The sequence below is a fragment of the Salmo salar genome, chromosome 14, assembly GCF_965601325.2.
Source record: "Salmo salar chromosome 14, fSalSal1, whole genome shotgun sequence".
Lineage (NCBI taxonomy): Eukaryota > Metazoa > Chordata > Actinopteri > Salmoniformes > Salmonidae > Salmo > Salmo salar.
The window spans coordinates 108,807,606-108,951,784 of record NC_138304.1 but is presented as its reverse complement, the minus strand read 5'-3'; the positions used below and the strand labels follow the sequence as shown (position 1 = coordinate 108,951,784).

At 47.0% G+C, this 144,179-nt stretch overlaps 2 protein-coding genes and 1 non-coding gene across 43 annotated transcripts; all 3 read left to right on the top strand.

The window, feature by feature from the left end:
• The first annotated feature begins 30,119 nt into the window (after positions 1-30,119).
• On the top strand, positions 30,120-48,493 carry LOC123732574 (polyadenylate-binding protein 1A). Its single transcript, XM_045711839.2, has 15 exons — positions 30,120-30,618; positions 31,399-31,592; positions 31,748-31,863; positions 32,149-32,297; positions 36,693-36,787; positions 36,907-37,044; positions 37,318-37,413; positions 37,871-38,143; positions 38,334-38,424; positions 38,549-38,659; positions 38,826-38,968; positions 39,230-39,302; positions 47,748-47,878; positions 48,070-48,168; positions 48,282-48,493. Exons 1-14 carry the CDS (start codon positions 30,426-30,428, stop codon positions 48,160-48,162), a joined length of 1,896 nt encoding a protein of 631 aa, XP_045567795.2. The 5' UTR covers positions 30,120-30,425; the 3' UTR covers positions 48,163-48,168; positions 48,282-48,493.
• On the top strand, positions 37,088-37,220 carry LOC123726948 (small nucleolar RNA SNORA5). The gene has a single exon (XR_006759055.1). It is a non-coding gene; the product is annotated as a small nucleolar RNA SNORA5 (small nucleolar RNA).
• A 42,011-nt stretch (positions 48,494-90,504) lies between the features above and the next one.
• Positions 90,505-139,400, top strand: rnf19a (ring finger protein 19A, RBR E3 ubiquitin protein ligase). 41 transcript variants are annotated; one of them, XR_014380492.1, is made up of 12 exons: positions 90,548-90,853; positions 109,490-110,294; positions 110,633-110,841; positions 111,417-111,561; positions 114,485-114,647; positions 121,621-121,735; positions 121,924-122,085; positions 124,391-124,604; positions 133,445-133,579; positions 133,854-135,120; positions 135,189-135,235; positions 135,320-139,400. XR_014380492.1 is itself a non-coding variant. In XM_082961385.1 (10 exons), exons 2-10 carry the CDS (start codon positions 109,702-109,704, stop codon positions 134,605-134,607), a joined length of 2,490 nt encoding a protein of 829 aa, XP_082817511.1. In that variant the 5' UTR covers positions 90,505-90,704; positions 109,490-109,701; the 3' UTR covers positions 134,608-139,400. The 41 variants fall into 41 exon arrangements, 2 of the variants coding, with proteins under 2 accessions (XP_082817511.1, XP_082817510.1); XR_014380507.1 differs by having other exon boundaries at positions 133,854-135,306; positions 135,511-135,573; positions 135,633-139,400; XR_014380505.1 differs by having other exon boundaries at positions 133,854-135,387; positions 135,549-135,607; positions 135,658-139,400.
• Positions 139,401-144,179: the final 4,779 nt, after the last annotated feature.

The window sequence follows — 144,179 nt, the reverse complement described above, 5'->3', positions numbered from 1 at the left end:
TACCCCTGAGCCTCCCTGACCGCCGCCCTGTATATAGCCTCCACATTGACTCTGTACCGGTACCCCCTGTATATAGCCTCCACATTGACTCTGTACCGGTACCCCCTGTATATAGCCTCCACATTGACTCTGTACCGTAATACCCTGTATATAGCCTCCACATTGACTCTGTACTGGTACCCCCTGTATATAGCCTCCACATTGACTCTGTACCGTAATACCCTGTATATAGCCTCCACATTGACTCTGTACCGGTACCCCCTGTATATAGCCTCAAATCAAATCAAATTTCAAATTTACATTGACTCGGTACTGGTAGCCCCTGTATATAGCCTCCACATTGACTCTGTACCAGTACCCGCTAGCCTCCACATTGACTCTGTACCGGTACCCCCTGTATATAGCCTCCACATTGACTCTGTACCGTAATACCCTGTATATAGCCTCCACATTGACTCTGTACCGGTACCCCCTGTATATAGCCTCCCATTGTTACTTCTGTACATGCTCCCTGCTCTGTAAGTATTTGCCTCCACTTCTTGTCTCTTTGTCTACTCTGTACCTTCCCTGTAAAGCCCCACTTGCTCTGTATCGTAACGCCCTGTAAGCTAAGCTCTTCCACTGTTAAGCTCTGACCGACCGGTCCCTGTATATAGCCTCCCTTGACTCTGTACGGTCGTAATACCCCTGTCTGTATTACCCCGATTTCACTGCTGACGTATACGTACACCTGTTGTATTCAGCGATTATGACTGTGATTCTACTAAAGCATGTTGGTAAGGGCTGTCAGAGCATTTCACTGTGAGGTCTACACCTGTTGTATTCAGCATTTCACTGTAAGGTCTACTACACCTGTTGTATTCAGCATTTCACTGTGAGGTCTACTACACCTGTTGTATTCAGCATTTCACTGTAAGGTCTACTACACCTGTTGTATTCAGCATTTCACTGTAAGGTCTACTACACCTGTTGTATTCAGCATTTCACTGTGAGGTCTACTACACCTGTTGTATTCAGCATTTCACTGTGAGGTCTACTACACCTGTTGTATTCAGCATTTCACTGTAAGGTCTACTACACCTGTTGTATTCAGCATTTCACTGTAAGGTCTACTACACCTGTTGTATTCAGCATTTCACTGTGAGGTCTACTACACCTGTTGTATTCAGCATTTCACTGTAAGGTCTACTACACCTGTTGTATTCAGCATTTCACTGTGAGGTCTACTACACCTGTTGTATTCAGCATTTCACTGTAAGGTCTACTACACCTGTTGTATTCAGCATTTCACTGTGAGGTCTACTACACCTGTTGTATTCAGCATTTCACTGTGAGGTCTACTACACCTGTTGTATTCAGCATTTCACTGTGAGGTCTACTACACCTGTTGTATTCAGCATTTCACTGTAAGGTCTACTACACCTGTTGTATTCAGCATTTCACTGTGAGGTCTACTACACCTGTTGTATTCAGCATTTCACTGTAAGGTCTACTACACCTGTTGTATTCAGCATTTCACTGTGAGGTCTACTACACCTGTTGTATTCAGCATTTCACTGTGAGGTCTACTACACCTGTTGTATTCAGCATTTCACTGTAAGGTCTACTACACCTGTTGTATTCAGCATTTCACTGTGAGGTCTACCTACACCTGTTGTATTCGGTGCGTGTGACAAAAAGACATTTATTTGATATGTCGTGTGATCGTCCCACTATGACTCGTCAGGAAAGCATGTCGTGTATTAGGCTACAGATGAAATAACTTGTGATGAACTTAACAGGGTGCTGAACGCGCCCGGTGATCTTAATCGTTCAATTAATATCGAGGGTCTTATTCTGATGACAGGATGATCAATGATTGGCTGCCGTTTGAGAAATAAAAAATATTCTGTCTCTTATCCATAATAATGTCATCATGTAGACTAGCCTTCACACACACTATCTGAGAGCTGCTGGCTAGAGCACACGTGCCAAGACCAGAGTAGTGCTATTTAACGCAGACAGTTTCAGTACATGAAAACTTCATCGAAAAAGTATATTTCGTGTGCGCTATGCTCATCACGCTCAGATTTGTATCCGAAAAAAAACTAAATTTGGTGGGAAGATTTGCATACCTTCTTCATGCAGATTCTAGAGTATTCGCATAAAAATCAAATTGGATTGAAAACCAAAATCAATTGGATTGAAAACCTAGCTAGCGATAACATTTATCTCATGAAAGGGCACAACACTTCAATGACCACTAAATACGCTTTTTAAAAATAGTTATGGGAGTAAAAGTGGAAAAAGAATCATGTACCTTTGTACCTATGATTCTGACTATAGAGGTTTACTGTCACGCCCTGGCCTTAGAGAGCCTTTTTAATTCTCTAGTTGGTTAGGTCAGGGTGTGATTTGGGTGGGCATTCTAGTTTTTCTATTTCTTTGTTTGCCAGCTATGGTTCCCAATCAGAGGCAGCTGTCTATCGTTGTCTCTGATTGGGGATCATACTTAGGCAGCCTTTTTCCCACCTTTAGTTTGTGGGATCTTGATTTTGTTGCTGTGTAGCCCTGCAGAACTTTACGTCCGTTTTTTTTGTGTATTTTGTTGTTTTGTCAGGTGTTCATTTTAATAAAAGTAAAATGTTTGCCTACCACGTTGCACCTTGGTCCGATCTTTACGACGAGCGTAACATTCACATCATTCACCAGTTATTCCAGAGAAACTAGAACTCAGAGAACTGGTTGAATGAGCTGTTTGTTTGAACCTTATACCACATCATACACAACTAATAACAACTACTAAACAAGTCACAACCAGACTGCTATTCTGGTGTGTCAGAGAGGGTGTGTGTTGAGAGTGAGGATCAGGTCCTTGGGCTGTAGATATATTAGCTCAGAAGAGGTGTGGCCCTGTGGAGAAAGAGGGCAAAGTCTTTTTGAAATATTATATTGTGTTATCAACTACTTTGAAATGGGATGTAAATCTGTTATTTACTTTGTAACATGAAATGCTGATAAAGAAGAGATACATGTGCTCTGCTGTGATTGTTATACAACCTCGTTCTTTAGAAACACATCTAGATATGCTACATCTAGATATGCTACATCTAGATATGCTACATCTAGATATGCTACATCTAGATATGCTACATCTAGATATGCTACATCTTCTGAACAAATACAGCTATGTATTTGGTATTTTATTACAATCCCCATAAACTGTTGCAAAAGCAGCAGCTACTCTTCCTGCGGTCCACACGAAACATGACATAATACAGAACATTAACAGACAAGACAAGCTCAAGGACAGAACTACAACCATAAGCATACACAGCCTACACAGCGATACACAGCCTACACAGCGATACATGCACACACAGCGATACATGCACACACAGCGATACATGCACACACACAAACTACATATCAATACATGCACACACACAAACTACACATCGATACACACACAGCCTACATATCAACACACACCCAGCCTACATATCAATACTACTACCACAGCCTACATCAGCAGACATACATCCCAGCCTACATATCAACACACACCCAGCCTACATATCAACACACACCCAGCCTACATATCAACTACACACCCAGCCTACATATCAACACTACACCCAGCCTACATATCAATACACACCCAGCCTACATATCAACACACACCCAGCCTACATATCAACACACACCCAGCCTACATATCAACACACACCCAGCCTACATATCAACACACACCCAGCCTACATATCAACACACACCCAGCCTACATATCAACACACACCCAGCCTACATATCAACACACACCCAGCCTACATATCAACACACACCCAGCCTACATATCAACACACACCCAGCCTACATATCAACACACACCCAGCCTACATATCAACACACACCCAGCCTACATATCAACACACACCCAGCCTACATATCAACACACACCCAGCCTACATATCAATACACACCCAGCCTACATATCAACACACACCCAGCCTACATATCAACACACACCCAGCCTACATATCAACACACACCCAGCCTACATATCAACACACACCCAGCCTACATATCAACACACACCCAGCCTACATATCAACACACACCCAGCCTACATATCAACACACACCCAGCCTACATATCAACACACACCCAGCCTACATATCAACACACACCCAGCCTACATATCAACACACACCCAGCCTACATATCAACACACACCCAGCCTACATATCAATACACACCCAGCCTACATATCAACACACACCCAGCCTACATATCAACACACACCCAGCCTACATATCAATACACACCCAGCCTACATATCAACACACACCCAGCCTACATATCAATACACACCCAACCTACAGTATCAATACACACCCAGCCTACATATCAACACACACCCAGCCTACATATCAACACACACCCAGCCTACATATCAATACACACCCAGCCTACATATCAACACACACCCAGCCTACATATCAACACACACCCAGCCTACATATCAATACACACCCAGCCTACATATCAACACACACCCAGCCTACATATCAATACACACCCAACCTACATATCAATACACACCCAACCTACATATCAATACACACCCAGCCTACATATCAACACACACCCAGCCTACATATCAACACACACCCAGCCTACATATCAACACACACCCAGCCTACATATCAACACACACCCAACCTACATATCAATACACACCCAGCCTACATATCAACACACACCCAGCCTACAGTATCTAGGTCAAATAGGGGAGAGGCGTTGTTTTATATGTTTTTTTTAAATCAGATTTGCGGTTCATTTGAGCAATATGAGATGGAACGGAGTTCCATGCAATAAGGGCTCTATATAATACTGTACGCTTTCTTGAATTTGTTCTGGATTTGGGGACTGTGAAAAGACCCCTGGTGGCATGTCTGGTGGGATAAGTGTGTGTGTCAGAGCTGTGTGTAAATTGACTATGCAAACAATTTGGGATTTTCAACACAATGTTTCTTATAAAAAGAAAAAGTGATACTTATTTTCCACCGTAATTTGCAAATAAATTCATAAAAAATCCTACAATGTGATTTTCTGGAAAAATTCTCAATTTGTCTGTCATAGTTGAAGTGTACCTCTGATGAAAATTACAGGCCTCTCTCATCTTTTTAATTGGGAGAACTTGCACAATTGGTGGCTGACTAAATACTTTTTTGCCCCACTGTATATCAGCCCTCTGATTACAATGAAGAGCAAGACGTGCCACTCTGTTCTGGGCCAGCTGCAGCTTTACTAGGTCTTTCCTTGCAGCACTCGACCACACGACTGGACAATAATCAAGATAAGACAAATCTAGAGCCTGCAGGACTTGCTTGGTGGCGTGTGGTGTCAAAAAAGCAGAGCATCTCTTTATTACGGCCAGACCTCTCCCCATCTTTACAACCATTCAATCTATATGTTTGACAAGTTTACAATCTAAGGTAACAACAAGTATTTTAGTCTCCTCAACTTGTTCAACAGCCACACCGTTCATTACCAGACTCAGCTGAGGTCTAGAACTTAGGGAATGATTTGTACCAAATACAATGCTCTTAGTTTTAGAGATGTTCAGGACCAGTTTATTACTGGCCACCCATTCCAAAACAGACTGTAACTCTTTGTTAAGGGTTTCAGTGACTTCGTTAGCTGTGGTTGCTGATGTATTTATGGTTGAATCATCAGCATACATGGACACACATGCTTTGTTTAATGCCAGTGGCAGGTCATTGGTAAAAAATAAAAAAGAGTAGAGGGCCCAGAGAGAACTCTGGTGGTATGTCTTGTGGGGTGTCCGAGCTGTGTGCTAGTAGTTTATTTAAAAAATATATATATACTTTTACCCATTTTCATGATATCCAATTGGTAGTTACAGTCTTGTCCCATTGCTGCAATTCCCCTATAGACTCGGGAGAGGTGAAGGTCGAGAGCCATACGTCCTCTGAAACATGACCCTGCCAAGCTGCACTGCTTCTTGACACACTGCTCGCTTAACCTTTTACTAAATTACTCACGATAAACGTTCACAAAAAGCATAACAATTATTTTAAGAATTATAGATACAGACCTCCTCTATGCACTCGATATGTCCGATTTTAAAATAGCTTTTTGGTGAAAGCACATTTTGCAATATTCTAAGTATATAGCCCAGGCATCACGGGCTCGCTATTTAGACACCCGGCAAGTTTAGCACTCACCATAATCATATTTACTATTATAAAAATGTCATTACCTTTTGTTGTCTTCGTCAGAATGCACACCCAGGACGTCTACTTCAATAACAAATGTTGGTTTGGTCCAAAATAATCCATCGTTATATCCGAATAGCGGCGTTTTGTTCGTGCGTTCCAGACACTATCCGAAATAGTAAAGAAGTGTCGCGCGCTTGGCGCAATTCCTGACAATAAAATTCAAAGTATTCAATTGCCGTACGTCGAAGCATGTCAACCGCTGTTTAAAATCAATTTTTACGTCATTTTTCTCGTAGAAAAGCGGTAAACGGAAGCCAGCCTCACCAATGTGTCAGAGGAAACATCTTCCAGCTGGCGACTGAAGTCAGCTTGCAGGCACCCGACCCGCTAGAATGCGACGGGATAAGGAAATCCCAGCCAACCAAACCCTCCCCTAACCCGGACGATGCTGGGCCAATTGTGCGCCGCCTCAGGGGTCTCCCGGGAACGGCCGACTGTGACACAGCTTGGGATCAAACCCAGGTCTGTAGTGATACCTCAAGCACTGCGATGCAGTGCCTTAGACCGATGTGCCACTCGGGAAGCCTGTGTGCTAGTAGTTTAAACAAACAGCTCGGTCGATTCAGCCGGTCAACACTTCTTACAAAATAAGTTGTGATGAAGTCAATCTCTCTTCCACTTTGAGCCATGAGAGATTGACATGCATATTATTAATGTTAGCTCCCCGTGTACTTTTAAGGTCCAGCCGTGCTGCCCTGTTCTGAGGCAAATGTAATTTACCGAGGTCCCTCTGTGGCATCTGACCACACGACTGAACAGGTTCCACAAAGAGGGACTTAGGGAAATTACTGTTGTATCAATATGTTTTGACCATGACAGTTTACAATCCAGGGTTACTCCAAGTAGTTTAAATCACCTCAACTTGCTCAATTTCCACATTATTCATTACAAGATTTAGTTGAGGTTTAAGGTTTAGTGAATGATTTGTCCCAAATACAATGCTTTTAGTTGTAGAAATATTTAGGACTGACTTATTCCTTGCCACCCATTCTGAAACTAACTGCAGCTCTCTGTTAAGTGTTTCAGTCATTTCAGTCACTGTGGTAGCTGATGTGTTTAGTGTTGAGTCATCCGCATACATAGACACTCTGGCTTTACTCAAAGCCAGTGGCATGTCGTTAGTAAAGATTGAAACAAGTCAGGGGCCTGAAAAAAGCAAGGTGCCTAGACAGCTGCCCTGGGGAATTCCTAATTCTACATGGATTATGTTGGAGAGGCTTCTATTAAAGAACACCCTCTGTGTTCTGTTAGACAGGTAACTCTTATCCACATTATAGCAGGGCGTGTTAAGCCATATCACATACGTTTTTTCCAGCAGCAGAGTATGATCAATAATGTCAAAAGCCGCACTGAAGTTTAACAAAACAGCCCCCACAATCTTTTTATCATCAACTTCTCTCAGCCACTCAGTCATTTGTGTAACTGCTCTGCTTGCTGAATGTCCTTCCCTATAAAGCGTGCTGAAAGTCTGTTGTCAATTTGTTTACTGTAAAACAGTACTGGATCTGGTCAAACACAATTTTATCCAAAAGAGTTGGTACAGTAACAGGCTGATTGGTCAGCTATTTGAGCCAGCATTACAGGGATATTGCTCTGAATATATACAGTAACACCTCCCCCATAAGCATTCCTGTCTCTTCTATAGATGTTACATCCTTGTATTGTTATGGCTAACATTCATATATTATCTGATGTTAACAAGTTATTGATTTCATGAACCTTATTTCTAAGTCCTGAGTAGCTTATGAGAGGTAGATATAATACTGAAAAGAGCAAACAAAACAAGAGGAGAAAATATACATTCACTGTGTGTGTGTGTGTGTGTGTGTGGTGTGTGTGTGTGTGTGTGTGTGTGTGTGTGTGTGTGTGTGTGTGTGTGTGTGTGTGTGTGTGTGTGTGTGTGTGTGCTGCAGGGTTGAAGCTACGAACCGATAGGCTTGGCTCTCTCATCCCTTCCAGGCTTCTGGGAGGGAGGGTGGAAAATGAGTCTGTTATAGTGGATGTAAGAAATGTCCCCACGCGCTCTGGCAGCTTTCATGGCTGGGATAAGTTCCTTCCTCTTCTGGCGCACAGCTTCAGGATATCAAGTTCTTGGCTCTTTCCAGAACAGCTACCTTGTCCTTAAATCTCAGGAACTTGACCACTATCGGCCTGAGCCTGTCACCTGGGCTGGCGGTGGGTTTTTTGCTCACTTTGTCCTCAGACTCAGGTGCAGGTTTCATGTGGAGATTCTGCAATTCCGTCCACAACCATGTTGTTCCACCTTGATTTCTCCGTCATTGTCATCATGGATTCACATACAGAACTGATGTCCTCTCTCAATGACTTACAGATTGTAGTCATCTTGCCGTTCTCCTATTTAAACTCATCAAGCTGACCCTGGGATATGAGGGATTCCTTCAAAATGTTCTTCAGGTCCTGTGCCTCTCTGGTCAGGTCAGCCATTCTTTTATTAGTTGACTCCACCATTATTTGGGACAAAACACTTGAAGCTATTTTGTTATTGTAGTAAGAACTATATTTGTTCGTTTAAAAAAAAATCCTTCACCTGTGATAGAGAGACGCCACTGTCCTCAACGCTACTCCCACTGGCTTTGGTCGTTGTCATGGCAGCAACGTAGGCTACGCTGTTACTCCTCGCAGTTCCAGACAGGGCAGGTCACAGGGAAAGATTGAAAACAACAAACAGCAGGGATCTAGACAGCCACAAGCCTGGGACAATCTGCGGTCCCAGCCACAATGGCTAACCGCATTACGGGCTGCACTCAAGCCCTCAAGAACAACCCTGCTAGCTTGATAGGCAGCTAGCTAGCAGCTAGGCTAGCTGCTACTGTCACGAACCGGCTCAAAGTTTGTAACAAATAGGGAGACAACGTGGAGACAAGGAATAACAAAATAGATTTATTAACTGAAGTAAACTAAATACAATTAACAATGGTGCGTGTAGTCAGTAATCAAATCAAAGTTTGTCACGTGCGCCGAATACAACAGGTGTAGTAGACCTCACAGTGAAATGCTGAATACAACAGGTGTAGTAGACCTCACAGTGAAATGCTGAATACAACAGGTGTAGTAGAACTCACAGTGAAATGCTGAATACAACAGGTGCAGACATTAGAGTGAAATGCTGAATACAACAGGTGTAGTAGACCTCACAGTGAAATGCTGAATACAACAGGTGTAGTAGACCTCACAGTGAAATGCTGAATACAACAGGTGTAGTAGACCTTACAGTGAAATGTTGAATACAACAGGTGTAGTAGACCTCACAGTGAAATGCTGAATACAACAGGTGCAGACATTACAGTGAAATGCTGAATACAACAGGTGCAGACCTTACAGTTACTTACAGGCTCTAACCAATAGTGCAAAAAAAGGTATTAGGTGAACAATTGGTAGATAAAGAAATCCAAACAACAGTAAAAAGACAGGCTATATACAGTAGCGAGGCTATAAAAGTAGCAAGGCTACATACAGACACCAGTTTAGTCAGTGTCACATCTTGACCATTGAGTGCTCTTATTTTCTATGGTAGAGTAGGTCAGGGCGTGACTGGGGGGGTTTATCTAGTTTCTTTTTTCTATGTCAGGGTTTTTGTAGGATTCCCAATTAGAGGCAGCTGGTAATCGTTGTCTCTAATTGGGGATCATATTTAAGTCGTTGTTTTTCCCACCTGTGTTTGTGGGAGATTATTTTGAGTTAGTGCATGTAGCACCTCTGTCGTCACGGTTTGTGTTTTGTTTATAGTTGATTGTTTGTCTGGTTTCACAATATAATAAAGATGTGGAACGATACTCACGCTGCGTCTTGCTCCGTTACCTACACTCGTGACAGAATCTCCCACCTCAACTGGACCAAGCAGCGTGCCCGGGAGGAGATGGCATCCTGGTCTTTGGAGGAGGTTGAGGAGAGAATAGACTTGACTTGGAAGGAAGTATTGGAGAGATACGAAAGCCTGCCGGGGAAGCAGGTGGAGGCAGCGAGAGAGGAACGGCGACGAGACCGGTAGTCACGGCAACGACGGAAGCCCGAGAGGCAGCTCAAAAAAGAAAAATGTTTTGGGGGGGGTGGGGCACACGGGGAGATTGGTAGAGTCAGGGTTTAGACCTGAGCCAACTCCCCGTGCTTACCGTGGGGAGCGTGTGACCAGTCAGGCACCGTGTTATGCGGTGATGCGTACGGTGCGCATTCACAGCCCGGTGCGCTCGTTGCCGGCTCCCTGCATTTGCCGGGCTAAAGTGAGCATTCAGCCAGGACGGGTTGTGCCGGCTCAGTGCTCCTGGTCTCCAGTACGCCTCCTCAGTCCAGGATATCCTGCACCAGCTCTACGCACTGTGTCGCCAGTGCGCCTTCAGGACGGGTTGTGCCAGCCTTACGCTCCAGAACTCCAGTGCACCTCCACGGCCCAGTGAGACCTGTTCCGGCTCCACGTACGAAGCCTCCAGTGATGATCCATGGCCCGGAGCCTGTAGTGATGATCCATGGCCTGGAGCCTGTAGGGATAATCCATGGCCCGGAGCCTCCAGTGATGATCCATGGCGCAGAGCCTCCAGTGATGATCCATGGCACGGAGCCTGTAGTGATGATCCATGGCGTGAAGCCTCCAGTGAAGATCCATGGCACGGAGCCTGTGCAGATAGCCCGGTTAGCCAATGTGCGGGAGCACTGGTTGGTCGGCCCAATTGAGGTAGTATGTACATGAATGTATAGTTAAAGTGACTATGCATATATGATAAATAGAGAGTAGCAGCAGCAGCATAAAAGAGGGGTTGGGGGGGCACACAATGTAAGTAGTCCAGGTAGCCATTTCATTACCTGTTCAGGAGTCTTATGGCTTGGGGGTAAAAACTGTTGAGAAGCCTTTTTGTCCTAGACTTGGCACTCCGGTACCGCTTGCCATGCGGTAGTAGAGAGAACAGTCTATGACTGGGGTGGCTGGGATCTTTGACAATTTTTGGGGCCTTCCTCTGACACCGCCTGGTGTAGAGGTCCTGGATGGCAGGCAGCTTGGCCCCAGTGATGTACTGGGCCGTACGCACTACCCTCTGTAGTGCCTTGCGGTCAGAGCCCAAGCAGTTGCCATACCAGGCAGTGATGCAACCAGTCAGGATGCTCTCAATGTAATCATTAGTGTAAGTGAGTGTTTGCGTGCAGAAATGTGATAATGAGAGATGTTGAAAAGTGCCAACGCAAACAAATAACGGCTATAAAAATGCCACAACCAAAATCTATAAGTGTGTCTGCATGGAGAGAGTCTCCTCAATGAATGTGGAAGAGGTGCATTTATCCCGGACACACCCGGGCCCAGGTGTGTCCCATGTCGCTGACAACCCTCCCAACTCCGCCCGCCGACATCCTAATAAGGAAAACAAGAGCAAAGAGAGAGAATCCGGCAGACCGAGTGGGAGGGTCGCCACACTACGCCAAATAGCTCCTCAGACCCGGCCTTGGTCGGCAGGATCACTGGACAGAGACAAGCAGCCCCAGCAACTGATGCAGACTGCGTCGTGGGATCCAAAAAAGTTAGCTAGATAAAAATACACTCAATACACTTTCAAAACAACAAAGCTCTCCCTATGATTGTTATGCAACCTCATTCCATAGAAACAGAGATATGTTATATCTTCTGAACAAATAGAGCAGTATGTATTGAAGACTGACAGAATAACAGACTGATAGAATGACAGGTGGAAGTGTGGGTAGCTGGACAGGTAGGATGACTGACAGTGAAGGTGAACAGGTGGTCACGGGTCAGGTGACAGAGGAATGGATGAGACTGAGGCAGGAATTCCTTTAAACATAAAGTGGTATATTAACTGGGTAGTATGTGCTGCATAACAAAGGAAACTGAATAACATGTATCCAAGCAAATCCATAAATCACAAAGATCAAATCATAACAATCATTCATTATTAACATAATTAGGTAATTCAGCAATTCAGTTCAATAAGAAGTCAAAAGGAATCATCCTTTAGGCTCGTAACTATTCATCATAATCATGAGAAGAATAATACAAAATAATTCAATCAGTGATCGGTTATTCAATCTATAATCCCCATCAGTTTGATATCAGTATTGATCAGTTCAGCAAACACTGACGTTTCATATTTCACCCTTTCAAGTTTGTCTTCATATGTACATGTAATTGCATGACATATTAACCATATGGCGATGGCATAATTGGCCTGTGGTGATCCGTAGGGCCGTGATCATTGGCCATTTACATTACACAATAGGTCTGAACCATGCGCTCCAAGCCGCAATTCTTTTTTTATTTTTTTATTTCACCTTTATTTAACCAGGTAGGCTAGTTGAGAACAAGTCCTTTATTTAACCAGGTAGGCTAGTTGAGAACAAGTCCTTTATTTAACCAGGTAGGCTAGTTGAGAACAAGTCCTTTATTTAACCAGGTAGGCTAGTTGAGAACAAGTCCTTTATTTAACCAGGTAGGCTAGTTGAGAACAAGTCCTTTATTTAACCAGGTAGGCCAGTTGAGAACAAGTTCTCATTTACAACTGCGACCTGGCCAAGATAAAGCAAAGCAGTTCGACACATACAACAACACAGAGTTACACATGGAATAAACAACCATACAGTCAATAATACAGTAGAACAAAAGAAAACAAAAAGTCTATATACAGGGAGTGCAAATGAGGTAAGATAAGGGAGGTAAGGCAATAAATAGGCCATGGTGGCGAAGTAATTACAATATAGCAATTAAACACTGGAATGGTAGGATGTGCAGAAGACGAATGTGCAAGTAGAGATACTGAGGTGCAAAGGAGCAAGATAAATACATAAATACAGTATGGGGATGAGGTAGTTGGATGGGCTGTTTACAGATGGGCTATGTACAGGTGCAGTGATCTGTGAGCTGCTCTGACAGCTGGTGCTTAAAGCTAGTGAGGGAGTTAACTATAATAACTATAAACATTAACTAATGGCCAGCAGATAGTTCAGATGAAAGGTAACAGATTCGGTGGATTTATGTGGATTCATGGACACACAGAACGTCTGGAATAGACGGAGTTAAGGAAGAGGAAGCAGCGTGATCGGGCGATGGAGAGTTCCTCCTTTTAATGAGTGGAGATCTGTCGGACATTTCCACCTGACCGAATTAAAGCGCCCCTTGCCCAGCTGAGTAAGTGGCAATGAATTAAAGGATTCTTCCACCGACTCCATGGGCCTTTTCGACAACACCTCTGACTGTAGAATTAAAGACAGACAGAATGACAGGTCTGACTGTGGAATTAAAGACAGATAGAATGACAGGTCTGACTGTAGAATAAAAGTGAGCTTGTATTCTGTTGGAAAGACTGAGTAATCAGTCTATCTACGATAACTGGGGTGGGTCTGCCAGACTGAGTAATCAGTCTATGATAACTGGGGTGGATCTGCCAGACTGAGTAATCAGTCTACGATAACTGGGGTGGATCTGCCAGACTGAGTAATCAGTCTATCTACGATAACTGGGGTGGATCTGCCAGACTGAGTAATCAGTCTATGATAACTGGGGTGGATCTGCCAGTCTGAGTAATCAGTCTATGATAACTGGGGTGGATCTGCCAGTCTGAGTAATCAGTCTATGATAACTGGGGTGGATCTGCCAGACTGAGTAATCAGTCTACGATAACTGGGGTGGATCTGCCAGACTGAGTAATCAGTCTATGATAACTGGGGTGTGTCTGCCAGACTGGTGTGGATCTGCCAGACTGAGTAATCAGTCTATGATAACTGGGGTGGATCTGCCAGTCTGAGTAATCAGTCTATCTACGATAACTGGGGTGGATCTGCCAGACTGAAATGGACATTAGATTAATTTGCATACTCATTGGATGTAGTCAAATATGAGGAGGGATTACTGCTGTAGGTATGAAGACCAAATACACAGCTCTACTATAGGAACAGGCTGGGAGTGGTCTAATATGTTGAGGTATGCTGTGGTGTTGGATAAGGGAGGCGGATAACTCATCCACATTTACAGTTCAGAGGGTTTTCAAGTCAAGTTCAAGTTTTCTATATACTGTGAGTTGGTTATAGGCCTTATCCCTTCCATACCTGCCTAGCCTACCTACCTCAAGAACCTTCCAGATGATTGTGGTTACCCTGCCCCCTAGTGGTTAGTTAGTGGTAAATACAGTTTGTAACAGCATTCAGGTGTTAGACTGTAGAACACTGAACAAAAATATAAACGCAACATGCAACAAGTTCAAAGATTTTACTGAGTTACAGTTCATATGAGGAAATCAGTCAGTGGAAATAAATTCATTAGGCCCTAATCTATGGATTTCACGTGACTGGGAATACAGATATGAATCTGTTGGTCACAGATACATTAAAAGAAGGTAGGTAGGTAATTCATTAGGCCCTAATCTTGAGCTCCCGAGTGCTGCAGTGGTCTACAGCTCTTCATCTCATTCCCACTGGCACAGCCAGAAGAGGACTGGCCACCCCTCAGAGCCTGGTTCCTCCTCTACCCCCAGTACAGCCAGAAGAGGACTGGCCACCCCCTCAGAGCCTGGTTCCTCTCTAACCATTACAGCCAGTAGAGGACTGGTCACCCCTCAGAGCCTGGTTCCTCTCTAACCAGTACAGCCAGTAGAGGACTGGTCACCCCTCAGAGCCTGGTTCCTCTCTAACCAGTACAGCCAGAAGAGGACTGGTCACCCCTCAGAGCCTGGTTCCTCTCTACCCAGTACAGCCAGTAGAGGACTGGTCACCCCTCAGAGCCTGGTTCCTCTCTACCCAGTACAGCCAGAAGTCCTGGGAGTGCATTCTGACGAAGACGAAGACAGCAAAGGTAATAACATTTTTCTTATAGTAAATCTGACTTTGGTGAGTGCTAAACTTGCTGGGTGTCTAAATAGCTAGCCCTGTGATGCCGGGCTATCTACTGAGAATATTGCAAAATGTGCTTTCACCGAAAAGCTATTTTAAAATCGGACATATCGAGTGCATAGAGGAGTTCTTTATCTATAATTCTTAAAATAATTGTTATGCTTTTTGTGAACGTTTATCGTGAGTAATTTAGTAAATTCACCGGCAGTGTTCGGTGGGAATGCTAGTCACATGCTAGTCACATGCTAATGTAAAAAGCTGTTTTTTGATATAAATATGAACTTTATTGAACAAAACATGCATGTATTGTATAACATAATGTCCTAGGGTTGTCATCTGATGAAGATCATCAAAGGTGAGTGCTGCATTTAGCTGTCTTCTGGGTTTATGTGACATTATATGCTAGCTTGAAAAATGGGTGTCTGATTATTTCTGGCTGGGTACTCTGCTGACATAATCTAATGTTTTGCTTTCGTTGTAAAGCCTTTTTGAAATCGGACAGTGTGGTTAGATTAACGAGAGTCTTGTCTTTAAAATGCTGTAAAATAGTCATATGTTTGAAAAATTGAAGTTTTTTGCATTTTTGAGGTATTTGAATAACGCGCCACGGGATTACACTGGCAAGCGTCCCACCTAGCCCATAGAGGTTAAAAAGGCCCTAAAGATTGATGCTATACATCGTTTGACATGTTTCTACGAACGTAAATAGAACTTTTTTGGACTTTTCGTCGTGAAATTTTCGGCGTGCTTCCTACATTTGGAGTAGCTTATTGAACGCGCTAACAAAGAGGACATAAATGATGGACTTTATCGTACAAAACAACATTTATTGTGGACCTGGGATTCCTAGGAGTGCATTCTGATGAAGATCATCAAAGGTAAGTGAATATTTATAATGCTATTTATGATTTTAGATGACTCCAAAATGGCGGGTATCTGTATTGCCTGCTGTTGTTTTCTGAGCGCCGTACTCAGATTATTGCAAAGTATGCTTTTCCCGTGAAGCTTATTTTAAATCTGTCACAGCGGTTGCATTAAGGAGATGTTTATCTTTAATTCTTTGAATAAACAGTTTAATATTTTATCAACGTTTATGATGAGTATTTCTATAAATTGATGTGCTCATTCACCGGAAGTTTTCGGAGGCAAAACATTTCTGAACATTACAGGCCAATGTAAAATGGGGTTTTTGGATATAAATATGAACTTTATCGAGCAAAACATAAATGTCTTGTGTAACATGAAGTCCTATGAGTGCCATCTGATGAAGATCATCAAAGGTTAGTGCTTAATTTTAGCTGTATTTTTGGTTTCCTCTACACTCTAACCACTAGGCTACCTGCCGCCCCTACACTCTAACCACTAGGCTACCTGCCTCCTCTACACTCTAACCACTAGGCTACCTGCCTCCTCTACACTCTAACCACTAGGCTACCTGCCACCTCTACACTCTAACCACTAGGCTACCTGCCTCCTCTACACTCTAACCACTAGGCTACCTGCCTCCTCTACGCTCTAACCACTAGGCTACCTGCCTCCTCTACGCTCTAACCACTAGGCTACCTGCCTCCTCTACGCTCTAACCACTAGGCTACCTGCCTCCTCTACACTCTAACCACTAGGCTACCTGCCTCCTCTACACTCTAACCACTAGGCTACCTGCCTCCTCTACACTCTAACCACTAGGCTACCTGCCGCCCCTATACTCTAACCACTAGGCTACCTGCCTCCTCTACACTCTAACCACTAGGCTACCTGCCTCCTCTACACTCTAACCACTAGGCTACCTGCCGCCCCTATACTCTAACCACTAGGCTACCTGCCTCCTCTACACTCTAACCACTAGGCTACCTGCCTCCTCTACACTCTAACCACTAGGCTACCTACCTCCTCTACACTCTAACCACTAGGCTACCTGCCTCCTCTACACTCTAACCACTAGGCTACCTGCCTCCTCTACACTCTAACCACTAGGCTACCTGCCTCCTCTACACTCTAACCACTAGGCTACCTGCCTCCTCTACACTCTAACCACTAGGCTACCTGCCTCCTCTACACTCTAACCACTAGGCTACCTGCCTCCTCTACACTCTAACCACTAGGCTACCTGCCTCCTCTACACTCTAACCACTAGGCTACCTGCCTCCTCTACACTCTAACCACTAGGCTACCTGCCTCCTCTACACTCTAACCACTAGGCTACCTGCCTCCTCTACACTCTAACCACTAGGCTACCTGCCTCCTCTACACTCTAACCACTAGGCTACCTGCCTCCTCTACACTCTAACCACTAGGCTACCTGCCTCCTCTACACTCTAACCACTAGGCTACCTGCCTCCCCTACACTCTAACCACTAGGCTACCTGCCTCCTCTACACTCTAACCACTAGGCTACCTGCCTCCTCTACACTCTAACCACTAGGCTACCTGCTGCCTCTACACTCTAACCACTAGGCTACCTGCCACCTCTACACTCTAACCACTAGGCTACCTACCTCCCCTACACTCTAACCACTACCCTGTCCACTACCACAAAACCCTGTCCACTGCCACACTACCCTGTCCACTACCACACAACCCTACCCTGTCCACTACCACACTACCCTGTCCACTACCACACTACCCTGTCCACTACCACACTACCCTCCCCTGTCCACTACCACACTACCCCACTACCCTGTCCACTACCACACTACCCTGTCCACTACCACACTACCCTGTCCACTACCACACTACCCTCCCCTGTCCACTACCACAATACCCTACCACACTACCCTCCCCTGTCCACTACCACACTACCCTGTCCACTAACACACTACCCTGTCCACTACCACACTACCCTGTCCACTACCACACTACCACACTACCCTCCCCTGTCCACTACCACACTACCCTGTCCACTACCACACTACCCTGTCCACTACCACACTACCCTGACCACTACCACACCACCCTACCCTGTCCACTACCACACTACCCTCCCCTGTCCACTACCGCACTACCCTGTCCACTACCACACTACCCTGTCCACTACCCACTACCCTGTCCACTACCACACTCCCCTGTCCACTACCACACTACCCTGTCCACTGCCACACTACCCTGTCCACTACCACACAACCCTACCCTGTCCACTACCACACTACCCTGTCCACTACCAAACTACCCTGTCCACTACCACACTACCCTCCCCTGTCCACTACCACACTACCCTGTCCACTACCACACTACCCCACTACCCTGTCCACTACCACACAACCCTCCCCTGTCCACTACCACACTACCCTCCCCTGTCCACTACCACACTACCCTGTCCACTACCACACTACCACACTACCCTCCCCTGTCCACTACCACACTACCCTGTCCACTACCACACTACCCTGTCCACTACCACACTACCCTGTCCACTACCACACTACCACACTACCCTCCCCTGTCCACTACCACACTACCCTGTCCACTACCACACTACCCTGTCCACTACCACACTACCCTGTCCACTACCACACTACCCTGACCACTACCACACTACCCTACCCTGTCCACTACCACACTACCCTGTCCACTACCGCACTACCCTGTCCACTACCGCACTACCCTGTCCACTACCGCACTACCCTGTCCACTACCCAACTACCCTGTCCACTACCCACTACCCTGTCCACTACCACACTCCCCTGTCCACTACCACAATACCCTGTCCACTACCACACTACCCTCCCCTGTCCACTACCACACTACTCTGTCCACTACCACACTACCCTGTCCACTACCACACTACCCTGTCCACTACCACACTACCCTCCCCGTCCACTACCACACTACCCTCCCCGTCCACTACCACACTACCCTGTCCACTACCCTCCCCTGTCCACTACCACACTACCCTGACCACTACCACACTCCCCTGTCCACTACCACACTACCCTGTCCACTACCACACTACCCTGTCCACTACCACACTACCCTCCCCTGTCCACTACCACAGTACCCTGTCCACTACCACACTACCCTGTCCACTACCACACTACCCTACCCTGTCCACTACCTCACTACCCTGTCCACTACCACACTACCCTCCCCTGCCCACTACCACACTACCCTGTCCACTACCACACTACCCTCCCCTGTCCACTACCACACTACTCTGTCCACTACCACACTACCCTGTCCACTACCACACTACCCTGTCCACTACCACACTACCCTCCCCGTCCACTACCACACTACCCTCCCCGTCCACTACCACACTACCCTGTCCACTACCACACTACCCTCCCCGTCCACTACCACACTACCCTCCCCTGTCCACTACCACACTACCCTCCCCTGTCCACTACCACTCCCCCTGTCCACTACCACACTACCCTCCCCTGTCCACTACCACACTACCCTGTCCACTACCACACTACCCTGTCCACTACCACACTACCCTGTCCACTACCACACTACCCTCTCCTGTCCACTACCACACTACCCTGTCCACTACCACACTCCCCTCCCCTGTCCACTACCAAAACTACCCTGTCCACTACCACACTCCCCTGTCCACTACCACACTACCCTCCCCTGTCCACTACCACACTACCCTCCCCTGTCCACTACCACACTACCCTGTCCACTACCACACTACCCTGTCCACTACCACACTACCACACTACCCTCCCCTGTCCACTACCACACTACCCTGTCCACTACCACACTACCCTGTCCACTACCATACTACCCTGTCCACTACCACACTACCCTCCCCTGTCCACTACCACACTACCCTACCACACTACCCTCCCCTGTCCACTACCACACTACCCTGTCCACTACCACACTACCCTGTCCACTACCACACTACCCTGTCCACTACCACACTACCCTGTCCACTACCACACTACCCTCTCCTGTCCACTACCACACTACCCTGTCCACTACCACACTCCCCTCCCCTGTCCACTACCAAAACTACCCTGTCCACTACCACACTCCCCTGTCCACTACCACACTACCCTCCCCTGTCCACTACCACACTACCCTCCCCTGTCCACTACCACACTACCCTGTCCACTACCACACTACCCTGTCCACTACCACACTACCACACTACCCTCCCCTGTCCACTACCACCCTCCCCTGTCCACTACTACACTACCCTCCCCTGTCCACTACCACACTACCACACTACCCTCCCCTGTCCACTACCACACTACCCTGTCCACTACCACACTACCCTGTCCACTACCATACTACCCTGTCCACTACCACACTACCCTCCCCTGTCCACTACCACACTACCCTACCACACTACCCTCCCCTGTCCACTACCACACTACCCTGTCCACTACCACACTACCCTGTCCACTACCACACTACCCTGTCCACTACCACACTACCCTGACAACTACCACACTACCCTACCCTTTCCACTACCACACTACCCTGTCCACTACCGCACTACCCTCTCCACTACCGCACTACCCTGTCCACTACCACACTACCCTGTTCACTACCCACTACCCTGTCCACTACCACACTCCCCTGTCCACTACCACACTACCCTGTCCACTACCACACTACCCTCCCCTGTCCACTACCACACTACCCTGTCCACTACCACACTACCCCACTACCCTGTCCACTACCACACTACCCTCCCCTGTCCACTACCACACTACCCCACTACCCTGTCCACTACCACACTACCCTCCCCTGTCCACTACCACACTACCCTGTCCACTACCACACTACCCTGTCCACTACCACACTACCCTCCCCTGTCCACTACCACACTACCCTGTCCACTACCACACTACCCTGTCCACTACCACACTACCCTCCCCTGTCCACTACCACACTACCCCACTACCCTGTCCACTACCACACTACCCTGTCCACTTTCACACTACCCTGTCCACTACCACACTACCCTCCCCTGTCCACTACCACACTACCCTGTCCACTACCACACTACCACACTACCCTCCCCTGTCCACTACCACACTACCCTGTCCACTACCACACTACCCTGTCCACTACCACATTACCCTGTCCACTACCACACTACCCTCCCCTGTCCACTACCACACTACCCTGTCCACTACCACACTACCCTGTCCACTACCACACTACCCTGTCCACTACCACACTACCACACTACCCTCCCCTGTCCACTACTACCCTCCCCTGTCCACCACCACACTACCCTGTCCACTACCACCCTCCCCTGTCCACTACCACACTACCCTCCCCTGTCCACTACCACACTACCCTGTCCACTACCACACTACCCTACCCTGTCCACTACCTCACTACCCTGTCCACTACCACACTACCCTGCCCCTGCCCACTACCACACTACCCTGTCCACTACCACACTACCCTCCCCTGTCCACTACCACACTACTCCTGTCCACTACCACACTACCCTGTCCACTACCACACTACCCTGTCCACTACCACACTACCCTCCCCGTCCACTACCACACTACCCTCCCCGTCCACTACCACACTACCCTGTCCACTACCACACTACCCTCCCCGTCCACTACCACACTACCCTCCCCTGTCCACTACCACACTACCCTCCCCTGTCCACTACCACTCCCCCTGTCCACTACCACACTACCCTCCCCTGTCCACTACCACACTACCCTGTCCACTACCACACTACCCTGTCCACTACCACACTACCCTGTCCACTACCACACTACCCTCTCCTGTCCACTACCACACTACCCTGTCCACTACCACACTCCCCTCCCCTGTCCACTACCAAACCCACTACCCCTGTCCACTACCACACTCCCCCTGTCCACTACCACACTACCCGCCCTCCCCTCCCGTCCACTACCACACTACCCTCCCCTGTCCACTACCACACTACCCCCTGTCCACTACCACACTACCCTGTCCACTACCACACTACCCGCCACACCCCTACCCTCCCCTGTCCACTACCACACTACCCTGTCCACTACCACACTACCCTGTCCACTACCATACTACCCTGTCCACTACCACACTACCCTCCCCTGTCCACTACCACACTACCCTACCACACTACCCTCCCCTGTCCACTACCACACTACCCTGTCCACTACCACACTACCCTGTCCACTACCACACTACCCTGTCCACTACCACACTACCCTGTCCACTACCACACTACCCTCTCCTGTCCACTACCACACTACCCTGTCCACTACCACACTCCCCTCCCCTGTCCACTACCAAAACTACCCTGTCCACTACCACACTCCCCTGTCCACTACCACACTACCCTCCCCTGTCCACTACCACACTACCCTCCCCTGTCCACTACCACACTACCCTGTCCACTACCACACTACCCTGTCCACTACCACACTACCACACTACCCTCCCCTGTCCACTACCACACTACCCTGTCCACTACCACACTACCCTGTCCACTACCATACTACCCTGTCCACTACCACACTACCCTCCCCTGTCCACTACCACACTACCCTGTCCACTACCACCCTCCCCTGTCCACTACCACACTACCCTGTCCACTACCACACTACCCTCCCCTGTCCACTACCACACTACCCTACCACACTACCCTCCCCTGTCCACTACCACACTACCCTGACCACTACCACACTACCCTACCCTTTCCACTACCACACTACCCTGTCCACTACCGCACTACCCTCTCCACTACCGCACTACCCTGTCCACTACCACACTACCCTGTTCACTACCCACTACCCTGTCCACTACCACACTCCCCTGTCCACTACCACACTACCCTGTCCACTACCACACTACCCTCCCCTGTCCACTACCACACTACCCTGTCCACTACCACACTACCCCACTACCCTGTCCACTACCACACTACCCTCCCCTGTCCACTACCACACTACCCCACTACCCTGTCCACTACCACACTACCCTCCCCTGTCCACTACCACACTACCCTGTCCACTACCACACTACCCTGTCCACTACCACACTACCCTCCCCTGTCCACTACCACACTACCCTGTCCACTACCACACTACCCTGTCCACTACCACACTACCCTCCCCTGTCCACTACCACACTACCCCACTACCCTGTCCACTACCACACTACCCTGTCCACTTTCACACTACCCTGTCCACTACCACACTACCCTCCCCTGTCCACTACCACACTACCCTGTCCACTACCACACTACCACACTACCCTCCCCTGTCCACTACCACACTACCCTGTCCACTACCACACTACCCTGTCCACTACCACATTACCCTGTCCACTACCACACTACCCTCCCCTGTCCACTACCACACTACCCTGTCCACTACCACACTACCCTGTCCACTACCACACTACCCTGTCCACTACCACACTACCACACTACCCTCCCCTGTCCACTACTACCCTCCCCTGTCCACCACCACACTACCCTGTCCACTACCCCCCTCCCCTGTCCACTACCACACTACCCTCCCCTGTCCACTACCACACTACCCTGTCCACTACCTCACTACCCTGTCCACTACCACACTACCCTCCCCTGTCCACTACCACACTACCCTGTCCACTACCACACTACCACACTACCCTCCCCTGTCCACTACCACACTACCCTGTCCACTACCACACTACCCTCCCCTGTCCACTACCACACTACCCTGTCCACTACCACACTACCCTGTCCACTACCACACTACCCTACCCTGTCCACTACCTCACTACCCTGTCCACTACCACACTACCCTCCCCTGCCCACTACCACACTACCCTGTCCACTACCACACTACCCTCCCCTGTCCACTACCACACTACTCTGTCCACTACCACACTACCCTGTCCACTACCACACTACCCTGTCCACTACCACACTACCCTCCCCGTCCACTACCACACTACCCTCCCCGTCCACTACCACACTACCCTGTCCACTACCCTCCCCTGTCCACTACCACCCCCCCTGTCCACTACCACACTACCCTCCCCTGTCCACTACCACACTACCCTGTCCACTACCACACTGCCCTGTCCACTACCACACTACCCTGTCCACTACCACACTACCCTCCCCTGTCCACTACCACACTACCCTGTCCACTACCACACTCCCCTCCCCTGTCCACTACCACACTACCCTGTCCACTACCACACTCCCCTGTCCACTACCACACTACCCTGTCCACTACCACACTACCCTCCCCTGTCCACTACCACACTCCCCTCCCCTGTCCACTACCACACTACCCTGTCCACTACCACACTCCCCTGTCCACTACCACACTACCCTGTCCACTACCACACTACCCTCCCCTGTCCACTACCACCCTCCCCTGTCCACTACCACACTACCCTCCCCTGTCCACTACCACACTACCCTGTCCACTACCACACTACCCTCCCCTGTCCACTACCACACTACCCTGTCCACTACCACACTACCCTGTCCACTACCACACTACCCTCCCCTGTCCACTACCACACTACCCTGTCCACTACCACACTACCCTGTCCACTACCACACTACCCTCCCCTGTCCACTACCACACTACCACACTACCCTCCCCTGTCCACTACCACACTACCCTGTCCACTACCACACTACCCTGTCCACTACCACACTACCCTGTCCACTACCACACTACCACACTACCCTCCCCTGTCCACTACCACACTACCCTGTCCACTACCACACTACCCTGTCCACTACCACACTACCCTGACCACTACCACACTACCCTGACCACTACCACACTACCCTACCCTGTCCACTACCACACTACCCTGTCCACTACCGCACTACCCTCTCCACTACCACACAACCCTACCCTGTCCACTACCACACTACCCTGTCCACTACCACACTACCCTCCCCTGTCCACTACCACACTACCCTGTCCACTACCGCACTACCCTGTCCACTACCACACTACCCTGTTCACTACCCACTACCCTGTCCACTACCACACTCCCCTGTCCACTACCACACTACCCTGTCCACTGCCACACTACCCTGTCCACTACCACACAACCCTACCCTGCCCACTACCACACTACCCTGTCCACTACCACACTACCCTGTCCACTACCACACTACCCTGTCCACTACCACACTACCCTGACCACTACCACACTACCCTCCCCTGTCCACTACCACACTACCCCACTACCCTGTCCACTACCACACTACCCTGTCCACTTTCACACTACCCTGTCCACTACCACACTACCCTCCCCTGTCCACTACCACACTACCCTGTCCACTACCACACTACCCTGTCCACTTTCACACTACCCTGTCCACTACCACACTACCCTCCCCTGTCCACTACCACACTACCCTGTCCACTACCACACTACCACACTACCCTCCCCTGTCCACTACCACACTACCCTGTCCACTACCACACTACCCTGTCCACTACCACACTACCCTGTCCACTACCACACTACCCTCCCCGTCCACTACCACACTACCCTCCCCGTCCACTACCACACTACCCTGTCCACTACCACACTACCCTGTCCACTACCACACTACCCTCCCCGTCCACTACCACACTACCCTCCCCGTCCACTACCACACTACCCTCCCCGTCCACTACCCTCCCCTGTCCACTACCACCCCCCCTGTCCACTACCACACTACCCTGTCCACTACCACACTACCCTGTCCACTACCACACTACCCTGTCCACTACCACACTACCCTCTCCTGTCCACTACCACACTACCCTGTCCACTACCACACTACCCTCCCCTGTCCACTACCAAACTACCCTGTCCACTACCACACTCCCCTGTCCACTACCACACTACCCTCCCCTGTCCACTACCACACTACCCTCCCCTGTCCACTACCACACTACCCTGTCCACTACCACACTACCCTGTCCACTACCACCCTCCCCTGTCCACTACTACACTACCCTCCCCTGTCCACTACCACACTACCACACTACCCTCCCCTGTCCACTACCACACTACCCTGTCCACTACCACACTACCCTGTCCACTACCATACTACCCTGTCCACTACCACACTACCCTCCCCTGTCCACTACCACACTACCCTACCACACTACCCTCCCCTGTCCACTACCACACTACCCTGTCCACTACCACACTACCCTGTCCACTACCACACTACCCTGTCCACTACCGCACTACCCTGACCACTACCACACTACCCTCCCCTGTCCACTACCACACTCCCCTGTCCACTACCACACTCCCCTGTCCACTACCACACTCCCCTGTCCACTACCACACTACCCTGTCCACTACCACACTACCCTGTCCACTACCACACTACCCTGTCCACTACCACACTACCCTGTCCACTACCACACAACCCTACCACACTACCACACTACCCTCCCCTGTCCACTACCACACTACCCTGTCCACTACCACCCTCCCCTGTCCACTACCACACTACCCTCCCCTGTCCACTACCACACTACCCTGTCCACTACCACACTACCCTGTCCACTACCACACTACCCTGTCCACTACCACACTACCCTCCCCTGTCCACTACCACACTACCCTGTCCACTACCACACTACCACACTACCCTCCCCTGTCCACTACCACACTACCCTGTCCACTACCACACTACCCTGTCCACTACCACACTACCCTGTCCACTACCACACTACCACACTACCCTCCCCTGTCCACTACCACACTACCCTGTCCACTACCACACTACCCTGTCCACTACCACACTACCCTGTCCACTACCACACTACCCTGACCACTACCACACCACCCTACCCTGTCCACTACCACACTACCCTGTCCACTACCGCACTACCCTCTCCACTACCGCACTACCCTGTCCACTACCACACTACCCTGTTCACTACCCACTACCCTGTCCACTACCACACTCCCCTGTCCACTACCACACTACCCTGTCCACTGCCACACTACCCTGTCCACTACCACACAACCCTACCCTGCCCACTACCACACTACCCTGTCCACTACCACACTACCCTGTCCACTACCACACAACCCTGTCCACTTTCACACTACCCTGTCCACTACCACACTACCCTCCCCTGTCCACTACCACACTACCCTGTCCACTACCACACTACCACACTACCCTCCCCTGTCCACTACCACACTACCCTGTCCACTACCACACTACCCTGTCCACTACCACACTACCCTGTCCACTACCACACTACCCTCTCCTGTCCACTACCACACTACTCTGTCCACTACCACACTACCCTGTCAACTACCACACTACCCTGTCCACTACCACACTACCCTCCCCGTCCACTACCACACTACCCTCCCTGTCCACTACCACATAACATAGTCACTTAACATACTGTAACAGAACGTTCATTCAGCCTGCAGGCTCTGACTGGAAGCCCATCTATTACAATGACAATACTGCCCTCTGCTGTTACAGTTGGGATATAACATTGACCCAGTCATATCAAATTCATAAACACTAGTGGTTTTCATTTAAGAGGCATTATGAGGTGTTTCGTAGTATGTTAATGGAATCTAATTTACAATTGACCCATTGGTTTAGTTTTGGTAGACTGTTAATCAGTCAGTGAATAAATCTGACCAACTGCTTGTGTCATACAGGATAGGTCGGAAAGTCTTAGGTTATTCTAATCTGGGGAATAATATTAATTCTAATAAATAATAATAAACTAATCGAATATATTATAATTATAATACAATTTCTTCTCTTGTTAGTAATGCCATGATACCCTACTGGGTTATATTGGACAAATAAATTGACCTTGAGAAAATATTTCATTAGAAACCAGATAAGTAGGATAGCCTAGTGGTTAGAGCGTTGGCTTAGTAATCGAAAGGTTGCAAGATAGAATCCCCGAGCTGACAAGGTACAAATCTGTCGTTCTGCCCCTGAACAAGGCAGTTTAACCCACTGTTCCCCAGTAGGCCGTCATTGAAAATAACAACTTGTTCTTAACTGACTTTCCTAGTTAAATAAGTAGAAGATACTAATGTCAACACTGCTTAGATACTTCTCTAAATTAGAGGATTAACCCCTGTCTGCATTATTATATGAACGGCTACAGTACATTATTTATCATAGAACATTCCTCAACATGGAAGACAGAGCATGGAAGTATACTGTCTACCTGCCACCCAATCAAATCAAGACAGGGCTCTAGTGAGGGGATTGTAATAGATACAAGGACAACCATGGACACACGGCAGCAGGTAGCCATGCAGACACGGCAGCAGGTAGCCATGCACACACGGCAGCAGGTAGCCACTACCACACGGCAGCAGGTAGCCACTACCACACGGCAGCAGGTAGCCATGCACACACGGCAGCAGGTAGCCACTACCACACGGCAGCAGGTAGCCTAGTTGAGAACAAGTCCTTTATTTAACCAGGTAGGCTAGTTGAGAACAAGTCCTTTATTTAACCAGGTAGGCAAGTTGAGAACAAGTTCTCATTTACAACTGCGACCTGGCCAAGATGAAGCAAAGCAGTTCGACACAAACAACAACACAGAGTTACACATGGATTAAACAACCATACAGTCAATAATACAATAGAAAAATTAGTCTATATACACAATGTGAGTTATGTGGCTTATTTTTCTACTGTATTATTGACTGTATGTTTGTTTTACTCCATGTGTAACTCTGTGTTGTTGTATGTGTCAAACTGCTTTGCTTTATCTTGGCCAGGTCGCAATTGTAAATGAGAACTTGTTCTCCACTAGCCTACCCGGTTAAATAAAGGTGAAATAAAAAATGTAAAAAAAATTAAATAAAGGCCATGGTGGAAAAGTAAATACAATATAGCAAGTAAAACACTGGAATGGTCGATTTGCAGTGGAAGAAAGTGCAAAGTAGAAATAGAAATAATGGGGTGCAAAGGAGCTAAATAAATAAATAAATACAGTAGGGGAAGAGGTAGTTGTTTGGGCTAAATTATAGATGGGCTATGTACAGGTGCAGTAATCTGTGAGCTGCTCTGACAGCTGGTGCTTAAAGCTAGTGAGGGAGATAAGTGTTTCCAGTTTCAGAGATTTTTGTAGTTCGTTCCAGTCATTGGCAGCAGAGAACTGGAAGGAGAGACGACCAAAGGAGGAGTTGGCTTTAGGGGTGACCAGAGAGATATACCTGCTGGAGCGCGTGCTACAGGTGGGTGCTGCTATGGTGACCAGCGAGCGGAGATAAGGGGGGACTTTACCTAGCAGGGTCTTGTAGATGACCTGGAGCCAGTGGGTTTGGCGACGAGTATGAAGCGAGGGCCAGCCAATGAGAGCGTACAGGTCACAGTGGTGGGTAGTATATGGGGCTTTGGTGACAAAACGGATGGCACTGTGATAGATTGCATCCAATTTGTTGAGTAGAGTGTTGGAGGCTATTTTGTAAATGACATCGCCGAAGTCAAGGATCGGTAGGATGGTCAGTTTTACGAGGGTATGTTTGGCAGCATGAGTGAAGGATGCATTGTTGCGAAATAGGAAGCCAATTCTAGATTTAACTTTGGATTGGAGATGTTTGATGTGAGTCTGGAAGGAGAGTTTACATTGGGCCGAAAGATTGCTGGATCGAATCCCCGAGCTGACAAGGTAGTCTGTCGTTCTACCTCTGAACGAGTAATAAGTAAATGGTAAATGCTAAATAAGAATTTGTTCTTAACTGACTGGCCAAGTTTAAAAAAATAAAAATAAAAAGCATGAAAATATTTTGATCAACCATGATTCATCGCTTTCACATTCTATTGGTTGATCATGAAAGACTAAAAGTTTTTCAACCAATCAGCATCATAGTTGTTGAGCTGTTTATCTGAACCACGTGTGACGTGTGTGAGGGTATAAAAACCACCATATTTCCCTTCACAAACCCCAGGCTGATACTGCCAGCACCTCCTCACCACACATTCCTGTAAAATAACATCTCAAATCTAAAAATAAAACATAGCTCAAAACTTTAAAGACTTTAAAAACATGTATATTTTTGGACTAAGTATTGAATCAGGAGTTTCTATTCCAACGATAAGAATGTTCCCCTCCGTTTCTCTGGTTACTGTTACCATCTGCAACGGGGAAAGCCAGCTAGGACGTGTTGATTTCATGCTCTACTTTCTCAATTATATACACATATTAAACCTTTCATAATATTTATCTAGTAAATCTGAACTTCATTAGTACTTGTCAAGCTTGCTTAAAGTTTCCTAGCCAGCTGGTATAGATTCAACCATCGACTTAGCGTAACCAGACCCTTTTTAAATTAAGAACAATTTCGTCTGAAAGGTAAACATTTTTTTGTCGGATTTCGTTAAGGAAAATGAACCCCAGTGCTCCTACTTACCCCGTGGCATCCCTGTATGTCGGGGATCTTCATCAAGATGTGACCGAAGCCTTGCTATATGAGAAATTCAGCCCCGCCGGGACCATCCTTTCAATTCGGGTCTGCAGGGATATGATTACCCGCCGGTCCCTCGGGTACGCCTATGTCAACTTCCAACAGCCAGCTGATGGTATGTAGCGAACTGTCATGTAAATATCTATTTCTTTTAAAGGTTGTCAAAAGCCTGGAAAGATGAGACGACTGGTCTGTTTCTCCTCGACGTGACAGTGAGACAGACATTGTAAACGTCCATCAGCATCGCTGTCTAGTCACAAACACCTCGGTACAAACACACGTCTGTATGACTGATTCCTCATACACTTATCATGAATCATTTAATTATAGTAGAGATGAATGGCTGGGATCCTATGGACAGGATAACAGTTAGCTTGTCCTGTTTGTTTTGGGTGGGGCATCTTGTGTAAACCACTGGGTGGATTTAATATCTGACCAAATTACCTGGCTGTAGTGTAAACCACTAGGTGGATTTAATATCTGACCAAATTAACTGGCTGTAGTCTAAACCATATCACTGGATGGATTTAATATCTGACCAAATTAACTGGCTGTAGTGTAAACCAGATCACTGGATGGCTTTTAATATAATTTTCAGCTAATTTGGTCAGATCTAAGCCAGTTATTTGAAGAAATAGGGAAGTAGCATGGGGGTCGAAATGTAGTTTTCACTGGAGTGGGGGGGCTATCCCTGGAGTGGGGGGGGCTATCCCTGGAGTAGGGGGGGCTATCACTGGAGTGGAGTGGGGGGGCTATCACTGGAGTGGAGTGGGGGGGGCTATCCCTGGAGTAGGGGGGGCTATCACTGGAGTGGAGTGGGGGGGGCTATCACTGGAGTGGAGTGGGGGGGGCTGTCACTGGAGGCGTAATGTGTTAATATAATTCCTCTTCTCAGCTGAGAGGGCTCTAGACACCATGAACTTTGACGTGATCAAGGGCCGTCCCGTCCGCATCATGTGGTCTCAGCGTGACCCATCCCTGAGGAAGAGCGGGGTGGGCAACATCTTCATCAAGAACCTAGACAAGTCTATTGACAACAAGGCCCTCTACGACACCTTCTCTGCCTTCGGCAACATCCTGTCCTGCAAGGTAATAACTCGCACAACCTTTCAGCCCCAAGGAGGCTGTTCGAACAGTGCTGTTGTATTGGTTAGAAATGTTGCATGATGGGATAGTTTTTATCTTCAAGTTGACCTTAATTGTATTGCATGTCTAAAGCTTATGCCAACCCTCCTTTCTCCAAGGTGGTTTGTGATGAGAATGGCTCAAAGGGGTATGGCTTTGTGCACTTTGAGACCCAGGAGGCTGCGGAAAGAGCCATTGAGAAAATGAACGGCATGCTGCTCAATGACAGGAAAGTGTAAGTGTGATCAGTAAAAGTTTATAGGACAGAGTTTGGGGGAGGGGGGGTAGGACAGAGTTTGGGAGGGGGGGTAGGACAGAGTTTGGGAGGGGGGGTAGGACAGAGTTTGGGAAAGGGGGGACTAGGACAGAGTTTGGGAAAGGGGGGACTAGGACAGAGTTTGGGAAAGGGGGGACTAGGACAGAGTTTGGGAAAGCCTTGTGTAGTAGGCTAAGGGGAGCAAGTCAGGACATTTTAGGAGGGTTTTGTCTGCCAGCCCCAACTCTAGTTTTTCTGTCGCAGGTTTGTGGGGCGATTCAAATCTCACAAAGAACGTGAGGCTGAGCTTGGTGCCCGGGCCAAAGAGTTCACCAACGTTTACATCAAGAACTTTGGTGAAGATATGGATGATGAGAAACTGAGGGAGGTCTTCAGCAAGTATGCTGAGTATGGTATGTCATGGTTTTATCACTCAGAAACCAAGTCACATAGCTGTACTCTGGGTAGTATGGTATGTCATGGTTTTATCACTCAGACACCAAGTCACATAGCTGTACTCTGGGTAGTATGGTATGTTATGGTTTTATCACTCAGACACCAAGTCACATAGCTGTACTCTGGGTAGTATGGTATGTTATGGTTTTATCACTCAGACACCAAGTCACATAGCTGTACTCTGGGTAGTATGGTATGTTATGGTTTTATCACTCAGACACCAAGTCACATAGCTGTACTCTGGGTAGTATGGTATGTTATGGTTTTATCACTCAGACACCAAGTCACATAGCTGTACTCTGGGTAGTATGGTATGTTATGGTTTTATCACTCAGACACCAAGTCACATAGCTGTACTCTGGGTAGTATGGTATGTCATGGTTTTATCACTCAGACACCAAGTCACATAGCTGTACTCTGGGTAGTATGGTATGTCATGGTTTTATCACTCAGACACCAAGTCACATAGCTGTACTCTGGGTAGTATGGTATGTTATGGTTTTATCACTCAGACACCAAGTCACATAGCTGTACTCTGGGTAGTATGGTATGTCATGGTTTTATCACTCAGACACCAAGTCACATAGCTGTACTCTGGGTAGTATGGTATGTTATGGTTTTATCACTCAGACACCAAGTCACATAGCTGTACTCTGGGTAGTATGGTATGTTATGGTTTTATCACTCAGACACCAAGTCACATAGCTGTACACTGGGTAGTATGGTATGTCATGGTTTTATCACTCAGACACCAAGTCACATAGCTGTACTCTGGGTAGTATGGTATGTCATGGTTTTATTACTTTACGCCCACTCAGACACCAAGTCACATAGCTGTACACTGGTTACTGAGTCATGTCTCCTGTAACATCTAGGCAGGTCCATGAGTATCTGAACTGTCTCCTTAACATCTAGGCAGGTCCATGAGTATCTGGACTGACTCCTCTAACATCTAGGCAGGTCCATGAGTATCTGAACTGTCTCCTTAACATCTAGGCAGGTCCATGAGTATCTAAACTGTCTCCTCTATCATCTAGGCAGGTCCATGAGTATCTGAACTGTCTCCTCTATCATCTAGGCAGGTCCATGAGTATTTGAACTGTCTCCTTAACATCTAGGCAGGTCCATGAGTATCTGAACTGTCTCCTTAACATCTAGGCAGGTCCATGAGTATCTGAACTGTCTCCTTAACATCTAGGCAGGTCCATGAGTATCTGAACTGTCTCCTTAACATCTAGGCAGGTCCATGAGTATCTGAACTGACTCCTCTATCATCTAGGCAGGTCCATGAGTATCTGAACTGTCTCCTGTAACATCTAGGCAGGTCCATGAGTATGTGAACTGTCTCCTTAACATCTAGGCAGGTCCATGAGTATCTGAACTGTCTCCTTAACATCTAGGCAGGTCCATGAGTATCTGAACTGTCTCCTTAACATCTAGGCAGGTCCATGAGTATCTGAACTGTCTCCTTAACATCTAGGCAGGTCCATGAGTATCTGAACTGTCTCCTTAACATCTAGGCAGGTCCATGAGTATCTGAACTGTATCCTCTATCATCTAGGCAGGTCCATGAGTATCTGAACTGCCTTCTCTAACATCTAGGCAGGTCCATGAGTATTTGAACTGACTCCTTAACATCTAGGCAGGTCCATGAGTATCTGAACTGTCTCCTTAACATCTAGGCAGGTCCATGAGTATCTGAACTGTCTCCTTAACATCTAGGCAGGTCCATGAGTATCTGAACTGTCTCGTTAACATCTAGGCAGGTCCATGAGTATCTGAACTGTCTCCTTAACATCTAGGCAGGTCCATGAGTATCTGAACTGTCTCGTTAACATCTAGGCAGGTCCATGAGTATCTGAACTGTCTCCTTAACATCTAGGCAGGTCCATGAGTATCTGAACTGTCTCCTTAACATCTAGGCAGGTCCATGAGTATCTGAACTGACTCCTCTAACATCTAAGCAGGTCCATGAGTATCTGAACTGTCTCCTTAACATCTAGGCAGGTCCATGAGTATCTGAACTGTCTCCTCTATCATCTAGGCAGGTCCATGAGTATCTGAACTGTCTCCTTAACATCTAGGCAGGTCCATGAGTATCTGAACTGTCTCCTTAACATATAGGCAGGTCCATGAGTATCTGAACTGCCTCCTTAACATATAGGCAGGTCCATGAGTATCTGAACTGTCTCCTTAACATCTAGGCAGGTCCATGAGTATCTGAACTGTGTCCTTAACATCTAGGCAGGTCCATGAGTATCTGAACTGTCTCCTTAACATCTAGGCAGGTCCATGAGTATCTGAACTGTCTCCTCTAACATCTAGGCAGGTCCATGAGTATGTGAACTGTCTCCTTAACATCTAGGCAGGTCCATGAGTATCTGAACTGTCTCCTTAACATCTAGGCAGGTCCATGAGTATCTGAACTGTCTCCTTAACATCTAGGCAGGTCCATGAGTATCTGAACTGTCTCCTCTATCATCTAGGCAGGTCCATGAGTATCTGAACTGTCTCCTTAACATCTAGGCAGGTCCATGAGTATCTGAACTGTATCCTTTATCATTTAGGCAGGTCCATGAGTATCTGAACTATCTTCTCTAACATCTAGGCAGGTCCATGAGTATGTGAACTGTCTTCTCTAACATCTAGGCAGGTCCATGAGTATCTGAACTGTCTCCTTAACATATAGGCAGGTCCATGAGTATCTGAACTGTCTCCTCTAACATCTAGGCAGGTCCATGAGTATCTGAACTGTCTCCTTAACATATAGGCAGGTCCATGAGTATCTGAACTGTCTCCTCTAACATCTAGGCAGGTCCATGAGTATCTGAACTGTCTCCTTAACATCTAGGCAGGTCCATGAGTATCTGAACTGTCTCCTCTAACATCTAGGCAGGTCCATGAGTATGTGAACTGTCTCCTTAACATCTAGGCAGGTCCATGAGTATCTGAACTGTCTCCTTAACATCTAGGCAGGTCCATGAGTATCTGAACTGTCTCCTTAACATCTAGGCAGGTCCATGAGTATCTGAACTGTCTCCTCTATCATCTAGGCAGGTCCATGAGTATCTGAACTGTCTCCTTAACATCTAGGCAGGTCCATGAGTATCTGAACTGTATCCTTTATCATTTAGGCAGGTCCATGAGTATCTGAACTATCTTCTCTAACATCTAGGCAGGTCCATGAGTATGTGAACTGTCTTCTCTAACATCTAGGCAGGTCCATGAGTATCTGAACTGTCTCCTTAACATATAGGCAGGTCCATGAGTATCTGAACTGTCTCCTCTAACATCTAAGCAGGTCCATGAGTATCTGAACTGTCTCCTTAACATATAGGCAGGTCCATGAGTATCTGAACTGTCTCCTCTAACATCTAGGCAGGTCCATGAGTATCTGAACTGTCTCCTTAACATCTAGGCAGGTCCATGAGTATCTGAACTGTCTCCTTAACATATAGGCAGGTCCATGAGTATCTGAACTGTCTCCTCTAACATCTAGGCAGGTCCATGAGTATCTGAACTGTCTCCTTAACATATAGGCAGGTCCATGAGTATCTGAACTGTCTCCTCTAACATCTAGGCAGGTCCATGAGTATCTGAACTGTCTCCTTAACATCTAGGCAGGTCCATGAGTATCTGAACTGTCTCCTCTAACATCTAGGCAGGTCCATGAGTATGTGAACTGTCTCCTTAACATCTAGGCAGGTCCATGAGTATCTGAACTGTCTCCTTAACATCTAGGCAGGTCCATGAGTATCTGAACTGTCTCCTTAACATCTAGGCAGGTCCATGAGTATCTGAACTGTCTCCTCTATCATCTAGGCAGGTCCATGAGTATCTGAACTGTCTCCTTAACATCTAGGCAGGTCCATGAGTATCTGAACTGTATCCTTTATCATTTAGGCAGGTCCATGAGTATCTGAACTATCTTCTCTAACATCTAGGCAGGTCCATGAGTATGTGAACTGTCTTCTCTAACATCTAGGCAGGTCCATGAGTATCTGAACTGTCTCCTTAACATATAGGCAGGTCCATGAGTATCTGAACTGTCTCCTCTAACATCTAGGCAGGTCCATGAGTATCTGAACTGTCTCCTTTATCATTTAGGCAGGTCCATGAGTATCTGAACTATCTTCTCTAACATCTAGGCAGGTCCATGAGTATGTGAACTGTCTTCTCTAACATCTAGGCAGGTCCATGAGTATCTGAACTGTCTCCTTAACATCTAGGCAGGTCCATGAGTATCTGAACTGTCTCCTCTAACATCTAGGCAGGTCCATGAGTATCTGAACTGTCTCCTCTAACATCTAGGCAGGTCCATGAGTATCTGAACTGTCTCCTCTAACATCTAGGCAGGTCCATGAGTATCCGCGTCATGACTGATGACAGTGGCAAATCCAGAGGCTTTGGCTTTGTGAGCTTCGAGAGGCACGAGGACGCCCAAAAGGTGAGCATAATGTTAATGTGTTTGAAATGGCCGCTTGGTTGGTGGTGTTTGATACGGAGGGTCTCAATCGAGGACGGGAAGGCCGATGGTCATATTGTAAAAGAGGATGTCTGTTCCAGGCTGTTGTTGAGATGAATGGGAAGGAGCTGAATGGAAAGCTCATCTACGTAGGCCGCGCCCAGAAGAAGGTGGAGCGCCAGACTGAGCTGAAACGGAAGTTTGAACAGATGAAACAGGACCGCGTGATGCGCTACCAGGTCACAGTGAATCGGCACTTTGTGATGTTGTTGCAGTTATTGTTGCAGCCATGTCAAATTCTGTGTTTTCTCTACAATGGACTGTACTGGTCAAAATGGCTGCCACAGTGAGTAGTTCATGAGCACCACATCCCTCTGGCATGGTTGCTGGGGATAAATATGTACTACAGGCAATTAATAGTTCATCGAAGGTTAATATGTTGTCTGTCAACGCAAGGTCAGAATCTAAAGGAATGTTGAGTAGTTTTATAAAAGTTTGTTCTGTGTCTCCAGGGTGTCAATCTCTACGTGAAGAACCTTGACGATGGAATTGATGACGAGCGCCTGCGTAAAGAGTTTTCCCCATTCGGCACCATCACCAGCGCCAAGGTAGGAACCAACCTCCTGGCTGCACCATCACCAAGGTAGGAACCAACCTCCTGGCTGCACCATCACCAAGGTAGGAACCAACCTCCTGGCTGCACCATCACCAGCACCAAGGTAGGAACCAACCTCCTGGCTGCACCATCACCAAGGTAGGATCCAACCTCCTGGCTGCACCATCACCAAGGTAGGAACCAACGTCCTGGCTGCACCATCACCAAGGTAGGATCCAACCTCCTGGCTGCACCATCACCAAGGTAGGAACCAACCTCCTGGCTGTTGACACGTGTTAAAGAGAACTGCTTTGTTCTGTTCAGCTGTTCTGTTCAGCTGTTCTGTTCAGCTGTTCTGTTCAGCTGTTCTGTTCAGCTGTTCTGTTCAGCTGTTCTGTTCAGCTGTTCTGTTCAGCTGTTCTGTTCAGCTGTGTACTAAGCAAACCGTTTCCTCCCCCCTCCTCCATTAGGTGATGATGGAGGGCGGTCGCAGCAAGGGCTTCGGCTTCGTGTGCTTCTCCTCGCCAGAGGAGGCCACCAAGGCCATGACGGAGATGAACGGCCGCATCGTGGCCACCAAGCCGCTGTACGTGGCGCTGGCTCAGAGGAAAGAGGAGCGTCAGGCTCACCTCACCAACCAGTACATGCAGAGGATGGCCACCGTCCGGCCCGTACCCAACCCAGTCCTCAACCCCTACCAGCCTGCCCCTCCCTCTGGGTACTTCATGGCTGCCATCCCACAGGTCACCACTTGGTCAATTCAATTCATGTCAATCAATCAAACAATCACATTAATGTCAATTAATCGATCTAGCCCTTGACATTCATGGTGTTCACAGCATCACAGTTGAGTCCATGGACGAAGTGGAAGTGTGTCAGACTGGTTGCTGTTGGATGTAGATACTACCTGCACTGTGTTCTCCATCCCTATAGGCTCATAACGGAGCTGCTTACTACCCTGCCAACCAGATAGCCCAGCTGAGACCCAGCCCTCGCTGGGCCACCCAGGGTGTGAGACCTCAACGTGAGTAGTACGCCCTCGTAACCTCTTACTGCTTTACGACATGACCTCTGACCTCTACAATCATAGAGTTTAGTGTTTAAAAGTATTCCTAAATGACACTCCCTGGTGCTGTTTGGGACTTCAGACTTCCAGAACATACCAGGCTCCATGCGTCCTTCCGCACCCAGACAGCCCAGCTTCAGCCCTATGAGGCCAACCAATCAGGTGCCTCGCATGATGTCCACGCGAGGTGTGGGTGAGTCACCTCGAGAGATACTCATTTGTGCCCCAGTCTTTGTAATATGTAGTAGAGTGCTTATGCATTATGTACATGCTAATGCAGGATTTATATTAGATTTAGGTGCTTTATGAAGTTACGTTTTGAAATAACGTCAAAATGATCTCTTCTTGCCCCTCTGCAGGCCCCCAGACCATGGGGCCCCGCGCCCCTTCGGCCCCAGTGAGTGGACCCCCGGTGCGTGGCGTACCTCAGTATAAGTACGCCGCAGGAGTCCGCAACCCTCAGCACCACATGAACTCACAGCCCCAAGTCACTATGCAGCAGGTATACCCCCCTCTCTCCTATCAAATAGAAAATAATAGATCATGTGCCATTTATCAGACACTTTTATCCAAAGTTACTTAGTCATACCTGCATACATTTAGCGTATGGGTGTTCCCGGGAATCGAACCCACTGCAATCACCATGCTCTACCAACTCCGTTAGGGCTCTGCGCGGCGTTACAGGGGACCACAAAAAATATTATCTACAGTGTCAATATTACACTGGTGTGTTCTCTCTAACCGTGTGTCCGTGTGTCCGTAGCCTGCTGTCCATGTGCAGGGCCAGGACCCTCTGACTGCCACTGCACCTCCTCAGGAACAGAAGCAGATGTTGGGTGAGTCTAAACTCAACAAGACAATCTTTCAGCGGACTGAAGACCAGGCGTTCAGATCAATACGACTGTTTCCACGGTAATGGTGCTTCTACAATGACGTGATGAAACACTTGATGTAGCAAGGTGTTGTAACAAACCAGTTTCATGAAACGTTTCTTGTTTTTGTTTAACTAGGCAAGTCCTATTAAGAACAAATTCTTATTTACAATGTCGGCCTTACCCGGGGAACAATGGGTTACCTGCCTTGTTCAGGGGCAGAACAATTTTTACCTTGTCAGGTCAAGGATTCGATCCAGCAACCTGTCGGTTACGGCCCCAACGCTCTAACCACTAGGATACCTGCCTCCTCTACACTCTAACCACTAGGATACCTGCCTCCTCTACACTCTAACCACTAGGCTACCTGCCTCCTCTACACTCTAACCACTAGGCTACCTGCCTCCTCTACACTCTAACCACTAGGCTACCTACCTCCTCTACACTCTAACCACTAGGCTACCTGCCTCCTCTACACTCTAACCACTAGGCTACCTGCCTCCTCTACACTCTAACCACTAGGCTACCTGCCTCCTCTACACTCTAACCACTAGGCTACCTGCCTCCTCTACACTCTAACCACTAGGCTACCTGCCTCCTCTACACTCTAACCACTAGGCTACCTGCCTCCTCTACACTCTAACCACTAGGCTACCTGCCTCCTCTACACTCTAACCACTAGGCTACCTGCCTCCTCTACACTCTAACCACTAGGCTACCTGCCTCCTCTACACTCTAACCACTAGGATACCTGCCTCCTCTACACTCTAACCACTAGGATACCTGCCTCCTCTACACTCTAACCACTAGGATACCTGCCTCCTCTACACTCTAACCACTAGGCTACCTGCCGCCCCTACACTCTAACCACTAGGCTACCTGCCTCCTCTACACTCTAACCACTAGGCTACCTGCCTCCTCTACACTCTAACCACTAGGCTACCTGCCTCCTCTACGCTCTAACCACTAGGCTACCTGCCTCCTCTACACTCTAACCACTAGGCTACCTGCCTCCTCTACACTCTAACCACTAGGCTACCTGCCTCCTCTACACTCTAACCACTAGGCTACCTGCCTCCTCTACACTCTAACCACTAGGCTACCTGCCTCCTCTACACTCTAACCACTAGACTACCTGCCACCTCTACACTCTAACCACTAGGCTACCTGCCTCCTCTACACTCTAACCACTAGGCTACCTGCCTCCTCTACACTCTAACCACTAGGCTACCTGCCTCCTCTACACTCTAACCACTAGGCTACCTGCCTCCTCTACACTCTAACCACTAGGCTACCTGCCTCCTCTACACTCTAACCACTAGGCTACCTGCCTCCTCTACACTCTAACCACTAGGATACCTGCCTCCTCTACACTCTAACCACTAGGATACCTGCCTCCTCTACACTCTAACCACTAGGATACCTGCCTCCTCTACACTCTAACCACTAGGCTACCTGCCTCCTCTACACTCTAACCACTAGGCTACCTACCTCCTCTACACTCTAACCACTAGGCTACCTGCCTCCTCTACACTCTAACCACTAGGCTACCTGCCTCCTCTACACTCTAACCACTAGGCTACCTGCCGCCCCTACACTCTAACCACTAGGCTACCTGCCTCCTCTACACTCTAACCACTAGGCTACCTGCCTCCTCTACACTCTAACCACTAGGCTACCTGCCTCCTCTACACTCTAACCACTAGGCTACCTGCCTCCTCTACACTCTAACCACTAGGCTACCTGCCACCCCTACACTCTAACCACTAGGCTACCTACCTCCTCTACACTCTAACCACTAGGCTACCTGCCGCCCCTACACTCTAACCACTAGGCTACCTGCCTCCTCTACACTCTAACCACTAGGCTACCTGCCTCCTCTACACTCTAACCACTAGGCTACCTGCCTCCTCTACACTCTAACCACTAGGATACCTGCCTCCTCTACACTCTAACCACTAGGATACCTGCCTCCTCTACACTCTAACCACTAGGCTACCTGCCCCCCCCATCTAACCACTAGGCTACCTGCCGCCCCTACACTCTAACCACTAGGCTACCTGCCTCCTCTACACTCTAACCACTAGGCTACCTGCCTCCTCTACACTCTAACCACTAGGCTACCTACCTCCTCTACACTCTAACCACTAGGCTACCTACCTCCTCTACACTCTAACCACTAGGCTACCTGTCTCCTCTACCCTCTAACCACTAGGCCACCTGCCTCCTCTACACTCTAACCACTAGACTACCTGCCTCCTCTACACTCTAACCACTAGGCTACCTGCCTCCTCTACACTCTAACCACTAGGCTACCTGCCTCCTCTACACTCTAACCACTAGGATACCTGCCTCCTCTACACTCTAACCACTAGTCTACCTGCCTCCTCTACACTCTAACCACTAGGCTACCTGCCTCCTCTACACTCTAACCACTAGGCTACCTGCCTCCTCTACACTCTAACCACTAGGCTACCTACCCCCCCCTACACTCTAACCACTAGGCTACCTGCCTCCTCTACACTCTAACCACTAGGCTACCTACCTCCTCTACACTCTAACCACTAGGCTACCTACCTCCTCTACACTCTAACCACTAGGCTACCTGCCTCCTCTACACTCTAACCACTAGGCTACCTGCCTCCTCTACACTCTAACCACTAGGCTACCTGCCACCCCTACACTCTAACCACTAGGCTACCTGCCTCCTCTACACTCTAACCACTAGGCTACCTACCCCCCCCTACACTCTAACCACTAGGCTACCTGCCTCCTCTACACTCTAACCACTAGGCTACCTACCCCCCCCTACACTCTAACCACTAGGATACCTGCCTCCTCTACACTCTAACCACTAGGCTACCTGCCTCCTCTACACTCTAACCACTAGGCTACCTGCCCCCCCCATCTAACCACTAGGCTACCTGCCTCCTCTACACTCTAACCACTAGGCTACCTGCCTCCCCCCTCTAACCACTAGGCTACCTGCCTCCTCTACACTCTAACCACTAGGCTACCTGCCTCCTCTACACTCTAACCACTAGGCTACCTGCCACCCCCTCTAACCACTAGGCTACCTGCCTCCTCTACACTCTAACCACTAGGCCACCTGCCTCCTCTACACTCTAACCACTAGGCTACCTACCTCCTCTACACTCTAACCACTAGGCTACCTGCCTCCTCTACACTCTAACCACTAGGCTACCTGCCGCCCCTACACTCTAACCACTAGGCTACCTACCTCCTCTACACTCTAACCACTAGGCTACCTGCCTCCTCTACACTCTAACCACTAGGCTACCTACCTCCTCTACACTCTAACCACTAGGCTACCTGCCACCACTACACTCTAACCACTAGGCTACCTACCTCCTCTACACTCTAACCACTAGGCTACCTGCCTCCTCTACACTCTAACCACTAGGCTACCTGCCTCCTCTACACTCTAACCACTAGGCTACCTGCCGCCCCTACACTCTAACCACTAGGCTACCTGCCACCCCTACACTCTAACCACTAGGCTACCTACCTCCTCTACACTCTAACCATTTGGCTACCTGCCTCGTCTACACTCTAACCACTAGGCTACCTGCCGCCCCTACACTCTAACCACTAGGCTACCTACCTCCTCTACACTCTAACCACTAGGCTACCTGCCTCCTCTACACTCTAACCACTAGGCTACCTACCTCCTCTACACTCTAACCACTAGGCTACCTGCCTCCCCTACACTCTAACCACTAGGTTACCTGCCTCCTCTACACTCTAACCACTAGGCTACCTGCCTCCTCTACACTCTAACCACTAGGCTACCTGCCTCCTCTACACTCTAACCACTAGGCCACCTGCCTCCTCTACACTCTAACCACTAGGCCACCTGCCTCCTCTACACTCTAACCACTAGGCTACCTACCTCCTCTACACTCTAACCACTAGGCTACCTGCCTCCTCTACACTCTAACCACTAGGCTACCTGTCTCCCCCCTCTAACCACTATGCTACCTGCCTCCTCTACACTCTAACCACTAGGCTACCTGCCTCCTCTACACTCTAACCACTAGGCTACCTGCCTCCTCTACGCTCTAACCACTAGGCTACCTACCTCCTCTACACTCTAACCACTAGGCTACCTGCCTCCTCTACACTCTAACCACTAGGCTACCTGCCTCCTCTACACTCTAACCACTAGACTACCTGCCTCCTCTACACTCTAACCACTAGGCTACCTGCCTCCTCTACACTCTAACCACTATGCTACCTGCCTCCTCTACACTCTAACCACTAGGCTACCTGCCCCTCTACACTCTAACCACTAGACTACCTGCCTCCTCTACACTCTAACCACTAGGCTACCTGCCTCCTCTACGCTCTAACCACTAGGCTACCTGCCTCCTCTACACTCTAACCACTAGTCTACCTGCCTCCTCTACACTCTAACCACTAGGCTACCTGCCTCCTCTACACTCTAACCACTAGGCTACCTGCCTCCTCTACACTCTAACCACTAGGCTACCTGCCTCCTCTACACTCTAACCACTAGGCCACCTGCCTCCTCTACACTCTAACCACTAGGCTACCTGCCTCCTCTACACTCTAACCACTAGGCTACTTGCCTCCTCTACACTCTAACCACTAGGCTACCTGCCTCCTCTACACTCTAACTACTAGGCTACCTGCCTCCTCTACACTCTAACCACTAGGCTACCTGCCTCCTCTACACTCTAACCACTAGGCTACCTGCCTCCTCTACACTCTAACCACTAGGCTACCTACCTCCTCTACACTCTTACCACTAGGTTACCTGCCTCCTCTACACTCTAACTACTAGGCTACCTGCCTCCTCTACACTCTAACCACTAGGCTACCTGCCTCCTCTACACTCTAACCACTAGGCTACCTGCCTCCTCTACACTCTAACCACTAGGCTACCTGCCTCCTCTACACTCTAACTACTAGGCTACCTGCCTCCTCTACGCTCTAACCACTAGGCTACCTGCCTCCTCTACTCTCTAACCACTAGGCTACCTGCCTCCTCTACACTCTAACCACTAGGCTACCTGCCTCCTCTACACTCTAACCACTAGGCCACCTGCCTCCTCTACGCTCTAACCACTAGGCTACCTGCCTCCTCTACGCTCTAACCACTAGGCTACCTGCCTCCTCTACGCTCTAACCACTAGGCTACCTGCCTCCTCTACGCTCTAACCACTAGGCTACCTGCCGCCCCTACACTCTAACCACTAGGCTACCTGCCTCCTCTACACTCTAACCACTAGGCCACCTGCCTCCTCTACACTCTAACCACTAGGCTACCTGCCTCCTCTACACTCTAACCACTAGGCTACCTGCCTCCTCTACACTCTAACCACTAGGCTACCTGCCTCCTCTACACTCTAACCACTAGGATACCTGCCTCCTCTACACTCTAACCACTAGGCCACCTGCCTCCTCTACGCTCTAACCACTAGGCTACCTGCCTCCTCTACGCTCTAACCACTAGGCTACCTGCCTCCTCTACGCTCTAACCACTAGGCTACCTGCCTCCTCTACGCTCTAACCACTAGGCTACCTGCCTCCTCTACACTCTAACCACTAGGCTACCTGCCTCCTCTACACTCTAACCACTAGGCTACCTGCCTCCTCTACACTCTAACCACTAGGCTACCTGCCGCCCCTACACTCTAACCACTAGGCTACCTGCCTCCTCTACACTCTAACCACTAGGCTACCTGCCTCCTCTACACTCTAACCACTAGGCTACCTGCCGCCCCTACACTCTAACCACTAGGCTACCTGCCTCCTCTACACTCTAACCACTAGGCTACCTGCCTCCTCTACACTCTAGCCACTAGGCTACCTGCCTCCTCTACACTCTAACCACTAGGCTACCTGCCTCCCCTACACTCTAACCACTAGGCTACCTGCCTCCTCTACACTCTAACCACTAGGCTACCTGCCTCCTCTACACTCTAACCACTAGGCCACCTGCCTCCTCTACACTCTAACCACTAGGCTACCTGCCTCCTCTACACTCTAACCACTAGGCTACCTGCCTCCTCTACACTCTAACCACTAGGCTACCTGCCTCCTCTACACTCTAACCACTAGGCTACCAGCCTCCTCTACACTCTAACCACTAGGCTACCTGCCTCCTCTACACTCTAACCACTAGGCCACCTGCCTCCTCTACACTCTAACCACTAGGCTACCTGCCTCCTCTACACTCTAACCACTAGGCTACTTGCCTCCTCTACACTCTAACCACTAGTCTACCTGCCTCCTCTACACTCTAACTACTAGGCTACCTGCCTCCTCTACACTCTAACCACTAGGCTACCTGCCTCCTCTACACTCTAACCACTAGACTACCTGCCACCTCTACACTCTAACCACTAGGCTACCTGCCTCCTCTACACTCTAGCCACTAGGCTACCTGCCGCCCCTACACTCTAACCACTAGGCTACCTGCCACCCCTACACTCTAACCACTAGGCTACCTGCCTCCTCTACACTCTAACCACTAGGCTACCTGCCACCTCTACACTCTAACCACTAGGCTACCTGCCTCCCTACACTCTAACCACTAGGCTACCTGCCTCCTCTACACTCTAGCCACTAGGCTACCTGCCGCCCCTACACTCTAACCACTAGGCTACCTGCCACCCCTACACTCTAACCACTAGGCTACCTGCCTCCTCTACACTCTAACCACTAGGCTACCTGCCACCTCTACACTCTAACCACTAGGCTACCTGCCTCCCTACACTCTAACCACTAGGCTACCTGCCTCCCTACACTCTAACCACTAGGCTACCTGCCTCCCCTACACTCTAACCACTAGGCCACCTGCCTCCTCTACACTCTAACCACTAGGCTACCTGCCACCTCTACACTCTAACCACTAGGCTACCTGCCACCTCTACACTCTAACCACTAGGCTACCTGCCTCCTCTACACTCTAACCACTAGGCTACCTGCCGCCCTACACTCTAACCACTAGACTACCTGCCTCCTCTACACTCTAACCACTAGGCTACCTGCCACCTCTACATGCACCAGAAACAGGCTAGCTATTTCTCAGTGGTGGAAAAAGTACCCAATTGTCATACTTGAATTAAAGTAAAGATACCTTAATACAAAATGACTCAAGGAAAAATGATTTACCCAGGAAAATCCGACTTCAGTAAAAGAATATAAATTAAATGTAATTGCTCAAATATACTTAAGTATCAAAGTAAAAGTATAAATCATTTCAAATTCCTTATATTAACCTTTTTAGGTATGGGGGCAGTATTTTCATTTTCGGATGAAAAGCGTGCCCAGAGTAAACTGCCTAATACTCGGGCCCAGAGTCAAATATTTGCATATTATTAGTAGATTTGGATAGAAAACACTTGGAAGTTTCTAAAACTGTTTGAATGATGTCTGTGAGTATAGCAGAACTCATATGGCAGGCAAAAACCTGAGAAAAATCCAACCAGGAAGTGGGAAATCTGAGAATTGTAGTTCTTCTTTTGAATCCTTATCGAAACTACAGTGTCTGTGGGGTCACGTTGCACTTCCTAAGGCTTCCATTGGCTGTCAAAAGCCTTCAGAAAGTTTTTTGATCATTCTCCTGTTACCGGGCAGAGAATAGTAGCTCAGTCAATCAGTGGACTGCCTGAGGACAAAGGGCTTGGTGATGCGCGAGCCCAACAGCGCGCCCCTCCTTTTTCTTCTTGAATGAATACGCGATTGTCCGGTTGGAATATTATCAACGTTTTATGTTAAAAATACCCTAAGGATTGATTGTAAATAACGTTTGACATGTTTTTACGAACGGTAATGGAACTATTTGACTTTTCGTCTCGGGTACTGCGCTCGCGCATTATGCCTTTGGATAGTGATCTGAACGCACGAACAAAACGGAGGTATTTGGACATAAATATGGAGTATTTCGAACAAAAATAAAATTTCTTGTGGAAGTAGGAGTCCTCGGAGTGCATTCTGACGAAGATCAGCAGATCTAAAAAAAACAGTTTTAGAAACTTCCGAGTGTTTTCTATCCAAATCTACTAATAATATGGAAATATTTGACTCTGGGCCCGAGTATTAGGCAGTTTACTCTGGACACGCTTTTCATTACCTTGACAGGTTAATGACTTTACACCGCTGCTATTACTGCAGCAAAACAGCTAGCGAGCTGTCTGCTTGGCTAAACTCGTCAGCGCACTGTTCTCTTATTGGCTAAAGGAATCCGTCTCGTCGCAAGTCTTTCACTAAGATTTGACATGCAGACGACATTTTAAAACTGTTCAGATCAAGCAAACTGCATAAAATTGGGCTTCACATCCACTCAACCCACCACACTACACTGTTAATCTCCCTCCTGTTTCTGAGCCAGGACACTAAAACCCGGTTTGTCCCCAGGTGAGCGCCTGTTCCCATGCATCCAGAACATGCACCCCAGTCTGGCTGGGAAGATCACTGGCATGCTGCTGGAGATAGACAACTCTGAACTGCTTCACATGCTGGAGTCTCCCGAGTCTCTCCGCTCGAAGGTCAGTTCTGCTCCCTGACAAGAATGTGTCACCAGGAGAAATTCCTTGAAGCCCAGTGAACCCAAAGTAGTCATAGCATTTGAGGAAACTGTGTATCCCTCTGATGGGTTTTAAATGGTGTCGTGTACAGATGAGTTTGTAGCTGTGGTAATAGGTGATGCTGTTATTAACCTGGTTGATGTTGCTGGTAGGTGGATGAGGCTGTGGCTGTGCTGCAGGCCCACCAGGCCAAGGAATTAGTCCAGAAGACTGTCACCAACTCTGCTGGTGGGCCGAGTGTCTAAGCCAAGGTAGGCCTGTTTCAGGTCGAGCATTACACTCAGCATAATACATTGGTCATCTGATGTTCAGACACTTGTTATATACCTACGATCATGACTGGATGCTTTCTCTGTCTTCACAGGGATGGGGAACCTTGGAACTTCATCTATTTAAAGAATGATAATAATTCTGATGAAACGTTGGAAAACGTTAACACAGAAACAATGCAAAAAGGAAAGTCCTCTTTCAGTCAGGCCTAGAGAAGAGCACCCTGGCTTTGGCAAAAGGTTCAAAATAAACATGTAAAGTGTTTTAAAAGAGAATTCCATATGATGGAATGAAAGCTTCCTGAAAGCGTTCCCTTCTGGTGTTTTATTCCTTCCTGAAAGCGTTCCCTTCTGGTGTTTTATTCCTTCCTGAAAGCGTTCCCTTCTGGTGTTTTATTCCTTCCTGAAAGCGTTCCCTTCTGGTGTTTTATTCCTTCCTGAAAGCGTTCCCTTCTGGTGTTTTATTCCTTCCTGAAAGCGTTCCCTTCTGGTGTTTTATTCCTTCCTGAAAGCGTTCCCTTCTGGTGTTTTATTCCTTCCTGAAAGCGTTCCCTTCTGGTGTTTTATTCCTTCCTGAAAGCGTTCCCTTCTGGTGTTTTATTCCTTCCTGAAAGCGTTCCCTTCTGGTGTTTTATGGGATGTACGTGGCCAGGATGTTGAATAACCCAACCTTGACCTTTGCTTGCTTGAATTAAACTCCTAAAAAGATTGGTGGATGTTGTCATATTGGTGGAAGTTATAAACTATCAAAATAGTCGCACACTCCATGTGTAACCTCCCAGCAATTTAATGGGTATTTACCACCCTGAGGAAGGGCACTCTGAGGAAGGGCACTCTGAGGAAGGGCACTCTGAGGAAGGGCACTCTGAGGAAGGGCACTCTGAGGAAGGGCACTCTGAGGAAGGGCACTCTGAGGAAGGGCACTCTGAGGAAGGGCACTCTGAGGAAGGGCACTCTGAGGAAGGGCACTCTGAGGAAGGGCACTCTGAGGAAGGGCACTCTGAGGAAGGGCACTCTGAGGAAGGGCACTCTGAGGAAGGGCTCTCTGAGGAAGGGCACTCTGAGGAAGGGCACTCTGAGGAAGGGCACTCTGAGGAAGGGCACTCTGAGGAAGGGCACTCTGAGGAAGGGCACTCTGAGGAAGGGCACTCTGAGGAAGGGCACTCTGAGGAAGGGCACTCTGAGGAAGGGCACTCTGAGGAAGGGCACTCTGAGGAAGGGCACTCTGAGGAAGGCGGAAGGCACCCTGAGGCCGAAACGTTGGTAAATACCCATTAAATTGCTGGGAGGTTATTTACATTTACATTTACATTTAAGTCATTTAGCAGACGCTCTTATCCAGAGCGACTTACAAAATGGTTATACATGGAGTGTGCGACTATTTTGATAGTTTATTGCCGTTAGTCAGCACCTCCACACATACTATTATTCTGGGTGTGCGCCTGCTCATGTTTTACCTAATATTGGGATGTACGTGGCCAACATTTGGAGAGCATCAGCTGGGGAGTTTGAGTCGTTCAGTCAGTGTCCTCTTCATCGCTAGCTATAGCATACATTCTTCGTTTAACAGTGTTTTCTGGCGAAGGTATTGATGTGAGTTTCTGTCCCTCTGCCTCCCCACACATGGTTTTCACCATATCATTTGCGGCTGGTAATATCGAAGTCTCTGCAATAGTGTGGTTTCATAGCGTAGTGGGCTTAGTCATTCACCATGGGAATGATTCAATAGTGTAGCTAGTCATTCACCATGGGAATGTTTCAATAGTGTAGCTAGTCATTCACCATGGGAATGATTCAATAGTGTAGCTAGTCATTCACCATGGGAATGATTCAATAGTGTAGCTAGTCATTCACCATGGGAATGATTCAATAGTGTAGCTAGTCATTCACCATGGGAATGATTCAATAGTGTAGCTAGTCATTCACCATGGGAATGATTCAATAGTGTAGCTAGTCATTCACCATGGGAATGATTCAATAGTGTAGCTGGTCATTCACCATGGGAATGATTCAATAGTGTAGCTAGTCATTCACCATGGGAATGATTCAATAGTGTAGCTGGTCATTCACCATGGGAATGATTCAATAGTGTAGCTAGTCATTCACCATGGGAATGATTCAATAGTGTAGCTGGTCATTCACCATGGGAATGATTCAATAGTGTAGCTAGTCATTCACCATGGGAATGATTCAATAGTGTAGCTAGTCATTCACCATGGGAATGATTCAATAGTGTAGCTAGTCATTCACCATGGGAATGATTCAATAGTGTAGCTAGTCATTCACCATGGGAATGATTCAATAGTGTAGCTAGTCATTCACCATGGGAATGATTCAATAGTGTAGCTAGTCATTCACCATGGGAATGATTCAATAGTGTAGCTAGTCATTCACCATGGGAATGATTCAATAGTGTAGCTAGTCATTCACCATGGGAATGATTCAATAGTGTAGCTAGTCATTCACCATGGGAATGATTCAATAGTGTAGCTAGTCATTCACCATGGGAATGATTCAATAGTGTAGCTAGTCATTCACCATGGGAATGATTCAATAGTGTAGCTAGTCATTCACCATGGGAATGATTCAATAGTGTAGCTAGTCATTCACCATGGGAATGATTCAATAGTGTAGCTAGTCATTCACCATGGGAATGATTCAATAGTGTAGCTAGTCATTCACCATGGGAATGATTCAATAGTGTAGCTAGTCATTCACCATGGGAATGATTCAATAGTGTAGCTAGTCATTCACCATGGGAATGATTCAATAGTGTAGCTAGTCATTCACCATGGGAATGATTCAATAGTGTAGCTAGTCATTCACCATGGGAATGATTCAATAGTGTAGCTAGTCATTCACCATGGGAATGATTCAATAGTGTAGCTAGTCATTCACCATGGGAATGATTCAATAGTGTAGCTAGTCATTCACCATGGGAATGATTCAATAGTGTAGCTAGTCATTCACCATGGGAATGATTCAATAGTGTAGCTAGTCATTCACCATGGGAATGATTCAATAGTGTAGCTAGTCATTCACCATGGGAATGATTCAATAGTGTAGCTAGTCATTCACCATGGGAATGATTCAATAGTGTAGCTAGTCATTCACCATGGGAATGATTCAATAGTGTAGCTAGTCATTCACCATGGGAATGATTCAATAGTGTAGCTAGTCATTCACCATGGGAATGATTCAATAGTGTAGCTAGTCATTCACCATGGGAATGATTCAATAGTGTAGTTTCATAGTGTATCATGTCTAGCCATTCAATGGTTCAAGTGCAGCCTTTTCCTATGATGTCAGAGAGCTCATATTTTGGAAATTCTCCCGCGACTCCATTTTCATATTAGGCAATGCCACATGGGGCCGCGCCCCTATCTGCAACAAACCCTCAAACTGGACCGTTTTATCTCCATCTCTTCATTCAAAGACTCAATCATGGACGCTCTTACTGACAGCTGTGGCTGCTTCTGGTGATGTATTGTTGTCTCTACCTTCTTGCCCTTTGTGCTGTTGTCTGTGCCCAATAATGTTTAACATGTGCTGCTGCCATGTTGTGTTGCTACCATGTTGTTGTTGTGCTGCTACCATGCTGTGTTGTTGTGTTGCTACGATGGTGTGTTGTTGTGTTGCTACCATGCTGTGTTGTTGTGTTGCTACCATGCTGTGTTGTTGTGTTTCTACCATGCTGTGTTGTTGTGTTGCTACCATGCTGTGTTGTTGTGTTGCTACCATGCTGTGTTGTTGTGTTGCTACCATGCTGTGTTGTTGTGTTGCTACCATCCTGTGTTGTTGTGTTGCTACCATGCTGTGTTGTTGTGTTGCTACCATGCTGTGTTGTTGTGTTGCTACCATGCTGTGTTGTTGTGTTGCTACCATGCTGTGTTGTTGTGTTGCTACCATGCTGTGTTGTTGTGTTGCTACCATGCTGTGTTGTTGTGTTGCTACCATGCTGTGTTGTTGTGTTGCTACCATGCTGTTGTGTTGCTACCATGCTGTGTTGTTGTGTTGCTACCATGCTGTGTTGTTGTGTTGCTACCATGTTGTGTTGTCTTAGATCTCTCTTTTATGCAGTGTTGTGTCTTGTCGTGATGTGTGTGTGTGTGTGTGTGTGTGTGTGTGTGTGTGTGTGTGTGTGTGTGTGGTGTGTGTGTGTGTGTGTGTGTGTGTGTGTGTGTGTGTGTGTGTGTGTGTGTGTGTGTGTGTGTGTGTCCTATATTTGTATTGTATTTTATTTTTAATCCCAGGCCCCCCGTCTCCACAGGAGGTCTTTTGGTTGGCCGTCATTATAAATAAGAATTTGATCTTCACTGAGTTGCCTAGTTAAACAATGAATGTGGTGATTTAGCCAGGACTTGGTGAAACATCAGATATTAGTCTTCATGTCCCGCTGGGAGGATATACGGCATAGTAGTTTGTCTATTTTATTTTCCATTGATTGTATGTTGACTAATAGGACCGATGGTAAAGGGAGATTTACCCACGGGGATTCCATGACTACCTGCTTGGATCATGGGAGATTTACCCACGGGGTTTCCATGACAACCTGCTTGGATCATGGGAGATTTACCCACGGGGTTTCCATGACAACCTGCTTGGATCATGGGAGATTTACCCACGGGGATTCCATGACTACCTGCTTGCATCATGGGAGATTTACCCACGGGGATTCCATGACTACCTGCTTGGATCATGGGAGATTTACCCACGGGGATTCCATGACAACCTGCTTGGATCATGGGAGATTTACCCACGGGGATTCCATGACTACCTGCTTGGATCATGGGAGATTTACCCACGGGGATTCCATGACTACCTGCTTGGATCATGGGAGATTTACCCACGGGGATTCCATGACTACCTGCTTGGATCATGGGAGGTTTACCCACGGGGTTTCCATGACTACCTGCTTGGATCATGGGAGATTTACCCACGGGGATTCCATGACTACCTGCTTGGATCATGGGAGATTTACCCACGGGGTTTCCATGACTACCTGCTTGGATCATGGGAGATTTACCCACGGGGATTCTATGACTACCTGCTTGGATCATGGGAGATTTACCCACGGGGTTTCCATGACTACCTGCTTGGATCATGGGAGATTTACCCACGGGGATTCCATGACTACCTGCTTGGATCATGGGAGATTTACCCACGGGGATTCCATGACTACCTGCTTGGATCATGGGAGATTTACCCACGGGGTTTCCATGACTACCTGCTTGGATCATGGGAGATTTACCCACGGGGTTTCCATGACTACCTGCTTGGATCATGGGAGATTTACCCACGGGGTTTCCATGACTACCTGCTTGGATCATGGGAGATTTACCCACGGGGATTCCATGACTACCTGCTTGGATCATGGGAGATTTACCCACGGGGTTTCCATGACAACCTGCTTGGATCATGGGAGATTTACCCACGGGGTTTCCATGACAACCTGCTTGGATCATGGGAGATTTTATTTTGTTAATCTGATGCTTCTCGTGTTTGTTGTTGTTGAATTGCATTAATGCTGACATGGGGAAATGTGTGTAAATTCCCGGGTTTCTTTTTTGGGGGGAAATGTGAAGTGTTCCCAAGATGCTGGTTACCCATGTTAAACCCTCTCCCACACCGAGCACAACACGGACATTGGGAGTTTAGCCCAAAGCCAGTAGGGGGGTCCGCGTGCATTCTCCACTGGCAAAAAAAATATATTTAATTCGCAAAATGTAGGAATTTGGAGCACTTTGAGATGAACATTGAGAGATTAGATAATTTTCAGGTAACTTGCACCTTCCCACCTGTCACAGAAAACAGCACTCACTGTCAGATCCAGCAGCAGATATCCTATTCTTCTGTCTTCTCTGGCTTGTCTCTTTAGTATTTCAATCCAAAACGGTCAAGGGGATACCCGGGGTAGCTTGCGCCTGTCTGGGTCACCTAAGTTCATCCTACCAGTTGGTTCTGGTTGCTGCTGTCATCGGTTCTCTTCATTCAGACAGGATTAGTTTTACTGGGGAAGGTCGGGTAATGTAATTATGTGCACAAGCACAAAACACATCTGTAATTTTAGTCCCGTCCGAATCTGCCGTGTCAGTAGTTTTTACATGAAGAGTAACACGACTGTTTTTCTTGGCCAACTCCAAGGTCCTCTGATAATACTGGACCTGTGCAAATCCACATCCATGTGTTTTGAGAGGAATGTCTGTGTTTGACAGGTGTTGAAGCAAGAATACAATAACTGATCCCGTACGAATCGTCCTCTGGAATAACAGACATTCTGGAGTAATAATTACATAACAATACCAGTCCTGTGCATGTAGCAAAGTAGAGGTGCAGTGTGTCGTCAGTTAGTTTTAAAGGGCGACTGCACTTCCTGATTTTGGAATGCTAGTGACCATGACTGAATATCGGTGTGGTTTGATGTGGGTGTCTCGTGTATTTGCAGGTGGGAAGAGTTGGCCAAATTATTTAGCCAATTAGCTTCAGCCTGGCTGGTGTGTGTGACCTGACTTTGAACCCTATCTCAGGGGCTAGTTAGGGACTGTCAATAAATTACACAATGTAAATGTGACAATATTTTCATGTTGCACACCTTTTTAGTTCTCATTAAATGTTTTCAATATCTGTATATTCATTTTGGTTTGTTTGAGGTTTTTATGTCATTGTAATTTGGAGCTATTGGATTTTTAACATATTGTCCCATATACATTGTGTAATTTACAGATGGTCCCTAAATCACTCCATAGGGATATCCAAAGTCAACCCAAATTATCAGTAAATTATCAGGTCATATGCAGTTGCACCGAATTGATGAATATTGTGCTGCCAGCTGTGGCCATGTGGGTAGAATTGATGAATATTGTGCTGCCAGCTGTGGCCATGTGGGCAGAATTGATGAATATTGTGCTGCCAGCTGTGGCCATGTGGGTAGAATTGATGAATATTGTGCTGCCAGCTGTGGCCATGTGGGTAGAATTGATGAATATTGTGCTGCCAGCTGTGGCCATGTGGGCAGAATTGATGAATATTGTGCTGCCAGCTGTGGCCATGTGGGCAGAATTGATGAATATTGTGCTGCCAGCTGTGGCCATGTGGGTAGAATTGATGAATATTGTGCTGCCAGCTGTGGCCATGTGGGTAGAATTGATGAATATTGTGCTGCCAGCTGTGGCCATGTGGGCAGAATTGATGAATATTGTGCTGCCAGCTGTGGCCATGTGGGCAGAATTGATGAATATTGTGCTGCCAGCTGTGGCCATGTGGGTAGAATTGTAACAAACCCAACCTTCATTTACGTTGTGATGCAGTAATGATGCAGTCAAGATCACACGTTCTGGATGAGACTGACTTTATCACCAAAATGATCCTATTTCCACTTTGTAGTGAGTTTTGACAGTATAATAAATGTTTCTGGTTCATATCGATGCCACATGGTCCTTTTTCAAAATGAGAAGTTGATTTTTAGGGGCAGTTGTTCCTTAAAGTTACTGTTTACTGACACGAACAGGGCAACTCAACTGTAAAGAAAAATCCAAATGTCCTCATAACAGAGCAACACAACTCCAAACATGACCGATAGGAAGCCACAGGGCCCCTCGTCTATGTGAATATAAAGACAGCCCAATAAAAGTTACCTGTAGAATGTGATGATTCATTTCATCAGTTCTACCAGCTATGAGAGTTTTACATTACATAACATTTGAGGACAACATTACTTATGATTTTTCTAAGTTTTGTTCACTTCCAATCTAAGCACAAAGCTGACCCTTTTCCACAGTCTTTCTGGCTGCCCTGTCCCTTCTAAGTTGAAGTTTGTTTGTCATATACACATGAAGTAGATAGATAGATAGATTAATAAAAAGAGGAATAAATTAAAGCTCATTAAATAATTGCAGCAATTTAATAATAGGCTTTTTTTTTTTTAACAAATCGTTACATTGCCTATATGGAAATAACAGACATGAGCCAAACATATTGACCTGTAGAATGGAATAGGTTATGACCTTTATAATTAATTTAATGTTGTCAGTTCTACCACCTCAACACTGTTAATTTGAAACAGGGTTAAATAGAATGTTGTAGTGAAGTTCAGTCCCAGTCCACAGGGGGGCGCTGTGGCGCTGTCAGAAAAACTTCTCTCTTTTGGTGTCAGCTAGCTAGCCAGCCAGTAGCTACCTACAGAAACGAATCCCATCAAATACACTCGCTAGAAGTAAACACTTTACCTAATATCAACATCCTTAGCTTGCCAATTCACTAAATATATTGTTAAATAAATCTGACACCCAATAGCTTAAGGATGCTGAGCGCTAAAGCTAGTTTATTCGCATTAGCCATCCCTTATGTTGAGGCAGACTAGCTAAAGTAGTTCTGCCCTCCACCAAATTCACTGCTGCCTCAACCAGCTTGCATTTTTTTTTTTTGCCTTTCTTTTGTAAGAAGTTGTATAAGAAATATGTATATTTGCTCTGTGCTTTACTGCAGACTGAGTCACGGGCGTTTTACTGAGTGAGGACATTGACGTCTAAACGGCGGGAAGGGGACAACGGGCCACTCCAACGCTGCTTAGCCCACCGCGGCTTAACCCACGCCAGTCCAACGCATATATATATATATATGATGGTAACAACTTTGAATTAAAAAAATATAATGTAACAGGCAGCTGATCCAAAAGAGTGGACTATATCAGGAGAAGTGAGGGCTGACCATGGGGCCCGATGTTGGCAGCCAACCTGAGCCCAATATTTCAGCCCACATGGTGCCAGTGTGGACATGTTTACTGAAGATTCACACTGATGTCATGCTTCTGAGCTTTGATTAATGAAATAGAATCAGCAGTAGATGAGGATGCTATCATAATAATATCATAATAGTTCTAATTGAGAACATACTGCATTACAGTAGTGGCCTACCGTTCCTTAGCAGGAATCATGTGACTCGTCTTGTGTCATACTGCATAATTAAATAAACATTTCCTGTGTGCTTTGATAAAGTAGATAGCTGACAAGCATTATAGTGATGTGCCATTGCATGCCTGTCATGGACTACTTCAAAACAATCGATGACTGAAATGTGCTAGCTGCACTCCTACAAGCCCGGACACACTTCCCTGGAAGAGGAAATCAGTCAAGGTTAGTCGATATTTCTTAATAGCATAAATAGGAAAAGGTCAATTTGTTTTGAACCATAAAGATAAGTTAGTTAAACAACACAGAACAGTCCAGATTGTACTCAGCAGCTAGCATAAATGAGCTTTTATTGCTTTCCACATGAGGGCCAAAATATTTGAGGCAAAACTGGTCCTGCCAAGGCTAGGATGGGTCTGACATCTTGTAAATGTATTGGCTTAAAAATAAATCTTGGTTAAACGAAAGTCCCTTGTGAATTCCAGGTCAAACCAGGGGGTCAATCGAGGATAGTTAAGACACGGCCTGTGTGGAACTCGATACATGCGGAGAATCTCAATTGTATACTCCTCGCGTTCTCTCGCCTATCCTTCTCAAAACACATTGGATGAGAAGGCCAGAGGTTCATCCCCTCTGACCTTCTCCTCCAATGGGTTTTGAGAAGGAGAGAGGATGCGAGAAGTATACAATTGAGATTCTCCCAAATTACAACCTATTCCCGTTATAGTGCACTCCAGTGTTTTCAGAAAGTGTTCACACCTCTCCACATTTTGTTGTTACAAAGTGGAATTAAAATGGATTGAATTGTCATTTCTTTGTCAACAATCTACACAAATACTCTGTCAAAGTAGGAGGACAGTTGTAACATTTGTATAAAAATATAACAGGAATATATCTTGATTAGACAAGTTTTCAACTCCGTGACTCAATACATGTTAGAAACACCTTTGCTATTCACCTGTTATTCACCTGCTATTCACCTGCTATTCACCTGCTATTCACCTGCTATTCACCTGGTATTCACCTGGTATTCACCTGGTATTCACCTGGTATTCACCTGGTATTCACCTGGTATTCACCTGGTATTCACCTGGTATTCACCTGCTATTCACCTGGTATTCACCTGGTATTCACCTGCTATTCACCTGCTATTCACCTGGTATTCACCTGGTATTCACCTGCTATTCACCTGCTATTCACCTGTTATTCGTTGGGGGTGGAGATCTAATAAATGGCGTGTCTACAGATACACTGTATTATTATATATATTTTTTTAATTTCACCTTTATTTAACCAGGTAGGCTAGTAGAGAACAAGTTCTCATTTACAATTGCGACCTGGCCAAGATAAAGCAAAGCAGTTCGACAACATACAACAACACAGAGTTACACATGGAGTAAAACAACATACAATCAATGGTACAGTAGAAAAATAAGACTATATACAATGTGAGCAAATGAGGTGAGATAAGGGAGGTAAAGGCAAAAAAGGCCATGGTGGCGAAGTAAATACAATATAGCAAGTAAACACTGGAATGGTAGATTTGTTATTTGAAGAAAGTTCAAAGTTAAAATATAAATAATATGGTGCAAAGGAGCAAAATAAATAAATACAGTAGGGAAGAGGTAGTTGTTTGTGCTAAATTATAGATGGGCTATGTACAGGTGCAGTGATCTGTGAGCTGCTCTGACAGCTGGTGCTTAAAGTTAGTGAGGGAGATAAGTGTTTCCAGCTTCAGAGATATTTGTAGTTCGTTCCAGTCATTGGCAGCAGAGAACTGGAAGGAGAGACGACCAAAGGAGGAGTTGGCTTTAGGGGTGACCAGAGAGATATACCTGCTGGAGCGCGTGCTACAGGTGGGTGCTGCTATGGTGACCAGTGAGCGGAGATAAGGGGGGACTTTACCTAGCAGGGTCTTGTAGATGACCTGGAGCCAATGTGTTTGGCGACGATTATGAAGCGAAGGCCAGCCAACGAGAGCGTACAAGTCGCAGTGGTGGGTAGTATATGGGGCTTTGGTGACAAAACGGATGGCACTGTGATAGACTGCATCCAGCTTGTTGAGTAGGGTATTGGAGGCTATTTTGTAAATGACATCGCCGGTCGAGGATCGGTAGGATGGTCAGTTTTACGAGGGAATGTTTGGCAGCATGAGTGAAGGATGCTTTGTTGCGAAATAGGAAGCCGATTCTAGATTTAATTTTGGATTGGAGATGTTTTATGTGAGTCTGGAAGGAGAGTTTACAGTCTAACGAGACACCCAGGTATTTGTAGTTGTCCACAAATTCTAAGACAGAACCGTCCAGAGAAGTGATGCTGGACAGGCGGGCAGGTGCAGGCAGCGATCGTTTGAAGAGCATGCATTTAGTTTTACTTGTATTTAGGAGCAGTTGGAGGCCACGGAAGGAGAGTTGTATGGCATTGAAGCTCCTCTGGAGGGTTGTTAACACAGTGTCCAAAGAAGGGCCAGAAGTATACAGAATGGTGTCGTCTGCGTAGAGGTGGATCAGAGATTCACCAGCAGCAAGAACGACATCATTGATGTATACAGAGAAAAGAGTTGGCCCAAGAATTTAACCCTGTGGTACCCCCATAGAGACTGCCAGAGGTCCGGACAGCAGGCCCTCCGATTTGACACACTGAACTCTATCAGAGAAGTAGTTGGTGAACCAGGCGACGCAATTGATTGAGAAACCAAGGCTACTGAGTCTGCCGATGAGGATGTGGTGATTAACAGAGTCAAAAGCTTTGGCCAGGTCGATGAATACGGCTGCACAGTACTGTCTTTTATCGATGCGGTTATGATATCATTTAGTACCTTGAGCGTGGCTGAGGTGCACCCATGACCAGCTCTGAAACCAGATTGCATAGCGGAGAGGGTGCGGTGGGATTCGAAATGGTCGGTAATTTGTTTGTTGACTTGGCTTTCGAAGACCTTAGAAAGGCAGGGTAGGATGGATATAGGTCTGTAGCAATTTGGGTCTAGAGTGTCTCCCTCTTTGAAGAGGGGGATGACCGCGGCAGCTTTTCAATCTATGGGAATCTCAGACGACACGAAAGAGAGGTTGAACAGGCTAGTAATAGGGGTTGCAATAATTAAGCCAGATAATTTTAGAAAGAGAGGGTCCAGATTGTCAAGCCCAGCTGATTTGTAGGGGTCCGATTTTGCAGCTCTTTCAGAACATCAGCTGAATGGATTTGGGAGAAGGAGAAATGGGGGAGGCTTGGGCGAGTAGCTGTGGGGGGTGCAGGGCTGTTGACCTGGGTAGGGGTAGCCAGGTGGAAAGCGTGGCCAGCCGTAGAAAAATGCTTATTGAAATTCTCAATTATAGTGGGCTTATCGGTGGTGACAGAGTTTCCTATCCACAGTGCAGTGGGCAGTTGGGAGGAGGTGTTCTTATTCTCCATGGACTTTACAATGTCCCAGAACTTTTTAGAGTTTGAGTTGCAGGAAGCGAATTTCTGTTTGAAAAAGCTAGCCTTGGCGTTTCTAACTGCCTGTGTGTATTGGTTTCTAACTTCCCTGAAAAGTTGCATATCGCGGGGGCAGTTCGATGCTAATGCAGAACGCCACAGGATATTTTTGTGTTGGTCAAGGGCAGTCAGGTCTGGGGAGAACCAAGGGCTATATCTGTTCCTGGTTCTACATTTCTTGAAAGGGGCATGCTTATTTAAGATGGTGAGGAAGGCATTTTTTTTAAATAACCAGGCATCCTCTACTGACGGGATGAGGTCAATATCCTTCCAGGATACCAGGGCCAGGTCGATTAGAATGGCCTGCTCGCTGAAATGTTTCAGGGAGCGTTTGACAGTGATGAGTGGAGGTCGTTTGACCGCTGACCCATTACGGATGCAGGCAATGAGGCAGTGATCGCTGAGATCTTGGTTGAAAACAGCAGAGGTGTTTGGTTAGGATGATATCGATGAGGGTGCCAGTGTTTGCGGCTTTGGGGTTGTACCTGGTGGGTTCATTAATAATTTGTGTGAGATTGAGGGCATCAAGCTTGGATTGTAGGATGGCTGGGGTGTTAAGCATGTCCCAGTTTAGGTCACCTAGTAGCACGAGCTCTAAAGATAGATGGGGGGCAATCAGTTCACATATGCTGTCCAGAGCACAGCTAGGGGCCGAGGGTGGTCTATAGCAGGCGGCTACGGTGAGAGACTTGTTTTTAGAGAGGTGGATTTTTAAAAGTAGAAGTTCAAATTGTTTGGGTACAGACCTGAATAGCAGGACAGAACTCTGCAGGCTATCTCTGCAGTAGATTGCAACACCGCCCCCTTTGGTCGTTCTGTCTTGTCTGAAAACGTTGTAGTTAGGGATGAAGATTTCAGAGTTTTTGGTGGACTTCCTAAGCCAGGATTCAGACACAGCTAGGACATCCGGGTTGGTAGAGTGTGCTAAAGCAGTGAATAAAACAAACTTAGGGAGGAGGCTTCTAATGTTAACATGCATGAAACCAAGGCTATTACGGTTACAGAAGTCATCAAAAGAGAGCGCCTGGGGAGTAGGAGTGGAGTCAGGCACTGCAGGGCCTGGATTCACCTCTACATCCCCAGAGGAGCAGAGAAGGATGAGTATGAGGGTACGGCTAAAAGCTATAAGAATTGGTCGTCTGTGACGTCCAGAATAGAGAGAAAATGGAGCAGGTTTGGTGGGATGTGAATACAGTGGAGGTAAACCTAGGCATTTAGTGATTATGAGAGAGATATTGTCTCTAGAAACATCATTGAAACCAGAAGATGTCATAGCATGTGTGGGTGGAGGAACTGAGAGGTTGGATAAGGTATAATGAGCAGGGCTAGAGACTCTACAGTGAAATAAGCCAATAAACACTAACCAGAACAGCAACGGACAAGGCATATTGACATTAAGGAGAGGCATGCTTAGCCGAGTGATCAAAGGGTCCAGTGAGATTCAGACAGCTAGCCGGGCCATAGGTAGCAGCTAGCTGGTGGAAGATGGAGGGAGGTCTGTTTTTAGCCACCTCGTGCGTTTCCGTCTGTAGATTAGTGGGGTTCCGTGTGGAAGGGTGGACCTGTCCAAGTTGGCAAAATAGTTAGTTACAGTGGCCCAAGAAAAGTGTCCGATAGACCTATTCAGATCGCAGCCGATAAGACAGCTAACGATTAGCAGGCCGCAGATGGGCGATCAGGTTACGTCGCGACGGAGGGGCCAGTTGGATAACTCCCTCGGGCAGATAACGTCGGCGGTCCAGTCGTGAAGGCCCGATGGGGCTCCGCATCGGCAGTAAAACGGGTCAGGATAGGCGACCGTAGCCCAGGAGACACTTCAGCTGGCTAGCTCAGGAATGGCCCAGGAGTGGCTGACGGAACTCCTCAGCTGGCTAACTCCGGAACAATGTGTGTTAACTCCGGGACCGACGTTGCCAATAGTCACTCAGGTAGCAGCTAGCTAGCTGCAAGATCCAGGTGAAAATGTCCAGAGCCTGCGGTAGAAATCCGGGGAAAGGAGAGAGAATAGGTCCGGTATGCTCTGGTCCGAGTCGCGCTGCACAAAGACTGGCGATAGCCTTTCGAGCTAATGGATATCTGAGGACCGCTAACCGTGGCTAACCGTGGCTAGCTGAACTCCAACGTTAGCCAGTGAAAATGGCTAACCTCTGGCTAGCTTCTGTTGTGGATTTCAGATTTGAGGTAAATAATACTTTATTTTTTAAATTGGTGAGGCGGGTTGCAGGAGAGTATTTTGAGGTTGAGTTTTTAGTAGAAAAAATGTAAAAAGATATGCGAAGAAAATAATGTAAATATATATATACACGGGACACGACAAGAGGAGGGTAAAGGACGTCTGAACTGCTACGCCATCTTGGAAAAAAAGTTAATGGAGGCGTGTCTACAGATACACTGTATTAATGGAGGCGTGTCTACAGATACACTGTATTAATGGAGGCGTGGCTACAGATACACTGTATTAATGGAGGCGTGGCTACAGATACACTGTATTAATGGAGGCGTGGTGGAGGTGTGTCTACAGATAAGCCTTGTTCTCTTGCACTGCCCACCTGGACAAAAGGAACATCTATGTGAGAATGCTATTCATTGACTACAGCTCAGCGTTCAACACCATAGTGCCCTCAAAGCTCATCACTAAGCTAAGGACCCTGGGACTAAACACCTCCCTCTGCAACTGGATCCTGGACTTCCTGACGGGCTGCCCCCAGGTGGTGAGGGTAGGCAACAACACATCTGCCACGCTGATCCTCAACATGGGGGCCCCTCGGGGTGCGTGCTCAGTCCCCTCCTGTACTCCCTGTTCTACCACGACTGCGTGGCCAAGCACGACTCCAACACCATCATTAAGTTTGCAGACAACACAACGGTGGTAGGCCTGATCACCAACAAGAATGGCACAGCCTATAGGAAGGAGGGCAGAGACAACCTCTCCCTCAACGTGATCAAGACAAAGGAGAGGATCGTGGACTGCAGGAAAAGGAGGGCCAAACACGCCCACATTCTCATTGATGGGGCTGTAGTGGAGCAGGTTGAGAGCTTCAAGTTCCTTGGTGTCCACATCACCAACAAACTAGAATGGTCAAAACACACCAAGACCGTCATGAAGAGGGCACGACAGCACCCTTTCCCCCTCAGGAGACTGAAAAGATTTGGCATGTGTCCTCAGATCCTCAAAAGGTTCTACAGCTGCACCATCGAGAGCATCCTGACTGGTTGCATCACTGCCCGGTATGGCAACTGCTCGGCCTCCGACCGTAAGGCACGACAGAGGGTAGTGGGTACGGCCCAGTACATCACTGGGGCCAAGCTTCCTGCCATCCAGGTCCTCTATACCAGGCGGTGTCAGAGGAAGGCCCTACTAATTGTCAGACTCCAGCCACCCTAGTCATAGACTGTTCTCCCTGCTACCACACAGCAAGCGGTACCGGAGCACCAAGATTAGGTCCAAGAGGCTTCTAAACAGCTTCTACCCCCCAAGCCATCAGACTCCTGAACAGCTTCTACCCCCAAGCCATCAGACTGCTGAACAGCTTCTACCCCCAAGCCATCAGACTCCTGAACAGCTTCTACCCCCAAGCCATCAGACTGCTGAACAGCTTCTACCCCCAAGCCACCAGACTGCTGAACAGCTTCTACCCCCAAGCCATCAGACTGCTGAACAGCTTCTACCCACAAGCCAGCAGACTCCTGAACAGCTTCTACCCCCAAGCCATCAGACTGCTGAACAGCTTCTACCCCCAAGCCATCAGACTGCTGAACAGCTTCTACCCCCAAGCCATCAGACTGCTGAACAGCTTCTACCCCCAAGCCATCAGACTGCTGAACAGCTTCTACCCCCAAGCCATCAGACTGCTGAACAGCTTCTATCCCCAAGCCATCAGACTGCTGAACAGCTTCTACCCCCAAGCCATCAGACTGCTGAACAGCTTCTACCCCCAAGCCATCAGACTGCTGAACAGCTTCTACCCCCAAGCCATCAGACTGCTGAACAGCTTCTACCCCCAAGCCATCAGACTGCTGAACAGCTTCTACCCCCAAGCCATCAGACTGCTGAACAGCTTCTACCTCCAAGCCATCAGACTGCTGAACAGCTTCTACCCCCAAGCCATCAGACTGCTGAACAGCTTCTACCCCCAAGCCATCAGACTGCTGAACAGCTAATCAGATGGCTACCCGGGATATTTGCATTGACCCCCCCCCCCCTTTTTCTTACGCTGATGCTACTCTCGCTGTTAATTATCTATGCATTGTCACCTCATCCCTACCTACATGTACAAATTACATCAACTAACCTGTACCTCCACACATTGACTCAGTACCGGTACCCCCTGTGTCTAGCTAGGAGACCCCTGTGTCTAGCCAGGAGACCCCTGTGTCTAGCCAGGAGGCCCCTGTGTCTAGCCAGGAGGCCCCTGTGTCTAGCCAGGAGGCCCCTGTGTCTAGCCAGGAGACCCCTGTGTCTAGCCAGGAGACCCCTGTGTCTAGCCAGGAGGCCCCTGTGTGTCTAGCCTGGAGGCCCCTGTGTCTAGCCAGGAGGCCCCTGTGTCTAGCTAGGAGACCCCTGTGAAGCCAGGAGACCCCTGTGTCTAGCCAGGAGACCCCTGTGTCTAGCCAGGAGGCCCCTGTGTCTAGCCAGGAGGCCCCTGTGTCTAGCCAGGAGACCCCTGTGTCTATCCAGGAGGCCCCTGTGTCTAGCCAGGAGACCCCTGTGTCTAGCCAGGAGACCCCTGTGTCTAGCCAGGAGACCCCTGTGTCTAGCCTGGAGGCCCCTGTGTCTAGCCAGGAGGCCCCTGTGTCTAGCCAGGAGACCCCTGTGTCTAGCCAGGAGGCCCCTGTGTCTAGCCAGGAGGCCCCTGTGTCTAGCCAGGAGGCCCCTGTGTCTAGCCAGGAGGCCCCTGTGTCTAGCCAGGAGGCCCCTGTGTCTAGCCAGGAGGCCCCTGTGTCTAGCCAGGAGACCCCTGTGTCTAGCCAGGAGGCCCCTGTGTCTAGCCAGGAGGCCCCTGTGTCTAGCCAGGAGACCCCTGTGTCTAGCCAGGAGGCCCCTGTGTCTAGCCAGGAGACCCCTGTGTCTAGCCAGGAGACCCCTGTGTGTCTATCCATGAGACCACTGTGTGTCTATCCAGGAGACCCCTGTGTGTCTATCCAGGAGGCCCCTGTGTCTAGCCAGGAGACCCCTGTGTCTAGCCAGGAGGCCCCTGTGTGTCTATCCAGGAGACCCCTGTGTGTCTATCCAGGAGGCCCCTGTGTCTAGCCAGGAGACCCCTGTGTCTAGCCAGGAGACCCCTGTGTGTCTAGCCAGGAGAACCCTGTGTGTCTAGCCAGGAGGCCCCTGTGTCTAGCCAGGAGGCCCCTGTGTCTAGCCAGGAGACCCCTGTGTGTCTAGCCAGGAGACCCCTGTGTGTCTAGCCAGGAGGCCCCTGTGTCTAGCCAGGAGGCCCCTGTGTCTAGCCAGGAGGCCCCTGTGTCTAGCCAGGAGGCCCCTGTGTCTAGCCAGGAGGCCCCTGTGTCTAGCCAGGAGACCCCTGTGTCTAGCCAGGAGGCCCCTGTGTAGCCAGGAGACCCCTGTGTCTAGCCAGGAGGCCCCTGTGTCTAGCCAGGAGGCCCCTGTGTTTAGCCAGGAGGCCCCTGTGTCTAGCCAGGAGGCCCCTGTGTCTAGCCAGGAGACCCCTGTGTCTAGCCAGGAGGCCCCTGTGTCTAGCCAGGAGGCCCCTGTGTCTAGCCAGGAGGCCCCTGTGTCTAGCCAGGAGACCCCTGTGTTTAGCCAGGAGGCCCCTGTGTCTAGCCAGGAGACCCCTGTGTCTAGCCAGGAGGCCCCTGTGTCTAGCCAGGAGGCCCCTGTGTCTAGCCAGGAGGCCCCTGTGTTTAGCCAGGAGACCCCTGTGTCTAGCCAGGAGGCCCCTGTGTCTAGCCAGGAGGCCCCTGTGTCTAGCCAGGAGACCCCTGTGTCTAGCCTGGAGGCCCCTGTGTCTAGCCAGGAGGCCCCTGTGTCTAGCCAGGAGGCCCCTGTGTCTAGCCAGGAGGCCCCTGTGTCTAGCCAGGAGGCCCCTGTGTCTAGCCAGGAGGCCCCTGTGTCTAGCCAGGAGGCCCCTGTGTCTAGCCAGGAGGCCCCTGTGTCTAGCCAGGAGGCCCCTGTGTCTAGCCAGGAGACCCCTGTGTCTAGCCAGGAGGCCCCTGTGTCTAGCCAGGAGGCCCCTGTGTCTAGCCAGGAGGCCCCTGTGTCTAGCCAGGAGACCCCTGTGTCTAGCCAGGAGGCCCCTGTGTGTCTAGCCAGGAGGCCCCTGTGTCTAGCCAGGAGACCCCTGTGTCTAGCCAGGAGGCCCCTGTGTGTCTAGCCAGGAGGCCCCTGTGTCTAGCCAGGAGGCCCCTGTGTCTAGCCAGGAGGCCCCTGTGTTTCTAGCCAGGAGACCCCTGTGTCTAGCCAGGAGGCCCCTGTGTTTCTAGCCAGGAGACCCCTGTGTCTAGCCAGGAGGCCCCTGTGTCTAGCCAGGAGACCCCTGTGTCTAGCCAGGAGGCCCCTGTGTCTAGCCAGGAGGCCCCTGTGTCTAGCCAGGAGACCCCTGTGTCTAGCCAGGAGACCCCTGTGTCTAGCCAGGAGGCCCCTGTGTCTAGCCAGGAGGCCCCTGTGTCTAGCCAGGAGACCCCTGTGTCTAGCCAGGAGACCCCTGTGTCTAGCCAGGAGACCCCTGTGTCTAGCCAGGAGGCCCCTGTGTCTAGCCAGGAGGCGCCTGTGTCTAGCCAGGAGGCCCCTGTGTCTAGCCAGGAGGCCCCTGTGTCTAGCCAGGAGGCCCCTGTGTCTAGCCAGGAGGCCCCTGTGTCTAGCCAGGAGGCCCCTGTGTCTAGCCAGGAGACCCCTGTGTCTAGCCAGGAGACCCCTGTGTCTAGCCAGGCGGCCCCTGTGTCTAGCCAGGAGACCCCTGTGTCTAGCCAGGAGGCCCCTGTGTCTAGCCAGGAGGCCCCTGTGTCTAGCCAGGAGGCCCCTGTGTCTAGCCAGGAGGCCCCTGTGTCTAGCCAGGAGGCCCCTGTGTCTAGCCAGGAGGCCCCTGTTTCCAGCCTCGTTATTTTATTGTTCCTCTTTTATTTTTTACTTTAGTTTATTTAGTGAATATTTTCTTAGCTGTTATTTTTCTTAACTGCACTGTTGTTTAAGGCTTGTAAGTAAGCATTTCACTGTGAGGTCTACTACACCTGTTGTATTCAGCATGTCACTGTGAGGTCTACTACACCTGTTGTATTCAGCATTTCACTGTGAGGTCTACTACACCTGTTGTATTCAGCATTTCACTGTGAGGTCTACTACACCTGTTGTATTCAGCATTTCACTGTGAGGTCTACTACACCTGTTGTATTCAGCATTTCACTGTGAGGTCTACTACACCTGTTGTATTCAGCATTTCACTGTAAGGTCTACTACACCTGTTGTATTCAGCATTTCACTGTGAGGTCTACTACACCTGTTGTATTCAGCATTTCACTGTAAGGTCTACTACACCTGTTGTATTCAGCATTTCACTGTGAGGTCTACTACACCTGTTGTATTCAGCATTTCACTGTGAGGTCTACTACACCTGTTGTATTCAGCATTTCACTGTAAGGTCTACTACACCTGTTGTATTCAGCATTTCACTGTGAGGTCTACTACACCTGTTGTATTCAGCATTTCACTGTGAGGTCTACTACACCTGTTGTATTCAGCATTTCACTGTAAGGTCACCTACACCTGTTGTATTCAGCATTTCACTGTGAGGTCTACTACACCTGTTGTATTCAGCATTTCACTGTGAGGTCTACTACACCTGTTGTATTCAGCATTTCACTGTGAGGTCTACTACACCTGTTGTATTCAGCATTTCACTGTGAGGTCTACTACACCTGTTGTATTCAGCATTTCACTGTGAGGTCTACTACACCTGTTGTATTCAGCATTTCACTGTGAGGTCTACTACACCTGTTGTATTCAGCATTTCACTGTGAGGTCTACTACACCTGTTGTATTCAGCATTTCACTGTGAGGTCTACTACACCTGTTGTATTCAGCATTTCACTGTGAGGTCTACTACACCTGTTGTATTCAGCATTTCACTGTGAGGTCTACTACACCTGTTGTATTCAGCATTTCACTGTGAGGTCTACTACACCTGTTGTATTCAGCATTTCACTGTAAGGTCTACTACACCTGTTGTATTCAGCATTTCACTGTGAGGTCTACTACACCTGTTGTATTCAGCATTTCACTGTGAGGTCTACTACACCTGTTGTATTCAGCATTTCACTGTGAGGTCTACTACACCTGTTGTATTCAGCATTTCACTGTGAGGTCTACTACACCTGTTGTATTCAGCATTTCACTGTAAGGTCTACTACACCTGTTGTATTCAGCATTTCACGGTAAAGTCTACACCTGTTGTATTCAGCATTTCACTGTAAGGTCTACTACACCTGTTGTATTCAGCATTTCACTGTGAGGTCTACTACACCTGTTGTATTCAGCATTTCACTGTGAGGTCTACTACACCTGTTGTATTCAGCATTTCACTGTGAGGTCTACTACACCTGTTGTATTCAGCATTTCACTGTGAGGTCTACTACACCTGTTGTATTCAGCATTTCACTGTGAGGTCTACTACACCTGTTGTATTCAGCATTTCACTGTAAGGTCTACTACACCTGTTGTATTCAGCATTTCACTGTGAGGTCTACTACACCTGTTGTATTCAGCATTTCACTGTGAGGTCTACTACACCTGTTGTATTCAGCATTTCACTGTGAGGTCTACTACACCTGTTGTATTCAGCATATCACTGTGAGGTCTACTACACCTGTTGTATTCAGCATTTCACTGTGAGGTCTACTACACCTGTTGTATTCAGCATTTCACGGTAAAGTCTACACCTGTTGTATTCAGCATTTCACGGTAAAGTCTACACCTGTTGTATTCAGCATTTCACTGTGAGGTCTACTACACCTGTTGTATTCAGCATTTCACGGTAAAGTCTACACCTGTTGTATTCAGCATTTCACTGTGAGGTCTACTACACCTGTTGTATTCAGCATTTCACTGTGAGGTCTACTACACCTGTTGTATTCAGCATTTCACTGTAAGGTCTACCTACACCTGTTGTATTCAGCATTTCACTGTGAGGTCTACTACACCTGTTGTATTCAGCATTTCACTGTGAGGTCTACTACACCTGTTGTATTCAGCATTTCACTGTGAGGTCTACTACACCTGTTGTATTCAGCATTTCACTGTGAGGTCTACTACACCTGTTGTATTCAACATTTCACTGTGAGGTCTACTACACCTGTTGTATTCAGCATTTCACTGTGAGGTCTACTACACCTGTTGTATTCAGCATTTCACTGTGAGGTCTACTACACCTGTTGTATTCAGCATTTCACTGTGAGGTCTACTACACCTGTTGTATTCAGCATGTCACTGTGAGGTCTACTACACCTGTTGTATTCAGCATTTCACTGTGAGGTCTACTACACCTGTTGTATTCAGCATTTCACTGTGAGGTCTACTACACCTGTTGTATTCAGCATTTCACTGTGAGGTCTACTACACCTGTTGTATTCAGCATTTCACTGTGAGGTCTACTACACCTGTTGTATTCAGCATTTCACTGTGAGGTCTACTACACCTGTTGTATTCAGCATTTCACTGTAAGGTCTACTACACCTGTTGTATTCAGCATTTCACTGTAAGGTCTACTACACCTGTTGTATTCAGCATTTCACTGTGAGGTCTACTACACCTGTTGTATTCAGCATTTCACTGTGAGGTCTACTACACCTGTTGTATTCAGCATTTCACTGTGAGGTCTACTACACCTGTTGTATTCAGCATTTCACTGTGAGGTCTGTTACACCTGTTGTATTCAGCATTTCACTGTGAGGTCTACTACACCTGTTGTATTCAGCATTTCACTGTGAGGTCTACTACACCTGTTGTATTCAGCATTTCACTTTTCGGTCTACTACACCTGTTGTATTCAGCATTTCACTGTAAGGTCTACTACACCTGTTGTATTCAGCATTTCACGGTAAAGTCTACACCTGTTGTATTCAGCATTTCACGGTAAAGTCTACTACACCTGTTGTATTCAGCATTTCACTGTAAAGTCTACACCTGTTGTATTCAGCATTTCACGGTAAAGTCTACACCTGTTGTATTCAGCATTTCACGGTAAAGTCTACTACACCTGTTGTATTCAGCATTTCACGGTAAAGTCTACACCTGTTGTATTCAGCATTTCACGGTAAAGTCTACACCTGTTGTATTCAGTATTTCACTGTAAAGTCTACACCTGTTGTATTCAGCATTTCACTGTAAAGTCTACACCTGTTGTATTCAGCATTTCACTGTAAAGTCTACACCTGTTGTATTCAGCATTTCACTGTGAGGTCTACTACACCTGTTGTATTCAGCATTTCACTGTAAAGTCTACACCTGTTGTATTCAGCATTTCACGGTAAAGTCTACACCTGTTGTATTCAGCATTTCACGGTAAAGTCTACTACACCTGTTGTATTCAGCATTTCACGGTAAAGTTTACTATACCTGTTGTATTCAGCATTTCACGGTAAAGTCTACACCTGTTGTATTCAGCATTTCACGTAAAGTCTACACCTGTTATATTCAGCATTTCACGGTAAAGTCTACACCTGTTGTATTCAGCATTTCACGGTAAAGTCTACTACACCTTTTGTATTCAGCATTTCACGGTAAAGTCTACACCTGTTGTATTCAGCATTTCACGGTAAAGTCTACTACACCTGTTGTATTCAGCATTTCACTGTGAGGTCTACTACACCTGTTGTATTCAGCATTTCACTGTGAGGTCTACTACACCTGTTGTATTCAGCATTTCACTGTAAGGTCTACTACACCTGTTGTATTCAGCATTTCACTGTAAGGTCTACTACACCTGTTGTATTCAGCATTTCACTGTGAGGTCTACTACACCTGTTGTATTCAGCATTTCACTGTGAGGTCTACTACACCTGTTGTATTCAGCATTTCACTGTAAGGTCTACTACACCTGTTGTATTCAGCATTTCACTGTGAGGTCTACTACACCTGTTGTATTCAGCATTTCACTGTGAGGTCTACTACACCTGTTGTATTCAGCATTTCACTGTGAGGTCTACTACACCTGTTGTATTCAGCATTTCACTGTAAGGTCTACTACACCTGTTGTATTCAGCATGTCACTGTGAGGTCTACTACACCTGTTGTATTCAGCATTTCACTGTGAGGTCTACTACACCTGTTGTATTCAGCATTTCACTGTGAGGTCTACTACACCTGTTGTATTCAGCATTTCACTGTGAGGTCTACTACACCTGTTGTATTCAGCATTTCACTGTGAGGTCTACTACACCTGTTGTATTCAGCATTTCACTGTGAGGTCTACTACACCTGTTGTATTCAGCATTTCACTTTTCGGTCTACTACACCTGTTGTATTCAGCATTTCACTGTAAGGTCTACTACACCTGTTGTATTCAGCATTTCACGGTAAAGTCTACACCTGTTGTATTCAGCATTTCACGGTAAAGTCTACTACACCTGTTGTATTCAGCATTTCACGGTAAAGTCTACACCTGTTGTATTCAGCATTTCACGGTAAAGTCTACACCTGTTGTATTCAGCATTTCACGGTAAAGTCTACACCTGTTGTATTCAGTATTTCACTGTAAAGTCTACACCTGTTGTATTCAGCATTTCACTGTAAAGTCTACACCTGTTGTATTCAGCATTTCACTGTAAAGTCTACACCTGTTGTATTCAGCATTTCACTGTGAGGTCTACTACACCTGTTGTATTCAGCATTTCACTGTAAGGTCTACTACACCTGTTGTATTCAGCATTTCACTGTGAGGTCTACTACACCTGTTGTATTCAGCATTTCACTGTGAGGTCTACTACACCTGTTGTATTCAGCATTTCACTGTGAGGTCTACTACACCTGTTGTATTCAGCATTTCACTGTAAGGTCTACTACACCTGTTGTATTCAGCATTTCACTGTGAGGTCTACTACACCTGTTGTATTCAGCATTTCACTGTAAGGTCTACCTACACCTGTTGTATTCAGCATTTCACTGTGAGGTCTACTACACCTGTTGTATTCAGCATTTCACTGTGAGGTCTACTACACCTGTTGTATTCAGCATTTCACTGTGAGGTCTACTACACCTGTTGTATTCAGCATTTCACTGTGAGGTCTACTACACCTGTTGTATTCAACATTTCACTGTGAGGTCTACTACACCTGTTGTATTCAGCATTTCACTGTGAGGTCTACTACACCTGTTGTATTCAGCATTTCACTGTGAGGTCTACTACACCTGTTGTATTCAGCATTTCACTGTAAGGTCTACTACACCTGTTGTATTCAGCATGTCACTGTGAGGTCTACTACACCTGTTGTATTCAGCATTTCACTGTGAGGTCTACTACACCTGTTGTATTCAGCATTTCACTGTGAGGTCTACTACACCTGTTGTATTCAGCATTTCACTGTGAGGTCTACTACACCTGTTGTATTCAGCATTTCACTGTGAGGTCTACTACACCTGTTGTATTCAGCATTTCACTGTGAGGTCTACTACACCTGTTGTATTCAGCATTTCACTGTGAGGTCTACTACACCTGTTGTATTCAGCATTTCACTGTGAGGTCTGTTACACCTGTTGTATTCAGCATTTCACTGTGAGGTCTACTACACCTGTTGTATTCAGCATTTCACTGTGAGGTCTACTACACCTGTTGTATTCAGCATTTCACTTTTCGGTCTACTACACCTGTTGTATTCAGCATTTCACTGTAAGGTCTACTACACCTGTTGTATTCAGCATTTCACGGTAAAGTCTACACCTGTTGTATTCAGCATTTCACGGTAAAGTCTACTACACCTGTTGTATTCAGCATTTCACTGTAAAGTCTACACCTGTTGTATTCAGCATTTCACGGTAAAGTCTACACCTGTTGTATTCAGCATTTCACGGTAAAGTCTACTACACCTGTTGTATTCAGCATTTCACGGTAAAGTCTACACCTGTTGTATTCAGCATTTCACGGTAAAGTCTACACCTGTTGTATTCAGTATTTCACTGTAAAGTCTACACCTGTTGTATTCAGCATTTCACTGTAAAGTCTACACCTGTTGTATTCAGCATTTCACTGTGAGGTCTACTACACCTGTTGTATTCAGCATTTCACTGTAAAGTCTACACCTGTTGTATTCAGCATTTCACGGTAAAGTCTACACCTGTTGTATTCAGCATTTCACGGTAAAGTCTACTACACCTGTTGTATTCAGCATTTCACGGTAAAGTTTACTATACCTGTTGTATTCAGCATTTCACGGTAAAGTCTACACCTGTTGTATTCAGCATTTCACGTAAAGTCTACACCTGTTATATTCAGCATTTCACGGTAAAGTCTACACCTGTTGTATTCAGCATTTCACGGTAAAGTCTACTACACCTTTTGTATTCAGCATTTCACGGTAAAGTCTACACCTGTTGTATTCAGCATTTCACGGTAAAGTCTACTACACCTGTTGTATTCAGCATTTCACTGTGAGGTCTACTACACCTGTTGTATTCAGCATTTCACTGTGAGGTCTACTACACCTGTTGTATTCAGCATTTCACTGTAAGGTCTACTACACCTGTTGTATTCAGCATTTCACTGTGAGGTCTACTACACCTGTTGTATTCAGCATTTCACTGTGAGGTCTACTACACCTGTTGTATTCAGCATTTCACTGTAAGGTCTACTACACCTGTTGTATTCAGCATTTCACTGTGAGGTCTACTACACCTGTTGTATTCAGCATTTCACTGTGAGGTCTACTACACCTGTTGTATTCAGCATTTCACTGTGAGGTCTACTACACCTGTTGTATTCAGCATTTCACTGTGAGGTCTACTACACCTGTTGTATTCAGCATTTCACTGTGAGGTCTACTACACCTGTTGTATTCAGCATTTCACTGTGAGGTCTACTACACCTGTTGTATTCAGCATTTCACTGTGAGGTCTACTACACCTGTTGTATTCAGCATTTCACTGTGAGGTCTACTACACCTGTTGTATTCAGCATTTCACTGTGAGGTCTACTACACCTGTTGTATTCAGCATTTCACTTTTCGGTCTACTACACCTGTTGTATTCAGCATTTCACTGTAAGGTCTACTACACCTGTTGTATTCAGCATTTCACGGTAAAGTCTACACCTGTTGTATTCAGCATTTCACGGTAAAGTCTACTACACCTGTTGTATTCAGCATTTCACGGTAAAGTCTACACCTGTTGTATTCAGCATTTCACGGTAAAGTCTACACCTGTTGTATTCAGCATTTCACGGTAAAGTCTACACCTGTTGTATTCAGTATTTCACTGTAAAGTCTACACCTGTTGTATTCAGCATTTCACTGTAAAGTCTACACCTGTTGTATTCAGCATTTCACTGTAAAGTCTACACCTGTTGTATTCAGCATTTCACTGTAAAGTCTACACCTGTTGTATTCAGCATTTCACGGTAAAGTCTACACCTGTTGTATTCAGCATTTCACGGTAAAGTCTACTACACCTGTTGTATTCAGCATTTCACGGTAAAGTTTACTATACCTGTTGTATTCAGCATTTCACGGTAAAGTCTACACCTGTTGTATTCAGCATTTCACGTAAAGTCTACACCTGTTATATTCAGCATTTCACGGTAAAGTCTACACCTGTTGTATTCAGCATTTCACGGTAAAGTCTACTACACCTGTTGTATTCAGCATTTCACGGTAAAGTCTACACCTGTTGTATTCAGCATTTCACGGTAAAGTCTACTACACCTGTTGTATTCAGCATTTCACTGTGAGGTCTACTACACCTGTTGTATTCAGCATTTCACTGTGAGGTCTACTACACCTGTTGTATTCAGCATTTCACGGTAAAGTCTACACCTGTTGTATTCAGCATTTCACGGTAAAGTCTACTACACCTGTTGTATTCAGCATTTCACTGTGAGGTCTACTACACCTGTTGTATTCAGCATTTCACTGTGAGGTCTACTACACCTGTTGTATTCAGCATTTCACTGTGAGGTCTACTACACCTGTTGTATTCAGCATTTCACTGTGAGGTCTACTACACCTGTTGTATTCAGCATTTCACTGTGAGGTCTACTACACCTGTTGTATTCGCCATTTCACTGTGAGGTCTACTACACCTGTTGTATTCAGCATTTCACTGTGAGGTCTACTACACCTGTTGTATTCAGCATTTCACTGTAAGGTCTACTACACCTGTTGTATTCAGCATTTCACTGTGAGGTCTACTACACCTGTTGTATTCAGCATTTCACTGTGAGGTCTACTACACCTGTTGTATTCAGCATTTCACTGTAAGGTCTACTACACCTGTTGTATTCAGCATTTCACTGTAAGGTCTACTACACCTGTTGTATTCAGCATGTCACTGTGAGGTCTACTACACCTGTTGTATTCAGCATTTCACTGTGAGGTCTACCACACCTGTTGTATTCAGCATTTCACTGTAAGGTCTACTACACCTGTTGTATTCGCCACATGACAGGAAACCAGGAGTAAAGGTTGAACCAATCTGCCAGCTCCAAGTGGAAAAAGCATCTTTCTTTTTACCAATAAAAATAACAGCTCTGATTCATCTGATTCATACATTGATAAGAGCTATTGATAACAGCAGGTAAATGAGTCATTCGTTTGGAGAAGGGGATTGTAATTGTTTTTTCATTATGATCCCTGGAGACGATTGTGAAAACAGTCATATGGAAGCGAACTGAAAATCATATCAACATGACAGGTTATGGATGTGTCACTGCAACCTTAAAGGTCCTCAATGATGTCACCACTGCCCTTGATTCTAAGCAATGTTGTGCTGCTATTTTTATTGATTTGGCCAAAGCATTTGATACGGTAGACCATTCCATTCTTCTGGGCCGGCTAAGGAGTATTGGTGTCTCTGAGGGGTCTTTGGCCTGGTTTGCTAACTACCTCTCTCAAGAGTGCAGTGTATAAAGTCAGAACATCTGTCATCTCAGCCACTGCCTGTCACCAAGGGAGTACCCCAAGGCTCGATCCTAGGCCCCACGCTCTTCTCAATTTACATCAACAACATAGCTCAGGCAGTAGGAAGCTCTCTCATGCATTTATATGGAGATGATAGTCTTATACTCAGCTGGCCCCTCCACGGATTTTGTGTTAAACGGTCTACAACAAAGCTTTCTTAGTGTCCAACAAGCTTTCTCTACCCTTAACCTTGTTCTGAACACCTCCAAAACAAAGGTCATGTGGTTTAGTTAGAATGCCCCTCTCCCCACAGGTGTGATTACTACCTCTGAGGGTTTAGAGCTTGAGGTAGTCACCTCATACAAGTACTTGGGAGTATGGCTAGACGGTACACTGTCCTTCTCTCAGCACATATCAAAGCTGCAGGCTAAAGTTAAATCTAAACTTGTCATCTCTGTATACCCGTCGCAAGACCCACTGGTTGATGCTTATTTATAAAGCCCTCTTAGTCCTCACTCCTCCCTTTCTGAGATATCTACTGCAGCACTCATCCTCCACATACAACACCCGTTCACTCCCCCCTATCTGAGATATCTACTGCAGCCCTCCTCCACATACAACACCCGTTCTGCCAGTCACATTCTGTTAAAGGTCCCCAAAGCGAACACATCCCTGGGTCGCTCCTCTTTTCAGTTCACTGTAGCCAGCGACTGGAACGAGCTGCAACAAACCCTCAAACTGGACAGTTTTATCTCCATCTCTTCATTCAAGACTCAATCATGGCCACTCTTACTGACAGCTGTGGCTGCTTCGGGTGATGTATTGTTGTCTACTGTTGCATCCTAAGATGCTGGATTCTTTTACTGAAGACTCCAAAGCATTCTGATAATAAACAGAACAGATTTATTTAATGTTCTCCTTAACACATTCCAGTCTAGACTACTCTCTACAGTCGACTACTCTCTACAGCCTCTACAGCCCAACAGTCGACTACTCTCTACAGCCTCTACAGCCCAACAGTCGACTACTCTCTCTACAGCCTCTACAGCCCAACAGTCGACTACACTCTACAGCCTCTACAGTCGACTACTCTCTACAGCCCAACAGTCGACTACTCTCTCTACAGCCTCTACAGCCCAACAGTCGACTACTCTCTACAGCCCAACAGTCGACTACTCTCTCTACAGCCCAACAGTCGACTACTCTCTCTACAGCCTCTACAGCCCAACAGTCGACTACTCTCTCTACAGCCTCTACAGCCCAACAGTCGACTACTCTCTCTACAGACTCTACAGCCCAACAGTCGACTACTCTCTCTACAGCCTCTACAGCCCAACAGTCGACTACTCTCTACAGCCTCTACAGTCGACTACTCTCTCTACGCCCTCTACAGCGCAACAGTCGCCTACTCTCTACAGCCTCTACAGCCCAACAGTCGACTACTCTCTACAGCCCAACAGTCGACTACTCTCTCTACAGCCTCTACAGCCCAACAGTCGACTACTCTCTACAGCCCAACAGTCGACTACTCTCTACAGTCTCTACAGCCCAACAGTCGACTACTCTCTCTACAGCCTCTACAGCCCAACAGTCGACTACTCTCTCTACAGCCTCTACAGCCCAACAGTCGACTACTCTCTCTACGGCCTCTACAGCCCAACAGTCGACTACTCTCTCTACAGCCTCTACAGCCCAACAGTCGACTACTCTCTACAGCCTCTACAGTCGACTACTCTCTACATCCTCTACAGCCCAACAGTCGACTACTCTCTCTACAGCCTCTTCAGCCCAACAGTCGACTACTCTCTCTACAGCCTCTACAGCCCAACAGTCTAGACTACTTTCTACAGCCTCTACAGCGCAACAGTCGACTACTCTCTCTACAGCCTCTTCAGCCCAACAGTCGACTACTCTCTACAGCCTCTACAGCCCAACAGTCGACTACTCTCTCTACAGCCTCTACAGCCCAACAGTCGACTACTCTCTACAGCCTCTACAGCCCAACATTCGACTACTCTCTCTACAGCCTCTACAGCCCAACAGTCGACTTCTCTCTCTACAGCCTCTACAGCCCAACAGTCGACTACTCTCTACAGCCTCTACAGCCCAACAGTCGACTACTCTCTACAGCCTCTACAGCCCAACAGTCGACTACTCTCTTCAGCCCAACAGTCGACTACTCTCTACAGCCCAACAGTCGACTACTCTCTCTACAGCCTCTACAGCCCAACAGTCGACTACTCTCTACAGCCCAACAGTCGACTACTCTCTACAGCCCAACAGTCGACTACTCTCTACAGCCCAACAGTCGACTACTCTCTACAGTCTCTACAGCCCAACAGTCGACTACTCTCTCTACAGCCTCTACAGCCCAACAGTCGACTACTCTCTCTACAGCCTCTACAGCCCAACAGTCGACTACTCTCTCTACGGCCTCTACAGCCCAACAGTCGACTACTCTCTCTACAGCCTCTACAGCCCAACAGTCGACTACTCTCTACAGCCTCTACAGTCGACTACTCTCTACATCCTCTACAGCCCAACAGTCGACTACTCTCTCTACAGCCTCTTCAGCCCAACAGTCGACTACTCTCTCTACAGCCTCTACAGCCCAACAGTCTAGACTACTTTCTACAGCCTCTACAGCGCAACAGTCGACTACTCTCTCTACAGCCTCTTCAGCCCAACAGTCGACTACTCTCTACAGCCTCTACAGCCCAACAGTCGACTACTCTCTCTACAGCCTCTACAGCCCAACAGTCGACTACTCTCTACAGCCTCTACAGCCCAACATTCGACTACTCTCTCTACAGCCTCTACAGCCCAACAGTCGACTTCTCTCTCTACAGCCTCTACAGCCCAACAGTCGACTACTCTCTACAGCCTCTACAGCCCAACAGTCGACTACTCTCTACAGCCTCTACAGCCCAACAGTCGACTACTCTCTTCAGCCCAACAGTCGACTACTCTCTACAGCCTCTACAGCCCAACAGTCGACTACTCTCTACAGCCTCTACAGCTCAACAGTCGACTATCTCTCTACAGCCTCTACAGCCCAACAGTCGACTACTCTCTACAGCCTCTTCAGCCCAACAGTCGACTACTCTCTACAGTCTCTACAGCCCAACAGTCGACTACTCTCTACAGCCTCTACAGCCCAACAGTCTACTCTCTACAGCCCAACAGTCGACTACTCTCTCTACAGCCTCTACAGCCCAACAGTCGACTACTCTCTACAGCCTCTTCAGCGCAACAGTCGACTACTCTCTCTACAGCCCAACAGTCGACTACTCTCTCTACAGCCCAACAGTCGACTACTCTCTACAGCCCAACAGTCGACTACTCTCTACAGCCTCTACAGCCCAACAGTCGACTACTCTCTACAGCCTCTACAGCCCAACAGTCGACTATTCTCTCTACAGCCTCTACAGCCCAACAGTCGACTACTCTCTACAGCCTCTTCAGCCCAACAGTCGACTACTCTTTACAGCCTCTACAGCCCAACAGTCGACTACTCTCTCTACAGCCTCTACAGCCCAACAGTCGACTACTCCCTCTACAGCCTCTACAGCCCAACAGTCGACTACTCTCTACAGGCTCTACAGCCCAACAGTCGACTACTCTCTCTACAGCCTCTACAGCCCAACAGTCGACTACTCTCTCTACAGGCTCTACAGCCCAACAGTCGACTACTCTCTCTACAGGCTCTACAGCCCAACAGTCGACTACTCTCTCTACAGCCTCTACAGCCCAACAGTCGACTACTCTCTCTACAGCCTCTACAGCCCAACAGTCGACTACTCTCTACAGCCCAACAGTCGACTACTCTCTACGGCCTCTACAGCCCAACAGTCGACTACTCTCTCTACAGCCTCTACAGCCCAACAGTCTAGACTACTCTCTACAGCCCAACAGTCGACTACTCTCTACAGCCTCTACAGCCCAACAGTCGACTACTCTCTCTACAGCCTCTACAGCCCAATATTCGGCTACTCTCTCTACCCTCTCTACAGCCCAACAGTCGACTACTCTCTACAGCCTCTACAGCCCAACAGTCGACTACTCTCTACAGCCTCTTCAGCCCAACAGTCGACTACTCTCTCTACAGCCCAACAGTCGACTACTCTCTACAGCCCAACAGTCGACTACTCTCTACAGCCCAACAGTCGACTACTCTCTACAGCCCAACAGTCGACTACTCTCTACAGCCCAACAGTCGACTACTCTCTACAGCCCAACAGTCGACTACTCTCTACAGCCTCTACAGCCCAACAGTCGACTACTCTCTCTACAGCCTCTACAGCCCAACAGTCGACTACTCTCTACAGCCTCTTCAGCCCAACAGTCGACTACTCTCTACAGCCTCTACAGCCCAACAGTCGACTACTCTCTCTACAGCCTCTACAGCCCAACAGTCGACTACTCTCTACAGCCTCTACAGCCCAACAGTCGACTACTCGCTCTACAGCCTCTACAGCCCAACAGTCGACTACTCTCTACAGCCTCTACAGCCCAACAGTCGACTACTCTCTACAGCCTCTTCAGCCTCTACAGTCGACTACTCTCTCTACAGCCTCTACAGCCCAACAGTCGACTACTCTCTACAGCCCAACAGTCGACTACTCTCTACAGCCTCTACAGCCCAACAGTCGACTACTCTCTCTACAGCCTCTACAGCCCTACAGTCGACTACTCTCTACAGCCTCTTCAGCCCAACAGTCGACTACTCTCTCTACATCCTCTACAGCCCAACAGTCGACTACTCTCTCTACAGCCTCTTCAGCCCAACTCTCCAAAACATCAGTGAACTTTTACCTCCCTTGCATCTCGTAATCCAATCACTTCAATGCAAGAACGGAAACCCCACTATCATTTGTTAATTCAAATAACTCAACCCCTGCATACAAATCCCATTGGCTATTTCTAACCATTTTACATCTAAACTCATTAGAACATAATACATTTCTCAATACACTATATCTACCATGTTGTCTGTGCTGCTACCATGTCTGTATCCAACATTGTTGTGCTGCTACCATGTTGTCATGTTGTGTTGCTACCATGATGTGTTGTCATGTGTTGCTGCCATGTTATGTTGTCTTAGGTCTCTCTTTATGTAGTGATGTCTGTCTTGTCGTGTGTTTTGTCCTATATTTTTAGCCCCCGTCTCCGCAGGAGGCCTTTTGCCTTTTGGTAGGCTGTCATTGTAAATAACAATTTGTTCTTAACTGACTTGCCTGGTTTAAATAAAGTTTAAATAGAAACATAACATGTATTGCAGCCCGTTTTCCACAGTGAAATAGGCTATAAATAGCTGTGCCGTTATTAAAATATTTAATTGTGTGCCCTCGTAATTTGAGTGGACGAAATTTGGACACCCAAGCTATAGGCCTCTGTAATTGATATATGCACTTTAGAATATCTTAAATTTAGCCTACTCTCAACTTTTTCTCTGTTTTTTTTGCAATTTGTGTTAAATATTACCCACCATCGGGAGCCACTTTCAGTAACACCCACATACATTTATAACTGTCACTTTAATGTTCGTTTTCTTCAATTAGTAGCTTACATTTTGCATCGTGCCATTCCGTTTACCTTTATTCCTCTGTCATGTCAGTGTAGCTGTTCCTGAGAGTAGCTAGCATTAGCATCGTGCCATTCCGTTTACCTTTATTCCTCTGTCATGTCAGTGTAGTTGTTCCTGAGAGTAGCTAGCATTAGTGGATCACATTCGGCTAACACGCAATCATTTGTGACATGTCGTCTATTTGAATCATTATGGGACTCAGATGTAGCAGGTTAAACCTGCTCATGACTGGACCGTTGTCATACAGTTCCATGATTAGTGAGGATCAGGTGGATGACAGCGGGGTGAACAGGCAGTGGCTCGGGTGGTTGTTGTCCTTGATTATCTTTTTGACCTTCCTGTGACATCAGGTGCTGTAGTTGTCCTGGAGGGCAGGTAGTTTGCCCCCGGTGATGTGTTGTGCAGACCTTACCACCCTCTGGAGAGCCCTGCGGTTGTGGGCGGAGCAGTTGCCGTACCAGGCGGTGATACAGCCCAACAGGATACTCTCAATTGTGCACCTGTAGAAGTTTGAGGGTTTTAGATGACAAGCCAACTTTCTTCAGTCTCCGGAGGTTGAAGAGGCACTGCTGTTGCGCCTTCACCACATTGTTTGTGTGAGTGGACCGTTTCATATGATGATATGATCCTTGACTAGCCTCTCAAAGCACTTCATGATGACAGAAGTGAGTGCTACTAGTCATTTACTTCAGTTACCTTTGCCATCTTAGGTACAGGAACAATGGTGGCCATCTTGAAGCATGTGGGGACAGCAGACTGGGATAGGGAGAGATTGAATATGTCCGTAAACACACCAGCCAGCTGGTCTGTGCATGCTCTGAGGACATGGCTTGGGATGCCGTCTGGTCCGGCAGTCTTGCGAGGGTTAACACATTTAAATGTTTTACTCACGTCGGCCACGGAGAAGGAGAGGGAGGGCCTGCAGTCCTTGTTAGCGGGCCGCAACGGTGGCACTGTATTATCCTCAAAGCGGGCAAAGAAGGTGTTTAGTTTGTCTGGAAGCGTAACGTCGGTGTCCGTGACGTGGTTGGATTTCTTTTTGTAGTCCGTGATTGTCTGTAGACCCTGCCACATACGTCTCGTGTCTGAGCCGTTGAATTGCGACTCCACTTTGTCCCTGTACTGGCATTTTGCTTGTTTGATTGCCTTGTGGAGGGAATAACTACACTGTTTATATTCAGTCATATTTCCAGACCTCTTTCCATGGTTAAATGCGGTGGTTCGCGCTTTTAGTTTTGCGCGAATGCCGCCATCTATCCACGGTTTCTGGGTAGGGTAGGTTTTAATAGTGACAGTGGTTACCACATCTCCAATGTACTTCCTTATAAACTCACTCACAGAATCAGCGTATAAATCGATATCCGGCGCCGACAGAGATGGCCGCCTCGTTTCGCGTTCCTAGGAAATTATGCAGTATTTCGTTTTTTTTATGTGTTATTTCTTACATTGTTACGCCAGGAAATCTTAGGTTTTATTACATACAGTCGGGACGAACTATTGGATATAAGAGCAACGTCAACTCATCAACATTACGTCCAGGAATACAACTTTCCCGAAGCGGATCCTCTGTTTGGCCCACCACCCAGGACAATGGATCGGATCCCAGCCGGCAACCCAAAACAACACCGGCCTTGCATGCATCTCGGAAGTTAGAGTATCAATGATCCAGTGTATTGCCCGCATGAGAGTTGCAATCAATATGCTGATAGAATTTAGGTAGACTTGTTCTCAAATTTGCTTTGTTAAAATCCCCAGCTACAATAAATGCAGCATCAGGATGTATGGTCTCTAGTTTGCATAGAGTCCAGTGAAGTTCCTTGAGGGCCGTCGTGGTATAGGCTTGAGTGGGGATATACACGGCTTTGACAATAACTGATGCAAATTCTCTTCAGAGATAATATGGTCAGCATTTGATTGTGAGGAATTCTAGGTCAGGTGAATAAAAGGACTTGAGTTCCTGTATGTTGTTACGATTACACAATGAGTCGTTAATCACAAATCCCTTCTTCTTTCCCAAGAGATGTTTATTTCTGTCAGCGCGACGCATAAAGTATCCAGGTGGCTGTATCGACTCCGACAATATATCCCGAGAGCGCCATGTTTCTGTGAAACAGAGTATGTTACAATGCCTGATGTCTCTCTGGAAAGCAACCCTTGCCCAAATGTTGTCTACCTTGTTATCTAGAGAGTGGACGTTGGCGAGTAATATACTCGGAAGCGGTGGGTGGTGTGCACGCCTCCGATGTCTGACCAGAAGGCCACTCCGTCTACCTCTTCTTGCGGCGACGTTGTTTTAAGTCGGCCTCTGGAATCAGATCCATTGTCCTGGGTGGTGATATGAACAAAGGATCAGTTTCGGGAAAGTCGTATTCCTGGTCGTAATGTTGGTAAGCTGACGTCGCTCTGATATCCAATAGTTTTTCCCGGCTGTATGTAATAACACTTAAGATTTTCTGGTCTAGCAATGTAAGAAATAATACATTAAAAAAACTAAATATTGCATAGTTTCCTAAGGACTAGAAGCGAGGTAACCCTCTCTATGATTAAGCCTGTGCTTAGCTCTATTCTGTTTATTTTTATCCTAAAAAAACTCCCCAGTCCTTAAAAATTACAAGCATACCCATAACATGATGCAGCCACCAGTATGGAGAGTATGTAACGTATACGCCGGGAGTCAGAAAGCAGGTGCAGAAGGTGAGTTTAATACTGAACAGATACAAAATAACAAACATGGGCCGCATACTGAACATGAGACGCGACCAATAACACCTAAAGACTGATGACAAATGAGAGCTAAATAAATGGGGTGTAATCAGGGTAATGATAAAGTCCAGGTGTGCCTAATGATGGGGTGTGAGTAATGATAGGCTGCCAGGACCGGTGGTTAGTAAACCAGTGATGTTGACCTCCGGAGCGGGACTAGACGTGACAGAGTGGTACTCAGTAATGTGTTGTATTGGATTTGTCCCAAACATAACACTTTGCATTCTGGTCAAACATGTTCATTTCTTTGCCACATTTTTTTGCAGTATTACTTTAGTGCCTTGTTGTAAACGTGATGCATGTTTTGGAATATTTATATCCTGTACAGGCTTTTCACTCTGTCATTTAGGTTAGTATTGTGGAGTAACTACAATGTTGTTGATCCATCCTCTGTTTTCTCCTATCACAGCCATTGAACTCTGCAATAGTTTTAAAGTCACCATTGGCCTCATGGTGAAAATCCTGAGTGGTTTCCTTCCTCTCCGGCAACTGAGTTAGAAAGGCCGCCTGTATCTTTTCTAATTAATAACTTCACCATGCTCAAAGGGATATTCAATGTCTATTTATTTATTTGTACCCATCTACCAATAGGAGCCCTTCTTTGTGAGGCATTGGAAAACCTCCCTGGTCTTTGTGGTTTAATCTGTGTTTGAAATTCACTGCTCGACTTAGGGAGCTGACAGATAATTATATGTGTGGGGTACAGAGACGAGGTAGTCGTTCAAAAATCAAGTTAAACACTATTTTTACACACAGAGTGAGTCCATGCAATTTATTATGTGACTTGTTAAGCACATTTTTACTCCTGAACTTGCTAGGACAAAGTGGTGAATACTTATTGACTCAAGAAATTTCAACTTCTCATTTGAAATTACTTCTATAAGATTCCAAAACCATAATTCCACTTTGACATTATGGGGTATTGTGTGTAGACTAGTGTAGACTAAAAAAATTATCTCAATTTAATCCATTTTAAATTCAGGCTGTAACACAACAAGATTTGGAAAAAGTGAAGGGGTGTGAATACCTTCTGAAGGCACTGTATGTAGGGAAAAGGGTTGCCATTTTTGGTGCACCCATGGACTATTCAGTGCTCAAACTGTGGCAGAATCAGTCCTCATTGGACCTCGTGTTCCAAGTGGGAGAGAGTGTCACGCCCTGACCATAGAAGGCCATTGTTTCTCTATGGTGAAGTAGGTCAGGGTGTGACTGGGGGTATTCTAGTTTATTATTTCTATGTGGGGTTCTAGGCTATTATTTATATGTTGGTGATTTGTATGATTCCCAATTAGAGGCAGCTGGTAACCGTTGTCTCTAATTGGGGATCATATTTAAGTAGCTATTTTTCCCACCTGTGTTTGTGGGATCTTGTTTTTTTGTGTAGGTGCCTTTTTGCACTTTGCTGTCTTCACAGTTCGTTTGTTCATTTATTGTTTTTGTATTTTGCTGAAGTTTCACATTATAATAAAGATGTGGAATGCTACTCATGCTGCGCCTTGGTCCAATTATTACGACCATCGTGACAGAAGATCCCACCATAACAGGACCAAGCAGTGTGCCCAGGAGGAGATGGCCTCCTGGACTTACGAGGAGATAATATCCTGGACTTGGGAGGAAGATACGAAAGCCTGCCGTTGAAGCAGACGCAAGGAGAGAAGGAAGGACAGCGACGACGCCGGGGTTCGCGTCCACAAAGACAGCCCGAATTATTTTGGGTGGGGGCACACGGGGTGGTCGGCGGAGCCGGGGAGTGAGCCAGTGACAACCTGGGAGGAGGTAGAGAGGTGGTCGGTCGACCCAAGGAGAGTACCAGAGCCCGCCTGGGAGTCAATGGAACAGTGCGAGGAGGGATACCGGAGAATGGAGTTGGCTAAGAGTATGCGGCAACGCAGGTGTTTGGAGGAGCGTGTCATCAGTCCGGTGCAACTTGTGCCGGTCCCACGCATCAGGTCTCCAGTGCGCCTCCCCAGTCCGGTACGTCCTGTGTCCCCTCCTCGCACTCACCCTGAAATGTGTGTCCCCAGTCCGGTGCGTCCTGTGCCAGCTCCCCGCACTTGCCATGTGAGGTGTGTCATCGAACCGGTACCATTGATGCCGGCTCCACGCACCAGGCCTCCAGTGCGCCTTCACAGTCCAGAGCTCCCGGCGACGGTGTCCAGTCCTGCTCCATGGCCGGAGTCTTCCCCTGCGCCTATGCCCAGTCCAAGCACGGCGTCCAGTCCTGCTCCATAGCCGGAGTCTTCCTCTGCGCCTATGCCCAGTCCAAGCACGGCGTCCAGTCCTGCTCCATAGCCAGAGTCTTCCTAGGTGCCGATGCCCAGTCCAGATACGGAGTCCAGTCCTGCTCCAGGGCAGGAGCCTCCCTCTGCGCCGATGTCCAGACACGGCGTCCAGTCCCGTTCCATGGCAGGAGTCTTCCTCTGCACCGATGTCCAGGCCAGGGCTGGTGTCCAGTCCCACTCCATGGCAGGAGCCTTCCTCGGCATCGAGATCCAGTCCAGGCACAGTGTTCAGCCTGGGTCCATGGCTGGATCTGCGGGATGAGCGGTTTCTTCGGCCCACACCAGAGCCGCCCCCGATGCTGGCAGATGAGCGGGTACTTCATCCCGCACCAGAGCCACCACCATAGAGAGCCATTGTTTCTCTCTGGTGAAGTAGATCAGGGTGTGACTGGGGGGTATTCTAGTTTATTATTTCTATGTGGGGTTCTAGGTTATTATTTCTATGTTGGGGATTTGTATGATTCCCAATTAGAGGCAGCTGGTAACCGTTGTCTCTAATTGGGGATCATATTTAAGTAGTTATTTTTCCCACCTGTGTTTTGTGGGATCTTGTTTTTGTGTAGGTGCCTATTTACACTTCACTGTCTTCACGTTTCGTTTGATCATTTATTGTTTTTGTATTTTGCTGAAGTTTCACATTATAATAAAGATGTGGAATGCTACTCACGCTGCGCCTTGGTCCAATCATTACGACGAGCGTGACAGAGAGTGCTGCCTATGAGGTCTCCACTATAGGTTATTGACCGAGTCGTTCAAATCCTCATCCATTCAATCACAACTGATGTACTTTTAGAACTTCCAAATCTTTTCCTCCAGGTGGCCCCAGCTGACATTCCAGGCTTCCACTGATGAAGGAATGGGGTGAATTCCTCCCTCCTTCAAGCAACCAAAACAAAAACATCTGTTCAGTTTAGTCATCACAGAACTACAGTCAATAATTTTAAAAGGTGAGTCATTCCTACCATCCTACCATTAGTGACATCTTGATGTCACACAGAGACTTGTCGTGACGTTGTATTAGTTAATGTGATGACTGCTGCTGATCGAATGATTAACGGTTTATAATTACGTGATTAAATTAATCAGGTAATTATTAAACTGGGGCACCATGGGAAAGTTTGGTTTAATTGAGTTTCTATTTCCCAAGTTAACTCAAAGAATATTGTTTTTACAACAGTCGCTAATCAATCAATTTCCTCTACAGTCTCATTCTGAACGTTGCATAATCCGGGAATCTGCACAAACCCGAGTCTCACCAAATAAGTCCGTACCAATTGAGTTGATTATTTATTTACTAACAAGCTAAAATGATAATATAAGATACAGTCTGGGCTATTGATTAGAACTTAGTACAATGAAACAGCTCCCTAGTTGGCCAACACAATACGACACGTGTTACACAAAATGGGGATTTAAAAGAGAGACAAGCACACTTGTATACATTTGTAAACTAGACCTAGTTTAACCCTAACACCTTTCCCCGGACTGCCGTCTCTTATGGGTCAGAATATAATGATGTAATTAGGTCTCTGACGGGGTGTCTCTTCGTGGACGAGGTTCGGCTTCTCTGATGACACACTTCTCTGGTTACAGGGTGTAACTCTCTGGTTGTCTTCACAATGTCAGTGTCCTTTTGTCTTAGTGGTCTGTTTCCTCGCCCTTGTTCTGAAAGGGGTCTTTTGAGAACAGCCAGCCCTGTAGCTCAGGGCTCACAGAGTAGGAATGAAAGCAGTGCAGACACACGATTCGATGGAGAGTGGCGACCGGGTGGTCCTGCTTGAATTCACCCTCTTAGACGCAGCTTCTCATCCGTAGCATAGATAGATAAAAAGTTCCTTTGTCTTCGACCTCGTGTTGCGTTTTGTGGTTGCCGACCACTCAGGCCTTGGCTGCAGCTCAGGGTCACTTAGTCTGCATGTAAATTCTTAACTCAAGTTTAATACCCTCGGGTCAAAAATAGGCGTTTCCACTTTTATGGCAAGATGGTCTGGGCGGCTCTAGTCACGAGGCTGGAGGTCTGGATTTTACTCGGATCCAATTTAGACAACAAACTTCACATTTCATCTTTACCAAAACTTTCTCTTTGATCTGGACCTTTTCCACACAACGCACAATATGCAAACATCAAGCATATACTAGGAAAACTCTTAAAGTTACAATGTTTTCGTTATAACGTCGTCCTTTAATAACAAAAACAACATTAATTTTCATATTCTATCATTACCACCATTGTGGCTGATGAAACCTTATCCCAAAGTCCATTTATTGCATGTTAATGTTCTCTCCATAGTGAGAGGACAAATATTGTCTGCTGCCTTAGATTGACAATGGGCGTGAGGTGTCATAAACCCCCCCCCCCCCCCCATATCTCCATATCTCTTCCCCTCTGCTGGGTGTGAGAGATCTCTCTATAGGTTTGTGGTCCACAGTAACCTGACCCGAGCATGCCAGTCATGACACATTGCTTTATTATTTTTTTTATTGAACCTTTTATTTAACTAGGCAAGTCAGTTAAGAACAAATTCTTATTTACGATGACGGCCTACCCTGGCCAAACCCTAACCTGGACGACGCTGGGACAATTGTGCGCCGCCCTATGGGACTGCCAATCACGGCTGGTTGTTATACAGCCTGGAATTGAACCAGGGTCTGTAGTGATGCCTCTGGCACTGAGATGCAGTGCGTTAGACTGCTGCGCCACTTGGGAGCCCAGCTTTAGGAGACATATTGAACCGTGTAATATTTCCTGCTTTAGGAGACATATTGAACTGTAATATTTCCTGCTTTAGGAGACATATTGAACTGTAATGTTTCCTGGTTTAGGAGCCATATTGAACTGTAATATTTCCTGCTTTAGGAGACATATTGAACTGTAATGTTTCCTGGTTTAGGAGACATATTGAACTGTAATGTTTCCTGGTTTAGGAGACATATTGAACTGTAATGTTTCCTGGTTTAGGAGCCATATTGAACTGTAATATTTCCTGCTTTAGGAGACATATTGAACTGTAATGTTTCCTGGTTTAGGAGACATATTGAACTGTAATGTTTCCTGGTTTAGGAGACATATTGAACTGTAATATTTCCTGCTTTAGGAGCCATATTGAACTGTAATGTTTCCTGGTTTAGGAGCCATATTGAACTGTAATATTTCCTGCTTTAGGAGAAATATTGAACTATAATGTTTCCTGCTTTAGAAGACATATTGACCCGTGTAGTGTATTGAGCTGTAATGTTTCCTGAAAAGGTTTCACTTAATGTTTTCTTGATAAGGCAGCCTGGCCCGTGACCACAAGGGCCTGTCCAATGATCTGAACAACTGTGTACGTGTCCTCGCGAGATTCCGTGGTGATAGTTTGAATCCTATTGAATCCAAGGAGCTGGTCGGTCGGTCGGTTGGTCGGTGTTTCCAATGGGAAGGGCAGAAGTCTGGAACTGAGAAGTAACCCGTTTGTAAGTTTCAACGAACAACACAAATGCCATTTTCGGATCAATCCACTTTTATACCGAAGTGACATCGGTGAATCGTTGTAGTTCAAAAACATTTTAATCCCCCCAACGGGAAAAAGCCGTAAGGTGGATCTTTTTTTTTTTTTTTAACGGTAAGTCGGAATGAAGTAGCTAGCTACTGTAGTTAGCTTCCTAAATCAATGCAACGACGGCCTGCAAGCTAACTAGTTAGCTAAGTCACAAGTTTAGCTTTGTTAGACTAGCTAGTTAGCTTAGGAAAGACAATACGCTTACAGTATAACGTATTAATTTAGTTATTAGTTTTAGTTGTTTGATATGTTGCTTAGCTAGGTAGGCGAATCGCGTTAACTTCGCTTAGTTTCGGTTTTCATGACAGAAAAATGTTGCTGAAACCGCCCCTATGAGCTTCGACTTCCCTGAAACGTTGGCTTTAGCTCGCTAGCTAACGTTAGCCATTTGGATAACTAACTAGCTAACATGAGAAAATCCCCCAAATGTTTGAAATAGTTACAAATTAGATAGCGAATAGGCTAACTATATTTGCTTACAAGTATGTTGCGACTGTCCTTTTGGTGTGTACTTTAGAAACTGTAACGTTATACAGTAGCCATTTAGTTGACGTTGGCTAGCTAACGATTGCTAGCTAGCAAGCAAATTGTAAAAATACATTTCAGCCAGTTTACTAGCAAACTAGCCAATAATATTGTCATCTGACTAGCTAACTACCCAACATATAACATTTTAATTTTACTCGAAGTTCCAATCAATTACCAATTTAAGCTAACTAGCTAGCTTTCTAGTTGCAAGCCATAGCTAATGTTCATGTTTGGCTTATTTGTGTTATTGTACCTACTAGCTAGCTAGCCATTTTATTTAGTTTATTGCGTTCATTTTTTTACAGGGACAGTGCACATTAATCAACTTTCCAGTAAAAGTGCCGGTTTTAGCGACCCGGCTAGTTTTCAACCGCAGTCCCTCAGCAGGTTATTAAAACAATAACAATGAGCGTTTACACACTAAACAATCTACAGATAACATGGACAGCGGCAGTACATAGCTAGGGATTATGGAAACAAGTCTGATTGGTCTTTAGCCATGTCTTTGTTTTTTGTGAAGGTGTGGTAGGTGGTGCAGTTATGTGTCCGTCCGATATCAGTGTATTCCAGACATGGGACGCTCTCACAGAGAAAGCAGATTTACTAAAGGTGCTTTTCCTTAAGGGAACTATACAGTCACCTCTCATGGCAGACCTTGTGGATCTGCTGCAGTGGGCTTGGGTTTTCTGTTTGATTTTAAAGTATTAAGTGGAGGGGAGCCAGGCCATTTAGGATCTGGAAAGGGGGATACCTAGTCAGTTGTACAACTGAATGTATTCATACATATCTTTTGCGCCCGGGGAACAGTGGGTTTACTCCCTTGCTCAGGGCCTGAATGACAGATTTTTACCTTGTCAGCTAAGGGATTCGATCCAGCAACCTTTCGGTTACTGGCCCAATGATCCTACCTGCCAGGCTTCCTGCCGAGTGCAATACACCAACATGTCTTGTATAAGATTTTCCCAACTCAGGAGCTCATGCTTTCTGAGGGTTTAACAATGATGTCTATTGGGCTTCGTATCAAGCACTTTGAGAGCCTGTTTGTAGACGCACTGAATGGGTTTTAATGTTGGTACAGCAAGCTTGGGCCCAACTAGTCAAATCAAATGTTATTTGTCACATGCGCCAAATACAACTGGTGTAGACCTTACAGTGAAATGCTTACTTACCTGCCCATAACCAACAATGCAGTTAAGAAAACAACATAATTAAACATCAGCAGTAAAGTAACAGTAGCGAGGCTATATACAGGGGGTACAGAGTCAGTGTGGAGGCGCAGGTTAGTCGAGGTAATATGTACATGTGGAGTTAAAGTGACTATGCATAGATAATAAACAGAGTAGCAGCAGTGTAAAAGAGGGAGGGGGGGTGCGAATATCCATTTGATTAGCTGTTCAGGGGTCTTACGGTTTTGGGGGGTAGAAGCTGTTTAGAAGCCTCTTGGACCTAGACTCTGTGCTCTGGTACCGCTTGCTGTGCGGTAGCAGAGAGAACAGTCTATGACTATGGTGGCTGGAGTCTTTGACAATTCTTAGGGCCTTCCTCTGACACCGCCTGGTATAAAGGTCCTGGATGGCAGGAAGCTTGGCCCCAGTGATGTACTGGGCCGTTCACACTACCCTCTGTAGTGCCTTGCGGTTGGAGGCTGAGCAGTTGCCATACCAGGCAGTGATGCAACCAGTCAGGATGCTCTCGATGGTGCAGCTGTAGAACTTATTGAGGATCTGAGGACACATGCCAAATCTTTTCAGTCTCCTGAGGGGGAATAGGCTTTGTCATGCTCTCTGGTGTGTTTGGACCATGATAGCTTGTTGGTGATGTGGACACCAAGGAACTTGAAGCTCTCAACCTGCTCCTGTCGATGAGAATGTGGGCGTGCTCGGTCCTCCTTTTCCTGTAGTCCACAATCATCTCCTTTGTCTTGATCATGTTGAGGGAGAGGTTGTCTTGGCACAACACTGCCAGGTCTCTGACCTCTTCCCTATTGGTTGTCTCATCATTGTCGGTGATCATACCTACCACTGTCGTCGGCAAACTTAATGATGGTGTTGGAGTCGTGCCTGTCCGTGCAGTCATGAGGGAACAGGGAGTACAGGAGGGGACTGAGCACACACCCCTGAGAGGCCCCATGTGTTGAGGATCAGCATGGCAGATGTGTTGTTACCTACCCTTACCACCTGGGGGCGGCCCATCAGGAAGTCCAGGATCCAGTTGCAGAGGGAGGTGTTTAGTCCCAGGGTCCTTAGCTTAGTGATGAGCTTTGAGGGCACTAAGGTGTTGAACGCTGAGCTGTAGTCAATGAATAGCATTCTCACGTAGGTGTTCCTTTTGTCCAGGTGGGAAAGGGCAGTGTGGAGTGGCAATAGAGATTGCATCATCAGTGGATCTGTTGGGGCGGTTTGCAAATTGGAGTGGGTCTAGGGCTTAGACATCTGGTTCAGTAACATCAGTTGTCCTCTTTGTGAACAACATGCAGACTGTTTTTTTTTTTTTTTACTTCTTCTTACACTGAGATGGAAACATGAGTCACTGAGACCCTTGTAACATTGCTCCATCTTGGACTTCACGTTTTCCAGAAGAAAAGTAGTTGGCCGTTTCTGTGGAGTGGTTTGTTCTGAAGCCAAACTGCATTGCGTGTAAAATTATTTAAAGATGGGTGTTATTATGGTTGACCTCCAGACCCTCCAGACCCCTGGAACTCCTCCTCCTCCTTACTAATGGGGCCAGTCGGTGACCTCTCTGTAGTTAAGGTAGAGTCCAGCTTAAACATCTTTTGGCTTTAGTTCATTAGAGAGCTAATCACCTTGTTCACCTCCTGCCGGTCGAGTGTCATTCACTGGTGCCGTGCCCAAGAAACCAGTGGGGGGGGTTCTGTCAGTAGGACAAGTCACCCTGGTTGGTCTTTTTACGAGCTGTGAGGTCAAAGGTATTTATGATCAGTTTTAGGATTTTCCTACGAGACTTGTCTTCATAATTAATGTCAAAATCTCCCATTTTTTTTAAGATGAACGATGTCCTGAAATGACATTCCCTAAGCATGTTATTAAACTGGTCAGAAACAGTCTTTTGGTGTAAAGTGGTCTGTACATTCCAGAAGGGTTTTAGACATTTGAGGAGATTTTTTTTTTTAGGCCAATACCTTCTAGTTCATTATCACGACCACTAAATTTGTTTACATCGGACATGTTATTTAATGTAAATCATCAGACCTACTCTTCCTTCCATCCTGTCTCTCCTGAAAACATTGTAGTCGGGCACAATGCAGCAGATGTAGAGTTTTTAGGGAGTCATGTCTCCCCCCCCCCCCGTAGTCCCTTGGGCTTAGCTCGTGGGTCCCAGATTACTCCAGTGTGATTGACCGTTTGAAAAAAAGGTAACATGTTCTGACTGTTGGGTTTAGGCTATTTTTGTTTTTACTGGGGGCAGTTCGGTAGTGAATTTACCCCTCTCTTGCACTGGAAGCTGGGAACTAATTAAAACAGCTTGCGTGCCGAAAGCAGAGTCTGGGATCGTGTATAGTGACTTGGATATTTTTGGGCAGTCAAAGTTAATCTTGGAGCTGGTAAACTCGAGAAATCATGGGACCGTAGCACTCACCCACTGTGGTGGTGATTTGACGATGCGGCCATTCACTGCTTTCCATTCCTGTGGGTATCGGTGGTGTGGGGCCCAGGGTTGAGGCTGGCTCGGCGGTGTGGGGCCCAGGGTTGAGGCTGGCTCGGCGGTGTGGGGCCCAGGGTTGAGGCTGGCTCGGCGGTGTGGGGCCCAGGGTTGAGGCTGGCTCGGCGGTGTGGGGCCCAGGGTTGAGGCTGGCTCGGCGGTGTGGGGCCCAGGGCTGAGGCTGGCTCGGCGGTGTGGGGCCCAGGGTTGAGGCTGGCTCGGCGGTGTGGGGCCCAGGGTTGAGGCTGGCTCGGCGGTGGGGGGCCCAGGGTTGAGGCTGGCTCGGCGGTGGGGGGCCCAGGATTGAGGTGCACATCCCCAGAAAGCAGGAAGGGTCATTGAGCACTTTCTGATAGGTGTTGGGGGACTTGTTTGTTACTCCCAAGCGACTCAGTCGAGCAGGGAGCTAGGTAGACTTGGCCATTATTTAGGACATCATGATATGCAGAGTATCTGTTCCCGTGGAACGGTGAACAAAGGTGTTTGGGGGGTTGGTATTCGCCGACAGTAGATTATCATCCCAGGAAGGACGCGCTGAGACTATCAGTAGAGTTTAGAGCCGGTGCAATATATCGAATTAATGCTGTTGTGCGATATTCCAAATGCCCGTATCGCAACTATCAAGGTTTTATTATGAGCGTTTGTCTACTTGTTCTCAAGTCTTTATGGTTTCGTCACCTTCCCTCCTTATGTGCAGAGATCTGAATATAGTGAGAAGAGGCTCATGTCTCCCCCCGAACAGTGGGAGTCTTGTCCCGAAGGAGGGAAGGCAAGCGACCATCTTGGGTTCAAAATAAGCGCATAGAAATGCATTGGGCTTATTTTAGACAGTTTTTGGTGAGAATGAAACCTCTTGCTTCACCTCTTTCTCCCAAGCCCCTTCCCCTACAACTCACAACAACAAAGATGAGCGATCACAGTATACATGAGTCTCACTAGTAACTGATACAACCTGAAAAAGCATTAAAGACAGAGTTAATGAGTACTTGAGGTCACTGAGAACGTCTGGACATGGCCTGCTCTCCCTTATGTAAGGAATTAGGTACTTTACCATGTTTACTACAGTATGTACTATAGGCTATGTTTAGTTGTCAGACTGAACAGTAGCCTTATAAACATATACATCTTTAAAATGTTTTTTTTTTTTAAGTTGAATTCAATAATATATTTGTACCACTGTAGATGCTGGTTTTTTTTATTTACAGTAGTTATGTACAGCTGGAGGCATTTTGAAAACATGTTTCAAACTTGTTTTTCACAAGTGTTTGAACTCTGCGAACAATGTGTCGTTGATGGGCTGGAAGCCATCCGTCCTTGATGGGCTGGAAGCCCATCCGCCCTTGATGGGCTGGAAGCCCATCCGCCCTTGATGGGCTGGAAGCCCATCCGCCCTTGATGGGCTGGAAGCCCATCCGCCCTTGATGGGCTGGAAGCCCATCCGCCCTTGATGGGCTGGAAGCCCATCCGCCCTTGATGGGCTGGAAGCCCATCCGCCCTTGATGGGCTGGAAGCCCATCCGCCCTTGATGGGCTGGAAGCCCATCCGCCCTTGATGGGCTGGAAGCCCATCCGCCCTTGATGGGCTGGAAGCCCATCCGCCCTTGATGGGCTGGAAGCCCATCCGCCCTTGATGGGCTGGAAGCAGGACAATAGACTCTTGCTGACTTTAGGGCCTTTAAATGTACAGTATTAATGGATGTTTGTGAGGCATGTCACTTATCCCATCTCTTCCATAGCCCACTAAATGTTTTCTGACATCTGGATGGCTCCATAATGAATTACTATGGGAATAAATATCACTGAATGACACAGCACGGGGACTGGTCTTCATAAATCAATCAGATTTTTATGTGGAAATGTAAGGATTATATTTGCACTATACTCGCATTTTTGTTTTTCTTGGAATAGAAAAACCCTAATATTCAAATGATTTAAGCTATGTTTCTAAAACTCAATCCCATATAGTCTATTCAAGGCTCCGTTTGACTCTTGGAGCTTTCAGTAACTTAGCTTCTCAAAGATGCCCCCTGGTGGGCAACCTAGCACTAACTACCATTAATGGCAGCAATGGCTGACACTTAAATAACATGCCATAGAATTTTGCGGCAGCCCGCAAGCTGTGCTGCAGTATGGCACCACTTTTAAAGGAAGAACCAATGTATGACTTAGGCCATATCGTCTAGCCCCAGAGCAGCTACATAGCTGACAATCATGGCAATGTGATTGAGAGAGGGAACACATTGCGCTTTAAATCAGTGGTTCCAAACTCTGGTGGGCGCTCCCTGTGTGTGTGGGGGGGGGGGGGGGTCGTCGTCAGGGGGGACTGCGGGGGTTGCCCCTATTTTTAATTTAGATATTTTGTTTTTATATATATATACACTGCATTCGGAAAGTATTCAGACCCATTGACTTTTTTTGCTTTGTTATGTTACAAGCTTTATTCTAAAATTGATTAAATCATTTTTTTTCTCATATCTACGCACAATACCCCATAATGACGTCACAATACCCCATAATGACATCACAATGCCCCATAATGACATCACAATACCCCGTAATGACATCACAATACCCCATAATGACAAAGCAAAAACAGGTTTTAAAAAAAAGTTTGCTAATTTATTACGAATAAAAAAACTCACATTTACATAAGTAATCAGACCCTTAACTAAGTACTTTGTGAATGCGTAGCCAAAGTGTATCAATAGCCCTGTGTTTTTAGTATTTATTAGCAGTTCATCTATTTGAATATGGAGGAGTATTTCACTTCCTCTGGTCACAGGAGCAACAGGAGTTTTTGCATGAAGCGGATGCGGTGACACTCCAGTTTCACCATCAGGGAGACGACGGTGTCCCATGTGGTCAGTCTCACAGGAGGAAAAGGAGAGAACAAGGCCTGCAAGAGACTGACCCTCCGCTGAGACTGATGCGGTGTTCAAAAACTGGGAACTCTGAATATAATCTTAAAAATCCAACTCAGTCAAGCTCTGGCATCTTTCTAGAGACCTGACTTTCCGACCATAACATCACTGAATGTCGTGATTCTTCCCAGTTGTCTTGAAGGCAACATGACCATCAGATGCAGGTAGCCTACCATCAGTCCAATAAAATACAATTATTTGTAAATTATTTCAATTTATACTCAGCTGTCCTCACAAGGCTACACCAACTGATCTAGCGCATTAAATTAACACCCGCCACATGTGGGGAGATTTTGGGATTTGTGGGTAAAATGTTTATTTCACCAGCCGCATGGTGGCGGGTGGCATTTCACTCATATTTACAAACAAAAGTTAGAAGCCAAGTATTAACACCTTTTTATAGAAAAATAAATTCAGCAGTAGCTTTTTTTTCTAAGTTTTTGTATTCTGTGTTTCATCACACAAAGACCTACAATAGCCTATATCCCACCTCGTGCATTTTTTTTTATATATATCTTTTAACCTTTTTATTTAACTAGGCAAGTCACTTAAGAACAAATTCTTATTTTCAATGACGGCCTAGGAACAGTGGGTTAACTGCCTTGTTCAGGGGCAGAACGACAGATTTATTTTCCTTGTCAGCTCGGGGATTCGATCTTGCAACCTTTCGGTTACTAGTCCAACGCTCTAACCACCAGGCTACCTGCCTCACCCAGCATCAGCACTGCCTGAAACATGGGCATAAAAGTCGGGCTAATTTACTTTAAAACGTCTACTAAAGTGAGACTTTGTCCTTTGTGTTTCTTGGCTGTTTACACTGTTTTGTTCACAAGCTCGGTTGTTTTTGAGTTTGAGTGTATGCTTCAGCGACGCTGCTTCAGCGACGCTGCATCGGCCACGAGTCAGATTCATATCTCACAGGCAGGCACACTGACTGATGACTCCAGCAGCTGGAGTGCCCTCATTACCATGGTTACCTCCAGCCCTTAAAGGGGCAGCTGAACATTTTGTCTCATCTATGATATTTTAGTTATAAGACTCAGGTCACAAAAAATGGAATAATATACCACATCCCTTCTTACTAGTAATACATGTATTGTTTTAGAAACAAAACAAGCTTTTTGTTTTGTGTAATTAAGGAATAAAAATGTTTGCTGGTAAAAGAAAAAAACTGAGTGTCTGGTGGACCAAAAAGTTAGTTTCAGGCCCTGAACTGATCTATTTTGTTACTAAAGCTGGAGTATAGAAATACAATATGGTATTCAGGCCAGGCATGTAGTCAAAATGCTGTGATAATGTATTAGGCCTACTGCCCAAACCTCATTCCCACAAAACTGTTGTTAGGTTAATATTACATTTAAGTAATGCCATTTTTTTTGATCTGAGTGATAAATCTCGGCTTGCTTTTTGATTGCGATATTGGTCTTTAATCAGAAAAGGTTGGTGACCAATGCTCTACACTATACTTGCTTGTTTTGTCACAAACTATTAGAATTTTAGCAACCAGGAAATGGCAGAGCTATTAATGCATAGTGCATATTTTAAATATTTTGTCTTGCCCAATCACCCTCTGAATAGTACACATGCATAATACATGTCTCAATTGTATGATATAGCTTAAATATCCTTCTTTACCCTTTCTCCCCTTCATCTACACTGATTGAAGTGGATTTAAGTGACATCAATAAGGGATCATAGCTTTAACCTGAGTTCACCTGGTCAGTCTCATGGAAAGAGCAGCTGTTCCTAATGTTTTGCAAATTCAGTATTTTCGGAAAGTATTCAGACCCCATGACTTTTCCCACTTTGTTACGTTACAGCCGTACTCTAAAATGGATTAAAAAAAATGCTCAACCTACATACAATACCCCCTAATGAAGCAAAAACACATTTTAGGAAATTGTAGATAATGTTTAAAAACAAAATACCTTATTTACATAACTATTCAGGCCTTTTGCTATGAGACTTGAAATGGAGCTCAGCTGCATCTTGTTTCCATTGATCATCCTTGAGATGTTTCTACAACTTGATTGGAGTCCAACTGTGGTAAATTCAATTGATTGGACATGATTTGGAAAGGCACACACCTGTCTATATAAGGTCCCACAGTTGACAGTGCATGTCAGAGCAAAAACCAAGCCATGAGGTCGAAGGAATTGTCCGTAGACCTAGACAGGATTGTGTCGAGGCGCAGATCTGGGGAAGGGTACTAAAAAATGTCTGCAGCATTGAAGGTCCCCAAGAACAGAGTGCCCTCCATCATTCTGAAATGGAAGAAGTTTGGAACCACCAGGACTCTTTCTAGAGCAGGTCGCGCTTCTGATTTGCTATGTGAATTTCCTTACCCCCGGCACAAGCTCTAGATGGAAAATATTGCTGTTTTAAAGCTAATTTTCTGCATTTCTACCTATTTTGACAAGGCCCATGACCAGGGTGGAAAATAAACTGATAAACACAGGTTGGGTGAATTCAGGATGCTTTGAACATTAAATGCACATTTTTTAAATGTGGTGTTGCTCTCAACTTTCTGAAGGACTGAGTTTTGAAATCAGTGGAATTAGAGCATAATAGCTACAGAGATGGAGAAAACACCTGTCTCTGGATTACATCTTCAAATTAAGGGCAACCGTGGCATGGCATCCATGCATGATATTTGCAGATAAGATTGAAGTTAGCTAACGCTATACTTTTTCCCAGATATTACACATTTCTAATTTTGACAGTGGTTTCATTTCAAGCTAAAGTTCCTTCCTTTTCCTGTAATCCATGATCAGCTCCTTTGTCTTGCTGACGTTGAGGGAGCGGTTGTCCTGGCACCACACTGCCAGGTCTCTGACCTCCCGATAAGCTGTCTCATCGTCGTCAGTGATCAGGCCTACCACTGTCATGTCGTCTGCAAACTTGAAGATGGTGTTGGAGTCATGCGTTGCAAATAGTCTGGGTAGCCATTTGATTAGATGTTCAGATGTTAGGAGTCTTATGGTTTGGGGGTAGAAGCTGTTTAGAAGCCTCTTGGACCTAAACTTGGTGCTCCGGTACCGCTTGCTGTGTGGTAGCAGGGAGAACAGTCTATGACTAGGGTGTCTGGAGTCTGACAATTAGTAGGGCCTTCCTCTGACACCGCCTGGTATAGAGGACCTGGATGGCAGGAAGCTTTGCCCCAGTGATGTACTGGGCCAGTCGCACTACCCTCTGTAGTGCCTTGCAGTTGGAGGCCGAGCATTTGCCATACCGGGCAGTGACGCAACCAGTCAGGATGCTCTCGATGGTGCAGCTGTACAACCTTTTGAGGATGTGAAGACCCATGCCAAATCTTTTCAGTCTCCAGAGGGGGAAAAGGTTTTGTCGTGCCCGCTTTACAACTGTCATGGTGTGTTTGAACCATGTTAGTTTGTTGGTGATGTGGACACCAAGGAACCTGAAGCTCTCAACCTGCTCCACTGCAACCCCGTCAATGAGAATGGGGGTGTGCTCGGTCCTCTTTTTCCTGTAGTCCCACTGTAGCTCAGTTGATAAAGCATGGCACTTGCAATGCCAGGGTTGTGGGTTCGTTTCCCACGGGGGGCCAGTATTTAAAAATGTTATAAAATGTATGCACTCTACTGTAAGTCTGGGTAAGAGCGTCTGCTAAATGACTAAAATGTAAATGTAGTCCAGAATCATCTTTTTCTTGATCACGTTGAGGGAGAGGTTGTTGTCCTGGCACCACACGGCCAGGTCTCTGACCTCCCTATAGGCTGTCTCGTTGTCTGTGATCAGGCCTACCACAGTACAGGAGGAGACTAAGTTTGCACCCCCGAGGGGCCCCCATGTTGAGGGTTAGCGTGGCAGATGTGTTGCCTACCCTCACCACCTGGGGACGGCCAGTTGGTCAACATCTGGTCTGTCTGGTTGGTCTGTCTGTCTGGTGCCTGGTTTTAAGTTGGGAGCTTTGTGTTTGAGAGAGGGTGTTTGTGTTAACTGAAGAGCGAAGGTTTCCTAATGCAGTGTTTTCCTCTTACTGACATGGGCATTAATATGGACTTGGTCCCCCACTTTTCTTCTATAACAGCCTCTACTCTTCTGGGGAGGATTTCCACTAGATGTTGGAACATTGTTTGCTTCCATTCAGCCATGAGCATTAGTGAGGTCGGGCACTGATGTTGGGCGATTAGTCCTGGCTCGCAGTCGACGTTCCAATTCATCCCAAAGGTGTTCGATGAGGTTGAGGTCAGGGCTCTGTGCAGACCTGTCAAATTCTTCCACACCGATCTCGACAAACCATTTCTCTGTGGACCTCGCTTTGTGCACAGGGGCATTGTCATGCTGAAACAGGAAATGGCCTTCCCCAAACTGTTAAAACAAAGTTGGATGCACAGAATCGTCTAGAATGTCATTGTATGCTGTAGCGTTCAGATTTCCCTTCACTGGAACTAACGGGCCAAACCCGAACCGTGAAAAACAACCCCAGACCATTATTCCACCTCCACCAAACTTTACAGTTGGCACTATGCATTGGGATCCACCAAAACTAGATTTGTATGTCAGACTGCCAGATGGGAAAGCGTGATTCATCACTCCAAAGAACGCGTTTCCACTGCTCCAGAGTCCAATGGCGGCCATCTTTACACCACTCCAGTCAACACTTGGTATTACTCATGGTGATCTTCTGCTTGTGTGCGGTTGCTTGGCCAGGCAAACCCATTTCATGAAGCTCCCGACTAACGGTTATTTTGCTGACGTTGCTTCCGGAGGTCGTTTGGAACTCGGTAGTGGAGTGTTGCAATCGAGGACAGACCATTTTTATGTGCTTCAGCACTCTGCAGTCCCGTTCTATGAGCTTGTGTGGCCTGCAACGTCACGGCTGAGCCATTGTTCTCCTAGACGTTTCCACTTCACAATAACAGCTCTAGCAGTTGACCGGGGGCAGCTCTAGCAGGGCAGACATTTTGATGAACTGACTTTGTTGTAAAGGTGGCATTCTATGACGCTGCCACATTGAAAGTCACTGAGCTCTTCAGTGAGGCCATTCTACTGCCATTGTTTGTCTATGGACATTGCATGGCCGTGTGCTCGATTTTTATACCCCTGTCAGCAACGGGTGTGGCTGAAATAGCCTAACCCACTAATTTGAAGTGGTGTCCACATACACTACAAAAGTATCTGGATCCAATAGATGCATGTCTGTATTCCCTGTCATGTGAAGTTTATAGATTAGGGTCCAATGAATTGATTTCAATTGAGTGATTTCCTGAACTGTAACTTTGAAAAATCTTGATTTTAATTTTTTTATATCTTTTTTTCCCAGTGTAGTTTCCACTCACAGGTTGTGGTGAGTTTGTCTGTGTATGGCTGAGGGGGTTGTACACTTCCCAGTTCCTCTGCAGACACCCTAAGCCCAGTGTGAGTCCTTTCACAAAGTATGTGACGTGCAGTGTGTCGTGAAGGAGTGTGTGTGGAGGCGCGTTCTCTCTATCGTCTCCTTCTCAAAACCCATTGGATGAGAAAGCCAGAGGTCTCTCCCCTCTGACCTTCTCCTCCAATGGGATTTGAGGGGACGTGAGATCGTGTGTGTGTGTGTGTGTGTGTGTGTGTGTCGGAGCTGTCGTGGCCTGTGTGTGAGTGTGTGTGTGTGTGTGTGTGTGTGTGTGTGTGTGTGTGTGTGTGTGTGTGTGTGTGTGTGTGTAACAGGAGCTGTTCTTGGAAACCAAATGTGTTGAGAGAGTACAGTGTTATTTCAGAGAGAGTGTGTGCAGTGTTATTTCAGAGAGAGTGTGTGCAGTGTTATTTCAGAGAGAGTGTGTGCAGTGTTATTTCAGAGAGAGTGTACAGTGTTATTTCAGAGAGTGTGTGCAGTGTTATTTCAGAGAGAGTGTGTACAGTGTTATTTCAGAGAGAGTGTGTGCAGTGTTATTTCAGAGAGAGTGTACAGTGTTATTTCAGAGAGAGTGTGTGCAGTGTTATTTCAGAGAGAGTGTGTGCAGTGTTATTTCAGAGAGAGTGTGTACAGTGTTATTTCAGAGAGAGTGTGTGCAGTGTTATTTCGAGAGAGTGTGTGCAGTGTTATTTCAGAGAGGTGTGTGCAGTGTTATTTCAGAGAGGTGTGTGCAGTGTTATTTCAGAGAGAGAGTGTGTGCAGTGTTATTTCAGAGAGGTGTGTGCAGTGTTATTTCAGAAAGTATTCACACCCCTTGACTTATTCCACATTGTTGTGTTACAGCCTGAATTCAAAATGGATTAAATTGTTTTCTCACCCAGCTACACACAATACCCCATATAACAAAGTGAAAACATGTTTTTAGAAATGTTTGCTATTTTATTAAAAATGAAATGTAGAAATGTAATTTACATAAGTATTCACACCCCTGAGGAAGTACCTTTTGGCAGAGATTCCAGCTGTGAGTGTTTCTGGGTAAGTCTCTAAGAACTGTCCACACCTGGATTGGGCAACATTTGCCTACTATTATTCTCTAAATTCTTCAGCTCTGTCAAATTGGTTGTTGATCATTGCTAGACAACCATTTTCAGGTCTTGCCATAGATTTTCAAACAAACTCGGCCACTCAGGAATATTCACTGTTTAAAAAAAATATATATATATTATTTCACCTTTATTTAACCAGGTAGGCTAGTTGAGAACAAGTCCTTTATTTAACCAGGTAGGCTAGTTGAGAACAAGTCCTTTATTTAACCAGGTAGCCTAGTTGAGAACAAGTCCTTTATTTAACCAGGTAGGCTAGTTGAGAACAAGTCCTTTATTTAACCAGGTTAGGCTAGTTGAGAACAAGTCCTTTATTTAACCAGGTAGGCTAGTTGAGAACAAGTCCTTTATTTAACCAGGTAGGCTAGTTGAGAACAAGTCCTTTATTTAACCAGGTAGGCTAGTTGAGAACAAGTCCTTTATTTAACCAGGTTAGGCTAGTTGAGAACAAGTCCTTTATTTAACCAGGTAGGCCAGTTGAGAACAAGTTCTCATTTACAATTGCGACCTGGCCAAAATAAAGCAAAGCAGTGCGACACAAACAACAACACAGAGTTACACATGGAATAAACAACCATACAGTCAATAATACAGTAGAAAACTCTATATACAGCACTGTGTTCTTAGTTAGTAACTCTATTGTAGATTTGGCCTGGTGTCACAGGTTATTGTCCTGCTGAAAGGGGAATTCATCTCCCAGTGTCTGGTTGGAAAAGAGGATACCAGTTTTTTCTTCTAGGATTTTGCCTGTGCTTAACTCCACTTAAGGTTTGTATCCTGAAATGCCCCAGTCCTTAATGATTACAAGCATACCCATAACTATGCTTGAAAATATGGAGTGGTACTCAGCGACGTGTTGGATTTGTCCCAAACATAACACTTTGTATTCAGGACAAAAAGTTAATTACATTTTTTTTTGCAGTATGACTTTTAGTGCCTTGTTTACAAACAGGATGCTTGTTTTGGAATATTTATATCCTGTACAGGCTTTTCACTCTGTCATTTAGGTTAGTATTGTGGAGTAACTACAATGTTGTTGATCCATCCTCAGTTGTCTCCTTCCACAGCCATTAAACTCTGTAACTGTTTTAAAGTCACCATTGGCCTCATGGTGAAAATCCTGAGCTGTTTCCTCCTCTGGTAACTGAGTTAGGAAGGTCGCGTGTATCTTTGTAGTGACTGAGTGTATTGATACACCATCCAAAGTGTAATTAATAACTTCATCATGCTCAAAGGGATATTCAATGTCTGTTTTTAATTTGTACCCATCTACCAATAGGTGCCCTTCTCTGTGAGGCATTGGAAAACCTCCCTGGTCTTTGTGGTTGAATCTGTGTTTGAAATTCACTGCTCGATTTAGGGACCTTAAAGATAATTGTATGTGTGGGGTACAGAGATGAGGTAATCCAACTCTCACACAGTCCATGCAAATTATGTGACTTGTTAAGCACATTTTTACTCCTGAACTTATTTAGACTCGCCATAACAAAGGGGTTGAATACTTATTGACTCAAGACATTTAAACTTTTCATTTTTAATTAATTTGTAAACCTTTGTAAAAAAAACAAGGTTCCACTTTGACATTATGGGGTGTTGTGTGTAAGCTTGTGATTTAATGTCTTTGAATCCATTTTAAATTCAGGCAGTAACACAACAAAATGTGGAAGTCAAAGGGGTGTGAATGCTTTCTCAAGGCACTGTAGCTAGCATGTAGCATTATCAACATGTGTGATTGAGAGGGAGCTAGCTGGCAGCTGTAGCTAGCATGTAGCATTATCAACATGAGGGATTGAGAGGAATCTAGCTGGCAGATGTAGCTAGCATGAAGCATTATCAACATGTGTGATTGAGAGGGAGCTAGCTGGCAGCTGTAGCTAGCATGTAGCATTATCAACATGAGGGATTGAGAGGAATCAAGCTGGCAGATGTACCTAGCATGAAGCATTAGCAACATGCGTGATTGAGAGGGAGCTAGCTGGCAGCTGTAGCTAGCATGTAGCATTATCAACATGAGGGGGAGCTAGCTGGCAGATGTAGCTAGCATGTAGCATTATCAACACGAGGGGGAGCTAGCTGGCAGATGTAGCTAGCATGTAGCATTATCAACATGAGAGGGAGCTAGCTGGCAGCTGTAGCTAGCATGTAGCATTATCAACACGAGGGGGAGCTAGCTGGCAGATGTAGCTAGCATGTAGCATTATCAACACGAGGGGGAGCTAGCTGGCAGCTGTAGCATTATCAACATGAGGGGGAGCTAGCTGGCAGCTGTAGCTAGCATGTAGCATTATCAACAAGAGATAGCGGGCACACATATAGCTAGCATATAGCACATGTTTCATATCCCTTCAGCGGTTTGATTTATTGCATGGTTTATGGGATCCTTAAAGGGGACAACTCAGAAGTAATTTGTCGTGCTGAGAATTGATCGGTGGACTACCAGGCCTAAATGTCTACTCCGAATGTAGCCACTGGACACCAGAGGTTAACCTGAAGAGGCTGTGGTTGTGAAGAAGGGTTTCTGAGGAAAGTTGAGAGGGCGTGGGAGAAGAGCTGCGCCAGAATCTGTTGTCTAAACAAGACTTGATCTGCATCAAGCTCACAAATGATTCAGTGTGTCCTTACTCCACAATGGTCCCGTCACCACAGGTCTCTACTGTGTGTGTGGTCCCGTCACCACAGGTCTCTACTGTGTGTGTGTGTGTGGTCCCGTTACCACAGGTCTCTACTAGGCAACAGCAGGACACAGACAGTGTTTATATACTGGATTTTACTGAGTTCTGCTATCTGATCTATCAAGTCCCCTGCCCAGTGCGGATGTCAGTGTTGTGTTCAGGTGAACAAATTAAGGATTTGTGACACTAGGTTTACATGTCCTGCCTTTCAGAGACGTCTCCTCCCCTTTCAGAGACGTCTCCTCCCCTTTCAGAGACGTCTCCTCCCCTTTCAGAGACGTCTCCTCCCCTTTCAGAGACGTCTCCTCCCCCTTCAGAGACGTCTCCTCCCCTCTCACTAGGTTGTGTAATCTCTGAGAGAGTTTCAGCATCCATTTCAAGACCTGTGTGTCCAACCAACTGTAATAACTAACTGAAGTCCCATCTATCTAAAACTGGGGAAGAAAAGTAATGTTGTCTTTGGCTTGAAGACCTTTCTCTCCATCCCACTCCCTTACTTCCATTACTTTCCTTTCAGTGGGGCTCAGAAATGGTGTTGAGGAGGAATATCACTTTGTCCTCTGAGTGGCCCGACGCCACCGTTACGGCCCTGGAGCGGCCCGACGCCACCGTTACGGCCCTGGAGCGGCCCGACGCCACCGTTACGGCCCTGGAGCGGCCCGACGCCACCGTTACGGCCCTGGAGTGAACTCTCTCCTTGACATACTCCTCTCTGCAGTGTTGTTCATGCCTGAAACTGAAGCCTGCCAGCAGAGAACTCATAATCAGGAGAGAACTGTTTCTCGTGTCTACATTGTTCAGCTGTTGTAGTTTAGTATCAAGTTACATTTTCTCACATGCTTGGTAAACAGATGTAGACTAGCAGTGAAATGCTTCCTTACTACAGGCCTTTCCCAACAATGCAGAGAGAAAAAGATAAATAATGGAATAATACACAATGAGTGTACTGTACGGAGGACCTCTGTGGGCCGGAGGACCGCTGTGGGCCGGAGGACCGCTGTGGGCCGGAGGACCTCGGTGGGCCGGAGGACCTCGGTGTTGTCATAGCCTTTGCTGTCATTAAATGTGAAGACTGTTATATTATCAAAACAATTCTGTGTAATGATTCCGTGATTAAACGAATCACGGAACAGTAATTAACTAGGTAGTCGGGGCACCACGGGAAAATGTTGTTTATGGAGTTGCAATTTCCTGAATTTAACTCTTCAGATATTTTCAGATCTTATCGATTAGTCTTCTATTAATGTATTATTACCTCATCAGTCTCATTCTGAATGTCGCAAACCCTTGGATACCTGCACAAACCTTATCATAGATCATGAAACAGCAATATACAAATTGGCTTAATTATTTATTTACTAAATAATCAATCACACAATTACAAACACACACAGTAGGTCATACATTGGTTACTGACATGATACAAATAATAAGTCCCTAGTGGACGAAACCGATATGATGGCTTGATAGACAAAGGAAAGGGGTGGGGTAACTCAGAGTAGACCCACTGTAATACAGTTGATAACTACACTCATGGAAATGCTACTTTGAAAATGAACAGCCGCTCATTCAAAAATAAATGTCCATTTCCATATTTGCGAGTGTATGCCTTTGTTGTCCCTCTCTGTTTGCAGGTCCGTCTACTGGATAATAGTTCATTAGTCTCTGGTTGTGTTCCCCAGAAGTCTTTCGTGGTTGTAGTTTTCTCAGCGGGCTCTGGATAGTGTCTGTTGATCTGTTAGAATAGATGCTTCAGTGGTTGTTGGTATCCTCGTCCTAGACTTACGCACGTTTTCAGCTGCAGACTGGTAAAGGGCGTTGAGGATTTGCTCCTTTTGTAGTAATCTATTGGTCTCTATTTTCTAACCATTTGTGATGTCCGTCTTCTTGGTTTGTAGAGATTTAAATTCCAACCATTTCAACATGTAGCTAGCGCTTCATACTTTCTGGTCGGAAGTGTGTTTTGTACTGGAGTAGAAAGCACAAATGGCGTGTTCTGCATCTCAAATGGCGTGTTCTGCATCTCAAATGGCGTGTTCTGTAGTTCCGTGTCTTGACTTGCTCTTTGGACACAGCACACGTGTCATCTTGTTTCAGCAGGATGTAGTATAATTATCTTGTTTCACCAGGAAGTAGTATAATTATCTTGTTTCACCAGGAAGTAGTATAATTCTTGTTTCAGTGCTCCACTATGCCTTCCTGTATATCTTTTTCAGCACCCACTTAGTTCCATGACATTAACTAGCCCATGTCCCAGAACACACATTAGATAGTATCTTATGACATTGGAAAAAATCCTAAACAGTTTACTAGTGTTGCACATGTTTTCTGTACAAAATGAGGAAATATCTTCTCTAACTGAAACAGTGAGCACACTTCCCTTGACCTACACGAATGTTCAGTCTATCTCTGACCCTGTTTCTGTGTTCAGTCACTGACCCACTTCCTCTCTCCCTCCAGGTAGTGTGGTGTCCAGAACAGATCCAGCCCTGTGGGCCATACGAGACCAGACCTGGAGAGCTGGCCCAGGCCGCCACCAGAGACCACCACCATGTCTTAACAGCCTACGCCTACTCCTTAACACCCTGTCCCCCCAGCCCCTCTCACCATCCCCCTCCCTCCCTGTCGATGCCCCCCTGCCTGGTGGCGGTGGAGCCTCCTCTGGTGGGGAGATGAGCCTGCAGCAGCTGAGGGGGGATCGGGGAGGTTCTGGGTCTGAGAGGGACCTCCACTCAGCAGCCTCCTCCATCAGCCTCCCCTCCGTCAGGAAGGCCCCCAAGAAGAGACGCCTCTCCCTGCGCTCGCTGTTCAGCCGGCGCCACCGTGGGGACCGAGACCACAAGAGGAAATCACAGGACTTACAGGGCGTCGGTGTGGACGGGATCGCCAGCGTGGAGAGCATCCATTCAGAAATATGTCATGGCGACAAGACCTCGACTCTCTCAGCCCCTGTTGCGGCCTCTTCCTCCTCCGAGTTCCTGGAGTGTCCTCTCTGTCTCCTCCGCCACTCCAGAGACCGTTTCCCTGACATCATGACCTGCCACCACCGCTCCTGTGCCGATTGCCTGCGCCAATACTTACGGATAGAGATCAGTGAGTCGCGCGTCAACATCAGCTGTCCAGAGTGCTCTGAGAGGTTCAACCCCCACGACATCCGCATCATCCTGGGAGACCAGCCCCTCATGGAGAAGTACGAGGAGTTCATGTTGAGGCGATGGCTGGTGGCCGACCCAGACTGCCGCTGGTGCCCCGCCCCCGACTGCGGGTAAGAGACACACACCTTACGGCAATAGGCAGAGTTCATCGTCAGTCATTACAGTTCATTTTGTATTTCTATGTTTCTAGTCCAACGCTCTAACCACTAGGCTACCCTGCTGCCCCACCCGCTTGCTTAACCCCAAGCCAGCTGCACCAATGTGTCGGAGGAAACACAGTTCACCTGACGACCGAGGTCAGCCCGGCCCGCCACAAGGAGTCGCTGGAGTGCGATGCGCTAAAGAAAGCCCTCCCATTGCCCCCATGGTGTCCTCCTGCAGTATTGATTCTAACTGAAACCTCTGGGACTAATGGCATCCATTTTTGTTTTTGTTGTCCTTTCCCCAGGTATGCAGTCATTGCCTTTGGCTGTGCCAGCTGTCCTAAGATCACATGTGGGCGTGAGGGTTGTGGCACAGAGTTCTGCTACCACTGTAAGCAGCTGTGGCACCCCAACCAGACGTGTGATGCAGCGCGGCAGCAGAGAGCCCAGAGCCTGAGGCTGCGCACCTTCCGTTCCTCGTCTCTCAACTACAGCCAGGAGAGTGGTGCTGCAGGTAAACTCAGTCACGGCTCTGTCTGTCCTCACAGCTCTCTCTGTTCACACAGAGGATGAATCTGATCTGTCTGTCTGTTCACACAGAGGATGAATCTGATCTGTCTGTCTGTTCACACAGAGGATGAATCTGATCTGTCTGTCTGTTCACACAGAGGGTGAATCTGATCTGTCCGTCTGTTCACACAGAGGATGAATCTGATCTGTCTGTCTGTTCACACAGAGGATGAATCTGATCTGTCCGTCTGTTCACACAGAGGATGAATCTGATCTGTCCGTCTGTTCACACAGAGGATGAATCTGATCTGTCCGTCTGTTCACACAGAGGATGAATCTGATCTGTCCGTCTGTTCACACAGAGGATGAATCTGATCTGTCCGTCTGTTCACACAGAGGATGAATCTGATCTGTCCGTCTGTTCACACAGAGGATGAATCTGATCTGTCTGTCTGTTCACACAGAGGATGAATCTGATCTGTCTGTCTGTTCACACAGAGGATGAATCTGATCTGTCTGTCTGTTCACACAGAGGGTGAATCTGATCTGTCCGTTCCTTCTCTCTCTCGCCGTCAACAGCCGACGACATCAAGCCGTGTCCGCGCTGCGCTGCTTACATCATCAAGATGAACGACGGCAGCTGTAACCACATGACCTGTGCCGTGTGCGGTTGTGAGTTCTGCTGGCTCTGTATGAAGGAGATCTCTGACCTGCACTACCTGAGGTGAGGAGGCGTGGTACCTCACTGTCTGAGGTGAGGAGAGGGGTGGTACCTCGCTGTCTGAGGTGAGGAGAGGGGTGGTACCTCGCTGCCTGAGGTGAGGAGGCGTGGTACCTCACTGTCTGAGGTGAGGAGGCGTGGTACCTCGCTGTCTGAGGTGAGGAGGCGTGGTACCTCGCTGCCTGAGGTGAGGAGAGGGGTGGTACCTCGCTGCCTGAGGTGAGGAGAGGGGTGGTACCTCGCTGCCTGAGGTGAGGAGAGGGGTGGTACCTCGCTGCCTGAGGTGAGGAGAGGGGTGGTACCTCGCTGCCTGAGGTGAGGAGAGGGGTGGTACCTCGCTGTCTGAGGTGAGGAGGCGTGGTACCTCGCTGCCTGAGGTGAGGAGGCGTGGTACCTCGCTGTCTGAGGTGAGGAGAGGGGTGGTACCTCGCTGTCTGAGGTGAGGAGAGGGGTGGTACCTCACTGTCTGAGGTGAGGAGAGGGGTGGTACCTCGCTGCCTGAGGTGAGGAGAGGGGTGGTACCTCACTGTCTGAGGTGAGGAGAGGGGTGGTACCTCGCTGCCTGAGGTGAGGAGGCGTGGTACCTCGCTGTCTGAGGTGAGGAGGCGTGGTACCTCGCTGCCTGAGGTGAGGAGAGGGGTGGTACCTCGCTGCCTGAGGTGAGGAGAGGGGTGGTACCTCGCTGCCTGAGGTGAGGAGAGGGGTGGTACCTCGCTGCCTGAGGTGAGGAGAGGGGTGGTACCTCGCTGCCTGAGGTGAGGAGGCGTGGTACCTCGCTGTCTGAGGTGAGGAGAGGGGTGGTACCTCGCTGTCTGAGGTGAGGAGAGGGGTGGTACCTCGCTGCCTGAGGTGAGGAGAGGGGTGGTACCTCGCTGCCTGAGGTGAGGAGAGGGGTGGTACCTCGCTGCCTGAGGTGAGGAGAGGGGTGGTACCTCGCTGCCTGAGGTGAGGAGAGGGGTGGTACCTCGCTGCCTGAGGTGAGGAGAGGGGTGGTACCTCGCTGCCTGAGGTGAGGAGAGGGGTGGTACCTCGCTGCCTGAGGTGAGGAGAGGGGTGGTACCTCGCTGCCTGATTCTGCGTGTGGTTTATGATGATTGTCCCCATGAAACAGTCTATTTTACTTCCTCAGAATCCCCAGAATCAGTCCAAGATAACTGAAGTTTTCGTGGGATGTTTTAGTGGAGCAGTTTGACGTCTAACTAAGGTGTTTGATGAACGGTATTTCTCAACCTGTTGTCTTCCGGAAACAAAGATGGGTGGGTCTGTCTATTGGACAGAGAGCTGTTCACCCCATGTTAGTGGGCAAATGGACCCAACCCTCCTTTACATATTGTGTGACCCAAGGATGTTCCAAACTCCATTTTAGACGAGACAGACTTTGACAAATCATCCTATTTACACTTTGTAGTAAATTTTGACACTAGAATAACTTTCTGACTCATATTGATGCCGCATGGGCTGTTTAGGGATGATTTGCTTATTAAAGGCAGCTGCTCTTTAATATAAATGTCTATAACACATTGCTTTTTCCATTGAGGGATATGATTAGTTTAAACACATTGCTTTTCTAACCTGCCCTGACAGGGAAATGAACAAATCCCCCCCCCCCCAGCTTGTCAGGATGGTGTTGTAATGTCCTCTCCCCCCCCCCCCCCCCCCAGCCTGTCATGATGGTGTTGTAATGTCCTCTCTCTCCCCCCCCCAGCCTGTCAGGATGGTGTTGTAATGTCCTCTCTCTCCCCCCCCAGCCTGTCAGGATGGTGTTGTAATGTCCTCTCTCTCCCCCCCCCAGCCTGTCAGGATGGTGTTGTAATGTCCTCTCTCTCCCCCCCCAGCCTGTCAGGATGGTGTTGTAATGTCCTCTTCCCCCCCCCCCCCCAGCCTGTCAGGATGGTGTTGTAATGTCCTCTCTCCCCCCCCCCCCCCCCCCCAGCCTGTCAGGATGGTGTTGTAATGTCCTCTCCCCCCCCCCCCCCCCCCCCCCCCCCCGCCCAGCCTGTCAGGATGGTGTTGTAATGTCCTCTCTCTCCCCCCCCCCAGCCTGTAATGTCCTCTCTCTCCCCCCCCAGCCTGTCAGGATGGTGTTGTAATGTCCTCACCCCCCCCAGCCTGTCAGGATGGTGTTGTAATGTCCTCTTCCCCCCCCCCCCCCCCCCCCCCCAGCCTGTCAGGATGGTGTTGTAATGTCCTCTCTCTCCCCCCCCAGCCTGTAATGTCCTCTCTCTCAGCCTGTCAGGATGGTGTTGTAATGTCCTCTCTCTCAGCCCGTCAGGATGGTGTTGTAATGTCCTCTCTCTCAGCCTGTCAGGATGGTGTTGTAATGTCCTCCCCCCCCAGCCTGTCAGGATGGTGTTGTAATGTCCTCCCCCCCCAGCCTGTCAGGATGGTGTTGTAATGTCCTCTCTCTCAGCCCGTCAGGATGGTGTTGTAATGTCCTCTCTCTCAGCCTGTCAGGATGGTGTTGTAATGTCCTCCCCCCCCCAGCCTGTCAGGATGGTGTTGTAATGTCCTCTCTCTCAGCCCGTCAGGATGGTGTTGTAATGTCCTCTCTCTCAGCCTGTCAGGATGGTGTTGTAATGTCCTCTCTCTCAGCCTGTCAGGATGGTGTTGTAATGTCCTCCCCCCCAGCCTGTCAGGATGGTGTTGTAATGTCCTCCCCCCCCCAGCCTGTCAGGATGGTGTTGTAATGTCCTCTCTCTCAGCCCGTCAGGATGGTGTTGTAATGTCCTCCCCCCCCCCCAGCCTGTCAGGATGGTGTTGTAATGTCCTCTCTCTCAGCCTGTCAGGATGGTGTTGTAATGTCCTCCCCCCCCAGCCTGTCAGGATGGTGTTGTAATGTCCTCCCCCCCCAGCCTGTCAGGATGGTGTTGTAATGTCCTCCCCCCCCCAGCCTGTCAGGATGGTGTTGTAATGTCCTCTCTCTCAGCCCGTCAGGATGTACCTTCTGGGGTAAGAAACCGTGGAGCAGGAAGAAGAAGATCCTGTGGCAGCTGGGCACGCTGGTGGGCGCTCCGGTGGGCATCGCTCTGATCGCTGGCATCGCCATCCCCGCTATGATCATAGGCATCCCTGTCTACGTGGGGAGGAAGGTGAGTTTGGACACAGGAACTTGTTTAGAACTTTTTTTTTTTAGGAATGTGTTTAGATGACCCTCATAAGCCACTGACACACACAGCTACAAACAGTTAAAGGAATCTGATTGTACTAGTAGCACATTGAAAACAAGGAAACAGGGAAGTGTAGTAGCACATTGAAAACAGAGGGAAACAGGGAAGTGTAGTAGCACATTGAAAACAGGGAAACAGGGAAGTGTAGTAGCACATTGAAAACAGGGAAACAGGGAAGTGTAGTAGCACATTGGAAACAGGGAAGTGTAGTAGCACATTGAAAACAGGGAAACAGGGAAGTGTAGTAGCACATTGGAAACAGGGAAGTGTAGTAGCACATTGAAAACAGGGAAACAGGGAAGTGTAGTAGCACATTGGAAACAGGGAAACAGGGAAGTGTAGTAGCACATTGAAAACAGAGGGAAACAGGGAGGTGTAGTAGCACATTGAAAACTGGGAAGTGTAGTAGCACATTGAAAACAGGGAAGTGTAGTAGCACATTGAAAACAGAGGGAAACAGGGAAGTGTAGTAGCACATTGAAAACAGAGGGAAACAGGGAAGTGTAGTAGCACATTGAAAACAGGGAAGTGTAGTAGCACATTGAAAACGGAGGGAAACAGGGAAGTGTAGTAGCACATTGAAAACGGAGGGAAACTGGGAGTGTAGTAGCACATTGAAAACGGAGGGAAACTGGGAAGTGTAGTAGCACATTGAAAACGGAGGGAAACTGGGAAGTGTAGTAGCACATTGAAAACAGGGAAGTGTAGTAGCACATTGAAAACAGGGAAGTGTAGTAGCACATTGAAAACAGAGGGAAACAGGGAGGTGTAGTAGCACATTGGAAACAGGGAAACAGGGAAGTGTAGTAGCACATTGAAAACAGGGAAACAGGGAAGTGTAGTAGCACATTGAAAACAGAGGGAAACAGGGAAGTGTAGTAGCACATTGAAAACAGAGGGAAACTGGGAGTGTAGTAGCACATTGAAAACGGAGGGAAACAGGGAGGTGTAGTAGCACATTGGAAACAGGGAAACAGGGAAGTGTAGTAGCACATTGAAAACAGAGGGAAACAGGGAGGTGTAGTAGCACATTGAAAACAGGGAAGTGTAGTAGCACATTGAAAACAGGGAAGTGTAGTAGCACATTGAAAACGGAGGGAAACTGGGAAGTGTAGTAGCACATTGAAAACAGGGAAGTGTAGTAGCACATTGAAAACAGAGGGAAACAGGGAGGTGTAGTAGCACATTGGAAACAGGGAAACAGGGAGGTGTAGTAGCACATTGAAAACAGAGGGAAACGGAAGTATAGTAGCACAAAGCTACAACGTAGTTCCACCACATTCAGCCAAAGCTACGACGTAGTTCCACCACATTCAGCCAAAGCTACGACGTAGGTCCACCACATTCAGCCAAAGCTACGACGTAGGTCCACCACATTCAGCCAAAGCTACGACGTAGGTCCACCACATTCAGCCAAAGCTACGACGTAGGTCCACCACATTCAGCCAAAGCTAGTTCCACCACATTCAGCCAAAGCTACAACGTAGTTCCACCTGGCCACCACATTAAGAGTGGAAGCCTTTTCTGTTCACATAGTTGAACTCCTTTTGGGATGGTGCTTTTATAGCCATGTGGGTGCAGTCTATTGCTCCGTTCATGTTTGGGAACCCATTGATGATGACATGGCAAAGAAACCCCTCATGACTTCAACCTGTTGTGCGATGGTCTATGGAAATGGTCTGTTATTGATTGCATTCAAAACATTGGCTCATCGAGATGCCGGTCGGCAAGCTCCCGTTGCCGAAAACCTGAGGGTCGATAGCAAAAGACCCTATAAGATTGGTTTTGGGAAACGATATTGTTCTGAAAAAAACTAATCCCACATGTCTCTAAAAACGTGCTCTCTGAAATGCAGCGTGTCCCTCATCTTCCGACGGAGGAAGATCAGCCATCTCTCATTGGATTTCCATGATCTTTTAACAAAGTACTTTTTATGGATTATTATTCTAACAAATGCACTGATGTGAAAAAAATCTATGCCTGTGAAGATGCTGTGTGTTGCATTAACTCACAATGGAAATACAATGAAATTATTCAATTATTACTCACAATTTCAAACATTTTCAACATATTTCCCCCATTCTATGCTTGACAAGCAGTTCCCTTAATCCACTACTTGGCACTGTGCATATATATGCATGGTCATTACTGTGTAAAGTTACGCACACTCTCAAGCAAACGTTGATATTGATCCCACACATGGTTTACACACAGATTTGTGCTTATGCATGGTTGATAAATGAGGCCCCTGGATTGTACATCCGTCTCACTTTTTTTTAAATTCTTTAAACCGATTTAAGTTAAAACTGTAACTAGGCCACTCAGGAACATTCAATGTCGTCTTGGTAAGCAACTCCAGTGTATATTTGGCCTTGTGTTTTAGGTTATTGTCAGTGTCTTTTGGAAAGCAGACTGAACCAGGTTTTCTTCTAGGATTTTGCCTGTGCTTAGCTCTATTCCATATATTTTTATCCTTAACTTCCCATTTCTTAACAATGACAAGCATACCCATAACATGATGCAGCCACCACTATGCTTGAAATATGGAGAGTGCTACTCAGTGACAATGCACCTTCAGTGTTGGATTTGGCCCAAACATAACACTTTGTATTCAGGACACAATTTATTGCTTTGCCCCATTTTTTGCAGTATGACTTTAGTGCGTTGTTGCAAACAGGATTCATGTTTTGGAATATTTTTATTCTGTACAGGCTTTCTTCTTTTCACTCTGTCATTTAGGTTAATATTGTGGCGTAACTGTTATTAATCCATCCTCAGTTTTCTCCTATCACAGCCATTAAACTCTGTTTTAAAGTCACCATTGGCCTCATGGTGAAATCCCTGAGCGGTTTCCTTCCTCTCCGGCAGCTGAGTTAGGAAGGACGCCTGTATCTTTATAGTGACTGAGTGTATTTATACCCCATCCAAAGTGTAATTAATAACTTCATCATGCTCAAAGGGATATTCAATGACAGATTTTATTATTTTACCCATCTACCAATAGTTGCCCTTTGCGAGACATTGGAAAACCTCCCTGGTCTTTGTGGTTGAATCCATTTGAAATTCACTGCTCGACTGAGGGACCTTACAGATAATTGTATGTGTGGGGGTACAGAGATGAGGTAGTCATTCAAAATCATGTTAAACAATATTATTGCACACAGAGTGAGTCCATGCAATTTATGTGACTTGTTAAGCACATTTATACTCCTAAACTTAAGGCTTGTCATAACAAAGGGGTTGAATACTTATTGACTCAAGACATTTTAGCTATAATCCATTTTGAATTCAGGCTGTAAAACAACACAATGTGGGAAAAAGTCAAGGGGTGTGAATACTTTCTGAAGAATATAACTTATAAACGCCCCATGGGCGTAGTTCAACTGTCCACCGCCAGATCCCAACATAAGCTTGTTTTTCTCCAATGTAAACATTGTAAATGTAATTAAACACTGTGTATAGCCTCAACATGGTTAAAACTTTGTGTTACATTTCTTCAGGCCTATCCCTCAGCTGTTCACCGAAACAACAGAGGCGGGGCGACCACTTTGTTTCAGTGAAGGATTTTAACTTTCATGCATATCTTATCAAACTAGTGGCCAGTTCTGGGAAGGTCATGTGACTGTCCAACTACATCAGGCTTCAGATGGTTCTACTGTCTGCTCAGCCTAAATCTGGGTTTTGTTTTCTATTTTTTTTGTTGCCATTTTAGGAGATGAAATTAGAACCACAGATTAGATAAACTATTCTACACCAGGATTCTGAGACTCGGTCTAGAATCTATGACGTGGGGTGGTGTCAGACGGGACTAGACTGTCTATGGTGGGAGTAATGGGGTGGTGTCAGACAGGAGTAGACTCTATGGGGGGAGTAATGGGGTGGTGTCAGACGGCACTAGACTGTCTATGGTGGGAGTAATGGGGTGGTGTCAGACAGGAGTAGACTCTATGGGGGGAGTAATGGGGTGGTGTCAGACGGGAGTAGACTGTCTATGGTGGGAGTAATGGGGTGGTGTCAGACGGGAGTAGACTCTATGGGGGGAGTAATGGGGTGGTGTCAGACGGGACTAGACTGTCTATGGTGGGAGTAATGGGGTGGTGTCAGATGGCAGTAGACTGTCTATGGTGGGAGTAATGGGGTGGTGTCAGACGGGACTAGACTGTCTATGGTGGGAGTAATGGGGTGGTGTCAGACGGCAGTAGACTGTCTATGGTGGGAGTAATGGGGTGGTGTCAGATGGCAGTAGACTGTCTATGGGGGGAGTAATGGGGTGGTGTCAGACGGCACTAGACTGTCTATGGTGGGAGTAATGGGGTGGTGTCAGACGGGAGTAGACTGTCTATGGTGGGAGTAATGGGGTGGTGTCAGACGGGAGTAGACTCTATGGGGGGAGTAATGGGGTGGTGTCAGACGGGAGTAGACTGTATGGGGGGAGTAATGGGGTGGTGTCAGACAGGAGTAGACTGTCTATGGTGGGAGTAATGGGGTGGTGTCAGACAGGAGTAGACTCTATGGGGGGAGTAATGGGGTGGTGTCAGACGGGAGTAGACTCTATGGGGGGAGTAATGGGGTGGTGTCAGATGGCAACAGACTGTCTATGGTGGGAGTAATGGGGTGGTGTCAGACGGGAGTAGACTCTATGGTGGGAGTAATGGGGTGGTGTCAGACAGGAGTAGACTCTATGGGGGGAGTAATGGGGTGGTGTCAGACGGGAGTAGACTCTATGGGGGGAGTAATGGGGTGGTGTCAGATGGCACTAGACTGTCTATGGTGGGAGTAATGGGGTGGTGTCAGACGGGAGTAGACTCTATGGGGGGAGTAATGGGGTGGTGTCAGATGGCAGCAGACTGTCTATGGTGGGAGTAATGGGGTGGTGTCAGATGGCAGCAGACTATGGGGGGAGTAATGGGGTGGTGTCAGACGGCACTAGACTGTCTATGGTGGGAGTAATGGGGTGGTGTCAGATGGCAGCAGACTGTCTATGGTGGGAGTAATGGGGTGGTGTCAGATGGCAGCAGACTGTATGGGGGGAGTAATGGGGTGGTGTCAGATGGCAGTAGACTGTCTATGGGGGGAGTAATGGCTGACGTGGTGTACCATGCACCAGTAGAGCACTCCGGGGGGGTTGAAACCAAACCAAGAAAAGTGACCCAGTGTATGGGGGTCCATCCCAGGGTATGGGGGTCCATCCCAGGGTATGGGGGTCCATCCCAGGGTATGGGGGTCCATCCCAGGGTATGGGGGTCCATCCCAGGGTATGGGGGTCCATCCCAGGGTATGGGGGTCCATCCCAGGGTATGGGGGTCCATCCCAGGGTTGGCGCTGGACAACGTGACCGGCAAGATTTTGAATTGACCGGACATTTGAGAAATTGACCAGACATCCATATGCATTGGTTGGGTAAAACATTAGGGCATCCAGCCACGGTTCTCAATCACATTTCGGGTTATTGTAATTCATCTTAATAGAATATAGTATTTTATTGAAAAGCATAACATTGCCCATTGCATCTTCATCTCTGCTATAAATCATAAACGAATATCATTAAAAAAAGGGAAAACATTTAGCTTAGAAGAACAAGTAACTGTAACTGTAATAAAACACAACCTAAAAATATATTTGTATAATATAACTTGTGAACGACCTGTTTTGCATTGGATGTCTTTATCTGACAGTTTGGCTGGCAGCCATTGTATTTATTGTCAAAAACAGCATTTACCAGCTAACGGAACCCTGCAACAAACATGGATGCATGACATGTTGGCAACATATGATTACATAGAATAACGAGCCACTAACGTTAGCTGAGCTGTTGTTGGAAGTAGGAACTTAGTTTATCATTCAGATCAGGGTCATCCTTAATGAGGCTTTTGGGTTGGATGGGTTGGGGTTGGTTTGGGTTGGGTTTGGATGGGTTGGGTTGGGTTTGGATGGGATGGGTTTGGATGGGTTGGGTTTGGATGGGTTGGGTTTGGATGGGTTGGGTTTGGATGGGGTTGGTTTGATTGGGTTGGGGTTGGTTTGATTGGGTTGGGGTTGGTTTGGATGGGTTGGGTTTGGATGGGTTGGGTTTGGATGGGTTGGGGTGGGTTTGGATGGGTTGGGTTTGGATGGGTTGGGGTTGGTTTGGATGGGTTGGGTTTGGATGGGTTGGGTTTGGATGGGTTGGGGTGGGTTTGGATGGGGTTGGGTTTGGATGGATTGGGGTGGGTTTGGATGGGGTTGGGTTGGGGTTGGTTTGGCTGGGATGGGTTGGATGGGTTTGGTTTATCTATCTGGGGGCTGCTGCAGTCCGTAATCCCCCCCGTGTTAGTCTGTGACGTCCCTGTTACTGACGTACCCTCTTCTTCCTCCTCTATATCCCTTTCCTCCCCTCCTCCTCTATATCCCTTTCCTCCCCTCCTCCTCTATATCCCTTTCCTCCCCTCCCCTCCTCCTCTATATCCCTTTCCTCCCCTCCTCCTCTATATCCCTTTCCTCCCCTCCTCCTCTATATCCCTTTCCTCCCCTCCTCCTCTATATCCCTTTCCTCCCCTCCTCCTCTATATCCCTTTCCTCCCCTCCTCCTCTATATCCCTTTCCTCCCCTCCTCCTCTATATCCCTTTCCTCCCCTCCTCCTCTATATCCCTTTCCTCCTCTCATCTCTTCATCCATCTCTTTCCTCTTCCTTCTCTTCCTCCAACTCGTATCCTCTCCTCCCCCCTCTTCTTCCTCCTCTATATCCCTTTCCTCCCCCCTCTCCCCTCCTCCTCTCGTCTCTTCATCCATCTCTTTCCTCTTCCTTCTCTTCCTCCAACTCGTATCCTCTCCTCCCCCCTCTTCTTCCTCCTCCTCTCGTCTCTTCATCCATCTCTTTCCTCTTCCTCCTTCTCTTCCTCCTCCCTCTCCTCTCAGATTCACAATCGCTATGAAGGAAAGGACATCTCCAAACACAAGAGGAACTTGGTGATAGCGGGGGGCGTGACCTTATCAGTCATTGTCTCCCCCGTGGTGGCAGCAGTTACTGTTGGTAAGTCCCTCGTGCTCTTCCCTGTAGAGGTTTAGTTGAGTTAAAATGTTAACTGGTCTCTATAGAACAAGACATCTCCAATATCCTCTGTCAGTCCCAGGGGGACGTTGTATGATCGTCTTCTTTAGCATTCAGATCCACCATTAGCAGCAGCTTCTGTGGTTTTCTGATTGTGTGTCTGTGTCCAGGTATCGGCGTGCCCATCATGCTGGCATACGTCTATGGGGTGGTGCCCATCTCTCTGTGTCGCAGCGGTGGGTGTGGCGTCTCCGCCGGCAACGGGAAAGGGGTCCGCATCGAGTTTGATGACGAGAATGAGATGAACGTCGGAAGTGCAGCGGCTGCAACTGGTGAGTTATCATAACCACCATCATTCACCACCGCCCACCGCTCACCACCGCCCACCGCTCACCACCACCCATCACTCACCACCACCCATCACTCACCACCACCCATCACTCACCACCACCCATCACTCACCACCACCCATCACTCACCACCACCCATCACTCACCACCACCCATCACTCACCACCATCACCCATCACTCACCACCATCACCCATCACTCACCACCATCACCCATCACTCACCACCATCACCCATCACTCACCATCACTCACCATCACCCATCACTCACCACCACCCACCACCACTCACCACCACTCACCACCACCCTTCACTCACCACCACCCATCACTCACCACCACCCATCACTCACCACCACCCATCACTCACCACCACCCATCACTCACCACCACCCATCACTCACCACCACCCATCACTCACCACCACTCACCACCACTCACCACCACTCACCACCACTCACCACCACTCACCACCACCCTTCACTCACCACCACCCATCACTCACCACCACCCATCACTCACCACCACCACTCACCACCACCACCACTCATCACTCACCACCACCCATCACTCACCACCACCACCCATCACTCACCACCACCACCCATCACTCACCACCACCACCCATCACTCACCACCACCACCCATCACTCACCACCCATCACTCACCACCCATCACTCACCACCCATCACTCACCACCCATCACTCACCACCACCACCCATCACTCACCACCACCACCCATCACTCACCACCACCACCCATCACTCACCACCACCACCCATCACTCACCACCACCACCCATCACTCACCACCACCACCCATCACTCACCACCACCACCCATCACTCACCACCACCACCCATCACTCACCACCACCACCCATCACTCACCACCACCACCCATCACTCACCACCACCACCCATCACTCACCACCACCACCCATCACTCACCACCACCACCCATCACTCACCACCACCACCCATCACTCACCACCACCACCCATCACTCACCACCACCACCCATCACTCACCACCACTCACCATCACTCACCACCACCACCCACCACTCACCATCACCACCACCACTCACTCAACACCACCACCCATCACTCAACACCACCACCCATCACTCAACACCACCACCCATCACTCAACACCACCACCCATCACTCACCCCCACCCCCCATCACTCACCCCCACCCCCCATCACTCACCCCCACCCCCCATCACTCACCCCCATCACTCACCACCCATCACTCACCACCACCACTCACCACCATCACTCACCATCACTCACCACCATCACTCATCATCACTCACCACCATCACTCACCACCATCACTCACCATCACTCACCACCATCACTCACCACCATCACTCACCATCACTCACCACCATCACTCACCATCACTCACCACCATCACTCATCACGCACCATCACTCACCACCATCACTCACCACCATCACCCATCACTCACCACCATCACCCATCACTCACCACCATCACCCATCACTCACCACCATCACCCATCACTCACCACCATCACCCATCACCCACCATCACTCACCACCATCACTCACCACCATCACCCATCACCCACCATCACTCACCACCATCACTCACCACCATCACTCACCACCATCACTCACCACCATCACTCACCACCATCACCCATCACTCACCACCATCACCCATCACTCACCACCATCACTCACCACCCATCACTCACCACCATCACTCACCACCATCACCCATCACTCACCATCACCATCACTCACCACCATCACCCATCACTCACCACCATCACCCATCACTCACCACCATCACTCACCACCACTCACCACCATCACCCATCACTCACCACCATCACTCACCACCATCACCCATCACTCACCATCACTCACCACCATCACCCATCACTCACCACCATCACCCATCACTCACCACCATCACCCATCACTCACCACCATCACCGCGCATCACCGCCACCACCACTCATCTGCTCCACTCTTGGGCCCTGTTCAAGGCTGCATGGTTCGACCAGGCTGGTCTATATAATAATCTGTCCTTGGGCCCTGTTCAGTAGACACACATTGCAGATAAAAATATAATGAATAGAGCAGTCGTAACCTCTTATTACATATCAGAGAGAGAAATATGTTACTGAGAACAAAAGTCCTTCTGAACATTATCCACAATGTATCGTGTCCTGCTGAACATGGCCCTGTTCTCCTGTGTTCTGTGGCTCAGGTCCTGAAGTATCATGTACTATATATTATTCTCCTCAGACGCCACATCCGTGGCAGAGACCAGACACAACCCCAGCATCGGAGAGGGCAGCGTGGGGGGCATGACGGGCAGTCTGAGTGCCAGCGGGAGCCACGTGGACAGGATGGGTGCCATGAGGGACAACCTGAGTGAGAACGCCTCTACCATGGCTCTGGCTGGGGCCAGCATCACTGGCTCTCTGTCTGGCAGCGCCATGGTCAACTGTTATAACAGGTAGGGTACTAGAGCGGAGAAGCCATAATCCCTTTAATTTACTGTTCAGGATAATTCAGGCTTCTTTAGAAGTCTGTCTTTCATTTCATAGGAAGTTATGGTGCTTTAGGTACACAGCGCATTCTTACAAGTATTCAGACCCCTTGATCTTTCCCCACATTTTGTTACGTTACAGCCTTATTCTAAAATGGATTAAATAGGTTTTTTTCCCCTCAATCAACACACACTACCCAATAATAACAAAGCAAAATGTTTGCAAATGTATTACAAATAAAAAAAACGGACATTCCATTTACATGCATTCAGACCCTTTACTCAGTACTTTGTTGAAGCACATTTGGCAGCGATACCAGCCTCATGTCTTCTTGGGTATGACGCTACAAGCTTGGCACACCTGTATTTGGGGAGATTCGCCCATTCTTCTCTGTAGATCCTCTCAAGCTCTGTCAGGTTGGATGTGGAGCGTCGTTGCACAGCTATTTTCAGGTCTCTCCACAGATGTTCGATCGGGTTCAAGTCCAGGCTCTGGCTGGGCCACTCAAGGACATTCAGAGACTTGTCCCGAAGCCACTTCTGCGTTGTTTTGGCTGTGTGCTTAGCGTTGTTGTCCTGTTGGAAGGTGACCCTTTGCCCCAGTCTGAGGTCCTGAGCGCTCTGGAGCAGGTTTTCATCAAGGATCTCTCTGTACTTTCTTCCGTTCGTCTTTCCCTCGATCCAGACTAGTCTCCCAGTCCCTGCCTCTGAAAAACATCCCCACAACATGATGATGCTGCCACCACCATGCTTCACCGTAGGGATGGTGCCAGTTTTCCTCCAGAAGTGACGTTTGGCATTCAGGCCAACGAGTTCAATCTTGGTTTCATCAGACCAGAGAATCTTGTTTCTCATGGTCTGAGAGTCTTTAGGTGCCTTTTGGCAAACTCCAAGCGGACTGTCATGTGCCTTTTACTGATGAGTGGCTTCCATCTGGCCACTACCATAAAGGCCTGATTGGTGTAGTGCTGCAGAGATGGTTTTCCTTCTGGAAGGTTCTCCCATCTCCACAGAGGAACTCTTGAGCTCTGTCAGTGACCATCGGGTTCTTGGTCACCTCCCTGACCAAGGCCCTTCTCCCCCGATTGATCAGTTTGGCCAGGTGGTCCAGCTCTTGGGTGAAGGAGAAATGGGTAAGGCTTGGGAAAGTTGCTGTGGGGGGTGCAGGGCTGTTGACCAGGGTAGGGGTAGCCAGTTGGAAAGCATGGCCAGCCGTAGAAAAACGCTTATTGAAATTCTCGATTATCGTAGATTTATCGATGGTGACAGTGTTTCCTAGCCTCAGTGCAGTGGGCAGCTGGGAGGAGGTTCTTATTGTCCATGGACTTTAAATTGTCCCAGAACTTTTTGGAGGTTGTGCTACAGGATGCAAATTTCTGTTTGAAAAAGCTTGCTTTTGCTTTCCTAACTTCCCTGAAAAGTTGCATATCGCTGGGGCTGTTCGATGCTAATGCAGTACGCCAAAGGATGTTTTTGTGCTGGTCAAGGGCAGTCAGATCTGGAGTGAACCAAGGGCTGTTCTTAGTTCTACATTTTTTGAATGGGGCATGCTTATTTAAGATGGTCAGGAAAGCATTTTTAAAGAACAATCAGGCATCCTCTACTGATGGAACGAGGTCAATATCCTTCCAGGGTGCCAGGTCGATTAGAAAGGCCTGCTCGCTGAAGTGTTTTAGGGAGCGTTTGACAGTGATGAGGGGTGGTCATTTGACCGCGGACTCATTACGGACGCAGGCAGTGATCGCTGAGATCCTGGTTGAAGACAGCAGAGTTGTATTTAGAAGGCAGGTTGGTCAGGATGATATCGATGAGGGTGTCCGTGTTTACGGATTTAGGGTTGTGCCTGGTAGGTTCCATGATAATTTGCGTGAGATTGAGGGCATCAAGCTTAGATTGTAGGACGGCCGGGGTGTTAAGCATGTCCCAGTTTAGTTCACCTAACAGTACAAACTCTGAAGATAAATGTGGGGGCAATTAATTCACATATGGTGTCCAGGGCACAGCTGGGGCTGAGGGGTGTCTGTAACAAGCGGCAACAGTGAGACTTATTTCTGGAAGGTGAATTTTTAAAAGTAGAAGCTCTAACTGTTTGGGCACAGACCTGGATAGTAGGACAGAACTCTGCAGGCTATCTCTGCAGTAGATTGCAACTCCTCCCCCTTTGGCAGGTCTATCTTGGCAGAAAATGTTGGGGATGGAAATCTCAATTTTTGGTGGCCTTCCTAAGCCAGGATTCAGACACGGCTAGGACATCCGGGTTGGCAGAGTGTGCTAAAGCAGTGAATAAAACAAACTTAGGGAGGAGGCTTCTGATAACATGCATGAAACCAAGGCTTTTACAGTTACAGAAGTCAACAAATGAGAGCGCCTGGGGAATAGGTGTAGTACTGGTGGCTACAGGGCCTGGGTTAACCTCTACATTACCAGAGGAACAGAGGAGGAGTAGGATAAGTCTACAAGAACTGGTCGTCTAGTGTGTTCGGAACAGAGTAAAGGGAGCAGATTTCTGGGCGTGGAAGAATAGATTCAAGGTATAATGTACAGACAAGGGTATGGTAGGATGTGAATACAGTGGAGGTAAACCTAGGCATTGAGTGACGATGAGAGCGGTTTCGTCTCTGGAGGGACACGTTTAGCCAGGTGAGGTCTCCGCATGTGTGTGGGGTGAGACGAAAGAGCTATTTAAGGCATGTTGAGCGGGACTGGAGGCTCTACTGTGAAATAAAATAGTAAACTAGCCAAGAAAGCAGTAGACAAGGCGTGTTGACATTAGAGAGGCATAAAGCAATCACAGGTGTTGATCAGGAGAGCTAAGACAACGGTTAAATGGCGATGAATGGGCAGAGCGGGTCAGTTAGGTAGGACCTGAGTTCAGACAGATAAACAAAATGAGGTGTTATTGAAACAGTCCAGGGGGCATCAGCTGTGTAGTCGAGTCATAGGGTCAACAGAGCAGCAATAGATGAGTCAGGGTGCCGTTCAGTACTACGCTAGGCGAGCAGGGGACAGCGTTCAGAAAAGCTAGCGGGCCGGGGCGAGTAGATGGTTCTTTGACGACATTGTAACAGAATAACCTGCTGAGACCACATCGGGTGATCAAGTCAAATTTATTTATATAGCCCTTCTTACATCAGCTGATATCTCAAAGTGCTGTACAGAAACCCAGCCTAAAACCCCAAACAGCAAGCAATGCAGGTGTAGAAGCACGGTGGCTAGGAAAAACTCCCTAGAAAGGCCAAAACCTAGGAAGAAACCTAGAGAGGAACCAGGCTATGAGGGGTGGCTAGGAAAAACTCCCTAGAAAGGCCAGAACTTAGGAAGAAACCTAGAGAGGAACCAGGCTATGAGGGGTGGTCAGTCCTCTTCTGGCTGTGCCGGATGGAGATTATAACAGAACATGGCCAAGATGTTCATAAATGACCAGCATGGTCAAATAATAATAATCACAGTGGTTGTCGAGGGTGCAACAGGTCAGCACCTCAGGAGTAAATGTCAGTTGGCTTTTCATAGCCGATCATTGAAAGTATTTCTACCGCTCCTGCTGTCTCTAGAGAGTTGAAAACAACAGGTCTGGGACAGGTAGCATGTCCGGGTTCCATAGCCGCAGGCAGAACAGTTGAAACTGGAGCAGCAGCACAGCCAGGTGGACTGGGGACAGCAAGGAGTCATCATGCCAGGTAGTCCTGAGGCATGGTCCTAGGGCTCAGGTCCCCCGAGAGAGAGAAAGAAAGAGAGAATTAGAGAGAGCATAACTAAATTCACACAGGACACCGGATAAGACAGGAGAAATACTCCAGATATATCAGACTGACCCTAGCCCCCCGACACAAACTACTGCAGCATAAATAATGGAGGCTGAGACAGGAGGGGTCAGGAGACACTGTGGCCCCATCCAACAATACCCCCGGACAGAGCCAAACAGGCATGAAATAACCCCACCCACTTTGCCAAAGCACAGCCCCCACACCACTAGAGGGATATCTTCAACCACCAACTTACCATCCTGAGACAAGGCCGAGTATAGCCCACAAAGATCTCCGCCATGGCACAACCCAAGGGGGGACGCCAACCCAGACAGGAAGACCACGTCAGTGACTCAGCCCACTCAAGTGACGCACCCCTCCTAGGAACGGCATGGAAGAACACCAGTAAGCCAATGACTCAGCCCCTGTAATAGGGTTAGAGGCAGAGAATCCCAGTGGAAAGAGGGGAACCGGCAAGGCAGAGACAGCAAGGGCGGTTCGTTGCTCCAGCCTTTCCATTCACCTTCACACTCCTGGGCCAGACTACACTCAATCATAGGACCTACTGAAAGAGATGAGTCTTCAGTAAAGACTTAAAAGTTGAGACCGAGTCTGCGTCTCTCACATTGGTAGGCAGACCATTCCTTAAAAATGGAGCTCTATAGGAGAAAGCCCTGCCTCCAGCTGTTTGCTTAGAAATTCTAGGGACAATTAGGAGGCCTGCGTCTTGTGACCGTAGCGTACGTGTAGGTATGTACGGCAGGACCAAATCGGAAAGATGGGTAGGAGCAAGCCCATGTAAAGCTTTGTAGGTTAGCAGTAAAACCTTGAAATCGGCCCTTGCCTTAACAGGAAGCCAGTGTAGGGAGGCTAGCACTGGAGTAATATGATCAAATTTGTAGGTTCTAGTCAGTGCTAAATACGGCTGCTAGAATCCTAACTGAAGTTTATTCAGTGCTTTATCCGTGTAGCCGGAAAGTAGAGCATTGCAGTAGTCTAACCTAGAAGTAACAAAAGCATGGATTAATTTTTCTGCATCAATTCTGGACAGAGAATTTCTGATCTTTGCAATGTTACGCAGATGGAAAAACCCTGTCCTTGAAACAGTTTTGATATGTTCTTCAAAAGAGAGATCAGGGTCCAGAGTAACGCCGAGGTCCTTCACAGTTTATTTGAGACGACTGTACAACCATCCAGATTAATTGTCAGATTCAACAGAAGATCTCTTTGTTTCTTGGGACCTAGAACAAACATCTCTGTTTTGTCCGAGTTTAAAAGTATTACATTTGCAGCCATCCACTTCCTTATGTCTGAAACACAGGCTTCCAGGGAGGGCAATTTTGGGGCTTCACCATGTTTCATTGAAATGTACATCTGTGTGTCGTCCGCATAGCAGTGAAATGTAACATTATGTTTTCGAATGACATCCCCAAGAGGTAAAATATATAGTGAAAACAATAGTGGTCCTAAAACGGAACCTTGAACACTGAAATTTACAGTTGATTTCTCAGAGGACAAACCATTCACAGAGACAAACTGATATCTTCCCGACAGATAAGACCTAAACCAGGCCAGAACTTGTCCGTGTAGACCAATTTGGGTTTCCAATCTCTCCAAAAGAATGTGGTGATTTGATGGTATCAAAAGCAGCACTAAGATCTAGGAGCACGGGGACAGACGCAGAACCTCGGTCTGACGTCATTTACCACCTTCACAAGTGCAGTCTCAGTGCTATGATGGGGTCTAAAACCAGACTGAAGCGTTTCGTATACATTGTTTGTCTTCAGGAAGGCAGTGAGTTGCTGCGCAACAGCTTTTTCAAAATTTTTGAGAGGAATGGAAGATTCGATATATACCGATAGTTTTTTAAAATATTTTCTGGGTCAAGGTTTTTTTCAAGAGAGGCTTTATTACTGCCACTTTTAGTGAGCTTGGTACACATCCGGTGGATAGAGAGCCGTTTATTATGTTCAACATAGGAGGGCCAAGCACAGGAAGCAGCTCTTTCAGTAGTTTAGTTGGAATAGGGTCCAGTATGCAGCTTCAAGGTTTTAGAGGCCAAGACTATTTTCATCATTGTGTCAAGAGATATAGTACTAAAACACTTTAGTATCTCCCTTGATCCTAGGTCCTGGCAGAGTTGTGTAGACTCAGGACAATGGAGCTTTGGAGGAATACCCAGATTTAAAGAGGAGTCCGTAATTTGCTTTCTAATGATCATGATCTTTTCCTCAAAGAAGTTCATGAATTTATTACTGCTGAAGTGAAAGCCATCCTCTCTTGGGGAATGCTTCTTTTTAGTTAACTTTGCGACAGTGTCAAAAATACATTTCGGATTGTTCTTATTTTCCTCAATTAGGATGATCGAGCAGCAGTAAGGGCTCTTCGATACTGCACGGTACTGTCTTTCCAAGCTAGTCGGAAGACTTCCCAGTTTGGTGTTGCGCCATTTCCGTTCCAATTTTCTGGAAGCTTGCTTCAGAGCTCGTGTATTTTCTGTATACCAGGGAGCTAGTTTCTTATGACAGATGTTTTTAGTTTTTAGCGGTGCAACTGCATCTAGGGTATTGCGCAAGGTTAAATTGAGGTCCTCGGTTAGGTGGTTAACTGATTTTTGTCCTCTGACGTCCTTGGGTAGGCAGAGGCAGTCTGGAAGGGCATCAAGGAATCTTTGGGTTGTCTGAGAATTTATAGCACGACTTTTGATGCTCCTTGGTTGGGGTCTGAGCAGATTATTTGTTGCGATTGCAAACGTAATAAAATGGTGGTCCGATAGTCCAGGATTATGAGGAAAAACATTAAGATCCATAACATTTATTCCATGGGACAAAACTAGGTCCAGAGTATGACTGTGGCAGTGAGTAGGTCCAGAGACATGTTGGACAAAACCCACTGAGTCGATGATGGCTCCGAAAGCCTTTTGGAGTGGGTCTGTGGACTTTTCCATGTGAATATTAAAGTCACCAAAAATTAGAATATTATCTTCTATGACTACAAGATCCGATAGGAATTCAGGGAACTCAGTGAGGAACGCTGCATATGGCCCAGGAGGCCTGTAAACAGTAGCTATAAAAAGTGAGTGAGTAGCTGCATAGATTTCATGACTAGAAGCTCAAAAGACGAAAACGTCATTGTTTTTGTTTTTTTTTGTAAATTGAAATTTGCTATCGTAAATGTTAGCAACACCTCCGCCTTTGCCGGATGCACGGGGGGTATGGTCACTAGTGTAACCAGGAGGTGAGGCCTCATTTAACACAGTAAATTCATCAGCAGTCCAGTCGTGATGGATCGGCGGGCTCCGTGTCGACAAGAAAGGATCCAGGCCAATTGGCAAAGGAGGCGTTGTAGCCCTAGAATTAGCTGGTATATGGGCCTAGCTTGAGGCTAGCTGGTGCTTGCTTTGGGACAGAAGCGTTAGCTAACAGTAGCCACTTGTTTGCAGCTAGCAAGCTGCGATGATCCGGTGTAGTGATCCAGAGCGGTAGGAATCCGGTGATGTGGTAGAGAGAACCTGTCCGATATGCTCTGGGTTGATATCGCGCCGTGCAGACTGGCAGGTGTTGTACGAGCTAAGGCTGGCTGATGACGGGGGGAAAAAGGTGAAGATCGCTAGCCGTGGCTAACAAAGACTAGTAGCTAGTTAGCTGGCTAGCTCCTGATGGAAGTTCCAGTTATAAGGAATAAAAATAGCAGATCCGTACCACATTGGGTGAGGCGGGTTACAGGAAAGTATATTTAGTTCGTAGATAGAAAGTGAGATTAAGACATACGAGAAAGACCGGCTATTTACACGGGATAAGACAGACAAACGCACACGTCCTACTGCAGCGCCATCTTGGGTTTGTTTTTAATGTAAAGTTCAGGAATGGCCTAGTGAAAGACTTAAACCCGATTTGAGATGTTGTGGCCGGACCTGAAACGAGCAGTTCATGCTCGAAAACCCACATGTTGCTGATTTACAGCAGTTCTGCATGGAAGAGGGGGCCAAAATTCCTCCGATGTGAGAGACTGATCAACAACTACAGGAAGTGGTTGGTTGCAGTCATTGCAGCTAAAGGTGGAACAACCAGTTATTGAGAGTAAGGGGACAAATATTTTTTCACACAGGAGCGCTGGTGTTGCATAGCTTTATAAAATAAATTTAATAAGTATTCAAATGTTGTGTTGTCTATCTCTGTCCTTCCTCCTCACAACACTGTATATCTCTGTCCTTCCTCCTCACAACACTGTATATCTCTGTCCTTCCTCCTCACAACACTGTATATCTCTGTCCTTCCTCCTCACAACACTGTATATCTCTGTCCTTCCTCCTCACAACACTGTATATCTCTGTCCTTCCTCCTCACAACACATCTCTGTCCTTCCTCCTCACAACACATCTCTGTCCTTCCTCCTCACAACACATCTCTGTCCTTCCTCCTCACAACACATCTCTGTCCTTCCTCCTCACAACACTGTATATCTCTGTCCTTCCTCCTCACAACACTGTATATCTCTGTCCTTCCTCCTCACAACACATCTCTGTCCTTCCTCCTCACAACACTGTATATCTCTGTCCTTCCGCCTCACAACACTGTATATCTCTGTCCTTCCTCCTCACAACACTGTATATCTCTGTCCTTCCTCCTCACAACACTGTATATCTCTGTCCTTCCTCCTCACAACACTGTATATCTCTGTCCTTCCTCCTCACAACACTGTATATCTCTGTCCTTCCTCCTCACAACACTGTATATCTCTGTCCTTCCTCCTCACAACACTGTATATCTCTGTCCTTCCTCCTCACAACACTGTATATCTCTGTCCTTCCTCCTCACAACACATCTCTGTCCTTCCTCCTCACAACACATCTCTGTCCTTCCTCCTCACAACACATCTCTGTCCTTCCTCCTCACAACACATCTCTGTCCTTCCTCCTCACAACACATCTCTGTCCTTCCTCCTCACAACACATCTCTGTCCTTCCTCCTCACAACACATCTCTGTCCTTCCTCCTCACAACACATCTCTGTCCTTCCTCCTCACAACACTGTATCTCTGATGTTTATGTCCTTCTCTACCCAGGTTGGAGGTCCAGGCGGACGTTCAGAAGGAGCAGGGTAGTCTGAGTGGGGAGTCGGCCAACATCAGCTTGGGGACAATCAGTGACAACACCAGCACCAAAGCGATGGCTGGATCCATTCTCAACTACATGGACAGGTCAGCACTGGTTCTGTTGTGGTAGTTGACATTTGTTGTCGTCTTCACCACTAGTCTTCACCACTTCGCCACTTCGCCACGGTCCCCATGTGCCACGGTCCCCATGTGCCACGGTCCCCATGTGCCACTGTCCCCATGTGCCACGGTCCCCATGTGCCACGGTCCCCATGTGCCACTGTCCCCATGTGCCACTGTCCCCATGTGCCACTGTCCCCATGTGCCACTGTCCCCATGTGATCACCAATAATAACCTATCTTGTTGTCATGGTTACAGAGAGGGTAGTCTGGAGGTGGACATGGAGGGGAAGCAGGAGAAGAAGCTCCATCACCATAGCAACAGCAGCAGCCTGGACGACGCCAGCGGCGAGGGGAGAGGGGTGGGGGGGTGTCCCTCCTCCTCCAAATGGGTGAAGGACCCCTCTTCCTCGGGGGGTAAGAAGAGCAAGGGTAAGCTGAGGACGAAGAAGACCAGCGGAGGAACGAAGATCCAGGAGTCTCGCGAGGACATGGATGCTCAGCTCCTAGAGCAGCGCAGCACTAACTCCTCAGAGTTCGACTCCCCCTCCCTCAGCGGCTCCCTGCCCTCCGTAGCAGACTCCCACTGCAGCCACTTATCAGAGTTCAGCTGCTCTGATCCTGAGACCTCCAGACCTCCTCCTCCTCTCACCCCCTGCTGCATTGACCTCCACCCCCAACGGCCCCTCACCTCCCTGGGAACAGACCTGGTCACCGTCACCCCCTTGCCGGAGGTGGAGAACGACCATCTGGAGAACTGTCCCGCTGCATCCCACTCCTCCTCTTCCTCCTCGGCCCCCGTCTACACAGAAGGAGGGTTAGGAGGAGGAGGAATGCTCCTCTACATCGCCGAGGAGAGCTTAGGGCTAATGAGGACGACGCAGGAGGAGCTGGACTCCCTCGCGGTGGAGGAGGTCCTGAAGGAGACCAATAACAACATGTTGGATGGAGGTGTCGTCTCCCAGCAGCCTTCCAGCCCTGTGAGGAGTGGCTGCATTCAGACTGAGATATAAACTCTCCTGACTGACTTGGCTGGCTGGCTGGCTGGCTGGCTGGCTGACTGACCTAATGTTTATGACAGTTTTTTTCACAGCTAACCTGACATCCACTTCTGTATCTGAGTGGTGCAAGCTCGCTTTACGGAAGAGTAGAGAGAAAGATAGGACAGGAGAGGAGGAGAGGTTTGTCTAATGATTGTGTTTTATCCATGTCTGCTAATATGAAATAATGTGATGGTTGAGGGTAGACAGGGTAGTGATACAGGTGGATGAATAAGGTAGACTGGGTAGTGATACAGGTGGATGAATAAGGTAGACTGGGTAGTGATACAGGTGGGTGAATAAGGTAGTGATACAGGTGGATAAATAAGGTAGACTGGGTAGTGATACAGGTGGATGAATAAGGTAGACTGGGTAGTGATACAGGTTGATGAATAAGGTAGACTGGGTAGTGATACAGGTGGGTGAATAAGGTAGACTGGGTAGTGATACAGGTGGATAAATAAGGTAGACTGGGTAGTGATACAGGTGGGTGAATAAGGTAGACTGGGTAGTGATACAGGTGGATGAATAAGGTAGACTGGGTAGTGATACAGGTGGATAAATAAGGTAGACTGGGTAGTGATACAGGTGGATAAATAAGGTAGTGATACAGGTGGATGAATAAGGTAGACTGGGTAGTGATACAGGTGGATAAATAAGGTAGTGATACAGGTGGGTGAATAAGGTAGACTGGGTAGTGATACAGGTGGATGAATAAGGTAGACTGGGTAGTGATACAGGTGGGTGAATAAGGTAGACTGGGTAGTGATACAGGTGGATAAATAAGGTAGACTGGGTAGTGATACAGGTGGATAAATAAGGTAGACTGGGTAGTGATACAGGTGGATAAATAAGGTAGACTGGGTAGTGATACAGGTGGATAAATAAGGTAGTGATACAGGTGGATAAATAAGGTAGTGATACAGGTGGATAAATAAGGTAGACTGGGTAGTGATACAGGTGGATAAATAAGGTAGTGATACAGGTGGATAAATAAGGTAGTGATACAGGTGGGTGAATAAGGTAGACTGGGTAGTGATACAGGTGGATAAATAAGGTAGACTGGGTAGTGATACAGGTGGATAAATAAGGTAGACTGGGTAGTGATACAGGTGGATAAATAAGGTAGACTGGGTAGTGATACAGGTGGATAAATAAGGTAGTGATACAGGTGGATAAATAAGGTAGTGATACAGGTGGATAAATAAGGTAGACTGGGTAGTGATACAGGTGGATAAATAAGGTAGTGATACAGGTGGATGAATAAGGTAGACTGGGTAGTGATACAGGTGGATGAATAAGGTAGACTGGGTAGTGATACAGGTGGATAAATAAGGTAGTGATACAGGTGGATAAATAAGGTAGACTGGGTAGTGATACAGGTGGATAAATAAGGTAGTGATACAGGTGGATAAATAAGGTAGTGATACAGGTGGATGAATAAGGTAGACTGGGTAGTGATACAGGTGGATAAATAAGGTAGTGATACAGGTGGATAAATAAGGTAGACTGGGTAGTGATACAGGTGGATGAATAAGGTAGACTGGGTAGTGATACAGGTGGATGAATAAGGTAGACTGGGTAGTGATACAGGTGGATAAATAAGGTAGACTGGGTAGTGATACAGGTGGATAAATAAGGTAGTGATACAGGTGGATAAATAAGGTAGTGATACAGGTGGATGAATAAGGTAGACTGGCTACAGGGAGGGAGAAAGCTGTCCTACTGGTTTAAGGGTTTTATTCTTATAGAAGAGATGTTGGCAGTCTGGATGGGAAGTCTTATATCTCACGTCCAGAGGGTTTTTGGTCGGCGGTAACATTTAGATGGACCAAGGCACATAGAAAGTTCCAGTTAAATGTATGAGGACAGAGGAAGAGGTGTATCAGTGTTCTATACCAGCCTTCACATGGGGACAGATTCTCCAGGCCACACGACTCTCCATCCAGGAAGCTTGATTGGATCAGAGGCAAAACAAACCCTGTCTCAGGTGCCATCCTATTCACCATGTACTGCGTTACTAGATGAGTAGGGTTCCATTTGACACAGACTTCTACATAGTAGTAGTGCTATTTCTGTGCCAGCCAGTCAGCCAGCCAGCCAGCCAGCCAGCCAGCCAGCCAGCCAGCCAGCCAGCCAGCCAGCCAGTCAGCCAGCCAGTGGCATCACACCGCAGCGTAAAGTTTCAATATAAACCGGTCAATGAAAAGATCAAACTGACCTAAGAGGGACCAGTCAATAAGTCATTTTTTATTTTTCCGTGATGATTCTATAAAAAAAAAAAAAATGAATATTACTTTTAAGATGTTGATTAATTTTGTTCTGTAGTCCTAGTATTTGATTTTCCATGTTGAACCTTGTGCTGGGTCAGATCCTGTGTTGGAAGGGGGAAGGAAGAGCCAACCAATTTAACCCTTTTGTCTTCTTAAACAACACAGATTTTAACTGTCAGGATTGGATTTACAATATAAAGTAAATATTCCAGAAAGAATCAGGACTGAAGAGTTGATCTGGATCATCATCATCAGTAGGGTGAAAACAGTGATTGTTGAGACTCTCTTCATTCTGTTATAAATGTAGATCACTTCTAATTAAAATGGTGATTTAAGCCTGAGTTGTGCTGTCTTCAAGTCGTAGGTCACCAGTTGGAGGACAAGCCAGGCTAACGGTGACGTTATCAGGTCCTTTCAAACCATGCAAATGAGGATTTTTCTACCCATGTTGCCTTTTGAGAAATCTGCTTCTGTCTGTTTGCACCTCATCCTGTCTCTTCAAAAGAGACAGGACTGTCCCATTGCCTGTGTAGTGCACTACTATGGGCCCTGGTCACTATATAGGGAATAGGGTGCCATTTGGGACGCAACCAAAGAAATGTAGAGAAAAGCAGAATGTCTAAGTGTTGTTATCGCTACAGATCCCATCATTATTGTGTTTAACAAGTCAAGATGCTAACCATCCAGTCAAGATGCTAACCATCCCGTTAGCATTGTGTTTAACAAGTCAAGATGCTAACTATCCCATCATTATTGGGTTTAACAAGTCAAGATGCTAACCATCCCGTCAGCATTGTGTTTAACAAGTCAAGATGCTAACCATCCGTCAGCATTGGGTTTAACAAGTCAAGATGCTAACTATCCAGTCAAGATGCTAACCATCCCGTTAGCATTGTGTTTAACAAGTCAAGATGCTAACCATCCGTCAGCATTGGGTTTAACAAGTCAAGATGCTAACATCCGTTAGCATTGTGTTTAACAAGTCAAGATGCTAACCATCCGTCAGCATTGGGTTTAACAAGTCAAGACGCTAACTATCCCATCATTATTGGGTTTAACAAGTCAAGATGCTAACTATCCCATCATTATTGGGTTTAACAAGTCAAGATGCTAACTATCCCATCATTATTGGGTTTAACAAGTCAAGATGCTAACTATCCCATCATTATTGGGTTTAACAAGTCAAGATGCTAACTATCCCATCATTATTGGGTTTAACAAGTCAAGATGCTAACCATCCAGTCAGCATTGGGTTTAACAAGTCAAGATGCTAACCATCCCGTCAAGATGCTAACCATCCGTCAGCATTGGGTTTAACAAGTCAAGACGCTAACTATCCCATCATTATTGGGTTTAACAAGTCAAGATGCTAACTATCCCATCATTATTGGGTTTAACAAGTCAAGATGCTAACTATCCCATCATTATTGGGTTTAACAAGTCAAGATGCTAACTATCCCATCATTATTGGGTTTAACAAGTCAAGATGCTAACCATCCCGTCAAGATGCTAACCATCCAGTCAGCATTGTGTTTAACAAGTCAAGATGCTAACCATCCAGTCAGCATTGGGTTTAACAAGTCAAGATGCTAACCATCCGTCAGCATTGTGTTTAACAAGTCAAGATGCTAACCATCCCGTTAGCATTGTGTTTAACAAGTGGTCCATGATCTGATTAATGAGTAACATTCACCTCTATGAAATGCTTCAGCTGTACTGTTTCCTTCCACTTCACTGTAACAACAGTCTTGGGGACAGTCTTCACTGTAACAACAGTCTACACTGTAACAACAGTCTTGGGGACAGTCTACACTGTAACAACAGTCTTGGGGGGGGGGTATTTTTTTGGCGTGTTAGCACATGTTAAAACAAAACGATTCATCTTTGAACACGGAAAGTGAAACCCGGTAGGGTCGAGGCTCCGTTCGTGAACCTGCGACTCTCAGAGCGCGTGGATGTGTGCTCTAAACCAGGGAGATTCAACTCTGGTTTCCTGCTCTACCTGATAATGAACTGCACCATCTGGTGTCCCAGGTCTAAATCACTCCCTGATTAGAGGGGAACAATGGGAGGAGGACTGGCTTGGCGGTCCAGAGTTACATTTTAGACCTCTAAAGGTTCACCCTGAACTGTTCATTTATCTACTGTTGTGGTGCTGCGCAACTACCAGTCTGGATTGATAACAGGCCACATAACAGGCGATTCTGTGTGGTCCTCTGAAGACCAGGCCTCATGTCTAATCCGTGTAGAGAGGAGTTTACTACAGATCCTGGTTCAGCGGTCTAAGGCACTGCATCTCAGTGCTGGAGGCGTCACTACAGACCCAGGTTTGATTCCAGGCTGTATCACAACCGCCCGTGATTAGGAGTCCCATAGGGCGGCACACAATTGGCCCAGCGTCATCCAGGTTAGGGGGTGGGCCGTCATTGTAAATAAGAATTTGTTCTTAACTGACTTGCCTCGTTAAATAAAAACTGTACACTTATGTTGCAATTATGTCTGACAAATCGAATAGTTTTTTTTGCATGAATGATTGTGGAGGATGTCTTCATTGATTACACATGGAAATCATAGGTTTGTAATGAAAGTGTAAAGCCTAATGTGAACTGTAATTTACAGTAACGTTACTCATGACTTCTAAGGGCGATATGAAACGCGTATCTTGCATTGTTTTGCTATTGGTTTTAACATAATACAGTGAAAATATCTTATGTTCTATGGGGAGATGTTTTACAATCCAAATGAATGCACAATGACAGGTTTTGAATGAAAGACTGGCTGCTTTACAAGCGTGACTCAGTTTTGTACCGAGTTGTGATTAAAATAACTAGGCAACGGTGCCCCCTAATGGTTAACAAGATACATGACTCAATACAGGTCCTCGTGTAAAATACTCTGCAGTGCATCAAAGCAGCAGTTTATGATATACACACAAGGATGTTATATTTCCTGAATCTCGATAAGGCACACCACATCTCTCCCACATTGTGTTTCTAGAGCCTGTAATACTGCCTGTCTGCATTATCTGCAGTTAGTGGAAATAAGTCAAATACTTCTGCAAGAAAACTAGCAGCTTTTAAGATTTAGAATCATCCCAAATGGCACCCTATCCCCTATATAGTGCACTACATTAGACCAGGCCCTATAGAACCCTATATAGTGCACTACATTAGACCAGGCCCTATACAACCCTATATAGTGCACTACATTAGACCAGGCCCTATAGAACCCTATCCCTTATATAGTGCACTACATTAGACCAGGCCCTATAGAACCCTATCCCCTATATAGTGCACTACATTAGACCAGGCCCTATAGAACCCTATCCCTTATATAGTGCACTACATTAGACCAGGCCCTATAGAACCCTATCCTTTATATAGTGCACTACATTAGACCAGGCCCTATAGAACCCTATCCCCTATATAGTGCACTACATTAGACCAGGCCCTATAGAACCCTATCCCTTATATAGTGCACTACATTTGATTAAAGCCCTATGAACCCTGGTCAATAGTGCACTTTATGGAGTCTGACCTCCTTTCTCTACAGTGTGTTTCTGCAGGGAGTCTGAGCACACCAAGGTAAAGAATGTATAACTGCAAGTCACTCTGGATAAGTATAGATGCAATGCAGCTTCTAACATTAAAGTCTATTTAGAGTCTCCAGAATGGAAACGAAGGAAGCAGCTGCCTGCCGTGAATTACTGAACAACACTCCGCCGTTGTCCAATGCTTTAATGATGCTCTCTGAAGGCAGATGGGGTCAGAACCGGCCAGAGACCAACATCCAGCGTAGTTCATGTCAACTCTGAGGGATGATGAGGCCTGAACAGCCTTCCCTGTCGCCACTCCCAGGTCTTCATCAAACTCCTGAACAGCCTTCCCTGCGCCACCCCGGTCCACCCCGAACGCCTCCGCGCCCCCGGCCACCCCGCGCCCCCGAGGGGCTTCAGTCTCATCTCTGACTGGTAGAGGGATGACATCACATCTCGTATCAAATGTTATTTGTCACGAATACAACAAGTGTAGACTTTACCGTGAAATGCTGACTTACAAGCCCTTAACCAACAGTGCAGTTCAAGAAGAGAATATTTACCAAGTAGACTAAAGTAAAGGATTATGAAAAGTAACAACATAACAATAACGAGGCTATATACAGGGGGTACCGGTTAGTAACGAGGCTATATACAGGGGTACAGGTTAGTAACGAGGCTATATACAGGGGGTACCGGTACTGAGTCCGTGTGGAGGGGTACAGGTTAGTAACGAGGCTATATACAGGGGTACAGGTTAGTAACGAGGCTATATACAGGGGGTACCGAGTCAGTGTGGAGGGGTACAGGTTAGTAACGAGGCTATATACAGGGGTACAGGTTAGTAACGAGGCTATATACAGGGGGTACCGGTACTGAGTCAGTGTGAGGGGGTACAGGTTAGTAATGAGACTATATACAGGCGGTACAGGTCAGTAATGAGGCTATATACAGGGGTACAGGTTAGTAACGAGGCTATATACAGGGGGTACCGGTACTGAGTCAGTGTGAGGGGGTACAGGTTAGTTAAGGTAAGGGGTAGGGGTGAAGTGACTATGCATAGATAATAAACAGTGAGTAGCAGCAGTGTAAAAACCAAAGGGGGTTGTGTCAATGTAAATAGTTCAGTGGCCATTTGATTAATTGTTCAACAGTCTTATGGCTTGGGGTACAAGCTTTAAAGATCTTGCTCACATCGGTTACCGAGAGCGTTCACACACAGTCATCCAGAACAGCTGGTGCTCTCATGCATGCTTCAGTGTTGCTTGCCTTGAAGCGAGCATAAAAGGCATTTGGCTCGCGTCACTGGGCAGCTCGCGTCGGGGTTTTCCTTTGTAGTCCGTAATAGTTTTCAAGCCCTGCCACATCCGACGAGTGTCAGAGCCGGTGTAGTAGGATTAAATCTTATTCCTGTGTTGATGCTTTGCTTGTTTGATGGTTCATCTGAGGGCATAGCGGGATTTCTGATAGGTGTCCGAATTAGTGTGCTGCTCCTTGTAAGCGGCAGCTCTACCCTTTAGCTCGATGAGGATGTTGCCTGTAATCCATGGCTTCTGGTTGGGATATGTACGTACGGTCACTGTGGGGACGACGTCATCGATGCACTTATTGGGGCGGTAGTTAACCTAGTGGTTAGAAGAGCGTTGGACTAGTAACCGAAGGATCGAATCCCCGAGCTGACAAGGTACAAATGTCGTTCTGCCCCCTGAACACGGCAGTTAACCCACTGTTCCTAGGCCGTCATTGAAAATAAGAATTTGTTCTTAACTGACTTGCCTAGTTAAATAATGACATAACACATGTTCACTGCCAATCTGATCTCCCTGGTAAAAAATAGTTTCAAGTTGTATTAGTTGTACAGTATACCATGAGTATCGGGAAAATACATCGTCCAACGAGATGCTTATTAGCAGGTTCCTTCAATTACAATAACAAATGATAAAATATAAGAATACGAACATAAAGTAAATGGCTCAGTTTAACAGAATAAACATAATTATAATGTCGGAAGGCACAATTTATAGTCCAATATTGGATGGATTCCACGTGTAAATATTGGACTATAAATTGTGCAGTGTATTAAGAGTCTGGTAGCACAGAATAAGTTTGAGGAAAAAAACTGAGGAAGTTATTCAAGAAAGATCCAGTGTAATATTATATTATGGAATAAAGCAAACTGGATGGAATATTGGGAATGCTACCAATGGAGTCACACATGATTCACCGAATGAGGAAGTAAAGTACTTTAAGAATATGTTTTCGTTTCAGTCCATCTGAAACTAATTGTATGGATTTCTTTCCCTAATAATAATGTAACATTAACATCTGTACAGAAAGACTCATGTGAAAGCCAAATTACAGAGGAGGAACTTCTTGATGCATTTAAGGATGGGAAAACTCCAGGGCTGGATGGAATACCAGTGGAGGTATACCAAACTGTTTTTGATATACTCAGAGGAGCATGTTTTAACCACTCCTATATAAATGGTAGATTATCAGATACTCAACAAGGTCTGATATCATTATTACTGAAACAGGACCCAAGTGGTACAGTTGAAGTCAGAAGTTTACATACACCTTAGACAAATACATTTAAACTCAGTTTCATAATTCTTGACATTTAATCCTAGTAAAAATTCCCTGTCTTAGGTCAGTTAGGATCACCACTTTATTTTAAGAATGTGAAATGTCAGAATAATAGTAGAGAGAATTATTTATTTCATCACATTCCCAGTGGGTCAGAAGTTTACATACACTCAATTAGGATTTGGTAGCATTGTCATTAAATTGTTTAACTTGGGTCAAACGTTTTGGGTAGCCTTCCACAAGCTTCCCACAATAAGTTGAGTGAATTTTGGCCCAATCCTCCTGACAGAGCTGGTGTAACTGAGTCAGGTTTGTAGGCCTCCTTGCTCGCAAACACTTTTTCAGCTCTGCCCACAAATTTTCTATAGGGTTGAGGTCAGGGCTTTGTGATGGCCACTCCAATACCTTGACTTTGTTGTCCTTAAGCCATTTTGCCACAACTTTGGAAGTATGCTTGGGGTCATTGTCCATTTGGAAGACCCATTTGCGACCAAGCTTTAACTTCCTGACTGATGTCTTGATGTTGCTTCAATATATCCATATAAATTGTCCTTCCTCATGATGCCATCTATTTTGTGAAGTGCACCAGTCCCTCCTGCAGCAAAGCACCCCCACAACATGATGCTGCCACCCCCATGCTTCACGGTTGGGATGGTGTTCTTCAGCTTGCAAGCCTCCCCCTTTTTCCTCTAAACATAACGATGGTCATTATGGCCAAACAGTTCTAATTCTGTTTCCATCGATCATCCTTGATGTTTCTACAACTTGATTGGAGTCCACCTGTGGTAAATTTAAATTGATTGGACATGATTTGTAAAGGCACACCTGTCTATATAAGCTCCCACAATTGTCAGAGCAAAAACCAAGCCATGAGGTTGAAGGAATTGTCCGTAAAGCTCCGAAACATCTCTTCCTAGACCTGGCTAAACGGAGCAATCAGGGGAGAAGGACCTTGGTCAGGGAGGTGACCAAGAATACAATGGGCACTCTGCGGAGAACCTTCCAGAAGGACAACCATCTCTGCAGCACTCCCCCAATCAGGCCTTTATGGTAGAGTGGCCAGATGGAAGCCACTCCTCAGTAAAAGGCACATGACAGCCCGCTTGGAGTTTGCCAAAAGGCACCTAAAGACTCTCAGACCATGAGAAACA

What these genes read in the sequence shown, in the direction of transcription:
- LOC123732574 (XM_045711839.2), top strand. Translation starts at nt 30,426, where the DNA reads ATGAACCCCAGTGCTCCTACTTACCCCGTGGCATCCCTGTATGTCGGG. An exon ending in GCACCATCACCAGCGCCAAG is followed by an intron (nt 37,414 to 37,870) that starts GTAGGAACCAAC and finishes CTCCTCCATTAG; the next exon opens with GTGATGATGGAGGGCGGTCG. An exon ending in CCGAGTCTCTCCGCTCGAAG is followed by an intron (nt 47,879 to 48,069) that starts GTCAGTTCTGCT and finishes TGTTGCTGGTAG; the next exon opens with GTGGATGAGGCTGTGGCTGT.
- rnf19a (XM_082961385.1), top strand. Translation starts at nt 109,702, where the DNA reads ATGAGCCTGCAGCAGCTGAGGGGGGATCGGGGAGGTTCTGGGTCTGAG. An exon ending in CCAGGAGAGTGGTGCTGCAG is followed by an intron (nt 110,842 to 111,416) that starts GTAAACTCAGTC and finishes CGCCGTCAACAG; the next exon opens with CCGACGACATCAAGCCGTGT. An exon ending in ATTCTCAACTACATGGACAG is followed by an intron (nt 133,580 to 133,853) that starts GTCAGCACTGGT and finishes TCATGGTTACAG; the next exon opens with AGAGGGTAGTCTGGAGGTGG.